Consider the following 144,179-nt stretch of genomic DNA (forward strand, 5'->3'; position numbering starts at 1 on the left):
AAGGCAGTATTTAGAACGAAAATAAAAAAATGTAAAACAATAAACACAAATAACAGAAAATGAATGAACAGGAAGATGTTAAAATGTCATCAAAATCATAAAATGTTGAAAGGAAAGTAAGAATTTATAGACTTTTTTTTTTCTAGAATGTGTCTGTCTATATGACTGTCTGTCTATATGACTATTAAGCTAAAGCAAGCAGGAAGGGATTAAAATACTGGAAAAACAGGGCAACCACAAATCAAAACTAAACATTACATTCATGAAAACTAAAAAGAAGAGGACATAAGCATAAAATAAAAGGAAAACATCCAAACAAAGAAGAAAGGAACAAAGGAAAAACACAGAATCAACTAGAAAACAACGTTTAAAATGGAAGAAATACATATTTATCAATAATCACCTTAAATGTCAATGGAGTGAATGCTCCAATCAAAAGACATAGAGTGGCAGACTAGGGAAAAAAAAACAAAAAACAAAAAACAAGAGGCTAAAATATGTTGCCTATAGGTGACTCACATTAGGACATAGGACACATATAAACTGATAGTGATTGGATGGGAAAAGATATTTCATGCAAATGGAGAAGACAGGAAAATAGGAGTTGCAATACTCATATCAGACAAAAGAGACTTTAAAACAAAGGCCATAAAGAAAGACAAAGAAGGACACTAATGATAAAATAATTGATTCAATAAGAGGATATTATAATCATCAATATATGTGACCTTTATATAGGAGAATCCAAAGACACACAAGAAAACAAACAGACATAAAAGGAAAAAATGATGGGAATACAATAATAGTAGGAGAGTTTACCACCCCACTCACATTAATGGACAGATCCTCTAGACAGAAAATCAATAAGGCAACAGAGATCTTAAATGACATAATAGAAAAGTTAGACTTAAATGACATTTTCAGGACATTACATTTAAAAAATTAGAATATACATTTTCCTCAAGTGCACATGGAACATTCTCAAGGTTTGATCACATACTGGGGCACAAAGCTAACCTCAACAAATTTAAGAGTATAGAAATTATTTCAGGTATCTTCTCTGACCACAATGGCATGAAACTAGAAATCAACAATAGGAAAAGAAATGAGAAAAAAACTGACTACTGGAGACAATACAACATGCTACTAAAAACTAATGGCTCTATGAGGAAATAAAAAAGGGAATTAAAAAATACCTCAAGACAAATGAAAATGAAAATACAACCATTCAAAGTCTATGGGATGCCACCAAAGCAGTGCTTAAAGGGAAATTCATAGTAATACAGGCCTTCCTAAAAAGAAGAAAAATCTCAAATCAACAACTTAACTCACTATCTTAAAAAATTTAGAAAAAGAAGAACAAACAATCCTAAAGTCTGAAAAAAAAATCAATAAAACCAAGAGCTGGCTCTTTGAAAGGATTAAAAAAAAAAAATGAGAAACCTCCGCAAACTCACCAAGAGGAGTGAAAGAACTCAAATAAACAAAATAAAAATGTAAAAGGAAAAATTTCAATGGGCACCGCAGAAATACAAAAAAAAAAAAAGTAAGAGAATTTTGAAAAATTATATGCCAACAAATTTGACAACCTGAAAAAATTCATAACTTTCTAGAGACATACAGCCCAACAAAACTGACTCAAAAAGAAATAGATCAATTGAACGGATTGATCACTAGAAATGAAATTGATGTCATTAAAAACACTCCCTAAAAAGGTCCAGGACCAGATGGCTTCCCAGGCAAATTCTACCAAACATATAAAGAAGAACTTATATCCATCCTTTTTAAACTTTTCCAAAAGGTTAAAGATGAATGAATAATTCCAAGACATTCTATGAAGCTATGATGACCCTAATACCAAAATCAGGCAAAGATATTACCAAAAAAGAAAATTATAGGCCAATATATTTGATGAATATAGATGCAAAAATTCTCAACAAAATTTAGCCAACAGAATCCAACAATGTATAAGAAAGATCATATACCACAACCAAGTGGGAGTCAGCCCAAGTTCACAAGGACGGTTCAATATATTCAAATCAATTGTCATATACCACATTTACAAAAGGAAAGTCAGAAACCACATGATCATCCCCATACATGCAGGAAAAGCATTTGGCAAAAAATCCAACATCCATTCATGATAAAAACTCTTACTAAAGTGGATGGAACACACCTTAGCATAATAAAAGCCATTTATGACAATCCCATAGCCAATATAATACTCAACAGAGAAAACCAGAAAGCCTTCCCACTAAAATCTGGAACAACATAAGGATGCCCATTCTGACCACTTTTATTCAACATTGTATTGGAAATCTCAGCCATAGCAGTCAGACGAACAAAAGAAATAAAGTGTGCCCAAAGTGGAACAGAAGAGGTAAAATTGTCACTCTATGCAGATGATATGATCCTATATATAGAAAACCCTAAGCATTCCACGCAAAAACTACTCAAACTAAGCAATAAATTCATCAAAATAGCAGGATACAAGTTAACATTCAAAAATTGTTTGCATTTCTGTATACTAACAATGAAATATCAGAAAAAGAATATAAAAATTCAATAACTGCAACTGCATTCTAAAAAATTAAATATGTAGGAATAAACTTGACTAAGGAGGTGAAAGACATATGCTGAGAACTATAGAACATTAATCAAGGAAGTTAAAGAGGATTCAAAGAATTGGAAAGATATTCCATGCTCCTGTATTGGAAGAATTAATATCATTAAAATGGCCATACTTCCCAAAGCAATCTACAGACTCAAATGTAATCCTTATCAAATAACCCATGACATTTTTCACAGAACAAACAAACCAACCCCCAAATTTATATGGAACCATATAGACCCAAAATTGCCAAATCAATCCTCAGGAACAAAAACCAAGCAGAAATCCTAAGTCTCCCAAACTTCAGGCAATGTTACAAAGCTACAAAAATCAAGAAGGTGTGGTACTGATTAAAAAAAAAAGAAAGACATACAAACAAATGGATAGGAGAGAAAACTCAGAAATAAACCCAGATACCCTCAGTTAATCTTTGGCAAAATGGGAAAAAGACAGACTTCAAAATTGGTGCTGGGAAAACAGGACATCTGCATGTAAATCACTAAAACTAGAACACACCCTCACACCATGCACAAAAATAAACTCAAAATGTATTAAAGATTTAAATGTAAGGGAACACAATCAAACTCCTAGAAGAGAAAATAAGCAAAACATTCTCTGATATCAACCATACACATGTTTTCTTATGTTTGTTTCTCAAAACAATAGAAATATAAACAAAAATAAATCAAATGGAACCTAATCAAACTAACAAGCTTTTGCACAGAAAAGGATATCTTAAAAAAAAAAAAAAAAGACAACATAGGGAATGGGAGAAAATGGTTTCAAACACTACAACCCACAAGGGCTTAATCTCCAAAATATTCAAACAACACATACAACTCAACACATACAGCAAAAAAAAGAAACAACCCAATTTAAACATGAGCAGAAGACCTAAATAGACATTTCTCCAAAGAAGACACACAGATGGCCAAGAGGTACCACTTCACACTGGTCAGAAAAGCCAATATTAAGTCTACACATAACAAATGCTGAAGAGTGAAAATGGAACCCTCCTACACTGTGGGAAGTAATGTAAACTGGTACAATTATTTGGAAAACGGTACAGAGGTACCTCAGAAAACTGTATATAGAACTACCATCCAGTAATACCACTCCTGGGCGTATATCCAGACAAAACTTTCATTGAAAAAATACATGTACCCCTATGTTCATTGTAGAAATATTCACAATAGCTAAAACATAGAAACAACCTAAATGTCCATCAGCAGATGAATGGATTAAGAAGATGTGGTACATATACACAATGGAATACTACTGAGCCATTAAAAAGGACAAAATAATGCAATTTGCAGCAATATACATGGAACTAGAGACCCTTATACTAAGTGAAGTCAGAAAGACAAATACCATATGATATCACTTATATCTGGAATCTAATATATGGCACAAATGAATCTATCCACAGAAAATAAACAAAGTCACGGACATGAAGAACAGACTTGTGGTTGCCAAAGGGGAGGGGAGGGAGTGGGATGGACTGGAAGTTTGGGGTTAGTAGATGCAAACTATAGCATTTGGAGTGGATAAGCAATGAGATCCTGTATAGCACAGGGAACTATATCTATTCACTTGTGAGGGAACATAATGAAGTATAATGTGAGGAAATTTGTGTATATATATATATATATATATATGTATGTATGTATAACTGGTTCACTTTACTGTACAGCAGAAATTGACAGAATATTGTAAATTTATTATAATAAAATAAACAAATTTATAATTAAAAATATATTCCATATTATTGTATATACTCCCCACACTTAAAAAAAGTGTGTAGTATTATGTTAGTAGAGATACCAATATCAGGAATGGAAGTGACTAATTAGTAAGGGGAAATTTTGAGACTGATTAAGAAGTCTCTACTGTTTTATTACACCTTTGCACTCTAATTTTTTATGAGAAAACAGAAAGCATGTGGACAAGTTAAATTTTTAACATATGAAAAGATGATTATGGATTCCCCACTGTGGTGCAATGGGATTGGCAGCATTTTGGAAGTTCTGAATCACAGGTTCAATCCTTTGCCCAGCACAATGTGTTAAGGATCCAGCATTACCACAGCTATGGCTTAGGTTGCAACTGAGGCTAGGATTTGACCCCTGGCTCTGGAACCGCATATGCAACAGGGCAGCAAAAGAAGAAAAAAAAAATATAGCAGATCTTTAGAACAAATCATTTATAGCTTACTTTAAAAATATTTTCAAGAGAGAAACCTGGTCTAGACTACGTGATCAAATGTCACAACTGTGCTAAGCTGGCAAATTGCTGGGATATAAGAGGAAATGTTATATAACACACAAATTAAAGTTAAAAGCATATTCATGGTTTAGCTGAATTCTCAAACTTCTTTATTGAAACTATCATAAAAGTTAAAAAAAATTGAAATAATGTTCTAAGAAAATATACATAATCAAATTTTGCAATAAGCATTCCCACTTATATAATAAGCATACACATATATGATATGTATGTGATGTAACATGACTGCTATTTGTCAATGCAGATATCAAACTTCCCTGAGTCCTGGTTCTTAGAACCTCTCCTAGTCAAGGCAGTATGCCCTGGGGTTGTCTCTTTCCCCTAGGGCAATGATCCATACTGGCTTGTTTTTGTAGTACATATTTAAGGGTGATGGGGGGATGTAGGATAAGTGTAAATACCTAGCAACAAAAAAATGGCCTCTTCATAATATTTTAACTAGTTAACTTGAATTTTTTTTCTTCCACATTATACTCCCAAACTTTCTAAGAATATGAAATAAAAACAGAAAAAAATTGAAAGATAGACACATTTTATGTTATATTGGACTATATAAACTATATTAAGTAAATTAAATACTGTAAAGCTATAAGCAGGAAGACTAAGTGACCTACAGTTTCACTGGAGATAAATGTGTCTGATGGAACAGATTTTCATTAACAAGAAATTAAGGATGTGTTACCTGGAGAGTGGAAAATGCTAACTATAGAAAATGGCAATATTAAGGGAAATAAATTTTAGAATACCCCTGTAAATAGACAGATAAATTTCCTAAAATGTGCCAGCAGAATATATAAACACGTGCAGAGAGACTGTGGGAGAATGAAAAATTAAAAAAAAAATTGTAACATTTAAGCAAGCAATGATAATATTTTCCTATTTTCTTCTTTTTTTTTTTTATAGAGTAGAAGGAAGATATTTTATTTTTTAATTTTTTTTATTTAAAAAAAATTTTTTTTGTCTTTTTGCCATTTCTTGGGCCGCTCCCGCGGCATATAGAGATTCCCAGGCTAGGGGTTGAATCGGAGCTGTAGCCGCCAGCCTACGCCAGAGCCACAGCAACGCGGGATCCGAGCAGTGTCTGCAACCTACACCACAGCTCACAGCAATGCCGGATCGTTAACCCACTGAGCAAGGGCAGGGACTGAACCCGCAACCTCATGGTTCCTAGTCAGATTCCTTAACCACTGCGCCACGACGGGAACTCCTGTTTTCTTCTTCTTAATGAGAATTGTACAGCCAGAGGCCCTGTTACCATGATCAATATAAGAATAAACTACCTATGTCATGGCAATGGTTCAAAAGAAATAGAAAGCTACTTTTCTTCCATGTAAATATTTTCTGGAAATTACCAATTCAAGATTGGCAAGAAAGTCACCACAATTCTCAAGTATTATAACTTGTTATATCTTCAACAACTGAATTTCACTTACTAATCCATGGTGTTTATAGTGCAGTAGTCCACAAATCTGAGGAAAGAGCATGGAAATAAGGGCCTACTCATTCATTAATGGATGCTTCCTGGATGTAACATTTCCACTTAAATCCTGTTGGAGTGAATTTAATCATTTGACAGGCTTAGCTGTCAGAGTGCCTGGGGAAAACTCTATTATTTAGGTGGCCATAAATGTACCTAGCTAAAACTCAGAGGCTCTATCAGTGAGTAAAGAGGAGATAACTGGTAATAGTGAAAATCTCAAAAGCATTCTTCCAAGTTGTTATTTCTATGATTCAAACATTAATCTCTTATCTGGAAACACACTCACAAAATGCACTCAGAAATAATGTTTATCTAAATATCTGGGTATTCCATGACACATGTTGACACATAAAATTTACCACCAGAGTAGTAGTCCTTTGAATGATATACCACAATTTATTTAGCCATTCACCCACTGAACAAGATTTGGGTGGTTTTAAGGTTTTGATAATTACAAATAGAGCTCCTATAAACATATAACTATAAAATTTTTTAAATTAGTGTTTTTATTTTTCTAGGGTGAAAACTTAGGAATTAGACATTTAATTTGTGTAGTAAAATATATTTAATTTATTTGATACTGTCAAATGTTTTCCAGAGTAATTGCAATGTTTTGCCTTCCCACAGGTAATATTTGAGAATAACAGATTCCTTGCACCTTTACTAACATCTGGTGTTATCAGCATTTTCATTTTAGCCAATTTACTTGTTATGGTTTTGGACAGTTTTTTCCCCTCAAAATGTATTATTGTAGCCCTAATTCCCAATATGATTGTTTTGGAGATGAGACCTTTAAGGCAGTAATTAAGGTTAAAAGAGGTCATAAATGTGGGGGCTTTATCCAGATAGAACTGGTGCCATTACAAGAAAAGGAAGAGATCCCAGAAATCTCTTTCTCTTTCTGTGAGCACCAGAGAAAAACTGATGTGAGAATGCAGTGAGATTATGGCCATCTGTAAGTCAAGAAGTGAGCTGGCCAACATCTTGCTCTGGTACTACCAGCCTCCAGAATTTTGAGAAAATAAATTTATGTTGTTTAAGATACCTAGTTTATGTTATTTTGTTACATCCATCCACCCAACTAATATAGCTCTATATAGTGATATCTCATCATAACTTTAATTTCTCTAATGGCTAATGATGTGAATATTTACTATTGTGCTTATGTGCCTTCCATACAATCTTTTTAATGAAATGACTCTTTGAATCATCCACAATGATGAGAGGCAGTGAATGATGTGTTATACTCCCTTTATCTGCTGTAAGAATACCTAAATTATTTTGCTGATATGGAACTGTAGCAAGATGGATGATTTTTGGTATGCTGAATCTCAATCATTCTGAAAAAATGAAAAATCAAAACATACTTTTCATTAGCATTAAATAAATTTTAGCTGGGTTTCATCACAGAGATAGTAACACCATTTTTTAAACAATAGCATATTTACACAATCCTGGCTGATATTCTATTATTTATTCTGTAAAAAATTCTAATAAATACTTTTTAACCTTATATTATATGGTTTCACATCTTTGTTCTCTTTGTGATAAAATATCTCCAAATATTTATCTGTAGTTGCTTAGTTTACTATCTTCTCATTTTTTTTTTTTTTTGGTGGAGGGGCAAGCAAGGCCCAATTCTGTGTTGTATATATGAAGACCATTTTAAATATAAAGAGTTAAATACAGTAAAAGGAAAGTGATGGAGAAAGGCATATTTTACTCATGCTAATCAAAATAGAAAGTAGCTATAATAATTTCAAACAGAATACTTCAGAATAGGAAAACAAGGATAGAAAGGAGACATTGTCTAATGACCAAAGGGTCAATTTTATAAGATATAACATTATTAAATATTAACTATGCATGAACTTATCATCAACGTTAAAATATTTGAGGCAAAACTAATAAGCAAGTAATAAAGAGACAAATCCACTATTATTGTAGGAGATTCATACTTTTCTCTAAGTAGTTGATGGATCAAGTAGGAATAAGATCAGTAAGAATATAGTTGACCTGAATAGAACTTTCAACCAACTAGAATTAATTGACACTTATGGAATACCCCAACCTACATTAGTAGAATGCATATGCTTTTCAAGCTGACTTGGGAATGGGATAGTCTCAAAAGAAATTTTAAAATATTTTTATATAAAATGGAAATGTGGCTGATCAAAATTTGTGTAATACAGCAAAAGTAGAGCTTAGATGGAAATTTAGAACACTAAATGTCCATACTAGAAAATAAGCGAGAAATCAAATAAAAAAAATGTAAGCTTACATCTTTACAAGCTAAAGAAAAAGGACTCTAAGGCAAGCAGGAGAAAAGTAATAATGAAAGAGCAGAAATCTAATAAATTAAAAATGAAAAACAATAAAAAATACTGAGTGAAATTATTGAATTAAAATTAGTAAGCCCTACCTACCAAGAAAAAAATTAACTAAATATTAATAGCAGAAGTAAAATATTTTATTATTATAGAGTCAATGCCCATCAAAAGAATAAGAGAAGAATACCTCAAATTAAATAACTTTGATGAAATGGACCAATTTTTTTTAAAGACATGAACTACAAAAACTCACACAGGGAAAAGTGATTCACTGAATAAGTCCGTATCTATACTTAACATTGAATTAAGAATTAAGACTCTTTTAACAAAGAAAGCACAAGGCCCAGACATTTTCACTGGTGAATTCAACCAAATTTACATTCACACAAAAACCTGCACAAGAGTGTTTACATTTTTATTTATAATTGCCTAAAACTGGAAGCAACAAAATTTCTTAAAATAGGTAAATGGATGAACAAACCATAGTACATCCATACAGTGGAATATTATTTGGTAATTAAAAAAAATTAGCCATCAAGCCATAGAAAGACATAGAAGAAACTTAAATGCACACTGCTAATGTAAAGGGCTAGCCTGAAAGTCCACATACTACGTAATTTCAATCATACGATGTCCGGAAATGGCAAAATTATAGAAGTGGGAAAAAGATCAGCAATTGCTCTGCTCAGCGTTCAGAGGAGAGGCAGCAGGAAAAATAGGTGAAACACAAGACATTTTTAAGTTGGTGAAATTATTTCCTGTGTTATTAATATGGTAGATACATGGAATTATGCATTTGTCCAAACCTAAAGGACCTTATGCTACAGCGTGAACCTTAACATATGCAAATTAACAGAAAATTTTAGGTGATTACAGGATCCCAGGATAGAATGCAGGAAGTGAAAAAATAATCCAGTTGTTTTACAAATCAATACAACAGGATAATTTATGGAGTGGGAGAAAAGAGTAGAAATTATTTGAGTCTGATGGACTAAAATCATAAAAACAAACAAAAACAAACAACCAAAAAACTGCATGTAAAAACAAGAACCAATCACAGCTAAATAGAGACTACAGAAGCATGACAAACGAATGTAACATTATAGCTTGAATAAGATCCTGGCACAGAAATAGGACATTAGGTATATTGGGACAGAGTGCTGAAATTGATGGACATACTTTATATGGGTGCAGGAATTAGCAATAAAACTGTGACTGCTATACCTGAACTAGAACCATTAGAACCTGGCCAGTCCTTTTCATGTATAGGAATAGAAGTGGTTCTCCTTTACAAGAATAAAAGAGGGCATCTAATCCATATGTCAAATATTTAAAATGGACTGTCTACCCTCTACATAGTTATCCATATAGTTATCCACATAGTTATCACACATTTAGGAACCTTCAAATTAATGAATCCCAGTTTTTAATTATTGGAGAGAAGAAATATGTTAAATTACCACAGTTTTCATACTATCCCTAAAGATGGCTCAGTGGCAAGCACACACATGCTTCTGAGTACACAGGCTATGATATTAAATGTTTTTCATTTATCTTTACTATTAATTCTATTCAATTACATTGGCAAGTAAAATGGCCACAGCATCAGATAGAATATTTTTTCATTTTATATTTTGTTATAAAGGAATAATCATTTATGTTATCAATGAGTCTGCTGGTGTCATCCACATTTATTTCTCCTTTAGAACTAGTGTATTTACTGTGTTGTGTCAATTTTTGCTGTATAGCATAGTGACCCTGTCTTACACAAACACACATGCACATTTATATACATACATTCTTTCTCTCATACTATCTTCCATCATGTTTCACCCCAAGAGACTGAATATAATTCAGAGCTTTTAGATTCATTGACTATTTTAATTTTATTACTTATTTCTTTCTAAGTAAAATTTAGACAACTAATTCAACAATATATGTTAATTTGCACTTACTACTTCCATATCTCAATTGAAAATCTCAACTGCACTAGTATGAAAGCACCCATTTTAAAAATATTAATTTGCCAACAAGTTTATATATGCCATCATTTCCTTAATCCTAGCCAATTTATTAATTTTATGTAATGAATTTCAGTTACTTTTAGAGCAGCATGCTTTATTTTTTTCATCAAAAATTTAAAGCCCAAGGAAATAGGCATTTGAAAACATGGTGGCTAATTTTAAAGTCCCAAGAGGATTCAGAAATAATTGAAGGGGAGCTTGGCATATTAATTTTGTAAGCAATTTTAAGTACTACATGATGCAAAAGCGCAAAAATAATTTCATTCTGAGGATGATGCAGGATATGTGGAATTCTAATGTGTTTCATTTTTGGAAGATGTATTAATAAATCTGTCTTCCTTGGAAAGTGTTTCATTTTATTGGTAAGATTAAAGTGAATTCACTTAACATAAAATATTTAGCACACATTTTGTACATAAACTGAAATTTCAAAAAACTTTTAAGTATTTTTCATGCTGTAGGTTTTCAGGTATAAAACTTACGCATGAACTTATTAACTATTTTAGCATTATGTTTTTTCACTGAGGATTCTATTTTATATTTAAATAGATGAAATTCATGAATTATCACTATAGTGTACATAAAAATAAAAAAAATCAGACTACAACAATGATTTCACAGTTGGTACCATATTTTTCCAAGCAGTTATCTTGGGAGGATAAAAACTTATTTCAGCAACTGCAGCATTGTAATTAAAAGCAAAATAGCTTTTCAAATTTACCTTTTGAGCTGCAAGCTAGACTACACATTTAGAACCAATAGCTGGTAGTTTTAAAAACAAGCAGTAATTAGATGCTTTTGAAAATCAAAATATTTCTAAAAGATAATGCTTTTAACATAGAGATATTTAAAATCTCTTTAAAACTGATTTCAAAATAATTACTAAAACTTTTGGACAAATTTTAGAGGCATCCTTTAATGAGCTGCTACTCTCTTAAAGTAAGTAATTAGCACAAGTTTGACTTAAATGTCTAGTCACTCTCATTTTTATTCATGCTTTGAACTTTCCTTATTGTTCTGACAATGAATTTTATTTCTTTCCAAAATAAATAATCAATGGTAATAGCAGACTGTCAATAAAAGGAGTGGAACATGAAAGCTTTTTGCTGTAACCTATTAAACAAAAATGCCATTTTTACAAGAACTGACAATAGATACTCTGCTGAATGTCATCGTATATAGGAAAACTGCTCAAAAGATTCAATCCTTACTCTGGGCAGTAGAAGCAATGATTTCTTGGTTATGAAATAATAGCCAGCAGAAATATGTTTGATACTAATAAAATTTTCCTCACATCTCCTTGAGATGTGCAAGTGAAAATGATTTAATATTCAGCATATTTCAGTAAGTTAAGAAAGACATTTTTCTTATCAGCAAGTTATTTATCTTTCCTGAGAGCAGGTATTAAAACTCAATATATCAATGTAGGTGCCCCTTCTTGAGGCATTGTTAAATTACTAGGTGACCCAAATCTTGTAACCTATTGTTTAAGAATATTGAGCCAGCACAAAAAGTTATTGAACATCACTAGGTGAAGTGAAATCTTCAAGTTACACATCATCAATGAGACACATGGTGTATTTATGTCAAATAAAAATATTTGTACAAATAACAATGCCTACCCTTGGTAGTACTTTCCCAAAAGGTCTGATATAACATTTATTACATTTATTGTTCCCACAATCTTATTAGCTATGTACATCATTGTCTTTAAACATAATTTAAATTGTGCCTAATGTGTAACGAAGACAAAGTTAAAACTTTGTGTCATTAGCACAATACTTGGCATATTGTAGCCTCTCAATGAGTGTTGCTGTGGTTTTTTTCAGGACCTGGGGGTGAGCAGGAGTTGTTGTGTGTTATAATATACTCCTTTTTCAATTGAAATAGTGCACCAATAGGGAGATATGCAGAGGGACAGAAACTTAAAAAGGACTGAAACAAGGGCACAAATTGAAAGTACAACTTTTTTGTTAACCATTGATTACACATTTTAAAATTTCATGAATTGTGGCAAATATATTAAAATCAGCATTATTGAAACAGAAGATAGGTGAGTCCCAGGCTGAGCAATTGAGATCTGTTCCCTGTGCACGGGTAAGTTCAAAATAAAAGCTGCATCCTGCTTGGATAAAAGACAGAGACCATCTGTTTCTCTTTCTTGAGGTCAATAAGACCTCCAGAACTGCACACTCTCATAAAGGTTCCTCAGGGATCAGAGAAAGAGGGGCACCAGACCATAATACATTCTGTCAGTTTCCCAGAGATCCTTGTGCTAGAATCCATCCTGGCTGAAGAATGTGATCACACATGGGGGCTGGGGCGATTGAGTCTGGCCAAAGCCAGATGAAGTAAAATTATTGGCCAGAGGAAGCTGGGAAGGATTGTGCCCATACAAATGATTTAAAGGACCTAGACTTTTAAAGCATTGTTGTTCTCTTCCTCTCCTGCTTTTTCTGCTTGTTTTTTTTTCTCTCTCTCTCCACACTAACCCCCACAAGACTGCCGGTGCCTGTGCTTTCTCCACACCTAGCTTCTCTCTTTTCTCTCTTAATAAACACTTATTTGCCTTGCTACACACAATCTCATTGCCAAATTCTTTCACCAAAGGGACTAAATTCTAGAGACCTACACCAAGTGGTTAGGGTTCATCATTCTCACTAACAGCTACTGGAGAATATTTTCACTATTAAAACTGAGGCAGATTACTAACCCAGATAGTCAGTGTAGGAGCATGGGCTTTGATGCATCTTTTGATATGGCTATTGATTACCATTTGTTGTTTAAGGGCTCCAGAGAGTAATTCCCCACTGGCCTTATTTTATTATAGGAAGTGTGTCTTCCCCACAGGCCTTGTTTACTATAGGAAAGGTGCCTTCCCCCACATGGACCTGAATCTCTAACCCACTCCTCAACTGATAGAAAAGAAATGAGAGGAATGTTGACTTAGTCTAAGGGAAGAGGACAAAGAAATCATAAATCTTAATGGGACATTTCCACCCCTAAATCCATATTAGACAAGCACTGATATAGGTAACTGGGCAAAGCCAATGAGGGGAAAAAAATAAAACACATCTTTCACCTCATTGGTCAGGTTTGTTTTTAGGTATTTAAATTTGGGGGGTAAGATTTTAAAAGTTACTGTTTTTTTTTAATATTCCTTTTCCAATATTTCATTGTTTGTACATGGAAATAATCTTACATCCTGCTACTTTGCTGAATTTGTTGATCAGTTCGAGTAGCTTTTGTGTGAAGTCATTAGGGTTTACTATATATAGTCTCATATTATCTGCATACAGTGACAATTTTACCTTTTCTCTTCCAACTTGGATCCCTCTATTTCTTTTGTCTGATTGCTGTATCTAGAACTTCCAATACTATGTTGAATAAAAGTTGTGAGAGTAAGCATCCTTGTCTTGTTTAAGATTTTAGTGGGAAGGCATTCGGATTTTCTCTGTTGAGTATTGGTTGTGGATTTGTCATAAATGGCTTCGATTGTGTTAAAATATGCTCCCCCTCTTTACCCACTTTGGTAAGATTTTTTTAAGCATGAATGTATGCTAGAATTGTCAAATGCCTTTTCTTCATCTATTGAGATATTCATATGGTTTTTGATTTTTCTTTTGTGAATGTGCTATATGGCATTGATTGATTCATGTATGTTAAACAATACTTGGGAGGAATCCCACTTGGTATGAGGTATATTGTTTATGTGTTGTTGGATTTGGTTGGCTAAAATTTTGTTGAGAATTTTTGTGTCTATATTCATCAAAGATATTGGCCTATAATTTTCTTTTTCGGTAGTATCTTTGTCTGATTTTGGTATTAGGATGATGGTGGCTTCAGAGAATGTCTTTGGTAGTGTTCCTTCTTTAACCTTTTGGAAAAGTTTAAGAGGATGGGTATAAGCTCTTCTCTGTATGTTTAGTAGAATTTGCCTGGGAAGCCATCTGGCACTCTGTTCCCCAAGCTGTGGACATTGCTCTGGAGCCTGTTTGTGTATTATTTTCTCGAATGTAATCTAAATAATAAGAGTAACTATATGTCATCTACTTAAAGATGATTAATGGGGATTCAATGAAAAAATTATAACAAAGCACATAGTAAATTTCCTGTTATATAGAAAATACTCAATAATCATTTATTAGGAGTATTATTTTAACCAATAATATTTACAATTATTCACACAAAATATGGATGTTACATAGAATTTATATATGATGAGTTATGAGGTTAATATATTGATATAGAATTTTGAAAATGTGGATTCACATTTTGAAAATGTGGATTTATAGCTGTACAAATTTCAGCTATTTGACATTTATTGGACATCATCAATCTAAAGCTTCTTTTCCTAATCAAAACAGTGACAGAGTTAGACTCTTTTCTTACCCCAGACTGTCATCTGGGGTAAGAAAACTGTTACCTATGGCCAAATATGGTTTGCCATCTGTTTTTTATAAGTAATTTTTATTGGAACACAGTCACACCCATCTGTTTACACATTGTGTTTTCTTTTGCATTACAATAGAAGGTTAAGTAGCTGTCCTTAAGCTGAAAAATTTTGCTGTCATTCCTTTTTATAAATTCTTCACTCAGGTATTTTAAAAACATTTCCTTTCAGATATTCTATGGTCTATTTATAATAATTATTTCTACATGAGCCAAACTGTTTGGAAAGAATAGTAGAAATATAGTAAAATTAGTTTTCATGTTTTATATCCATGGAACCAAATTTCACAGACTCTTATTGAGAAATCATGATCCCCAGATTTCTATGTTTAATTATAATCAGTTACCTACAATGGTTGGTAATGAGCGGTAGATGATGAATTTTTCTGATTCTCCTCCACCCTGTGCCTGCAGCAGTACTTGGATCAGGCTTACCAATAATGCCACTGCATCCCTTCTCACTTCTACCTTTTACTTGACCTGCATTGATGATAGATAGTCAACCACATAAAAAAACTTTTTTTTTCAAATCTGTGGTCTGCCGCATTGTGCACCTAGGTACATTGTCAGGGCCACAGTGGCAACTATCCAATTTCGGGGTAGGATTATATCATACCTTAGGTTTATAGCTATACAAATTTCATTAGAAATCACTTTTTTCCTAAGACAAAATTCCATTGACAGAAATTGAAGGCATCCTACATATCAAATGGGTAAAAAGAATCTTAAAGGAAAACTACAGAGAGAGGCAAAACAATATTTTACACAAAATTTTTCAAGCAGGGCCTTTTCTGCTCCAGGACACAAAGACTTGGTATGTGGAGTGACTGGCCAATGGTGATCTTCTATAGAGCACAGGGAACTCTACCCAATGTTCTGTGATAATCTATATGGGAAAAGCATCTGGAAAAGAATGGATGTGTGTATTTGTATAATTGAATCACTTTGTTTTACAGCAGAAATTATTACAACAATGTAAATCAATTATACTTCAATAAAACTTTAATTAAAAAAAATGAAAAAGTATTGAGGCAGGAACTCTTAGTTAAAAAACAAAAAAAAAAAAAAAGGAGGAATCAGTGGAGCTTTGGCCATCTCATGAGTTTGCAGAGACAAAAATTAGAAACTTGCCAGTTTCCTATGAAAAGGATGGGGAGAGAATAAAACCTGAAACTGTGATACTTGTTCCTCTAGGGCCATCTTCCAAATGCTGAAACTCTATACTGCAGTAAAGCAATGAGCGAAGCAGAAAGCCTTTGAAAGCAGACTGCAATTTTTGGCAGTTTCACAGATCTGGGGAGAAAAGAATTGATTTAGGATCTGCCCAGGAAGGAGCCCAGGAGTACATTTTCCCTCTACCTGTTCACTTCGGATTAAGATGATCAGGCCAAGCATAGAAAATGGAAATAGTGAACTCTTAGAAGAAAATAACATTATCCAGAGCCTATGCATTTTTTTCAGTAAAAATGTAGAGCATTTAATAATAAGTAATCAAGCATGTAAACTGGCAGAGCTATCATAAGTAAACAACAATGATCAATAAACATTTATATACACAGGATACAAACACACATTAGAAACAGACCTATGGATAATCCATATGTAGAAACTAAAAATGTTTTTAATGGAAATATGATTAATGTTTTCAATAAAATAAAATAAGAATATGAAGACATAGACTCCTTTCACAAAATGCGACTCTAAATTAGAACAGATTTTGATTCCTCCATCCTCTGAACCCCTATAGAATAGCAGTCTAAATAAATTAACATTGACTAATTTGTCCTTGTATTATATTGATAATACATATATGTCTGTCTTCCTAATTCAAACAATTGATAGTAGAGAACTAATATTATTTATCTTTATCATATTCTCAATGTTCACATTCACTCGCACCTAGAGTGGATACTATTCATTGCAATAATTTTATTTGAGATATTAAAAGAGAACTGCTTGAAGCCAAATAGCATTTCAGATAAATGACCTTATAGGACATTGAAAAAAGCCCAAAAGCTACTATAGGTTACATTTTGAAATTTTTAAAATAATGGAACCAAAATTGGTGCCTGTGTTTGCACTTCTCTTTAAAAAAAATACAACCTAAAAGGATTTATGTTAGAGTTTTGTGAGCATGTACATTGATTGTGGATGTGTTTATACCTGAGCCAATGAAAATTAAATATTTCAATGCATAATTTTATCAATTAACAATAAATTTCCCGGGAGTTCCCGTCGTGGCGCAGTGGTTAACAAATCCGACTAGGAACCATGAGGTTGCCGGTTCGATCCCTGCCCTTGCTCAGTGGGTTAACGATCCGGCGTTGCCGTGAGCTGTGGTGTAGGTTGCAGACGCGGCTCGGATCCCGTGTTGCTGTGGCTCTGGCGTAGGCCGGGGCTGCAGCTCCGATGAGACCCCTAGCCTGGGAACCTCCATATGCCACTGGAGCGGCCCAAGAAATAGCAAAAAAAAAGACAAAAAAAAAAAAAAAAAAAAAAAAAAAAAAAGCAATAAATTTCCTAAATTGGCTTGGGAATGGTTACTTTTCAAATGCATTTTATTAGGCTGCAAAGGCTGCCATAACAAAGTATTCAAAGATTGGATAGATTAAACCACAGATTCCCCACCCCCACCCCAGTCATGAAGGTTAGAAGTCCTGGATCACTAGGGTTGCTTTCTTCTTAGGCCACTCTCCTTCACTGCAGATGTCTATCTTATTCTAAGGTCTTCTTCTTGGGTGCTCATATGATCCTTCCCTCTGAGTATTTGTGTCTTCATATAAGGATACCAGTCATATTGGATACCACCCTAAAGAACTCATATTAATTTCCCCTTTTTAAGACTCTATAAATACAGTCACATTCTGAGTTACTACAGGTTTAGGACATCAAAATAGAAATCTGGGAGGGGAACACAACTTAATCCCTAACATACATTGTTAAATTTGTCATCTCAATCATGGACATGTATAATAGATTGTGATTTTGTAGCCAGAAAACAATAGCAAAGTGAGAAATAATTTCTAGAGTTTTGAAAAAAATTCTTAATAGTCATCTATGTATTTTGATATTTCCCCTTCTATTAGGGTGTTAAAGTATAGTTGGATGGCTGACTGAATGATTTGTGGTCTCAAAGTAATAACTAAAGGTTAAAAATTTGACTAGACTTAAATGTCTGCACATTTAATTCAATCAAGCCCTGGCAGTATGTACTTAGATTTGCTTGTTTTCTGTCCATCTGATGAGGGTTATCAGAGGTTTAAAGCAATATGGGCCTCTTCAATTCCTTAATACAGACAAAATAACAAATTCTAAAGACAGTCACAAAATTGTTTACATAAAAATGTGTAATGTAATTTAATTATGCTATCATAGTGCCTTTTATGAACTTCTGGTTTTCCCTATAACAATTTCAGGAAGTCATCACATTAAAATATTTTTCATAATAATAATAATGAATTTTGCTGAGCTGAAATTTGCACCAATGTTGCTAAAGCAATTTTGGATTAAAATTATGGCACTTTGACATTAATTAAAGAAGTAGAACTAAAGTATACTAGTATTCATTATATTTTTACCATCTTGAAATTAAGACATTCAGCTTTCACTAATGCCCTTGATGAAGCAGTACAAATTGTTGATTTGATTAAATTTTGACCCCAGAGTACAGGTTTTTCAATATTATGTGTGAGGAAATGGGAAATTATTCATAAAGCATTTCTGCTAGTTGAGTGTGATGGTGTTTGTTTGCAAAAGCATCTATGTGAAGGGGGCAAGTGGTTACATTTCAGTTGCAAGCTAAATTAGTTTTTTCCCCAACAGGTTTAATAGGTTAAATAAGTTTACCTCTTCAGTTCCTATTTGCAGCACCCTATAATCCTTTGAAATAGCAGATGGATCCAGCAGTGGCCAACAATAAAACTCCAGAGTTTAAAAGTTCAGGTTCTCAGCATTCTGTGTTGCAGTGGCACTTGTCCAAAATTGGTGTCTCTTTATAGTTGGGGAACTTTAAATGTACCAGTGAGAGAGAGCCTTTTCCCCTTCAAAGAGAAGAAAGAGAATGACTCCTCAAAAGCCAGCAAACCTGGCTGTGAGATCTTTCCTCTTGTCCCATTTCTTCAGGCTTGTTTTTTGTAGTAGAGTAAGAAAGAACAAAATCTAACATGAGTTACGAGAAACAAGGTGGACATGGCTATAAAGAGGATGGCCAGGAGCAACTTTTACCTTCAACACCCATAATGCATCACAGAAAAACAACAAAAATAACAGGTCCCAGAGTTCCCGTCATGGTGCAGTGAAAATGAATATGACTAGGAACTATGGGGTTGTGGGTTCAATCTCTGGCCTTGCTTGGTGGGTTGGGGATCCGGCTTTGCTGTGGGCTGTGGTGTTGGTCATAGGTGTGGCTCAGATCCTATGTTGCCGTGGCTCTGACATAGGCTGGCAGCTGTGGCTCTGATTTGCCCCCTGGCCTGGGAACTTCCATGTGCTGCAGGTGCGGCCCTAAAAAGCAAAAAAAAAAAAAAAAAAAAAAAAAAAAGGAAAAAACAAACAAAAAAAAAAAAAGGTCCACAAAATACAATAGCTAGAATTTTTTAAAAAATGCATTCATCCAGAGGGGTGGAAGGCATGAAGGGGAAGTGAGAGGGTAAATAGGACAGGAAGAAAAAATATTAAAATCAGTCCAGGCATAGAGGGTAACAAATGCTAGAAAAGAGTTACGGAAAAACCTGTGATCCTTTCAGATTTACCAGAGTTAAAAATCCACAAACTAGTGTCAGGAAGATTCTGCCTTATGTGCCCCAGAGACAAAAATCTCAATTCCTCAGAAAAGAAGGGGAATACAGAGGATCCTTGGTGTGGTGGGTCCTCTCTCCCAGGGTGGGTGAGTTGAACAAGGTAAATAGCTGCCACAGCACCCTTCCAATGCCATCCTATCCCCTCTGGATGGCAAGAAACACAATGACCTGCAACAGCCTTCAATTTGGCAGGAGACTGATTTGATGAGGTGAACTTCTCTCCAGAGGTTGAGCTACTCGGGGCAGGTTGCAGGTACAACATTTTGTGGAAGATTCTGTTGCTTAATAAAACCAGCAAGGAGAAGTGCAGATGGAAAAAGTAGGCTTTGCTAGGGCTCTTTGCTTCATTAGTGCTAATAATAAACAAAGGAAGCAGGACAGAGAAAAGGCAGCACTGATAACATAGGAGGACTGCATTGCTGTAAGGAAAGCCAAGGGCAAATCAAATGCAAATTAGTAAGGGCAATTCCTTTGTTTGATAACCAATGACGTAGTTCAAATTTTATTGAACTGAAATATTTGAAGCAGTACAGTGAGTAGAGAAGAGACAAATACAGGAGACTAACCAGTTGACCAACAAGATGGATGAGAAAGAGACTCACAAAAATCCCTTGGATAAAAAGACCCTACAGCAAAAGGTTGAAGAGCATGTTAGCAAGTATTCTGACATGAGTGAAGCTTCCTTCCTGATACCTCAAATGCCAGATCATCTATATCCTTAACCAAACTGCATTCCCAACTTTGCTAAGCACAAACAAAGGGGGGATGTCTTCACTGAAAACTGACATGAAGAAGAATTCCAGCCAGGACCAAACATCTCCATGTAGAGATGGACCACCACTGATTTGGGCCATTACTGAAAGCACAGGAAAGAAAAACTTCATAAAGCAGGAGGAGACTTAACCAGAATACTCTGCCATTCCATGCGCAGTACTAGAAAATGCACTCACAATAGGTGACTCAAATTTGCTTCCTCTCCCCTGAGCCATCTTACTCCTGGCCCTCTTAGACACTGTTCCTCTCTCCTTTGATGAATTCAAGCACCTAGTTTTGAGATAATACTACTTCTACAGATGGAATCTTTGATTCTTCTGGCAAGATCTTGCAGAAAGGTTTTGACACTGTCAGCCATCTCTTCACCACTCAAATTACAAACAGCACAGAGACGAAAGACCCATCCTCAAATGTTTCCTCATGAAGGACCAGCTGCTGTGGTTCTGGCTGCTGCCTGGTCTTTTGCTCTACACCAGAGTCTAGGCCCCTTGGCGCTAGACTGTGGTGAAGCAAACAGGCATTCCCACTCTGCCCACACTAGGTGGGCCCAGCACTGGGTGGGCCCTGACCACAAGGGGTTGGGGGTGGGACATCCACTGGGAGGTCCAGTTTGTTTTTAATGGAAATTATTTTCACCAGAAAGAATATCTAGAAAATAAACTATGCTTATTCAGACTTGCATATTTTACTGACATAATCTTAAAAACTAAAGAAATTTTTTTCTTCCAGGAAAACAAATGATACTAATTATTGTAAATGAAAACACCTGAGCTTTCCACCAAATATTAGAATTTAGAAAACGTGGATTTCCTGATGAGGTTCAGCAGTAACAAATTTGACTAGTATCCACGAGGAAGCAGGTTCCATCCCTGACCTCGCTCAGTGGGTTAAGGATCTGGCATTGCCATGAGCTGTGGTGTAGATCGCAGATGGGGCTTGGATCTGGCCTTGCTCTGGGTGCAGAGTGGGCTGCAGCTATAGCTCTGATTAGATCCCTAGCCTGGGAACTTCCATATGCTCATATGCTGTGGGTGTGCCCCCACCCCAAAAAAATTAATTTAGAAAACTTAATCTACCACTAGAATCTTTACATCTTGCCAGTAAAGTTTCTGTTGGTAAACCTGGTGGTAATATTAGCACAAGTGTTGTTTGATATTTAAATAAAGTGGATATGTCAGTATTTGGTATAGCTGCATAACTCAGTGAACCAATATTTACTTATTGACTGCAATATAACATGTAACATCACAAATGTATCCTGATTCAGTCAAAGGGCAAGATAGAGCAATGAATTGTAATATACACAAGTACAAAAAGTTAATTGATATAGTTTCAGATTCCATATGAAACTAATAAAACAAAAAATACTGTTACCTACCCTTTCATGTCCCAGCCACAACAAGGGTCCTCTTGACTAGCAATAGGAAATCCAGCTTGGTTCAGAAGTACAAAAAGGCTTCCTTCTTTGATCCAAGAAACGCAAGCTCTTATTTTAGATACACATGCTCCTGGGAGGCTTTGGGCAGTGCTGCTTTATAGAGTTTTCCGGGGTGGGGTGGGGAGGGATGGGGGCGGGGTTATACAGGTTGTTCCAAGCTCTCAGATTGCCGCGCTGGGTGGAGCATACGAGGTCACTGCCGCCATCTTCAGTTGCCGTCTTTCTACAGGCTTGTGTGAGCTGAGGCTTCTGGAGCAGACTTTTCTCAGAAATTCTGGTCTGAAGTGCTGAGGCAAGACTTCTGTTGGTGACATCTTTTGAGCAAGTGAGACTAGGCTAAGCACAAAGGAGAAGAAAAAAGAAAAGGTTAGACTTTATTTTATTACCTAAATTCTATTTTAATTCCCTGAGGATTCCGTGTGACAAAACTACCGCCTTAAAATTAGGTGCAGCGTCAAACATTATATCTGCATATTTCTGTGTGAGGCTGGATTTTCTCCATGTTCTTCTACCAAAACAACATGCCACAACTGACTGAACATCGTAAAAAAAAAATGAGAATCAGTTATCTTGTAGTGGGCTAGTGTATAAGACATTTGCAAAATGTAAAACAATATATCTCTTCTCTAATTATTTTGGTTTTAGAGTATTTAATGTTCATTTAAACATGTTTTTGTGACATGTTTATTTTTATTTTAATATGAAGTACTTAATATTATTTAATCCCCCATTTTAATTTCTAACTGGGCAAATATAAGTAGAGATAACACGTAAAAAAAGATAAATCTGGGGTCATAAATATTTTTAAGGCTACTATGAAAAAGGCTCTGAGAACTGAAAATTTGAGAACTTTGTACATCAAAATGTCAGTTTCCTCTGCCCTGTGCTGTTTCCCTCTGTCCTTGCCTACATCCAAAGATTTGGAGGTTCAGGCCAAGAAGTGCCTATGTGGTGCTGTGATTGAGCCAGTGGGCTTCATTGCACAAGGGTGGAGGCACGTGGTCTGGTGAGGTTCTTCTAGCTGAAAGGTGCAGCAGCAGCACTGGGATAGACCCAGTGGTCTTGCTGAGCAGGGATGGAGGCAGGCGGTCTCTCCTGGCAGGAGCAATCAGCTCAGGATGGGAGTGGCTCTGGATGGAAGGGAATTTCCCCTTGAACCAACACCACAGTAAAACATCTCTGAACTGGGCGTTTTTAATGAGACTTTGTCGTCTGTCAGATGCTCCTACCAGTTGCATCTGGGGTCGTAATTAAGAGTCAGGTAACTGTACAGCAAGTTTTATTTGTGCCCTCAGAGAGAGTGGGCCTCCCTGGGTAGGGACTGGCCCCAGCTGCAACTGGGTCTTTCCTTAAATTCCTTTATTGTGGATCTGTTTGGCACTCCTGTTCTTTTGCCCCAGGCCCACTAATTTCCTGTCCCAACCCCCCTGCACCTGTGTAAGGACTGAGTGTTGTTTTGATCTCTGTATGGGGGTGTATTTGAATCCTCTAATTGGTTTCACATGAGGGTGCCTTATTTGCATGGGAAAAAGATTATAGGGAGATGCTCAGAAGAGCATTCCTCTTGTATCTGCTTGTGTCTTTATTGTTTGATCGCAGGCCTTCTGCTTTTGATAGGTAATTAATAAATGACCTGTTTTGAATCACCTGGATCCAAGTCCTTATCCTATCCTATCCTACCTAACAAAAAGATTATAGGGTATACAATGATATTATTTTTTACTGTATTTAATATGCTGCAAGTTGTAGAGTTCATTCATAGGACAACATTTTAATAGAGTAGAATTATGATCTTTTAGTCCCATCTCTGAGTATAACATGAATTAAGAATAAAAATAAGAATCTTAGCTGGAAATAAAAACACTTGTTATCAGGAATGTAATTATTGGTGTTTCACATTCTGGAGATTTCTATCTCCTGCATCCAGTGAACTTTAACCACCACCTACATTTCTGAAACTTAAGTGTCACCATCCACTAAAGACACCATGGTCTCATCCTGGACTTATACCAATAGCTTCCTGATTATCAATCTGCTTTCACTTTTGCTTCCCCTACTCCCCAGGAGGAATAGTGAACTTTTTGTAAGACAGTTTTTTGTCTTACCACTTTCCTAATTAAATCTCTCTCAAACAACAAAAGTTTTCTTTTTGTTTATGTTTTATTTTTTTGTTTCAATGGAAGTGTTGCCAGAATCTGGCCCCTGTGTGCCAGGGCTGAATTGAAATGCAGAGACAGAGTATTGGGTAAAGGAGAAAAAAATAGCTTTATTGATGTGGCAGGCAAGGAGGGTCACAGCAGGCTAATGACTTAAAGATTGTGCCCCCCATTAGAAAGAATTGCAAGGAGTTTTATAGTAAAAAGGAGAAAAATAGGTTTTTTAGATAGGAATCAGGACTGGGACAAACATGAATTCTTCTATCTTTTGGGGGAATCTTAGTCATCATGTTACGGCAGCTGCCCAGCAGCCCTGTGCCGCAGCCTATCAGCTCTAGTGACAGCCCTGTGGCTGTAGTGTACCAGCTCCAGCAGCTCTGTGGCTGCAGGGTATCAGCTCTTTTACCTAGCAAGAAACCAAGCAAGCACTTGGAGAGTTGAACTCAGGTTTATTACACCAGCAGGCTCAGAGCAGATCTCTCTCCAGAGTCTGAGCCCTGAAGAAGGGTTTCACAAGGCTTTTATGGGCTACCTCTTCCTGGTCCGTGTTTGGCGGACCAGCATGATATCATGCAAGGTAGTAGATGCAGAAGCAAGCTTACAGGAGCAGATGCATGGGGGAGAGGTGGTTAGGGGCAATTGGCTGGGCTTTTCTTAGTCATCAGGACTAGGGTTTCTCCTTTCTACCTTTTTATAGGGACATTTTCTCCTACAATAAAAGCTGGAGTAAGGAGATCTCAACATGATCATGGTGGTGGGGTCTTCTGGGTTATTGCCTAGAATAATAGTATTTGTGAAAAGGGCATATTGATCTGAGATTAGAACAAACTAGGAAGGTTCCTGAAAAACATCATGTGCTAATAATCTTTAACCTACAGGGAATTGTGCTCAGGGTGCCTAATCTTTAGTTCATATTTACATATATATGTGTGTGTGTGTATATATATATATATATAAAATTTATGTATGGGTGATTGTGTTTAGTGTGCAGTTAAGCCTGGGAGAAAGACAGGGAAGGACTTTAAGTGGTTCAGTTTTAAAGTATTCATTTTTAAAAGAAGCATAAGGAATATAACTTTTCTTTTAGGTGTATAAGTACCTATGTTATTATGTGTATTCCTTGAGAGGGAACCAGGATCCTGCCCCAAGGCTGTACTATTGTTTCTTGACTGTTCTTCCCTTCCCTGATTAGCAACTGTCTGAACTTGTTCCTAGGAACTCAGGGAAGGTCATGGTGGCTGAAAGAGGCCCATTTCCTAAGAACAAGAAACGGGGGACACAGAAAGGCTCTTGCACCAAGGAGCCCCACAGGGCCATGTCTGTTTTCAGAAACAAACTCATCTCCCTTGCAACATGGTACACTTAGTTCTACATCATCCAGCCTTTCCCAGCTACTCTACACTGTTCCCTATCCCCATCCTTAATCATTCTGTTCCAGCCACTTTGACTTCTTTTTTATTTTTCTTGTAAATGGCAAGATAACTTCTCACTCATATGCACTCCCCAAACTAGTCTAGCAGATATTTATAGGAATAAATTATTATCTTATTATATATGTGGACCAGTATAATTGTGCTCAGTATTACAGTACCTGTCACCATATGTATGTTGTATGTTTATATGTATGTGTGCATGTATACATATGCACATACATAAACACACACATGCATGCACACACACACATATATACATATACATCAGGGCTCTTTCTCCTTAAGCTCTCCCATCTTGGGACCTATTGCTTTTGCCCATATGGAAGGAGTGGTGGGAGAAGCAGCATCCCTTTTATTAAGATTCCACTGGTATCAGGCATATAGCCTGATATTTTGTTTGCATTAATGATTAATTACAATGTAAATTATCTGAAACATCATTGTATTCCAAATGCAAATATAAACTACTGCATTATAACATCATTAACTGCAAATCCTTTATTTGTAGTTAAACAGAAACTTAATTTAATATTCCAAGTCATAAAACTAATTTCACTAACTCCCTATTTCAATGACTCTAGGAATAATAGAATTTTAAATAAAAAATATGTATCATTTGCCCTAAATTGCCATTTCTCTATCATTCAATCTACTATTTTTACCTAATGTATCGAAAGTAAAAATGAAACTAAAAAAAAAATTGGTTTTAAAATGAAAATGGTAATAAGAATAAATTTAGTGGTGATTAGTTTTCTGAAATAAAGTATTTGAAACTTCATCACATCGGTTGCTAAAAGAGAAATGAGGCATGATTGCAGTCACATATTTGGTTTGAAAGAGAATGAAAAAATCATTAAAAACAATATGAAACTGCTCTAATCTTCAAGAAATTCTGTTGAGGAATCAAAAAGTTTAACAAAAGAATCTTAAATTTCTTAACTCTATTCTGTAGTTCAAAGAATACCCCATAACCTAAGCAAATGCTTGTTTTATTAATCATAGTCCAGCAGTCTTTCCCTCTGTTATATAAAGTTCCTTAAGCATCTATTGGTCTTAGTCACTCGTCAATATTTAGAAATATAATTTGCAATTTATAATGAAAATAATAAAAAATGCTATAATTATAAACACAAAATTATTCTCTTAGAGGTTGCTTTGATTCAATTACAATTTTTATCGATCTGTTTACTTATTAAAAAATTTCAAGAGAGTAATATCTGTACTTTTCTGTTTATGAAGAACTTCTAAAATTGCAATAACAATGGTTTTATTAAAAAAGCCAGCTGTCTCCTCCTTAAAAATGCAATGCTATGCTTTACTGATTACTGAAGACATTATGATAACATTTTATATTTAGTTTGATAACCTAGGTTACATAAGACAAAAAGTGTTTTAGTGTCAAATGAAAATGAAATGTTTGCTGTAGTAAATATAACATTGAACTAACAATGAGATCCAGTTTTATTTTTAGAAAACAAAATGACTACCATTTTAATTAAAAGATGAACTGGTTATTATTACTACCTAGGAAGTCTACAAATATGCTTGAGGTTATCACTGTAATAACCTTAATTATCATCTTTGGAGTCTGAACAAATTATCTGTGCTTTATCTCAGCTGATGATCAAATGGAAATATTTTCATAGTGCTAAGCTACAAATTCAGTCCCCCCAAAAGCTGCAAATAAGACATTTTGTAGTAATTTTATATACTTCCCAAATATTTTGAGATTGCTGATCATCACTCGTGTCATCTTTCTACTTCTGTAGTTTGAAAGTTTTATTACAGATCTATAGGATGGGTAGATACAAAATTTCTGGGCCACAGCAGCCAACAACTGCTATTGATCCTCTGTGCGACTTTGTGAGGAGGAAAGAGGAGTATGTAAGTATGGTGCTCTGTGGGGAAAATTTTCAGCATTGGAGAACCAGATCTAAGCTGGGGTTACATGTAGTTTTTATTGATTTAAAGTAAATGAAAATCATTTTGAAAAGGTGCGAAACAGAGTTTTAATTGAGTTTTCTGTGTAGTGAGAAATCTTAAATGTCGAATTTTCAGCTTGTCTCTTTTACTAAGCCCTCTATTGTTTTATTTTTTAAATCTGTGTGGACTCTCTAGGATTTGTCAAGATTCTTTCCATGTTTATTTCTAAAGTGCACACACAAAATTTAGAAACACATTTTCTTAAAGATTTTATCGTTAATGTTTTAAACTATCTTTTGTTTTTACTGAAATGCATGAAAGAAAATAACAATTAACCCCAAAATATAATAGCAATATACTTTTCAAATTAATCTAAGCTGGTGATAAATGTCCTTCTAAAATGTCTTTTATATTTTATACAACTTGAAGTGTTACAAGTCATAGATTTAAATAGTATGTAGGAAGAATTATAATAATAAATACCATAATGGTGGTAATTTTATTGCTAGGAAGGTTTTGTCCTTTGTTGAGAAAATGGAATTTCCAGACCATTTCTAGTATTCCCTTTTATATTGGATCTTAATTCAGAGGATGTTTCAGACAAAAGGATGAGGTGGGCTATAAGTGTACTGAATGACATTCCTCAATCCTATCATTTCTAATTTTTAATAATTAATACAGTTCTGTAAATTGTTTTCTTCCAAATTGGCACTAAAATATTGCCCAGTTGTTTCAGTAATATAGGCATATTCTTTGTGAGAATTTAATGTTCTGCATTTCAAGCAGTTTGTCCTTGAATAAATTACATTCATTTAAATAAACCATTTTTGGGGGTTGGTGGATATGGGAGGATAGAGATATAGAAGTGAATAAACTCACACAGAGAAACTAATGACTGCACCTAAGCGGGGCATGAGTAATAAAAGAGGCAAAAATCGCATAACTTACCTTAAGAAATACAGATACCATTTTGATAAAGAAATGAGGAAAGTTTTCACGGTATATTGAAACCAAGCAGGACCATGTGGTGGCTCCGCAGGGACAACCTCCCCCAACACACACACACCCCACCCCCTGGTGCCTCTTTTTTGTTTAAAAGCTTCCTAGATCTTCCCTGATTTCCCAAGAACACACTCAATCAGAAAATGGGAAAAATGCATAAACAAAGGGAAAGAGTCAAGCAAGACACAATAAATAATTAGTTTAGCCATAAAACACAGTCAAGGAATTTTAGTTCCTTTTCCAGGACTAGAGACATTGTCTTGAGCCATATCCTCAAGTTGTTTTGCAGATACCAAAACCCTCATCAGGTGGAATAAGTTAATTGCATGCTTACCACCAGCCATAGATCCCAGACCAGTTGGAACCAAAAGGTTAATGATTTGAGATTCCCAAAACAACACCCTGTAACCTCACCAAAACCCAATTAGAGGATTGGACACAGGCTGATTACACATAATGCAACCCCTTTTCTCACACTGACTTTAATAATCCTTCCCTGAAAGCTGTCAGGGAGTTCAGCTTTTGAACATGAGCTTGGCCTTGCTTGGCCATGTTACTAAACACTGTACTTTCCTTTACCACAACCCAATGTCAGCAGATCACTTTTGCTGTGCATCTGGCAAAGAGACTCAAGCTTGGTTCAGTAACAATATAAATGTAATCATAAGTAGTAGTGATGTAATACTTAGGATTGTAGGGTCTCTTCTCCTGAAGATCTGAAAGGATACATATTTTTTTATTAGAAAAATTAGAATACTGTGGATCAAGTTTTAGAATTATAAAATTATAGAATACAGTGCTGAAGGAAATGTCAGAAGGGATGGTCTGAAAGAAAGCATAGTAATAGGAAAGCATTCCTGGAGAAGGTATTTTCAGATATGGAATGATTTTTGTATATCAGGAAGTTCATTGAGAACTATTGCATTATAATCTACTTAGGATAATAGCTGTAACTTTTGTGTTTTTTTTATTTTACGCTTAAATCAATTTAATATTTTTGCTTTTAATTTTTTATGGTTTATTTTTATAGAGAGGTAAGATAGCAAAATAGGACCACATTTAATGAAGCCAGGTTTTCTGAGTGTTTAATTTCACTTCTAGATGTGGTTTATGTGTAATAAAATAGTGAAAAATAAAAATGGTCCACTTTATAGCATCATTTGAGGGATTCAATAGATTGATACGTGAAAAGTTCTTAGAACAGAACTCTTCACATTATAAGTATCACATAAATGTTTAAGTATCATCAGTATTCAGTAGTCATTGTGCAATGTGAGCTAATACATAAATAATCAGTGCTAAATTAACAAATTCTCAAATGGAAGAAGTTGAAGATCTGCAGATAAATGAATTAAAAATTATCCTTACAACTGCTTAAGGAAGAATACCTCCAAATACAAACATGCTACATATTACCTGTAAAAACTTACTCTGCAAGTGTTTTATGGTTTATACTCTCTGATATTTTATGAAACATTACAATTTTTAAATATCCAAAACATCACTTTATAATATTTAATAGCTTTTTTTAGGGCTGCACAAGCAGCATATGGAAGTCTTCAGGCTAGGGTTCGAATTGGAGCTGTGAGCCTAAGCCACAGTCACAACAAACTGTTACCACAGCTCATGGCATTGCTGGACATTTAACCCACTGAGCAAAGACAGGGATCAAACCTGCATCCTCATGGATACTAGTTGGATTTGTTAATGCTGAGTCACAGTGGGAACTGTCTTTATTAGCATTTTTGAATCATATTTGGTATAAAATTTAAAAAGAAAACAAAATAAAATAATAAAACAAAAGTACATTGTTTATGAAACAAAGAGATTTCATTGAATTTCAGCTCCTGTCCTTGAATTTGACTACACCATCTTTTAAAAATACACTAGTTCATTCCTACAAATAATTACTTTAAAATAGATATTATTTAGTAATTTGATACATAATAGTTCTTAATTTTTCTAAGCAGGAAAATAATGCAATTTATTTGAAAAATTTCAGTTTTAAAACTTCTAGAAATATAGATACTATTTTAAATGATTGGAAAAAAGTATAAGGTGTGCAATCTTTGGAAGTGTAATGATTATAGCATTTGAAAATCAGAGAACAGATCAAGTAATCAAAACTACAGATATCATTCTCTCTTAGCCTTGATGTTAATAACTTTATATCATTGTCTATTGTTATTTTTTTAAAAAAATTATTTATTTTTTCTCTGAATCAATTCTTAAGACATTGCAGATTATTAGGTTCTCCCTGATCTATATATTTACATCAAAAAAAGAGAAAAATCATTATGAAAAATAACTTTAAGCAAGAAATTATCCACTTATTTATTTTCAGTGAACACATGAAGCCTTTGTTTTTTTCCAGGAAAGGGCTCAGTGAAATTGACCTACCTTTAGTGAGTACAACAGTAATAATATGTTGATTGCATCTTTTTTTTTATGAGAAAGAAAATAATTGTATGTCCATTATAGAGGATTGAAAACATTTGGTAATTTTTTTTCTAAGCTCCTCCCTACAACTAATAAATCAGTCTAGCTAAAGTTTAAAGGAAATGCTGAAGGCCCTTTTCTTAAAAGATACCAAGGAGGAGCTGCTACTCCAGGAAAGGAAAAGGCAGGATATGAGAGAGCTGTAAATAGATAAGTAAAAATATGTATATCAATTCCCTCAGATTTTTGATTGACCTCAGAACTGCAGACAAGATTCCAAAGAACAGAGGGAGAAAACCACAGCTGAAAAGCTTAAAGATCGGAGCAGAGATTTCAGCTGCTTTCCAGTGCAGTTTGGCATTGTCTTGACAACATAGAGAAATGTGTCAAATACCTTGAACTTTTCATTAATATCCCAGGTGAAATGCATGTTGTGCCTAAGGTATTATACTTAGAACTAAGCACAAAATTTATTTAGACTCACAATTATAAAATGAGCTTAAGATTCTATAAGAAAGGAGGAAATAATGGATGAAGAAAAGAATTTCATGTAAAATTAGAAGAGTTTAAAAGGAAATCAGATGGAAATCTTAGAACTGCAAAATAAAATACCTGAAATTAAAAAAATTCACTATATAAGATTATAAGCACATTGGACATCCCACAAGAAAAGATTAGTAAATATGAAGTCAAGTGAATTGAAATCATCTAAGCTAGAGCATAGAGAGGGGAAAAAAAGTTGAAGGATTGTACTGGGCAGTGGCACAGTCCAACACACATATAATTTCTTTCTCAAGAAAGAAAAAAAAAATGAGATGAAAGAAATATATTTTAAGAAATGTTGCCTGAATTTTTTCAAAATTTAATAAAAAAGAACATCCTACAGAAATAATAATACGAAGATATAATAATGAGGTTGTTGGGTGTTCTGCAATCCTGTGTGTATTATGAACAGAGGTGCTAACTGACTTTATTCTAGACTATTTTTTCAAGATATTTGTATAGTGAATAGTTTTAGAAAACAAGCAGATGTGTGTTTCTCCAGAACAAAGAATAGGTTTTGTTTGGTTTTGTTTTTGCCTACTCTAATAAAAATAATGTCCCCTTGGAATGCAAAGGAATGGCAGGTATATTTTCTACTATAGAAAATTCAGATTCCCTCACCTCAGGGTTTATCCTCTGTTCTGGAATCCATTCTGTGCAAGCCTCTCCTCATCCTGTGCAACATATTGTGGGAATTGGGACTCTGGAAACTAGTACACATGATAATACATGGGCTACTGTGTTTTCTGAGTCATAATTTCTTTTGTTCCTGATTGTGGTAGTCTAACAAGTTAGCTGTAAGTAGGATAAAATCTTATACCCTTTATAGTTCTTTACTGTATTCAGAATTTCAGAACCTGCAGTTAGAGAGTGGGGGTAAGAGGGGAAGTCAGGTAAGAGAGAAAGGAAAAGAAGGGAGGGAGGAAAGAAAAGAAAGAGAGGATGAAAAATCACAACAGCTTTCATTAATGTTGAAAGTGAGAAAGACTGAGCATCATTTTTTCAAGAAGCACTAGCTAGATCTCAAGTACCTCGACTCAGATTAAGACTAGTGTTTATTAATTGTAAGTCAGAATTGTATTCAGTTTTAGGTGTTTTGATTTGGGGAAGATACCAAAAAATGGTGGCACCTAAATGATAATGATTTTTTTTATGAAAAGCAGTTGAAGGCTGGCGTGTGTGTATTGGGAGAGGAGATGAATGAGAAGAGACTTAAGAAAGGTCTCTGTATGTTTGAAGGGTTTTCGTGAAAATGTGGTAATAGAAAATGTCCTGTTCCTCCTGGATGAGACTAGGACAAATAGGTTGAAACTAAAGACATACTTGAGTTCACTATAGATCTTTTTGATGAATAGGGCTGCTCAATGGTGGAATAGCTGTCCTGGAATGTAACAAGTCCTCTTATCTAGAAGAATGGCCATTTATCAGCCTGAATTCCAGTTTAAACTGTAATACTCTGTTCATGCATGAATGGTTAAATATAATACCACCACTGCTACATCTGTAAAACAAATAGTTTTATGAAAGTGATCAGATTTGAAAGTCACTTGCATCTCTAACCATTCTATGAATTTTCAGAGACACAGAGAACAAAAGTTAATAATCAGGGATGGACTTGAGATGTTAATTTGCTATGTCATTACAATTAGAGTTTAGATACCAGGCTTGTATATCAAAAATAGGAATGGTGTCAGAAAGATGATATGTTTTTTTCCTCTATTTTCAATGTTTGTTAAAACTATCTCAGTGTTTTAAAATACATAAATTAATTATTAATCCCAACAGTTATTATGTATTATATTTTGAATGAGTTTCATGATAAAGGAATTATTTGAATTAAACTATTTGTTGGACACTAGAAGGCAAGATGGAGTTAGGACATAGCTATAAAGGAAGTGGGATGAGAACCATAAAATTAGAAGACTAAATTTGCTTTCTGCTGAGAGAATGATGGCGTCTGCTTATCAACTGTGGCATGTGGTATTCCAGGGAATGGGTTTCTGAGTGAAAAGTTGGAAAGAAAATTTAAAGCTCATATTTTATTTCTCTAATTTCATGAAAGAAAAACAGAATTGACATGAAACTGATTTGTTGGCTTGATTTTTGTCATAGCTCTGCTAATGCAATATTCTACCAGAAAAATTCTTCCACTGCAGCCAAGAAAGTGTCTATGTATTATTAGCCAGAGGAGTAAAACATAATTATACTAACTCTCCTTTGTATAATAATCTTAAAATATGAACAGCTAAAATAAAATTGTTTGTATTGCAAGAGACTCGACCACTGAAAAATGCTAATTCAGACAGCATTGGAGAGTTTTCTGATTACTTGGTTTTACAACTTCTGTTTTATTACTTTTATTTTAAATCTAACTTGTGTTAATTATGTTCAGAGGAAGGCATTTGAATATTCTCAGCATGAGCTTATATTTATATTACCAAAAATAAAAATCACTTTAAATTACAACAGTGTTTGACAGTCCATATCCATCAACAAGAACAAAAAAAGTCTCTTAAAGTCTTGATTTTGCTACAAAGTTAAATTTACCCTGAATTTATTTTAATAGATTTAGAGAAAGAAAATTAGATTTTTTAAGCCAATAACAATGTGATCTCTCTAATAGATAATTTGAGCTATATTTTTTTCCTATAAACAGTTTCCTATGGAAAGAACTGCTAGATTTCTCATGCCATCTCAAACATTGAGACATGGCCATCTGTGGCATCAGGTAAACACATACATTCACACATTAATGTAAACAATATTTCTTCATTAGATAAAGATATTTCTAAAATCAAAATATAAGGTTGATAATTTTTAAATATAAGAATAAAAGCAAATATAGAGGAAGCCAACAGTGGGCAAAAATTTAAGTGAAAATTTAATGAAATTGAGAAATGCAAATAGACATTGTCAAAGCTGCTTGCTCCAAATAGAGCAGGAGAGTGTTCTATGAAATAGCAGTGTGACAGTATTCATGTAGAATATCAGAGCAGGCAGCATGAAATCCTAATGAATGGATTATTTCAACTATGCAAGAATCAGAAAATAGATGTCTATCTGACATATAGTCTTTCAACAAATAAAAAATAGTTATTAAATGCCTATCATATGCCAAAAACTATTCTCAATGTTGGGGATAAAACAAGGAACCAACAGACTCACTCTGATTTTATGGATCCAACATTCTAGTGGCTAGTTCAAAAGCAAAAAGAAAAATAAATCAGTGAAAAGCATAGTAATATAACAAAATTCCATGTAGATAGATGCTATAAAGACACTTCATTAGCATAAGAAGATAGCGCATGATATGGGAATCAAGGAAGGCCTCTCCAAGGAAGTGACTTCTGGAGTTCCCATCATGGTACAGCGGAAACGAATCCAACTAGGAACCATGAGGTTGTGGGTTCAATCCCTGTCCTTGCTCAGTTGATCCGGCATTGCTATGAGCAGTGGTGTAGGTTGCAGATATGGCTTGGATCTGATGTTGCTGTGGTGTAGGCTGGCAGCTGTAGCGCTGATTGGACCCCTAGCCTGGGAACCTCCATATGCCATGAGTGAGGCCCTAAAAAAAAAAAGCAAAAAAAAAAAAACTAATAATAAAATAAAAAATAAATAAATTTAGAAAGTGACTTCTGAGTAGAGATGTAAAGAAAATGAATGATTTGTTATGTAGATACATATGTTAGGAGTGTTCTAGGAGGTGATGGGATGAACATTTTATTTTTTTAATTTAAAAATTTTTTTTTTGCCTTTTTGCCATTTCTTGGGCCGCTCCTGCGGCATATGGGAGGTTCCCAGGCTAGGGGTCTAATTGGAGCTGTTGCCACCAGCCTATGCCAGAGCCACAGCAACGCAGGATCCGAGCCACGTCTGCAACCTACACCACAGCTCATGACAATGCCGGATCCCTAACCCACTGAGCAAGGCCAGGGATCGAACCTGTAACCTCATGGTTCCTAGTCGGATTCGTTAACCACTGCGCCATGACAGGTACTCCCAGGATGAACATTTTAGAAAGATTATGGAATGGCAGAGGGCAGAGCACCTTAGAGTTCCATGATCATAACCACTGTGTTAGGAGATGAAATCCAAGAGAAAGCTATATGTGGTGGATAATATAGGATCTTCTATGGAAATATTATCCTAAATAATTGAGAAACCATTATAGGCTTAAGTGTCTGAGTTTGAGGGGGAGAGCATGAGTGAATTTACATTCATGATGATCACTAGATATAACCTTAGAATCAACAAGGAAATATGAATTAAGAAGCTATGACATTAGTTCAAATGAAATATGATGGTGAATTTTTCTAAGGTGAAGGTATTAAAAAGTAGTCTAATCCTGGAATTAATTTGGAAATAGTTATGACAGGGTTTGATGGCACATTGTATATGAAGTGTGTGAGAAAGTCCATGATGGCTCCAAGTTTCATTTTTTTGTTTTTGTTTTGTTTTTGCTTTTTTTTAGGGCTGCACCCATGACATACGGAGGTTCACAGGTTAGGGGTCTAATCAGAGCCATAGCTGCAGGCCTACACCATAGCCACAGCAATGGCAGATCTGAGCTGCATCTGTGACCACAGCTCACTGCAATGCTGGATCCTTAACCTACTGAGCTAGGCCAGGGATTGAACCTCATGGTTCCTAGTCAGATTTGTTTCCTCTGCACCATGATGGGAACTCTTTTTTTTTTTTTTTTTTTTTTTAGTTCCAATTTTTTTGATCTAAGAAAATTTGTCATGATAATCACTAATTTAATAAACATTGGAAGAAAGCAAGTTTGAAAGAGGAGACCATCAGTCTGATTTTGGACAATATTAGCTGTGAGATGCCTATGAGACTTTCAAGAGGAAAAAAAGATGTGTGACTTTCAAATGTGAGTCACGATATAAGGGAATTGTCATGGCTGAGGGTATATATATGAGAGTCTTTAGAATAGGTAATGCATTTAAGGTCATGAAGCTGGATGAAATTACCTGCAGAGTGAGTTAAAATTAGGAATTGGAGAGGTCAGAGAGTATTGAGCCCTGGCACATCCAATGTTTGGGTGGTCAGGAAAATAAAAGCATTCTAGCAAAGATGACTCCGAAGAAGTAGGCAGTGAAATAGGAGAAAAACCAGAAGAAGCACAAGGGCATTCATCTCAGATATTTACTAGGAGCACCTAGTTGAGCTCCTGGATGTAAAACTCAGGAAAATGATCATTTGATCTGCTATGTGGAAAACTGATTTAATGGATCCAGTGAAAACAGTTAAATGAGACGGGAGACCATTTCATTTGATCAGATGGTATATCTTAGCAAGGTAACCTGAAACAATAATCAGGGTAAAGAAAATAATATAACTACAATCATGGTTAATAAAGTATTTCAAAAACATTAAAAAAAAATAAGCATGAGCTCGTTGTGCTTTTGCCAAAAGCAAAAGTTGGAAAAATCCTAACAAAATGAAAGAATGTTTGATTGTGCCAAGTTATTCTAAGATCAAGAAAGTGAGGAAAAGCATTTAATTTGACAAGAAAGAAAGAAATCTGTAATATTCATGTGCATTGGTTTAGGAAAAATATAGCTAGAGAAGCCTGAATGGAGATGAAAAGGGATGAAAAAGGGCCTACACTTTCCCTCAGAGGGTCCATCCTCATGTCAACTCAAAAGAGCCCTTGAGTCATCAAAGTATCCTGCTTCTAGTATAATAGTCACTCTTTCTAAGTTCTATCCTGAGCTTAATATTCTGATATGCTTTTTCACAGGCTTATTCAGGATATTCAGACTCAAAAGTTATATCAAGTGCTAAAGGGTTTTCCAGATGCTTCCTAAGGCCATTAGAGAAAACAATGGCTGGATAGAAGTAGAATCACATGAAAAGCTTTAAAATTGCATTGCAGATTCCTAGACTCTAAATGAGAGAGATTTTCAACTGGCCTGCACATAGGGACAGATATTGATAATTTTTAAAAATCTCTGGAGAAGTCATTTAGAGAGTCTATATTCTGAATCAAGAGTAAGAACCAAAAAAAGAGGGGTGGGTTGAGAATGACATTTATTAAATGCTGTGTATCATTGTGCTATGTGTTTTATATGCTTATACTCAACTTTCCATCTGATAAAACAAATATTTGAGAGCTTAAACAACACTTCTCAAAATCTGAGGGCATTTGAAGCCCATAAAACTTTAAAGTAACTGGTGCTATAATTTCTTTTTTTAACTCATCAGAATTTATTACATTCATAGTTGTACAATGATCATCATAACCCAGTTTTACAGCATTTCCATCCCAAACTCCCAGCCCATCCCCCCGATGCTATAATCGCTATCTTGCATTTTAACCTTGGTTCACATCTAACTTTCATTATTTCTGTTTGTACTAAACTAAACTTCACAGCAGTCTACTTTGTCTTTTTCTTTTGGCCTGAAGCAGAAATAAATCCTCTAGTCCATATGCTACATACACATGTGGTGAAGGCTTTATGAGGAATATTATACTAAATTAAAATAAACAAACAAAAAATACGACATGGTATTTGTACCAAGCTGCTCTTGCTCTGCTACTGGCAGGTTTTTTAAAATGCCCAAGTTGCAACATAAAAACAGCCATTTGAAGTCAACTATTAAACTCTTCTTCTTGAGAAAATTCAGCATTCATTGTCTTTTAAAACTTAAATGATTATGAACAGAAGATTGTTAAAATTAGACTAAAACTTGCATTTCTCTTTTCACTGATTTTCAAACCTTCAGCTATAAGACTGTTCATATAATACCTCACTGAATTCACAGTACAATGTTTTAAGACTATTTTTAGAAAAATGTATTTTACAATGAATATTTTTAAGCAAAGTCAAGAAAAAGAGGAAGCAAGGTGAAACAAGGAGGGAGATTGGAACATTAAATATATGCTATTAATTCCAATACACTTGCTAGAACAGTATAACAAATTTAGCACTGAGCTTTTTAGCAGCCAATGCAAACAGGAGAACATTATCACTGTTTATTTATAGTGTACTTAAGATAAAAGTAAACCAGATGTTCCATAGAAGAATAATATGCCTAGTCCTAAAACAGGAGAGAAATTTCTCCTGAGAACTCTTGTAATGAACACTGTGTAATATAGTAAACAATTTGAACTGAATTTTTACAGTAAGTTCAACAATGCATTTCATAGGTTTCTTTCTGGTAAAGTAGACTAATGGCATCTAGCCAAAGAAATTCAGCAAAAGTTATTCTTAGGGAGACTAACCCAATACAGAAAATAGCCGTCTATATTTTTTTTTTCTTAATTGAGTTCTAAATTTACTCCTCAGATTACAGCAGAGCTGAATGTCAGAATAACTATGATTAAATGCCATCTGCACCTCAGGTAAAACATGAAATTACAGAGGCCAGGCTTATAAATATGCACTCTACTAATCTATGAGGTGAATTTTAGGAGAATTAAGCATTAGTAGTTGTACTTGGTTTTCAGAATCATTTTATTATTCCAATTGGCACAAGAGAAATTTTCTTATCCCTTAAATGTTTTTAGTAGTTCTTGGTTGGGGTCTGCACTAAAGTACAGATTAACAAGATTAAAAAGCATACAAATTTATTTCGTATTAAGTTTTATGTGACTCAGGAGCCTTCAGGAGGAAATGAAGACTTGAAGAAGCAGGTGAACCAGAAAGTTTTTATGCTAGATTTAACAAATAATGGAAGGTCATGGACAATTTTTATAGAGCTAAAATAATATGAACTAAGCATAGCAATCTGGGGGAACGATATGACCTTCTGGTTCAGATTCCTCTCTATCTTTGGAGGAAAGGCTCTTCCTTTCTTCCAGGAATAGGAAGGACCTCTCTCACCTAAGGTATTATAGCCTGCCTCATCTATTTCACCAATTCTTTCAGCCTTAAATATTCAGTATGCCACATTTTTAGGTAGTTTGTCCTAAACACCACCACATACATTGAATATTTCTGCCCACTTTACTAAGATTTCTTCTATATATGTAATATATTATTATTTCCTATTTTTGGCATTATTGCAACTTTCAAGTTTTTTGGTTTTTAGGTTTTTGTTGGCAGGGAAGCACTGGAGTATTATCTAAAAATTAAATATTTAAATGTTTTCAAAGGAATTAAGGTTTCACAAACACCTAAATATTATACATATATATAATTTTTATTTCTTTACATAATGCTTCTTATTGTGCCCTAGAGTATAAAATTAATATACATTAGAAAAATTAAGTATATAAATAATGATATTAAAAATATAAATATAGTTAAGAATTTTAGAATTTCATAAATAATTGAAATTTCTACAGCTTCATATATGTGTTATTTGATATTTTCTTTTTGTTACTTTTATGGACACCATGATACAATTTTGAGTTTTGATATGAGATATTCACAAGTTGAAATAAAATACCATATTTTATTATGTACTCAATGTTAATTGGCTGTAAAATATAAATTGTAAGAATGAGGTGATTGCAATTCATTTTAGTACTAGATTTCCAACCTGAAAATAAATGTTATGAAATTTTCACCATGCACAATTATAGAGTTGTTTATATTATTCTTTTTTAATAACTTTGAGTGTGACAAAATACCAATTCAAGTGTCCAATTATAAAATGTAGTTACTTTAGAAGAGGAGAAAAACAAAATGGTTGATTTGCTAATATCATTCTGTCTTATTTTCCTAATTTTTTTAAATATGTAATTGTTGTAGGTTGAATATATCAGCAATACATTTAAGCTGTTTACCACTTTTATTTTTCCTGAGATAACTATTTAAATTAGGAATTTTTCCAAGAACCAAATTGTGATTAATATAAGCAGCTTCAAACAATATACATTTAAATAGATCGACTCTTTAGATATGCAGTGATATTTAAATTCAGATTTTCTTCATATACAGTTTTAAAACAAGTAATGATAACTGACAATAAAATTACCAATTTCCTATTTACTTGTCTAAGTATGTACTCAAAATTAAACATTTACTTAAAAAAATACATGTTCATAGATAAACAAGAATGTGTCTATTGTTCCATAATATTGCATGTCCAATTATTTCTGTCCTCCTATGCCATCAATTAAAACCAGAATTCTATGAGACTTCATATGTGTTAATCAGAGTAACTTGTAAAACTCAAATTTGGGCCTGAATCAGGCAACAAATTAAATTGCTATTTTTTTTTTTTTCAAATACTGGCCTTCCAACAGTAAAAATAAATGAGGTAAAAACAGATTAACTCTAATAAAGGACATACTCATACTCATGAAAAGGACAAGAAAAAGACCTAATTGCTCTTCTTGTATAAAATAAAAAGTGTAAGGATAAAGGAGGCACACAGTCATCAGACAACTAGAGCATAGACTTAAAAATTATTTAGAAAATAGTGAATCGTTAGGACAATATTAAATTTACTTATCATATGAATTACCTAATGTATTTATTAAAGATAAAAACAATTCAAGTAATGAGTAGTATAGAAAATCAATTTTAAAAGTGATTATTTTATGCCTTGAGATAAAGATTTCGAACACTGAAATATTTACAGATCAAACTAGTTAAAATATATATTTATTTTCCTTTTTTATCCAATGCAAAATTGGAAAAAAAAAATCCAAGTTTTCTAAAAATGTAGAATTTTTACCTCCCTGTTCTGGGTTTGTTGTAGTAGCTAGACATTAAGTGGTGTGACACAGAGACTAACAGGAAGAAAATAGAAAATTATAGACCTTATCTGCTGAAGGTGGAGAAAATTAATGAGACAATGCCAACCAAAGAAGCTGAAACAAAGAACAAAGTAAAACGTGAGAGAGGAGCAGTTTTTCTCTAGCTGTTTCTCTATTACAGCAATTTTAAAAAACTAATTATAAGCAAGGGACAATGTTTATGAGCATTATAACCCCAAAGACCATCAATGACTATGAGAGAAATTAAAAGAACGTGTGGCAGACCTCAAGCAGTTTTTATCACTAGTTTTTAATCCAAGAAGTTCAGTTGAATACTAGATTTGAATCGGGCAGGAAGAAATAAACCTAATTGGCAACCTCTGAGAAGCTAAGCCCATCTCTCTGTGCTTTGGGAGAACAAATATTATAGTTTGAGTCATGCCAGGAAGATTATACCAGGTTCTCAGGTGAAAACCCTTAAGAGAGGACCAGTATATTGATTCTTGCAAGGAGGCTACTCCACCCTTATTCATATAGGATAGAAATTATCTTTCACCATCTTCTTATAGAGGAAAGGATGAAATATTTTTGAAGTAACACCTCTACAGCTTTTTACATTATCAAAACTAACAAACAGTAAATTGTGCTTTTGGAAATGTTAACAAAATTAATCATCCTTTAGTTAGGGTGATTAAGAAAAATGAGAAAATTATTGACACTGGAAAGAAAAGAAACTTCCTTATTACAAATCCCACAGAATTAAAAATGATGAATATGGAATGTTATGAGTAACTTATTTCAGAAATTCAATGATAATTTAGATTGAAATTACAAATTCTTTTAAAAGTAAAATTGACCAGAACTGAGAAAAGAATAAAAAGAATATCTTAATAGTCCTATCAAGGAAATGGAATTCATGGCAAAGAAAATTCATATAAAGAAAATTCCAGGCCCAGATAGTTTTACCGGTAAATTTTACTAGACTTTCAAGAAAGAAAAATTAACAATTTTGCATACAACTTTTCAAAAAATAGAGAAAAGAATAAAGCACAACCCAGTTATGGAGCTAGCTAAATTTTTACTTAAATCTTACATTTACATCAGAAAAAATACAGAAAAGTATCCCTCTTGAACATAAATAAAATCTTGAATAAGATATATGTAGACTGAATACAACTATATATGTGAAAAAGAAAAGAAAAGCATCATGAAGAAGTAGGCTTCACCTCAGGAATGTGAGGTTGGTATATCATTTATAAATTTAATCAGTGGGATTTATTTTAAAAAAATAAAGGGAAAAATATCATGTCCACTTGAAGAAAAAAATCCTATAAAAGAAACAAACCTCCATTCACAATAAAAATTCACAATAAAAATTCTTATAAAGAACTAGTAGGAAACTTCAGTCTGTTAACAGCATTCTACCAAAAATAATAATAGAAGTATTAATAATACTATCATATGTATTGTTATGATTTGAATGTTTATGTCCCTCCAAATTCATATGTAGAAATCTTAATGCACAATGTGATATATTAGAATGTGGGGGAGTTGGTAGGTAATTAGATTATGAGAGTGACGCTCTCCTGAATTTGATTATTGCTTTTGTAAAAGAGGCCCCAAAAAGCTCTCTAGATTTTAGCCCCTTCTTTCTGCCTTGACAAGTAAGACTCAAATCTATGAATCAGAAAACCAGTTTTAACCAGACACAAATCTGCTGGTGCCTTGATCTTGGATTTTCCAACCTACAGAAATGTGAGAAATACATTTCTACTATTTATAAGCCATTCAGTCTTGGTATTTTGTTATAACAGCCAGAATGAACTAAGACATCTTAAATGTGAAAGACTGCTTTGTCTTCCAAATCTGGAATGTATCAAGGAAGCTTGCTTTCATCATTTTAATTCAACAGTGTCCTGAAAGCCCTAACTGTTTCAATAAGGACAAAAAAAGATGAAAATGTGTAAAGAAAGGAAAGCACAAAATACTGTTCTTATTTGCAGATTATATGATTATTCACAAAGAAATTCTCCCCAATAATTACAAGCTACTAAAAACTACCAAAACTAATACTATAATAAACTCAGAGTTTATTTCAAAAAGACTTCAATAAAAAAGTTCAGAACAACTTTATTTATATTAGCTTAAAGTTGGAACTAACCAAATTCCCATCACAAATGCATGGATAAATAAAATATGGTTATAGTTCATTCTGGCTGTTACAACCCAGTGCCAGAGACTAGATGGCTTATAAATAATCGGCATGCATTTCTCACATAATTATTCATTTTATTAAATTTATAGCCCAATATGTATTTATTTTTCATATGCATATTATACTGATTTTTTATCTTTTTTTTTTTAGGGCTGTATCTGCTGCATATGAAGGTAACCAGGCTAGGGGTCTAATCAGAGCTGTTGCTGCTGGCCCATGCCAGAGCCACAGCAATGCCAGATCTGAGCTTCATCTGCAACCTACACCACAGCTCACTGCAATGCCAGATCCTTAACTCACTTAGTGAGGCCAGGGATCAAACCCACAACATCATGGTTCCTAGTCGGATTTGTTTCCACTGTGCCAAGATGGGAACTCCTCCTGATTTTTTATCTTTTCAATTTTAATCTTCAAGTGAACACAGGCTCTTTGTGTCTTAGTCTTTACCTATAGGACAGTCACAAATCACTGTTAGAGGAAAACAAAGAAAAAAATGGTGTAATTTTTCTGTTTCACTGTATTAAGAGCATTCATAATATGTTTATGGAGCTTTCTGATTACAACATATTAAAGGAAATATCTTTAGAGTATTCTAGATATGTTTAAAGTGTATGCTTTAAGATATACAAAAAGCAAGAAATAGATTTTTGTTTAGGACATTTTGTTATAACAGTTAGGAGGCAAGGATCTTGGACCAGATCGTTTGGTTTTAAAAGGCAAATTTTCCATGTGCAGACTATGTGATCTTGGGCAAATTATGGCTAGTCTCTGTGACTCAAATTTCCTATCTGTAAAATGGCTTTTGTAGCTTATACTCGTTGAGAGGTTGTAAATATTGAGGATTAATAAAATGTGTGTGTATGTCAATGTATACATATCATGTGTACATAAATATGCTTGCATTATACATGTATATGTAGTATATATAACATTTTGAAAATCGCCTCATACATAGAGGTCTTCCATTTACTCTTTTGTTATTATTAATACTATTTTTCAAAACTATAAGTTTTGTATAATCTTTATTAGAGAGGAAATAAGAGAGAAATTATAGATTCTCAAAGGTTGTTTTAGTTGTAGTAACAATACAAGACATAAGGATTTAGTTTTAAATATGTTGAATTGCACAGTTATATTTAATTCCTCTTCTGCCTGAAATTCTGTTAAAAAGTATATATATTTGCAAATATATACATAACAAAATTAAATACATGTTCTACTCATGAATTTGTGTCATAAGTAGATTGGAAATTTAAAGGAGATCCTCTAGTATTATGTGAATGAACAGAAATATTACCATGTATTACTGGTACTGTCAGTATGAATGAATTATTTCAAAAACTAATACTAAAAGTTAAAACAATGCATTGAAAAATGGAGAGAATAAAAATTTTCTGATTACTATGACAGAAAATTGAAAGTATAACAAAAATCAAACATGTTATAAAAAGTAACAAGTTGAGCATAAAAGAACACTTATTGAAAATAAAAATAATCATTGAAATAATTTATAAAAATTAAAAATATCATTTCATAAGTGAACAGGATTCCAAAAAATAAAATACTATTAAAAACAGAATTAGTGCCTCAAAATAAATGTATTATTAAACTTCTCCTATACAATAATTTATTGATACGCTAGCCAGTATTATAAAATTTTAAATTAGTGACTAAATGAATGAATGAATGAATGCATGTGTATGTGTATATGTGCATAGATTTTTTTTTTTCAGATACATGTTAGAGTGTTATTTTGGAAATACATGTTAGAGTGTTATTTTGGAAATAAGTACCTCTTGCTGGAAAAAATTTATCTGAAAATCAAATCTGAATTTCTTCAGGATCACTTAAATTTATTCAGTTTATTTGACTCCATGTAAATACAAATGCAAAGAAAATGAAGTATTTTTATCAAAGAGTAAATTATATTTTGGATCTATTATTAACAATAATTTTATGAAACAGGATTTATCATCTCATAATAGTATGATCAAGTTTGAGACACCATGGTTTGTAAAAAAATACTATTTGTATAAATGACCAGGAATACAAGATAATATATCTACTCTGAGGTAAATGGAAATTAAGTAAATGTTTCTGCTTATGTTTCCCCCATGTTTTATTATCATCAGTTTGATTTGCTTTTGTAAAAAAAATAAATTGCTGGTATTGGTGAAAATCAGAATATCAACATTTGCTTGAACATTAATTGATGTTGTTTCTTTTTTATTAGAGTATAGTGTATTTACAGTGTTGTGTTAATTTCTGCTATACAGCATAGTGACCTACATATGTATACACACACATACACACATTATTTTTCTTCTTCTATCTTACATCATATTCTACCTCAAGCAATTGGATATAGTTCCCTATTCTGTAGAGTAGGACCTCATAGCTTATACATTCTAAATGTAATGGTTTTCATCTACTAGCCCCAAACTCCCTTTCCATCCCACTTACTCCCCTCTCCCCCTTGGCAAAAACAAGTCAGTTCTCCATGTCCATGAGTCTGTTTCTCTTTTGTAGATAGGCTCATCTGTGCTATATTTTAGATTTCACATATAAGTGGTATGATATGGTATGATGTGGTATGTCTTTCTCTTTATGACTTCACGTAGTATGATAATCTCTAGATCCATCCATGTTGCTGCAAATGACATTATTTGTTTTGTGGCTAAATAGTATTCCATTGTATATATGTTCCACATCCTCTTAATCCATTCATCTGTCAATGGACATTTAGATTGTTTTCATGTCTCAACTATTGTGAATAGTGTTGCAATAAACATAGGGGTGCATGTATCTTTTTGAATGAAAGTTTTGTCCAGATATATGCTCAGAAGTGAGATTGCTGGATCATATGGTAGTTCTACATTTAGTTTTCTGAGGAACCTCCATACTGTTTTCCATAGTGGTTGTACCAATTTACATTCCCTTCAACAGTGTTGGAGGGTTCCCTTTTTTCTACACCGTCTCTAGCATTTGTTATTTTTTGACTTATTAATAATGACCATTCTGATGGGTGTGAGGTAGGTACCTCATTGTAGTTTTAACTTCCATTTCTCTAATAATAGTGATGTTGAGCTTTTTTTCACATGCCTACTGGTCATCTGTATATCTTAGGAGAATTGTCTTTTTAGGTCTTCTGTCCATTTTTCCTTCTACTTGGAAATTAGGGAATGCACATCAGAGATCTGAAATATACATGTAACATTTTGGCACAATTCATGTTTTTAAAATATCTCTCTCAATAATTGCACAGATATGGTTATCACAAGAAAAAGGAAGGAAGCCATGATAACATCAAAATGTATTTAAGATACATTTTTTTTTGTCTTTTTTGTCTTTTCTAGGGCTGCAGCCACGGCATATGGAGGTTCCCAGGCTAGGGGTCCAATTGGAATTGTAGCCGCCGGCATACACTACAGCCACAGCAATGCCAGATCCGAGCCACGTCTGTGACTTACACCACGGCTCACAGCAGCGACGGGTCCTTAACCCATTTAGCGAGGCCAGGGATCAAACCCACAACCTCATGGTTTCTAGTCAGATTCATTAACCACTGAGCCACGACGGGAACTCCAAGATACGTTTAAATTATGCTATACCAAAGTATCAATTTCTAACATGGTCACCAAGAGTGATATACTCCACTCTAAAATATTGATATTATTTTCTCTTACCAGGTGATAAGCAGTATTAGACAGAAGTTTACATTTTACTCCTGCAATTTTTTTTTTTTTTTTTGGCCATGCCTGTGGCATATATAAGTTTCTGGGCCAGGGACAGAACCCATTCCACAGTAGCAACTCAAGCCATGCTACAGTGACAATGCTGGATCCTTAATGTGCTGCACCACAAGAGAACTCCTACATTTCAGAAATATTTGAGTTCTTAGTAATAATATAAATTTTATACACTCTTTTTAAAGAACAGTTTCAGGTCCAGAGCAATATTAAACAGAAGGTACAGAGATTTTCCATAACCCCCCTTTCTCCATCATGCATAGCCTCCCCCATTATCAACATCCACTACCAGAGTGGTACATTTATTAAAACTGATGAACTTAGATTGACATCATTTTAAGCCAAAAGTCCACAGTTTACATTAAGGCTTATCTTGATATTGTACATTCTAAAGGTTTGGAGAAATGTATAATGACATGATACCATCATTATGATATCATGTAGTTCACTGCCTAAAACTCCTCTGTGCTCCACTTACTCATCTCTCTTCATCATTCTAAATCCTAAAAATCATGGATCTATTTATAGTCACCATAGAATTTCCAGAATGTCATATTGTTAAAATCATACAATATGTAGCCTTTTCTGATTGGCTTCTTTCATTTATTAAAATGCATTTAAGCTTTCTCTATATCTCTCAATACTTTTATAGTTCATTTCATTTTAGCATTGAATAATATTCCACTGTCTGGGTGCACCACAGTCTATTTATCCATTCACCTATAGAAGGGGATCATGAAGGCTTTCAAGTTTTTGCAAATCTGAATAAAGATGCTATAAACATCCAAGTGTAGGTTTTCAGTGGATATAACTTTTCAGCTCCTCTGCGTAGGTACCAGGGAACACAGTAGTTTGGTTATCTCCAATGGCAGAGTCCCCAAAGGTCTTAGTTTCTCCGTGTTCAAAACACAGTAACTGAGAAATTACCTCGTTAATTATCTGGCAAGCTGTGGATCACTCTATACCAGCCCCTACCTTGTAGTAGAAATAACTTCACCTCCATTCTCAGAAAAACTGTCACTGAGATTAAATAAACTTCTCCATAGCATGGAAGTCATCTATTGGCAGAAAATCTCCCTTGATTTCCTACTTTCATTTTCCTCAATAATAATTGTCAATTAAGTAGTCATTTGGGCTGAATATAGTTTGTAGTCTAAACTAACCCAAATCTAGTATTTGTGTGTGTGTGTGTGTGTGCGTGCGCGCATGTGCGCGCACACTTTTTAGGGCCACACCTGTCACATATGAAGGTGCCCAGGCTAGGGGTCGAATCAGAGCTGCAGCTGACAGCCTGTGCCACAGCCACAGTAATGTGGGATCCTTAACCCACTGAGTGAGGCCAGGGATCCAGCCTCATCCTCATGGATACTAGTCAGATTCATTATTGCTGAGCCACAACGGTAACTCCCTATGTGTAATATTAAAGACCCTTCACATCAGCTGCTTCTCTAAAAAGAAATGTTAATTATTTTTTTCATATTTAACATAATTATGTACACTGTCCAATGGTATAAAATGTTATAACTCATAAAGTAGCAGAAAATAGAATATTATAACTATAGATTTCTTTTACCATATCTTTGATGGTTTATTTAACTAAAAAAATTATTGCTGTGATATGCATATCCTGAAAATTTATGTCTTGGACAAAATCTTTCTGCTAAGAAAATGTCAACCCAAAGATTTCACATTTGGGAGTTGTATTTAATAAGGGATTATCCCTGAGAGATCAAATTAAGGGTTTCATAATTTTATTAAAATGAACAAAATCCCTCTTTTAAATGGCAAGAAGTGATAGATATCAAGGTGAGCAAAAGTGGAGTTTAAAATGTTCTTTATTAATTCTTATCTTTGAACTAAGTTATTTATATAATAGTATCAGAAAGATATTTAAATAAAAATATACATCAGAATTGTAAATTAATTATATTGTGGTAGTTCACAATGAGGAAACTATAATATGCTTTACAATATATTTATGTTCAAAGATCTTTGGATGTTGACTAAAATCTGTCCTTGCTCTTTGCCTAGCCCTATGGAGTTTTGCAATATGGATGCAGAACTTAATATTTTGCCACAAATTCAAGGTGACCCCTATGTTCTTCCCTCTATCATTTCTAGAGCTCTTAATTTCTAGAGCTTCCTCCTTTTAGGTACTCTTATTGACAAATTCTAGTACCTTGCTTAACTCTGACCTTTGTCCTTATAGTATGCTGGTTCATTACTGAAAAGGTATACACACAGGCGCAAAAATTGGGAATATAATAGACCTCACTCTCTTTCCTTTCTGTAAAGTATTAAAAAGCACAATAGACATATATAATTTCATACATACTGCCTGGAAGAGAAAATCCCAAACATTGCACATTTTACACATTTTTATTTCCAAAGGCCACATACATAAATCATATTTCTACAGGGGCCAACGTGACTAATTTTATAGGATAACAGAAAAATTATATATATATATATATATATGTATATATATGTATATATCTGGGTCACTTGCTGTACAGCAGAAATTGACAAAACATTGCAAATCAACTATAATAAAAAATAAAAATCTTAAAGTATACAAGTGCACTTATTTATCTTTATAGAGGGATATAAATGGTGCCAAGACATAAATTTTTTGATGTTTTCTTTTATATCCAATATAGTCCATTAAATGCTTAAACATTTAAAATCTTCTTCCTGGAGTACACTTCAAAAAAATATAAAGAAAGCCATATTGAACAGTCATTGACTATTACAAAATAAACAATACCTTGTAATAAAAGTGAAGGAGATATTAAGTTTGATTTTTTGAGTGAACATTTACATGAGATACAAATGTACCTCCTTAACAACTAATTTTCTAATCATCTTCCTTCCAAGACTTACCATCCAATAAAATCCTATCCACTACCAATAAAACAATGTGAATCTGTCCCTTTGTTGTCTCTCAAACTGGAAAAATTAATGATCAGGTAAACTATTTAAGGTTCTTCCTACTGGGAGAATTTACTTTTACCGCAGTCCTTTGTAATGCTGCAATGAGAAGAGCTGTAGTAGAATTAAATGTGAGCAAGACCCAAAGAACTTTCTTTCTCAATTAACTGGTCATAGGAAAATCCACATGAAGCCATAAATCAGGTCTGAGAGAAAAGAGACAATCTAGCATCAGTGAGGGTCATTGCATTGGGAACAATTTGCTTTTGCAACTTACTGGTGTGCTCAGATACTGCTTGAGGCCAGTTTTGTGTATATCACTTCCATTTGATGACAGATTAATAATATGCACACAATCTTTATTACCAGGGCAGTACCTAGTAAGTTTTCAGTAGTTCTGGTCACAAAATAGCTTGCCAGTCCATGATCAAGAATTCGTTCTTTACTAGGGCTCAGTGGCAAGCCAGAATCTGTTTCACTAAAAGAGAATATTTTTCTACAAAGAAATCCATGCCTAGAATTCTAAAAGGAATGAATTATGATTTACCTATAGGGACTCACAGAAAAAAGTTTAATGTGATGTGATTTAGTTATCTGGTACATGATTATAATATTAAATTATGCACAGTGCAGTTAATGTCCTATTGTGCAAGCTATAGAATAATTATAAAGCAAAGAAATAGAAAAAAAATCAGTGCTTTTTTTTCATTTCACTAAGAGGTCAAGAGAGTTGTGCTGTTAACAGCAACTTGAGTATATCTCAACATAATCAAGTTATAAAAGTGGATGTATTTGTAAAAGTCAGAAGCTCCTTTGGTAGAAATGAAAATGTTGATGTTGTTTGAACAGTCTTTGTGATGCTTTCTTTTGTAATGTTAGGTTATGCTAATCTCAGTGGTAGTCCATCCTGCAAATTATCTCTAAAGTAGAAAACAGTGTTTTCAGGTTAAATAGGAGATAATACATCTTCAATATATAAATTTAATTTTAGTACATTAGGTAAGGACAAAGTTGCTTAAAGGGTCTGTTATTCTCAAGTGTTAATATATATTTCTACTTCCCATAATGTTGATTATATGACAAAATAACCTTTATATTTCTATAATAACAGACTATTTTTGACTTGATGTTATATTCTGATTCCCTGAAAACATTGTTGCAGCTGTTGAAATCTTACAAAATAAATATAGTATTTATATGATAGTAAAAATAAATGCATAAATGTAAACAGTTCTGAACTTGAGCATATCTAATTCCACAATCTCAAGATACAATAAGAAAACATACATGTTATTATTATTGTGAGATTTCAAAATAGTTGTCTGAAATTACTACATAAAGAAGACAAAACAGTTATACAAATACAAATGATGTGAACAATGTGTATGAGATGCTTGAGCTAAGAGATTTAAAGAAATATAAACCCTTAGAGAAGGCCATGTTGTTATGGCATAGGTTGAACATTTAAAAAATGACCTCATATTATGTTTTAAGGCAGGTAATAAAAATATCAACAAATTAATATCATCTACACCAAATACTCTTATCAGATCATAATATAGAAATAAATGGTAAACTCTTAAATACAGTATATTTTGGAATTAACACACATGAACACACATTTTCTAAACATGTAATCTTTGAGGAAAATAAAAATAATAGACATGACAAAATATTGCAACTAAAAATAAAACTATAAAGGAAAACCTACAAAGTGCTATTTAATAAATATAGATAAAAAAATCTATATTTTTTATCTATCCGGATATATTATACGGAAAATATATCCGTAAAATTCCCAAAATGCCGATGAACAAATCAAGACCAAAAGTGTGCATGAACACAAACATACATGTACCCTCCCTACACACAGTCACACACACATGAATATTAATAATGAAAAGTGGTATAAAGATACAGGTAATGGTGTGCATTAAAAGTATGTTCCAAAATATTTGAAAATATGCATGAAATGGTAAAATTTTTGAAAAATAAAAAGAACCATAATCAGTTGGAAGCACAAAATCTAAAAAGATAGGTAACATCAATGATATTGAATTATTTGACCAGAATAATCTCATGTGAACTTTTTTTCCAGTTCAAAAAAAGACATGGATAACAAAATATATAAACTATTAACTTTAAAAAAGAAAAAGCTATTTCCCCAATTTTAACAAAATAAGCAATACTTTTATGTAAAAATTACAAAGCATTATCAATCAAAATCCATCAATATATAAAGATTATTACCCATTAGAACTTACCTAAGAGATGGAATAATTCTAACAATTTACAATATTTTAAATATTATTTAAATTAGAAAACTCACAACTTGTATGTGAGAAAACTCACAACTTTTATCTCAATACAGGTAAAAATTTCACTGAAATTTAACAATCGTTTACACAGTTTCTCATAGAGGATTAGCGGTAGGGAGACATGTTAACTTGACAGAGGACACAAAACCTAAAGCAACTAGCATTCTTAATGGTGATGACAAACATATTTCTATCAATATTGCTCCTTCTATAAGATTGTAAAAGAAGGGCAATTAGGAGGTACCAGCCTTCTGTTACAGAAATAATGAGTCAACGGGATAAAATGTACAATGTGAAGAATTTTTTTAATTGTAAAAAAATGAATACTTTTTGTAGCTTACGTATTTTTTTGCATATGATAACCAAGAGAAATTGCAGACAAATTTAGAACTAATGAGAGTTTAATAAGCTTGCTTGAATCAAATCAGCATAAGTCAGAGTTTTCTGGAGGTATGTAATAGCAGCAATTATACAGAAACAAGGGTTATTATGAAAAAGATTATCCTTTTCAGAATGGCAGTGAAATTCATTAAGTTCCTAAGAATAAATCCAACAAAGTTCAGCAAAACCTTTTCGGGAAAAAGAAAAAAAAAAAACAAAAAAACCTACTGAAAGATATAAAATGACCAAGCAAATATAATAAAATATACAAAGTTTATAAAAATATGTACATTCCTCTAATTAAATTCTAAACACCGTGCCATTCTATTTATAATTTCAATATAGTTTTTGTGGTGGTAGTTCAAAGTGTCCCTAATATTTATTTGAAACAGCAAGGGGTCCCAAATAATTAAGGTAATTCTGAAGAATAGGAAGAGGAAAATTTCATCTACCAAGCTTATTATAAAGTAATAATTAAATACTCTAATATTGGTGTTACTGTGGGAGAATAGATGACTGGACAGTAACATGGAGCTCAGTAGATCAGATTTTTGAACATATGGAAAATTCATAGCTGACATAAAGCATTAAAATGAAGTAATGTTTGAAATTTGTTGAGGCTTACTTTTAAAGTGCTGAAAATAGGTTCACTGTCTCTAAATATTCAGTAAGTACATCAGAAGACCATTAAACCAGTTGATAAATGAAGAATATATGCCAAATAGATCAATCTTATAAACTGTGTGCCAATTAATAGTTGGGTAAATATGTTGAAACATCCACTATGTTGGTGGAGTTGTCAGTTTTTCCCAGTAGTTAAATTTTTCTGTACTCCATTTAAGGCTTTTTTTGTTAAATTTATAGTAGAATGTCTTGAGGAATTAACCTTTGATCTTTGCATAGTGTCTTTTTCCTCATAGGTGTTTTCTTAAAGTACATTATTTGATGAATACAGGTAAATATAGACTGTGGTTAGTGTTTGTATGATATAACTTTTAATATTTCTTTACTTTTAACATCCGTTGATGCTGTTATGCTCTATGTTCTTTTCCTATAAACTGTATGTAGTTTAAAAATATGAATATATAAATAGGAATATAGGTAATGATACAATTTGAAAATATGTCACTCTTAAAAAGTGACTTCTTTATATTTATTGTGATTACTGATCTATATGCAATGTAGAAGTAATTTATACACCTTCTGAATTTTTTATCATTCTTATTTCTGTTTCTTATGACTGAAGATGAATGTGATTTTGTTGCTGTTGTTCATTTATTCTCTCCTTTCTGTAGAGTAGTTTTCTAGAGCCTCCGTGTTGATGGTAATCTACTTCAGCTTTGACTTTAAATGTTTATTTTTCCTTGCATTTTAGGATAATGGTTTTGTATTATTCATACCTTTTATTAATTTGGAAAATGCTCAGTCAATACTTCTACCCATTTCCATTTCACTAGTGTTCTTATGAAATGGAAATTTATGTATTTTGTAATTTTTGCCAGAGATCGTTATTTTCATCCTCTGGTATTTTTCTTCTTCTTTCCCTCTCTTTGGGTTCTCTAAACCTGTGCTCTGCTTTAAACAGTGTGTTTTGCTGTTACACTTATCAACTGCCAGTTTAACTTCAGGTATGCTTTTTTTCCCTGTTTTAAAATATTTGCTTGATTTTTTTTGTGTGTACATTCAGGTTTTTCTGTCTTTTGTCCATATTCCTCTACTTTGACAAAATATCAATAATATTTATTTTACAGTCATGAGTGAAAAATTCCAATATCAAAATCTCCTGTGGATCCATTTATATTTCTTAGTTTAACTTTTGGTTTTGGTCATTGTATCCCATTTCTTCTTATGCCACTTGATTTTTCTTCTGGATACTATAGATTATGGATAAAAAACTGTAGGAAATATAGATAAGCTCTATTCCTCTAACAAAGCTAATATTTCTTCTGGCAGACAAGTAGAGTACCAGTGATTGACTGATAAGTTTTGAGGCTTGATTGTGGTCTTTTGGGAATAGGGTAAATCAAATTTGCTTTTATTCCTAGAATGTAGCACTTTCTTATAGAGCATGGCCTATGTCCTATGCCCTAAACATGATGCTTAAGAATTCTTCTCTCTTTAAAATCATAAAGATATTATCCTATGGTTTCTTCCAAAAGAACTTAATACTTACTTTTTATACCTAGGTCTGCAATCTACCTGTAATTTATTTTTGTTTATAGTATGAAGAAAGGGTTAAAATGTTTTTTTCCTATATGGGTTATTAGATTTACCCTGCATATTTTTCTTTGAATGTTATTATCTACTGCACTGTAGTGTTCCCTTTGATGGAAATCACATTACCACATAGATGTGAGGTTTTTCAGTGAATGAAAGTAAAAGTATGACTCTTCCCATTGGGTCTTTATCTCTTATTTTTCACAGAGCACTTTTTATTAAGGAAATGAAAACCTTCACAGTTATCGCCCTAAGAGTCATATGACTGAGTCTCATTTTTTTTGAGATTGGATAGAAAATTTAATTATTGGTAGGGAGGTTGAGCACAACATGATTCAAATGATCATTCTGGAAGTTAACATGCTCCTGAACACATAGGAACAGAGAGTGAGTGCTTGAATTAGATTTGCCAAAAAAAGAGATAGTGTGAGTGAAAGCTGCTACACTGTCATTCTAAAAAGAGTACCCGTAAACTTACATACCACTTGCAAGGCAAGGGCTTTGGTACCATTTATCCCAATATAAGAGTTGAGAAAACTAAGGTGCAGAGAGATTAACTTGCTCAAAGATACATGATTTATAAATTGGCGAAGGATAAATTTTACCCAGGGGTCTCAGCCTAGAGAGATATGATTTTCATTCAGTTATCTCTCCTAAAGATGAACTTAGGTTTTTTTTCTTCCCCCCCCCAATAAATTAAAGTTTCAGTTCTTCTGCTTTTTTTACATGCAATCTTAGCTAAGTTATTTAATATCTGGGAATATCACTCTATACTCTTTAAATAGGAAGAAAAAATCTATCTTGATTCCTTCAGAAAATTAACTGGGCCTTAAAGTGACATTAATTTTTAAATGCCTTTTAAACATTTCATGCATGGCAAACATTATCATGGACATTAACGTTTTGTACCCATTCGTTCTGAAAATAAGGACTTAACTGAATAATCCTAAGGTGGTTGACTCAAGGCTTACTTAAAGAAGTTATTATATTGTTATCTCAGAGTGCCAACATTGTTGACATGTCCTAAACTTTCAGTGCCTTTGACAAGCTCACATTTCATTGTTGGCTTAATCAACCTGCAGCCAAAAAAAATCTCTAAATGATTGCATATATTATTAATGAAATGTTCTATCTTTACCTCAATTGTGTTTTATTTAGTCCTTTTAGTTCTTTGGATCTTATATATTGAGATATTACAAAATGTTAACTTTACCTTCCAACCACTGCTCTCATTTAATTAAATGATAATAAATATGATTGTTGTACTTTTATATTTTATTCAAATATTGAATACAGTGAGACAAAAGCATAGAGTTTTGTGTTACATATCAATAATTTGAAAATTAGATTAATGTACCTTATGTGTCTGGGTTTATTTCTGTGTTCTCTGTTCTGTTCCATCAGTCTGTATGTCTGTTTTTGTACTAGTACCACAGTGCTTGATGACTGTGGCTTTGTAATATTGCCTGAGGTCTGGGAGAGTTATACCTCCTGCTTGGTTTTTGTCCCTCAAGATTGCTTTGGCAATTTTGTGTCTTTTATGGTTCCATATAAAGTTTGGGGTTGTTTGTTCTAGTTCCATGAAAAACGTCATCAGTACTTTGATAGGGATCACATTAAATCTATAGATTACTTTTGGTAGTATGGCCATTCTAACGATATTAATTCTTCCCATTCAGGAGCGTAGGATATCAGTTAATAAAATACATCTTATGACCATTAGAAATATTCTTTATTAGAATATATTTTATTGAATAAAATAGAAAAGCCATATAAGATGAAATACTTGCATCCTCAAAAGCTTAAATTTATATGGTCACTAAGTGCTAAACATGATAAATAAAAAAACACTAATACTCCATGTTAAAATTTATACTACAAAATAAAGATAAAATCCTAATATGTATAGAAATAGAAATGTTAGCTGTAAAAAATCTATGTCACACTGATTGACATTACAAAGATATCAGCACCCATGGATTCTGAAATATAGTAGAGCAATACTTTCAGAATTCTGAAGTAAAATTATTTTAACTTGAGATTCCTATAACAAGATAAAATATCAATTTGACTTGAGAATTAAGATATTTGCCAAATTCCAAAATTTTATTAGACTGTTTTTGATATATGGCTCTACACAAAGAGCTATTCCCAAACTTACGGTTGTTCAAGTAAATGTTTGTCTCCTAAGACCTCAGTTAAGCTGGGTGGACTTTGATCCAGATGAGCCAACTGTGAATTGCTTGGGCTAGATTGACTTCACATGTCTTATTCAGAGCTCATGTTGGAGATTCAATATATGCTCTGGGTGTTCTTCTCATGCTGAATATTGGGAGCTCCAAGGATCTAGTGGAGATATATAATGACTCTTATGGTCCATACTCAGAAACCATACTTTCATTTCCATTCACATTTCTATGGCTAACACAAGTCACATGGACAGACACAACATTAATAGGATAAGAAAATAGAATCTTCCTATCAGATTAGTGAAAAATAAAAAACAGTATAAAAAACATAAATATATTTCCTTCAGTTAACTCTTTCTTCTTGACAAGTTAGTAGAGCAGAACATTACCATAAACCAAAATGATTGCATACACACTAGGTCCCAAAAAGACCTCCTGCAATAAACTTGCAGTTATATGATAGTAATAAAATATTGTAATTATGAGGTGCAAGGTATAGGAAAATTGAGAAAAATCACAGTGGAGAAAACTGTTGGGAGGAATGTCAGTTCTCTGATACAAGCCTGTGAATAGGTTTTTCTACTGGATTGTTCTCTTCTTTCTTATAAAATTCCAAGAGCTTTCCCTCTTCAGAAAAAAAAGAAAAATATTTGGGTTAAAGTTGTAAATTTACCAAGTATTTCATTTTCTCTGCATCTTAGTATGTTTTATATATATATATTTTATATATATATATATATATAATATATATATATTTTTATTTTAACCTGTCAAACTTACTAATCCTTTCTTGTTTCTTTTGAAAGATTTCCACTGAGTTTTTCCTTCACTTGGTCAACTTTCTTCCCCAAGTGTTGTTTACAGGTGTTTTGATATTTTATTAAATAAATAGAAGAAGTTATATTGAACTATCATTTTATAAAGCTTAATCTTTAAATATATGACCTTGATATTCATGATAGTAGAAAAAAAATTTCATTTTTAAGTCTCTTGAATCTGTAGTAAATCTTCTTTCATATAGGTTTTACATATCACCTAATAAAGCTGTTTATAGAAATTTGTGAATATAGATTTTTAAATACATTTCCATCAGAATTGTATAGGATTATTTGTAGGAGTCAGAGACTAGAAGTCAGGAAACTAGGTGCTTACTAAAATAGTCTAGGAGAGAAGAGAAGAGCTAGAGAATGAATAAAAGGGGCTATACAAGGGAAATAATTGTAAGATATGTTACAGTTGCCATTAGACCAAATTGTTGGCAAATAATTTAGTGTCCTGCCAGCTGTGACAAGTTCTCAAGGATGATGCAAAAATTATTCTGTTGCATAGCTGTGGATGATTAGTCTTGAAGCTAATTCTTCAGCACTACCCCTGATTCCATTAACCTTTGCAAAATAATTGCATTTACTGATTATAATAATGAATCATCTTCTATTACTTAAAACTAGGAACTCTGACAAATGTCCACAAAATAAAGTACAAACAGGGTTGGGATGGGATTCAAGACTGACTAAAAATACAAAATTCTGAATGAAATCATCTCACGCATCCTTGACTTTTGAAAATATCTGATTTGACCTTCATATAAGTCAAGTTTAAGAAATACAAATACAACTCAAAACCTTCTCTCTCAAAATGGCCCTCATCAATATTTTCACTCTATATCCTTATAGAACTGCCTAGTTAAATTCTTACACTCTCTCACTAAGGCTTTTAAAATAACATTCTATGTTACCTTTCTACCTCAAGATTTTATATCTCAAATCTATCCCCTACACCTACAGGCTAAATCACTTAAAGAGGCTAATTTGATAATGTCTTCTCTCTTCTGAAATCACTTCAGCAGCTTTCTGTCTTCTCTGAAGGATGATGATCAATCCCTTTAGCAGATGATAAAAGGCATACCCTGTCTCAGTATTATTTCCGGTGACCCAATGCTCTGTCCTTTAGTTTTTAGGTCCCTGGTCTGGTTGTGATTTGCTGTACACATTTCACCATGTTATACAAATGACTTTTTATTCATGCTATCTTTTTTTTTTTTTCCCAGAGTAATCTTCTTTGACTGTTCATTTGTCTAGCATTAATAGGTGACATAGAGACATTTCTTTCAGGTAGATGAAATGTGGGAATAAGTTCCTTTTACAACTTTCTGTTCCACATTTTATATGTATTTTTCTGTGTGTAAAATATTTGGAGGCAAGAACTGAATCTTTTTCATGTTTAGTCACTAGTGTACATTAACATTACATGGTGTAATAACACTTAAGAAATCATGATTTTGTAACTGTAGGAGACTGATTAGAATATGAAGATGAAATTAGATAATGCATTTGAAAGCACATTACAAACTCAAAAGTATCATCTACATCTTAGTTCTTATTGTGGCCATCCTTGGAGTACTCTTGACTGAGGAGAGATAACATTAAGACATAAATGTTTGCAAGGATTAATTGTGTATATTCCACAATATGGAAATAAATTTAGTGATTTGTACTTATAAAAAAATGTGTAGAACATTTTGATGAAATTTTGGCAACTTAATGTAGTTATTCAATATAATGTTGAATTTCAAATATGATTTTTTTCTTTTTTTAAAATGTCACCCCAGTGGCGTATGGAAGTTCCCAAGCTAGGTGTCAGACCAGAGCTACAGTTGCTGGCCTACACCATAGCCACAGCAATGCCAGCTGGAGCTGCATCTGCAGACTAGACCATAGCTCATGGCAATGCCAGATCCTAAACCCAGTGAGTGAGCCCAGGGATCGAACCCATGTCCTCATGGATATTAGTTGGGTTTGTTTCTGTTGTGCCACAATGGGAACTCCCTAAAATATGATTTTTTTATCTTGAATTTTATGTTTAATTCAGAAAGAAATATCAGTGAATGATGAATTATTACTGGCTTTTGTTAGTGCCCTGTGACGTTTCCATTCATATATAATACTGGAGAGTTTTATTGGAATTTCACCTGAAATAAACATGCTCCCTAAAATATTGAATTTATCAGAATTACAATAGATTTTGGAAATGAATAATTTGCTGTGTGAGTGTATGGCACCAAAATATAACCATATCTCTAGGTTCATATTATATTGCCTCTGTTTCAGGTGTTGTAAAAATCACCTTTTGACCCATTTTATTAACTGAGGGAAATTAGTAATAATGTTGTTTGTGGTATTTTGATACTTAGTTGTAAGTTCATATAAGTCTCTCAGACGCAAACACTGATAATTGTTTTTCAATATAGGAAGTTAAATTGCTTCTCAGATAATTTTAAGAACACTGTGCAAATTAGGCCTACCTCCTCTCTTGAATCACTTGTGCTCTGATTTTCTCTGACCTTGAATAGACAACTCTTCCTATTGCTTTACTTAGTTTCCATCACTCTTTCTTCTTTCAATTTTCTTTGAGGCTAAAGTCAGACCTGCTATATCAGCTCCCTACAGAGTAAGAAATGGCTTATGAGAAAGTACAGAAGCTATTTGGGGTTAGAGATAAAACTTAAAGGGAAACATCTAAAGACAAAAAAGTTAGAAAGGTCCAAAGGTTTCATGTACAACATTTAAAGGAAAAGAAAATAAAGAAAGGTCAGACAGATACTAAAACTATATATGAGTTGAGTTCAACTTTAAAAGAAAATTCTTTCAGAACCTGAGTCAAAGAATTATAAGTAACTGCAAATTTAAAAGTGTTTTGTTTATTGTTTATTTATTTTACAATGTGTATCATTTTCAGTATAATATTCCTCATTGTTTTGTTCAAGTGTGCAAAATCTGTTTCAGGAGTTCTTATAGAGTCAATGACAGCAGTTCAATTTATAAATTTTTGTGGGCATATGTGAATGAATAGGAAATGAGAAGTAAATCATAGTGCTCTTTGGCTCCTGATGCCTAAGTCTAAAATAAAATGTGTTAGAAATACACACACAGAGGCACAAACACACACATTTGTATAACAGAGTTTTATACTTGCATAATTTGCAAGTGTGAAATTATTGACATTATACAAGTAAGAATTAAACATGGATGTCACATGCTATAGGAAAAATGTATAACTCAATATATTGGTTTCTTAGGGTTCCTCTAACAAAGTATCACAAAATGCATGACTTAGAACAATGAAAATATATTCTCTCACAATGCTGGAGGGCATAAGTTTAAAAATCATGGGTATACTCTCTATGCAGGCTCTAGGAAAGAAATCTCCTTTGCCTTTTTTCAAGCTTCTGGTCTTGCTGACAATTCTTGGCATTCTTTGGTTAGTTGCCCTGTCACTCTAGTTCCTCCTCCTGTTCTTATGTGTTTGTCATCCTTCTCTTGATGTATCTGTGTACACATTTCTCTCATTTTATAAAGACAAAGTCATAGGATTTAGGCTCCTGATACTCCTGTATAATTCATTTCAACCTGAATGCACTTGCAAAGACACTATTTCTAGATAAGGTCACATTTACAAATACTAAGGATTAGAACTAGACCATATCTTTTAGAAAGACACAATTCAACCTAATACAGTACATGTTATAAAGAGATCATTGAAATTTTGTTTTAGCATATTTGACAAATGTCACACCTGTCTCCAAATTTGGTGATTTCTGAGTCAAAGCAATGTCAGGAATTTAATGTACTTCTAAAGTCTTATATTAAGATTTCCATATGAAATTATGTTGATAGAGCAAATTTATTGCCTTTAAGAAGTGGGCACACAAAAATAATACATTTCTATAAAATACCTTACTCATTATATTGGATTATTTTTGAGTGAATTACATTTTGTCCAAGGTCACAGAAATGCAACTTTTTTTTTTTTTGGAATTTTCTAGGGCTAAACCTCTGGCATATGGAGGTTCCCAGGCTAAGGGTCTAATTGGAGCTATAGCCACTGGCCTTTGCCAGAGCCACAGCAACGCCAGATCCAAGCCATGTCTGCGACCTACACCACAGCTCACAGCAACGCCGGATCCTTAACCCACTGGGCGAGGCCAGGGATGGAACCCGCAACCTCATGGTTCCTAGTCTGATTCGTTAACCACTGAGCCACGACGGGATCTCCAGAAATGCTATTTTTATATGATTTTTCATCCTACCTACCATCTTTCATTCCCTTCCTTTTCTCTGCAAACATGTTTCTATTATTATACAGTCTAACAAGTATATGAATGTGATAATAAAATAAAATCATGCTTTTGTCCTCAAAGAAAGTGCAGACTAATGGAAAAAGGGGGACAGGGATTGCAATAAAATGTAAAAATGCCATGGAAGATTTTTAAGAAAAAATATAATGCCATGAGAATACAGAGGAAGTGCTTCTTAGATGGTGAGATGGAGGTTTTTCTGAGAGGTGATAACTGAGCTGATTTTTAAAAAGGAAGAGGAAAGTTAACATCTGGAAAGACATAAACTTGTGAAACTAAATTGAGAAGAGAAAAATATTATGCTGGTGTTTAGGAAATAAGTTCATATAATGAGAGGAAAATTGGGCAGGTCCCTGATTCAGAAGCGTTTATACTGTGAATATGTATTTTTCTGTTACTTTCATTAATTCAGTGTACTTACTACTACTAAACTAACAACAAAAATAAAAAGAAAGCAAAATGAATTGTGTAAAAGTTTTTGTTAATAAAAATTAAGTATACCTTTACAAGTGCCAATTTATAACCCAGCTATCATAGTACTGTCTATAAAAGCAGTTGGTCTAACCTCATCAACTCCTTTTTCTTGTTTTTATCCTTATCTGACATTTCTTTCTCCTTTATTTTTGACTATCAAATTCTGTTTCAAAATCCCTAACTCATTGCTACTTTGTATTTTATGTTTTAAATTTATAGAAAAAACGAAAAGATAGGCAGATAATTCCCATATACCCACTGCCAGTTTCCCTATTGTGAATATCTTACATTACTATGATATATTTGTTATAATTAATGAGCCAATAATACATAATTATTAAGTAAACTCCACACAGTGCATGTTGTTTTATTCTTTCCTAATGCCTTTTTCTATCCAAGTATCCTATTTAGGATACCACTTTTTACTTTTAAGGGCTGCACCTCCCACATACGGAGGTTACCAGTATAGGGCTTGAATTGGAACTGCCGGTCTTGGCCACAGCCACAGCAATGCAGGATCTGAGCCACGTCTGCGACCTTCACCACAGCTCACGGTAAAGCTGATCCTTAACCCACTGAGCGAGGCCAGGGTTCAAACCCACAACCTCATGGTTACCGGTAGATTTGCGTCCACTGCATCACAATGGGAACTCCCCGTGGCTACTACAGTTCTTTTACTAGTCATGTGTCCTTAAGCTCCTCCTGGTTGTGACAGTTTCTCAGATTTTCCTTGTTTTTGATGACTTGACTAGAGTACTAGTCAAGTATTTTGTGGAAAATCCCTTAACTGGAATTTGTCTGAATTTTAAAATCATGCTTCTCAGGTTGAGAGTAGAGTTATGTGTTTTGGGGAGGTAGTGTACAGAAGTAAAATGACCTTTTAATTATATCACAGCCATGGTACTGGCTGTCAACATGCTGTTAATCACTGTTGAAGTTAATCATGATCACCTGGCTGAGATAGTGGTTGTCAAATATAACCACTGTAAAAATTCTATTTTTTATTCATTTACATACTGTATTCATTGAAAAAAAGTCATTATAGGTATCAACCCATAAGGAGTGGGGCATTATACTCTGCCTCCTTGAGAGCAAAGTATCTATGAAAATCATGTGGAACTCTTCAAGGGAGATTTGTCTCTTCTTTCCTATCTGCTTACTTATTCAATCAATTTATTGGTTATAATACGGACTCTGGTATTTATTTCATACCTTGGTTTATAATCCTCTACTACCCTATTTTGTTACATAAATCGTTCTATCTTTTTAGCCATTGAGAGTTTCAGTTGGCTTCAGTGTCCCTTTAATATACCCTTATCAACATTTTAGATTGTTTTTGTTTTGCTCCATGTGAAATAGAGTTTTAACTAAAGAACACCCCCCCCCCCTTGGCTAAGAAGGCAGATGCTAGCCTTTCCAGCTATGCTGGTCACTATACCACCCTTCTTGTAATAATGTAACAACTGTGTGCCCTCTGTCCAAGCCAGCAGCCCTGCTAATCAGGTACCCAACATTGCTTATCAGTTCTGCTTCTGTAACCTTGCTTGCTCAGTTTCTTAGGGAGAAACACAGTCTGCTTGGGGATTGGGGGAGGTCCGGGATGCTTACATGGGAAAATCAAGACCTTGTAGTGTATAAAAGTTACTGAGAACAAAGACGTGGTACTCAGACTCTAGAGGTGACTCCTCTGAGCCCGCACTGGTGCTGAATAAACCTTGCTTTTCCATATCTCCTAGTGCTGTTTGTCTCCTTCCACTGCCACGGTTTTTGTGGTTTCCGTAACACATGTACTTTTATGATTTTATCTTAAGAAATCATCACACACAATGTCATGAAGATTTTCCCCTATTTTTGTTTTTAAGAGTTAAGTGGTTTTATCTCTGATGTTTAGGTCTTTCATTGATTTTGAATTTTTGTATATGGTGTAAAATAAGGATTTGGCTTTATTCTTCTGCATGTGGATATCCATTTTCCCTAGCACTATTTGTTGAACAAACTGTCCTTTATTCATTGAACCCCAAAATGGTCTTTGTACCCTTCTCTAAAGTCATTTGACTATATATGTGAGGGTTTATTTCTTGGCTTTGTATTCTATACCATTTGTCTCTATGTCTCCCTCTCTTTCAGTACACAGTATTTTGATTATTAAAGTTATGTGGTAAACTTTGCAATCAAGAATATGAGTTTTTTTTCAAGATTATTTTGGTTATTTGGGATTTCATATGAATTTTAGCCTTTTTTTTCCTATTCCTGAATTTTTTTTTTTTTTTTTTTTTTTTTTTTTTTTTTTTTTTTGTCTTTTTAGGGCTGCAACTGTGGCGTACAGAAGTTCCCAGGCTAGGGGTTGAATTGGAGCTATAGCTGCTGGCCTGCACCGTAGCCACAGCAACATCAGATCTGAGCCACATCTGCCACCTACACCACAGCTCATGGCAATGCCAGATCCTTAACCCACTGAGCCAGGCCAGAGATCAAACCTGCATCCTCATGGATGCTAGTCGGGTTTGTTACCACTGAGCTATGACAGGAACTTGTCTGCAAAAAATTCTGTAAGGATTAAATTGAATTTGTACATCACTCTGAGAAGTATGGGCATTTTAACCATTTTAAATCTTTGAGTACCTGAATACAGGATGTTTTTACATTTACTTATATCTTTAATTTCTTTTAGAAAAGTTTTGTAGTTTCCAAGTCTTTTGCCTTGGTTAAGTTTATCCCTAAATATTTCATTCTTTTTGATGCTCTTGTAAATGTGATTGTATACTTAATTTCCTTTTCAGATTTTCCATTGCTATTGTATAGAAATGCAACTTTCTTTTATGTGTTGATTTCTTATCCTGTAACTTTGTTGAATTTGTTTATCCATTCTGATAGCTTGTGTGTGTGTGTCTGGAGTTTTCAAAATTTTCTACATAATCTGTTAACAGAGGTAATTTTATTTCTTCCTTTCCAATTTGAATAACTTTTATTCTTTTTTTCCCCTTAGCTGCTGTGGCTAGGACTTTAGGTACTACACGGAATAGAAATGGTGACGGTGGGCATCCTTGCCGTGTTCTAGATCTTAGAGGAAACATTTTTAGTTTTCACAATTAAGTATCATGTTGGCTTTTCAAAACAGCTTTCATTAATTGAAGTAATTTATTTTCTTGTCTATTGAGTGGTTTTTCTTTTTTTAAGAAGGAATTTGGAATTTTGTCTTGTCAAATGCTTTTATTGCACCATTTGAGATGATCAGGTAGTTTTGGTTCCTCATTCTTTTAATGTGGTATATTGCATTGATTTCCATATGCAGAAACATCCTTGCACTCCAGAAATAAATCCCACTTGGTCGTGGTGTATAATCCATTTAATTAACTATTGAATTAGTTATCTGGTATTTTGTTGAGGACTTTTGTATGAATATCCATCACAGATACTGGTCTATAATTTCCTTTTGTTATAGTATTTTTGAGCAGCTTTGGTGTTAAGGTAAGTGTTGGCTTCATAAAATGAGTTTGAAACCACTTCCTCCTATTGAAGTTTTTTGGGCAAGTTTGAGAATAATTGGCGTTAAATTTTCTTTGAATATTTAGTATAATACTCTGGCGAAGTTATGTGGTTCTGGGTATTTGCCTTGTTGGAAGATTTGATTACTAAATAAATCTTTTTACCCATATATATCTGTTATTTTTATATATCTTAATGATGCAGGCTTGGTAATTTGTATGTTTCTTGAATTTATCCATTTCTTCTAAGTTATAATTTGTTGGTATGTAATTGTTCACAGTGGCGTCTTCTAATTCTTTTTATTTCTGTAGCATAATTTGTAATGCCTCTTCTTTCACTTTGGGCTTTTGTTATATGTCTACTCTCTTTCTGTCTTAGTATAGTTAACCATTTTTTCAATTTTGTTTATCCTTTTAAAAAAACAACTTTTTAGTTGATTTTCTTATATTCTTGATTTCATTTATTTTAACTCTAATCATCATTTTCTTCCTTCTGCAAATTTTGGGCATAGTTTTTTCCTTCATTATTTTGTTTCTTTGGGGTTAGACTTAGGTTGCTGTTTTGGGATTGTTTTTAGTGCAGTCATTTGCTTCTATGTAATTCTCTCTCAGCACAATTTTCTGTTGCATCCTAAGTTTTGGTATGTAGTATCTTTTTTTCACTATCTCAAGATATTTTCTGATTTCCCTTGCAATTTCCACTTTGATGTGCTAATTATTCGATAGTGTATTGTTTAATTTTGACATGCATGTCAAATTTACAATTTTTCTGTTGCCATTGGTTCTTATTTTCATTGAGCTTAAGATGGGTCTTATCAATTCTGTCAGTTAATTTGTACACCTCAATTTCTTTAGGGACACTTTCTGGAATTTTTTTCTTTTATTTCTTTGTTTCTTCTCATACCTTATTTTTTGCTGGGATTTAGACATTTGAAGAGGAAAAAAAAAATCTCTTCGGTCTATACAGACTAGCTTCATACAGGAAAAGATCTTTACCAATAAGTCTGTGTAGAGATGCTGAGGGACTCTCAAAACATTTCTGCTTTGGGATGGGTTTTTTCTAGGTCTGTGTTTTTATAGTTTCCCAGTCTGAGAAATCTAACTTTTTTTTTTTTTTTTCCAGGAGCTCCTATTTTCTCCCTGCTCTTGATGTCTGTCTGTGGTACTGCAGTATCTGGGGCTTCAACAAGCTGCTGAGCTCTCACTGGCTGCCATCAGCCAAAGCACGATTTTATCCAACTTATCAGCAGTCTAAGTCAGGCAATCTACTTCCAGAAAATCTGGAACATTGGACATATATTCTCTTCTTCTCATTGTCTCCTGGGAGGGAAGCTACAAGTGGCACATTTTCTCAACTTGACCAAAGTTACGCCAACTTCAGGTAAGGGCTCTTCTGGATAAAATGGAAGAGCTTTTCTTTTTACCCTTTTCAATAGTGTAATAGTTTCGTGGTGGTTCTTGGCTTTGTGTTCGTCTTGGCGGTGTGTTTGCTGAGGTACTGAGATTTGTTTCTAGAGTACTCATAAAGACTTTTTAAAATTGTTGTCAAGTCAGTCAGTTTTTCTGTGGAGGAACGAGGTCTGGAGCTTCCTATTCCATGCATTGCTTACTTCACTTGGGTTTTGTTTCTCCCAAAGCCTTTCTCCTCGGCTTGCAGATTCTTGCATTGTTGCTTTATGGAGGTATGGTCCTTCGTAGTTCTGTGTTGTCTGTGTCCTATTCTCTTCTTATAAGGATATTGGTCATATCTGACTGGGGCAAACCATATGATTTCATTCTAGTTTAATAACTTATTTATAAAAGCTTTAGCTTCAAATACAATCACATTGTGAGATACTGGCCTTAGGACTATAGTATATGAACACTGAAAATGCAATTCAAGCCATAAGAAAGTGAATAAAATTTGGAGCAGTATGTATTTGGTGAATAGAAGAACTGGAACCAATCACTTTAAATTTAGACAATACTAAGAATGCTGTGACAAATAAAAATGAAAGTATTTAGTGTTAAATGTGTACTTAGAGCAATTTTAAGGCATGATGTATTTCTGAGCTGTATAATTGCCTGCATACTGAAAAATAACAACAAAACAAGTGAACTGATGATGGAAATGAAAACTCAAGACCTGAAATTTTTTTTTTTGACATTTGATTTCAGAGCATGTATTTGTTTTTAATGGCTATTTTAAATCTATAATCAAACAAATAATGTAATATAAGCCCTTATAATTATTACTTTATAAGAGAAGCTCTTCTTAAATAATATAGTTTATTGAATAGTAGAAGTAAGACTGAAATAGAGAATGTAAACATTTTATGCAACTAATTTTTTGATTTTTTTATATGCTCCGGTTTTATTCTGGAAAAAAAATCTTCCATAAACTTTCCAATAGATGATACAAGAAAATTTCAGGGTTAAATATAAGCCAAAATGAAAAGAGTTGACAATTTTTGAGAAAATGAATGTGATATGGATGGTCTCAAATAGTAATGTTACTGTGTTACTGGACTTTTGGTAAAATTTGAGTAATACACAAGTTGTGTTCCTGATTGTTGTGGATAGAAAAATTTCCCAATGACCTAAAAGCATAAACCTCAGTGTGTATAGCCTCTAGCATATTGTGATTCATCCTCTCATTTTGTGAAAGACTTGATTGTGATTGCTATATCTCATTGCTCTGTTGAATGTTAATCAATCAGTATTATTCCCATCTTATGGGAAGAGTGCAAGACTGAATGATTTCGGAGTAAGATTGGAACTCATGTCTTTCCTCTTTTGGTCCAATTTTAGGTAACATTAAATTCAGGGCTCAAATAGTTCATTAATGAAGAGAAAAGTAATTTGAGTTTTAATTCAAAAGACTCATTGAGTTTAATTTGAAAGACTGTTGCATATGGAAAATAGTTACTCATTTTTAAATTGCAGCTACTTATACCTGTAGAAGAATTTTGAAAATTCTATTTAGGAACCAATTTGACTTCACATAACTTATGTAAGTTGTTTACCTCATCCTTTATTGCAGAAAGTGGTGGCATAATAAAAGGAATCATTATTTTCCAGAAATCAACTATAATCTCTGTTTTGCCACCTGAAATGGTAATTTTCTATCTGTGGCATAAAGCCTGGTAGCTTTGGAAAGACTGGAACTTGTAAAAATACTTTCATTTTTACACAAATAATGCATACTATCTCAGAGCTACTTATATGCTCTTTTTTATATTTAGTAATCCTATGACACTGTTGTAAGATTTCTTAATAATATTTATTTGAGGCAATTTTATATCATTTTTTAATTCTCAGTATTCAGTTGTGATTGTTTACACCCATTCTAAATAATGTTCCTAACATATTGTTTTATTGTTTTTGATTATATTAAAATTTGCCATATATATAATTTTTTTTTTATCTTCTCAGAAAAATTACAAAATAGATGTTATTTTCATTACTGATGAGGAGATTGAGGCATTGACATCCAAGCCTTGACCTTCTGATAATAAAGTTCAAAATCTGCTAGCCATTGCCTCTTTAGACATTACAGTTAGAAAAATTAAATAAATGAAATAGAGAGATGAGTAATGACAAATGCCATAAAAAATCTAGTCACTTTTTTTAAAACATTGAAGTAAGATACTGTTTTATGCTTACTATTATATCCCCCAAATCAAGCACTCTTTAACTAAAATATATATATATATGTTCTATTTTTTAGAAGGCTTAGAGAATATACTTATTTAAACCAAATAAAAGAGTGAAATTTTTATTAATAATAAAAATAAAATTATCCTATAAATAATTTTATTCCATTCTATTCTATTGAATAAGATAATACTAGGAAGTATTAGCTAAACCAAAAATTATGCTATAAATTGTACAAAAATCAGAGCACATGAATCCCCAAAAGTAATTAAATCTAACCCAACATATTGCCTCTGACTTTTTTTGTACAACTTACTAGGTAACTTCCAAAAATCTATAATTGTGAAATCTTAACAATCCTTTAAAGTACCTATTGGGGATATCCTTAAAAAGCACAAAATGGATATGTTATTTTCATTTCTGAAATTTGAAAACAGTAGGGTTGTAATCAAGGCCTCAACTGCACAGTACAGCCTGGGTGGTCTGAGCATGAGGAACCAGACACAACAGAGAAGCTTCTAAGTGTCTGCACTTAAATGGCCATGTGGTCTTAGAAGTCCCTCTGAGATACTGACTGAACAGGGGCTCATCTATAGTTCTTCAAATGATGTCTTTATCTGGGTGCAGTTTCATTGTTGAATTAACTTTGTGAAATTTTTTTTTATGTATTGTATGTGGCAATGTGCTATATGTACATTGAGAATTTGTGAGCATAAATATGTTGCACATCAATATAAGATGTATATAAATGTTGGGTAGAATTTAAAATACTTTCATAGCATTTCCATATGTACCCATTTGTAAAAGCTTGAAGTGAATGAATACCTGAAAAGAACTAGTATGTTTATCAAGTCTTGCCCTTAAATATATGCAGGATGATATATCTATGGCTTTTTTGTTTTTACCATTTATTTTTTTCACTCAATCTCCTCTAGGGTAATTAATAGTAATATAAAACTAAATGAAAACCACATTTATTTGTAAAATGAGTCATTTAAAACATTAGTTCCTAATTTTTAATTAAAAGCAGATTCATTAATATTTACTTTTTTAAAAATTGATTTTCCTTTTATAGTCTTTCTCTAAACTGTGAAAAATAGCATATAAAGGAAAACAGGTATAAAGAGAAAAACAGAATTAATCTTTCCTTTCATTGTCTTATGGTATGACATGTAAAGCAGGAATGAGGTTGAAGCTTAAACTTGAACATTTTATCGTTTCTTGTAAAATGTATTATTTTTATCAGTCTTTTTTATTATTGTCACTTTCAAGGCCTAGTCTGTTTGGTTACATGAGCACATTGAAGTTGATGTACATTATTTAAAAACATCAGAAATATTTGTGAATTGAATTTTAACACATTGTTTTCACTTTTCATTATTTTTTCAAAATCTGAATTAGTTGTCCAACTTTAAAATTCAAGGGATTTCACATAAAAATTTCAGTTTGTTTGTTCTTTTTCTAAAATATCTGAGCCTACATTGACACAATTTCAGAATTTGCCTAACATGAATTGTTATTTGAGAAAATTGTGTTTTCCCTAAGCTAACTGCATTTTTTTTCTCTAGTCCATTGAAGCCCTCATTCCATGCATTCTATTTTGATTAGTTGATCTGGTTTCTGAGATAATTATATTATTACTTGTGAAATCTGTGGACTTTTTAGAAATTGTAGAATACATGTACTATTTTAAACATACTAATGTAACTAATGTAACTTTGACTTCAATTTGGGTACTTAAAATAGGTCTAAATTTCATTATTTTGTTGTTTTAGTTATGCTTAAATTTACTCCTACTTTTCAGTGTCTCCTCTTTTGTTTGAAGAAGCATTTACTAGCCTGGTGCAATTTATAATTTGTGTAATGATTATGTTGTTTACCTCTTCTTCTTGGAACACTTCTAGTTTACATTTCATTTGTTCTGCTTTTGCCAAGGCTGTTGTTACATGATCTGTTGTAACTCTGCTTTGTATTCCTGTCTCATAGTAGTGACTATATGCATGTGTGCATCTGAAGGGCAAGATGTGTAGGTATGTTTATCTTTACATTTATGGAGGGTTATTTGGCTGTGATATTCTCAGGCTCCATGAAATATCACTGGTGATTTTCTTTGCTCTCAAATGTTTATATACAATTTTGCTTTTTTATTATTATTTATTTATCAGTTTTTTGCTACTTTTTTTTTCCAGGAGAAGTATTTATAGAATGTTATTGTTAGGTGCCTATGTTAGGTTGTGAGCTGTACAAGATACTCAGAGTCATGTAGGACATTTTCTAAGGATGAAGAGGTTTGAATTGTGAGTCTAATTTTACTTTAAAATTCCTTAATCAAGCATTCAGTGTCAAGCATTAGACATTCAATGAAAAGTACCTCTTATCCCCTCAACTAAAAGAGGTAGATTCCTTTCTGAAAATATGGCTTAATCAATATATTCTTTACAGGGAGTTCCCATCGTGGCTCAGTGGTAAGCGAATCCGACTAGGAAACATGAGGTTGCGGGTTCGATCCCTGGCCTCACCCAGTGGGTTAAGGATCTGGCGTTGCCGTGAGCTGTGGTGTAGGTTACAGACGCAGCTCAGATCCCACGTTGCTGTGGCTCTGGCGTAGGCCTGTAGCTACAGCTCCGATTAGACCCCTAGCCTGGGAACCTCCATATGCCGTGGGAGTGGCCCTATCAAAGGCAAAAAGACAAATATATATATATATATTCTTTACTAAGCCCTGAATTCTGTAGTTTTTAGAACTAAAATATTTATTTTCCTCATATGCTAAAAAGGATTTTGCTTTATATTTTACTATCTGTAGCAATGAGTCCTTCTTACTCTTCTTCCTCAATTTATTTCTGTTTTTATTGCTTTTGGAATTTTTCTATCTGTCTTACAGTTTGGGGTTTTATCTGTCAGTTTCTCTATTTTCACCCTTTGATTGCCAAACATGAAATATCTTTGCTTGTTTCTTGTGGCTTTTTACTTTTGGGTAATACTTTTTAGAAGAAAAGGTCAGTGTGGAATGTAGCATCTGATTTCATTTGATTTTTTTCCATGTTTCTTCTTATTTTTTTTTAAACTATACTTTTTCCATTTATCTTCAGGTGACAATTTTGTTCACTAGCTGTTTGTTTTGGAGAGGTTCGTTAATATTCTTTAAATGTTGTCATATAGAAATATATTTATCTGTTGCTTTATATATGAATAAAAGGTTGACAGGATTTTGGAATCCAGAACACTGACTTTCTTGTCCTGAAGACAGGGTCAACCTTCCTCCAATATCTCTTTATTAATGCAAGTCACTGTAAAGATATTTCTCTAGGTTCTTGTTGTGCCCTATTCAAGACCATAACTTTTAATAGATTACTTGTCCCATTTTAACCATGATACACTTGATAAAACAGAAAAATTTACATGCTCAGTCATATATGAGATAAGTATAGAAAGCAGAGCTGTAGGAATCTATTTTTGATAATAACAAAATTCCAAAAATTAACTCTAAAAGTTATCATACTTTATACTACATTATTAACACTAATGGTGTTATATGTATGTTTTTCAGGAACTTTGCCAGCCTATTATACAGAAAAACATTATTAAAATTAAACTCAAAAACCTTAAAATTAAATGTTATATTAGTGAATAAGTACTCAAATCTCATCACAACTGAGTAATTAACCACTTTTACTATTATCTCTGTTGTGAATGGTGTGTCTATTGTCTTCGTTTTGGAAATATTATAACTGCTATGTATCCCTTCCTCACTGTGCATTCAGTGATATATTGATTGCTTTGTTAGTCACAGTGGCAGTATTTGCACCATGAAAATTGGCAAAAACTACAAAACAAGGCTTGATTTATTTTGTTGTTTTTGTGTAGACATAGGTAAGTGATGGGGAGTATGTTATACTGTGCAAGCTAGAAGTATGTTGTTATCTATAGCCTACATTGTGGAAAGCACAACAATGAGGTAATAACCTTCCGCTATACAAAATGGACTAGCTAGTTCAGGAAAGAAGTAAGTAAGCTCATTACTGACAAATGGGTGAAGTTTCTGCATACTTAGGGGTGAAGCTGAAAGAGGTTTGAGTTTATTGAATATAATTTGTGCAATGGTGATAAATTTAAAGTAGTCCAGATACCAGTTTTAATGGCATTAACTTCATTATGAAAGGAATTTGTGGATTGAATAGCAATCCCATTTGCCATGGAAAACTGTAATTATGGGTTGGCTAAGAATATAAGAGCTCAGGAAAAATCTAAGGAGCTTCTTGTGAGAATAAATTAGCTATTGAAATTTACAATAAATAATATGACATTTATCATTTCAAATAATGCTTTTAATAGTATGTTACAGTATATTTATCTATGTGCATACATACACAACAATTTTTTTCCAGACAGCTGGTTACAAAACAGTATCCAGCACATTACTCTCTATATCATAATAAGATCCCCAGGCAATTCACAACTATATTAGACTTTTCAAAATTCTGTGGCAATTACCATTACATAGAATTATATGCTGTAAGTCCTCCAAAATCCTTAAATTTATTTCTCATTTGCCACATTGAAGCTAGTAGGTCATTCACATAAGAATATGAATATGAGAGTGCTATTCTCTGAACATTGAACAATATAAGAATATTCCAAAATAAAATATTATTTTCTTTACTGCTGCAATATATCACACTAATAAGCTGAGTGGTAATTGTTTTCTCCATTCACTAATCTACCATTCAAATCCGGCTTCTTAAGTTCTTTCAGAAATTAGAGATGTTCCACATTTTATTTAATGGTTGCTTCCATTGTTAAAAAAGAGGAATATTCATAAGGACTCAATGAATGTATTATCAAGAAGACCATGCACCTTACTCAGGTTTTTTTTTTCTTTTTAGGTAGGTTTTTTAAATATAAATTTTATTGGAATATAGCTTACTTACAAAGTTGTGTTAATTTCAGATGTACATCAAAGTAAATCAGTTACATGTATCCATTCCTTTTCAGATTCTTTTCCCTTTTAAGCTATTACACAGTATTGAGCAGATTACCTAGGGGGTCTTATTTTCTCAGTTTAGATCAGGAGAGGAAGCAGGGTCCTGTATTTTATTACCAAATAATTTCAAGGATCTGAATGTGATAAACCTGTTAGCTTTTAGGACCAAAAATTAACAAAGTTGTGAAAAATAATTTCTTGAATTGTGTGATGCTTAAAACATTTCATTTATTCCAGGAATAACAAATTGATGAAATAAAAAAGATAGGTAAAATGTCTCAGTGACATTTCTGTTAGCTAAAAATATCTAACATAGAGTCTACCTAGTCAAATATTAATTGAACAACAAGTACAGATAAAATTTTGTCTTTTTAAATTATTCAATGAATTTTATTACATTTATAGTTGTACAATGATCAACACAACCCAATTTTATAGCATTTTCAACCCAAACCCCCAGCCCACCCCCCACACCACAACCCATTGCATTTGGAAACCGTAAGGTTATCAAAGTCTGTGAGTAAGTATTCTGTAAAGAAGTTCATTGTGTACATCTTTTAGATTCCACATGTAAGTGATAGCATTTGATGTTGGTGTCTCACCGTCCTACTTCACTTAGCATGATAATTTCTAGGTCCACCCATGTTGCTGCAAATGCCGTTATTTCTTTCCTTTTAATGGCTGAGAAATATTCCATTGTGTATATGTACCATATCTTCTTTATCCACTCCTCTGTCAATGGACATGTAGGTGGTTTCCATGTCTTGGCAATTGAAAATAGTGCTTCAGTGAACATTAGAGGACATGTATCTTTTTTAGCCATGGTTTTCTCTGGATAGATGCCCAGAAGTGGGTTTGCTGGATCAAATGATAAATCTATTTTTAGTTTTCTGAGGGATCCCCATACTGTTTTTCACAGTGGTTGCACCAATTTATATTCCCACCAAGAGTTCAGTAGGGTTCCCTTTTCTCCACAACCTCTCCAGCATTTATTGTTTGTAGACTTTTTTTAATTTTTTTTTATTTTTTATTTTCCCACTGTACAGCAAGGGGATCAAGTTATCCTTACATGTATACATTACAATTACATTTTTTTCCCCACCCTTTGTTAGGTTGCAACATGAGTATCTACACAAAGTTCTCCATGCTACTCAGCAGGATCTCCTTGTAAATCTATTCTAAGTTGTGTCTGACAAGCCCAAGCTCCCGATCTCTCCCACTCCCTACCCCTCCCATCAGGCAGCCACAAGTCTTTTCTGCAAGTCCATGATTTTCTTTTCTGAGGAAATATTAATTTGTGCTGGATATTAGATTCCAGTTATAAGTGATATCATATGGTATTTGTCTTTGTCTTTCTGGCTCATTTCACTCAGTATGAGATTCTCTAGTTCCATCCATGTTGCTGTAAATGGCATTATGTCCTTTTTTATGGCTGAGTAGTATTCCATTGTGTATATATACCACCTCTTCCAAATCCAATCATCTGTCGATGGACATTTGGGTTGTTTCCATGTCCTGACTATTGTGAATAGTGCTGCAATGAACATGCGGGTGCATGTGTCTCTTTTTTGTCTGGATATACGCCCAGGAATGGGATTGCAGGATCATATGGAAGTTCTATGTATAGATTTCTAAGGTACCTCCAAACTGTTCTCCATAGTGGCTGTATCAGTTGACATTCCCACCAACAGTGCAGGAGGGTTCCCTTTTCTGCACAGCCCCTCCAGCACTTGTTATTTGTGGACTTCTTAATGATGGCCATTCTGACTGGTGTGAGGTGGTATCTCATGGTAGTTTTGATTTGCATTTCTCTTATAATCAGCGATGTTGAGCATTTTTTCATGTGTTTGCTGGCCATCTGTATATCTTCTTTGGAGAAATGTCTATTCAGGTCTTTTGCCCATTTTTCCATTGATTGATTGGCTTTTTTGCTGTTGGGTTGTATAAGTTGTTTATATAGTCTAGAGATTAAGCCCTTGTCGGTTGCATCATTTGAAACTATTTTCTCCCATTCTGAAAGTTGTCTTTTTGTTTTCTTTTTGGTTTCCTTTGCTGTGCAAAACCTTTTCAGTTTGATGAGGTCCCATGGGTTTATTTTTGCTCTCATTTCTATTGCTTTGGGAGACTGACCTGAGAAAATATTCATGAGGTTGATGTCAGAGAGTGTTTTGCCTATGTTTTCTTCTAGGAGTTTGATGGTGTCCTGTTGTATATTTAAGTCTTTCAGCCATTTGGAGTTTATTTTTGTGCATGGTGTGAGGGTGTGTTCTAGTTTCATTGCTTTGCATGCAGCTGTCCAGGTTTCCCAGCAATGCTTGCTGAATAGACTTTCTTTTTCCCATTTTATGTTCTTGTCTCCCTTGTCAAAGATTAGTTGACCATAGGTGTCAGGGTTTATTTCCGGGTTCTCTATTCTGTTCCATTGGTCTGTCTGTCTGTTTTGATACCAGTACCACACAGTTTTGATGACTGTGGCTTTGTAGTATTTCTTGAAGTCTGGGAGAGTTATGCCTAATGCTTGGTTTTTGTTTCTCAGGATTGCTTTGGCGATTCTGGATCTTTTGTGGTTCCATATAAATGTTTGGATTGTTTGTTCTAGTTCTGTGAAAAATGTCATGGGTAATTTGATAGGGATTGCATTGAATCTGTAGATTGCTTTGGGAGGTATGGCCATTTTTATAATACTGATTTTTCCAATCCGTGGACATGGAATATCTTTCCATTTCTTTACATCTTCTTTGATTTCTTTGATTAAGGTTTTATAGTTCTCAGCACATAGGTCCTTTACCTCTTTGGTCAGATGTATTCCCAGGTATTTGATTTTGTGAGGTGCAATTTTAAAAGGTATCGTATTTTTGTATTCCTTTTCTAATATTTCATTGCTGGTATATAGAAATGCAACTGACTTCTGAATGTTAATCTTATATCCTGCTGCTTTGCTGAATTTATTAATCAGTTCGAGTAGTTTTTGGGTTGAGTTCTTAGGGTTTTCTATGTATAGAATCATGTCGTGTGCATACAGTGAGAATTTTATCTCTTCTCTTCCTATATGGCTGCCTTTTATTTCTTTTGTTTGTCTGATTGCTGTGGCTAGGACTTCCAAACCTATGTTGAAGAGCAGTGGTGAGAGTGGGCATCCCTGTCTTGTTCCAGATTTGAGTGAGAAGGCTTTCAGTTCTTCCCCATTGAGTATTATATTTGCTGTGGGTTTATCATAAATGGCTTTGATTATATTCAGGAAGGTTCCCTCTATACCCACTTTGGTGAGAGTCGATCATGAATGGATGGTGGACTTTGTCAAATGCTTTTTCTGCGTCTATTGAGATGATCATATGTTTTTTGACTTTTTTTTGGTTAATGTGGTGTATGATGCTGATTGATTTGCGTATGTTGAACCATCCTTTTGAACCTGGGATGAACCCTACCTGGTCATGGTGTATAGTTTTTTTGATATGTTGTTGGAATTGGTTGGCTAAGATTTTGTTGAGAATTTTTGCATCTATATTCATCAATGATATTGGGCGATAGTTTTCTTTTTTGGTGGTATCTCTGTCTGGTTTTGGAATGAGGGTGATGGTGGCATCATAGAATGTCTTTGGGAGTATTCCTTCTTCTTCAACCTTTTGAAAGAGTTTGCGAAGGATGGACACCAATTCCTCTTTATATGTTTGATAGAATTCACCTGTGAAGCCTTCTGGTCCTCGAGTTTTATTTGTAGGGAGTGTTTTTTTGACCTCTTCAATTTCATTTCTAGTGATTGGTCTGTTCAATTGGTCTGTTTCTTCTTGATTCAGTTTTGGCAGGCTGTAAGATTCTAGAAAATTGTCCATTTCTTCCAGATTGTCAAAATTGTTGCCGTATAGTTGTTCATAGTATTCTCTTACGGTTTTTTGTATTTCTGCACTGTCCATTGTGATTTCTCCTTTTTCCTTTATAATTTTGTTTATTTGGGTTCTTTCTCTCCTCTTTTTAGTGAGTCTGGCCAGGGGTTTGTCAATTTTGTTTACCTTTTCAAAGAACCAGCTCTTGGTTTTATTAATTTTCTCTATTGTTTTTTGAGTCTCTATTTTATTGATTTCTTCTTTGGTCTTTATAATTTCCTTCCTTCTGCTGACTTTAGGACTTTTTTGTTCTTCTTTTTCTAATTCATTTAGGTGGAGGGTTAAGTTGTCAGTTTGGTATCTTTCTTCTTTTTTGAGAAAGGCCTGTATCACAATGAATTTCCCTCAGCACTGCTTTTGCAGCATCCCATAGATTTTGAGAGGTTGTGTCTTCATTATCATTTGTCTCCAGGTAGTTTTTAATTTCCTTCTTGATTTCCTCATTGACCCATTGGTTTTTTAGTAGCATGTTGTTTAGTGTCCATGTAGTAGGTTTTTTCTCTTTGCTTTTCCCATGGTTGATTCCTAATTTCATGGCATTGTGGTCAGAGAAGATACTTGAGATAATTTCTATGCTCCTAAATTTATTGAGGTTAGCTTTGTGTTCCAAAATGTGGTCGATTCTTGAGAATGTTCCATGAGCATTTGTGAAGAATGAAGACTTTTTGATGATGTTCATTCTGGCCAGTGGTAAGGTGGTACCTCATTGTTTTTTTGATTTGCATTTCTCTAATAAAGAGCAATGTTGAACACTTTTCATGTGTATTTTAGCCGTCTGTGGAGAATTGTCTGTTTAGGTCTTCTGCTCATTTTTTGATGGGATTTACTTTTTTTTGGCATTGAGCTGCAGAACGTGATTATAAATTTTGGAGTTTGATCTCTTGTCAGTCACTTCATTTGCAAATATTTTCTCCCATTCAGTAAGTTGTCTTTTCATTTTTTTTAGTGTTGTCTTTGCTGTGCAGAAACTTTTGACTTTAATTAAGTCCCTTTTTTGTTTGCTTGTTTTTATTGTCATTACTCTAAGCGGTGGATCTGAGAAGATGTTGTTGTGATTTATGTTGGAGAATGTTTGGCCTATGTTTTCTTCTAAGAGTTTTATAGTATCTGGTCTTATATTTAGGTCTTTAATCCATTTTGAGTTTATTTTTGTGTATGGTGTTATGAAGTGTTCTAATATCATACTTTTACGTGTGGTTGTCCAGATTTACCAGTACCATTTATTGAAGGGGCTGTCTTTGCTCCACTGTATATTCTTGCCTCCTTTGTCATAGATTAGTTGACTATAGATGTATCGGTTTAATTCTGGACTTTCTATCCTGTTCCACTGATCTATATGTTTATCTTTGTGTCAGTACCATGGTGTTTTGATGACTGTTGCTTTGTAGCATAGTCTGAGGTCAGGGAGCCTGATTCCTCCAACTCCCTTTTGCTTTCTCAGGATGTCTTTGTCTATTCTGGGTCTTTTGTGCTTCCAAATAAAGTTTAAAATATTTTGTTCTAGTTTCATGAAAAAGGTCCTTGGTAATTTGATAGGGATTGCATTGAATCTATAGATTGTCTTGGGTAGTATAGGCATTTTGATGATAGCGATTCCTTCAACCCAAGAGCATCTGTTTGTGTCATCTTTGATTTATTCATCAGTATCTTATAGTTTTCAGAGTAAGGTCTTTTGTCTCTTTGTAGGTTTATTCTGAAGTATTTTCTTCTTTTCGATGTGATGGTAAATGGGATTGCTTCCCTAATTTCTCTTTCTGATCTTTCATTGTTAGTATGTAGAAATGCAGTCGATTTATGTGTGTTAATTTTATATCCTGCAACTTAGCCAAATTCATGGATGAGCTCTAACAGTTTTCTGGTAGAGTCTTTAGAATTCTCTAAGTATATTATCAGGAAAAGAAGGGAGGAAAAAAAGAGTAACAGTTAATAAAAAGTCAATAAGAACATACATATCAATAATTACCTTAAATGTAAATGGACTAAATGTCCCAACCAAAAGACATAGACTGACTGAATGGATACAAAAGCAAGAGCCATATATATGCTATCTTCAAGAGACCAACTTCACATCTAGGGACACATACAAATTGAATGTGAGAGGATGGAAGAAAATATTCCATGCAAATGGGAATCAAAATAAAGCTGGTTCAGCAATACTCATATCAAACAAAATAGATCTTAAAATGAAGAATATTTTACGAGACAAGAAAGGGCATTACATAATGGTCAAAATATAAATCCAAGAAGAATATATAACAGTTTTAAAAATATATATGCACCCAACATAGAATCACCACAATATATAAGGCAACTGCTAACAACCTTAAAAGGACAAATTGACAATAACACAATCATAGTGGAGGACTTTAACACCCCACTTACAGCAATGGACAGATCATCCAGACAGAAAATCAATAAGGAAACACAGGCCCTGAATGAAGCATTAAACCAGATGGACTTAATACATATTTATTGGATATTCCATCCAAAAGTAGCAGAATAAACATTTTACTCAAGTGCACATGGAATGTTCTCTAAGATTGATCACATCCTGGGCTACAAATCAAACCTTGGTAACTTTAAGGAAATTGAAATCATATTAAGCATATTTTCTGACCACAATGTTAGATGACCGGAAATCAATAACAAGAAAAAAACTGCAAAAAACAAACACGTGGAGACTAAACAACATGCTACTAAACAACCAATGGATCACTGAAGAAATCAAAGAGGAAATTAAAAAACACATAGAAGCAAATGACAACAAAGATACAACACTCCAAGACCTATGGGATGCAGCAAAAGCAGTTCCAAGAGGAAAGCTTATATCAATACAAGCCTAGCTAAGGAAATAAGAAAAAGCTCTTATAAACCACCTAAAGCAGCTAGAGAGAGAACAGACAAGACCTAAAGTTAGCAGAAGGAAAGAAATCATAAATGTTAGAGCAGAAATAAATGAAATAGAAACATATAAAATCATAGAAAAGATCAATGAAACTAAAATCTTGTTCTTTGAAAAGATCAAAAAATTTGATTTATCAAGAACAAAGAGGACTCAAATCAATAAAATTAGAAATGAAAAAAGAGAAATTACAATGGATATTACAGAAATACAAAGAATCATAAGAGACTATTACCTGCAACTATATGCCAATAAAATGGAAAACCTAGAAGAAATGGACAAATTCTTAGAAAAGTACAGTCTTCCCAGATTAAACCAAGACGAAATAGAAAAAATGAACAGGCCAGTCACAAGTACTGAAATTGAAACCTTGATTAAAAAACTTCCAACAAACAAAAGTCCAGGACCAGAGGGCTTCACAGGCAAATTCTATCAAACAATTAGAGAAGAGCTAACACCTCTCCTTCTGAAACTATTTCAAAAAATTGCAGAGGAAGGGATACTCCCAAATTCATTTTATGAGTCCGCCATCGCTCTGATACCAAAACCAGATAAAGATACCACAAAAAAAAAAAAAAAAAAGGAAATTACAGGCCAATTCACTGATGAACATCAATACAAAAATCCTCAACAAAATACTAGCCAACTGAATCCAACAATACAATGAAAGGATTGTACATCATGATCAAGTGGGATATTTCCCAGGGATGAAGGGATTCTTCAATATCCACAAATCAATCAGTGTGATACACCACATTAACAAACTGAAGAATAAAAATCATATGATCCTCTCAATAGTTGCAGAAAAAGCATTGACAAAATCCAACACCCATTCCTGATAAAAACCCTTCAGAAAGTGGGCATAGATGGAACCTACCTCAACATAACAAAGACCATATGTGAGGAACCCAGAGCTAATATCATTTTCAATGGTGAAAAGCTGAAAGAACTCCTACTGAGATCAGGAACAAGACAAGGATGTCTGCTCTTGCCACTACTCTTCAACATAGTTTTGGAAGTCCTAACCAGGGCAATCAGAGAAGTAAAAGGAATAAAAGGAATCCAAATTGGAAAGGAAGAAGTAAAACTATCACTATTTGCAGAAGATATGATACTAAGAAAAATTTGACTGTTTTGGAGGGTAACAATTCAAACAGATTATTTTACTCTTTACACAACCCCCCCGAAAACAAACTCAGAAAAGTCAATCTGCATAGATGCAGTTGAAATCACACTGACTCTAAAACTGTGGAAATCATCCAGGGAATAAACATGGACTTAAATGCTAACAGATAAATTAGCACCTTCCCTTTTTTATTTGTTGTTTAGTGCTCACTATATTATACTAGATGGGAGTTTACATGTATTTTGCCCTTTAATTTTTACATTGAGTAAGAATTTGACTACATTTTATATTGGTTTTAAGTCATTTTTTTTTTTACAGTATTAATTTTTTTATGATTTTTTTTTTTATTTTCCCACTGTACAGCAAGGGGGTCAGGTTATCCTTACATGTATACATTATAATTACAGTTTTTAAATGTTTATTTTATAATAATATAGTCTTGTCTTGAATATAAAATATATAGAAGTGGGTATATAGATTATGAACAATGCATATTAGTATTGATAATAAGGGAACTTTTTTTTTCTTTTACTTATAAAACAGCCTTATAATTTTGATATGGAATACATTTGCTCAAAATTGTGCATACTTCTAAATGGTGACAGTGTTCTACTTAGTCACTGCTGCTCTTCAGTTTACCATATTATAAGGAAAATTGTGACTTTATGCAAACATATAGATTTAGCCCTTATTCTATGATAATGCTAAAATCAGTTTTAATGATACTGAATAAAATTTTAATGGGTGGAAAAATTGCTGATAAGGCACATAGTGTATGATGAGAGGAGTTAAATACTTCCTCCTTATGGTCCTTGCGAGGAAAAATTAATATCATTTCACAATGTCTTTAAAACGTACTTTCACAGATTGTGAAGATCAAATAAAAATCATTAAGTATAATCTGACTAAATATCTTCAACATCTGTTTTAACATTATATTCCTCCATAATTGATTGATTAATAAATTCTTAGTAAAGACAAGCATTTTCCACAGAGTTCTGAAATTTATGAGTTTTCCAACCTCCTTCCCAGCTGTAGCCCATCCCCTTTATCACCATGTAGATACCTGGTATTTAACTAAGGTAAAATCAAAAGCAAGCATGTTATGTTATGGCAAATAATATAGTTTTTAATTCAGTGGGCATAAAATATTTAAACAGGATATATCTTAATCTTAAGATCCAAACTCTGATATCATGTAGCTAGAAAGAATAATTAATAGGATATTAACAAATATGGACAGCTTATATCTATCAATTATTCAATACATTTTTTGCTAAGACCTCAGTTTACCTTTTTACCAGAGGATATGAAATGTAGTGAAACAATATAGAACAAAATCACTTTAAATCTACTTTAGAACATCACAGTAGTATAGGTATCAAATATTTATTCTGCATGTATTTAAAGAGCAAACTGTAATTCAAGAGCATACACATTTAAGTCAAGTATAGACAGTAATCATTTTGTTTAAAAGCTGAAATATAAGCAATCACATAAATCCATAGAAATATTTCTCTCTAATTTTCATAACACAAGAATTTGATATTGTGGGAGGCATAAGCATAGGTTTAAAAACATCACTGAATATAGGGTTGAAAATCATTGTAACTTGGCCAATAGGAGAAGAGAATTTCCAACCTAAATAAAACCAAAGATTATTGTGATTTAGTTTTTCATCATTTCTTTAGTAAGAAGAAATATGGCTATGCATATATGCATAAAATGAAATTTATTTGTAATCTTGCAGTCTGTTTTAATCAGATTTACCACATTATTTTCATTCAATGATATTAGTTTAATTTTACTTAAAGAATGTCTTAATCTTTCATTAAAAAAATTCCTTAATTTGTTCTTAAAGCATATATTGTTTAAATTGGTGATTATGGTTTCAAGAATGTAAAAACAACTAGACAAAGAAAGAATTTCATGGAATGTTTCTTTTATAAGACCTATTTTGGAGGGGAGATATATATATATATATACATATACACAATTTTGATGAATCAATGTTTTTCATCTTTTATATATAGATGCCTAAAAGGGACATAGTTTACAGATTGATTTTAAAGTAATGGAAAAATGTAAAATCATGCAGATAATGTGAACTCTTAAAAATATAAACTGTCAAACATAAATATACACACAGAATATATGGCAAAATCTTTGCATTACTAATGGTGATTTTTCTTTTTTTGGCTTTTTAGGGCTTCACCATGGCATATGGTGTTTCCCAGGCTAGGGGTCAAATCAGAGCTACAGCTGCTGGACTATGCCACAGCCACAGCAGTCCGAGCTGCATATGTGACCTATGTCACAGCTCATGGCAATTCTGGATGCTTACCCCACTGAGCAAGGCCAGGGATCGAACCTGTGTCCTCATAGATGCTAGTCAGATTTGTTTCTGCTGAGCCACTACAGGAACTCCATTTGAAACATCAAATAAATCCATTTTATCATATAGTTGAAAAATACATATTCAAATATTTTTCCCAAATAGATTTTTTAAAAACTTGATTCATAGACTACCATGTACTTACATTTAAAAGATTACATTTGCTATTCTGGTACTGCTGAATATGGAATTAAAGGAGAAGACAAAACTCCACCAGCTGAGGTTTTGAAAATATGGAACTTTTTTTATTGAGAATGAGAGGAAATTAATATTTCTATATTCTCTATTTCATTTTTTATATCTTTAGGAAGTTATATTGATCACATTTTCCAGTTTTCTAAAGGCTTACTTCATAGTGAAGAAAGATAATGGTTGGAAAAGTCAAGATGACATATTCTAAGTCAGGACTTTTCAGAGGCACATATTTGGAATTCACTGATATATTAGCACACTCAAAATTTATTTATTGTGTGACCATGTGTGTTCACTTTTTTTTTTTTTTTTTTTTTTTTGTCTTTTTGCCATTTCTTGGGCCGCTCTCACGGCATATGGAGGTTCCCAGGCTAGGGGTCGAATCAGAGCTGTAGCCGCCGGCCTCGCCAGAACCACAGCAACGCGGGATCCGAGCCGTGTCTGCAGCCTACACCACAGCTCACGGCAATGCTGGATTGTTAACCCACTGAGCAAGGGCAGGGATGGAACCCGCAACCTCATGGTTCCTAGTCGGATTCGTTAACCACTGTGCCACAACGGGAACTCCAACTTTTAACCAAGATTTCAAAGTTGAAGGATAAAAAAAAATGCAGTTTAGGATTTTATTATGAAAAACACTGCTATGTAGTAAAAAATATCCATGTTAACACAATTAGTGCATTTCTGCCTCTGGGAAGAGTTATGTAGAGTGTCAGAACATAATATAGAGGTTTCTCCATTAAGGAATCTGAATAAAAATCTATATTATCTGATAAATAAATTATTGATCTCTTGTAAAACATAGCACCTGTAGTTACCAGTATGTTGTTGCATAATTAAAATTTAAGAGAGTGTATCTCATGTTGTTTTCTTGCGTCACACACACACATGCACACAGAACACAAGCAAACAATAGGAGGTACTGGATTTGTCTATTACACTGCTTATGGTGATGGTATCATAGTGCCCATGGATAGATGAATGGATCAATTATATATAATCACAAACGTGCACAGATACACACATACACACACACAGTAGTATAATTCTTAGCTGTAAAAAAATGAAGTCTTGCCACTTAGGACAACATGGCTGCACCTAGAGGATATTATGGTATGTGAAATAAGTCAGACAGAAAAATGCCAATACTATGTGATTACACCTACATGTTCAATCTAAAAAACAAAACAAACACAACAATTTGGAAACATAGTCATAGATACACAGAACAAACCAATGGTTTGTCAGAGGGGAGGGGATAGAGGAATTAGTAAAAATGTGAGGAAAATTAAGAGCACAGAATTCCAGTTACAAAAGTAAATTACCCATGTAGATAAAAGGTACAGCATGGGGAGTATTGTTGATAATAATGTAATATCTTCGTATGATGACAGGTGGTAACTAGAATTATGGTGGTGACCATATTATCATGCATGGGAATATTGAATCACTGTGTTGTGCACCAGTATCTGACATAGTATTGTTGGCCAATTATACATCAGAAAACAAAGAACCCAAAATTCTCATAGAAAAAGAAATCAGATTTGTGATTACCAGAGGTGGGGAGTCGGGTAAGGGAGAATTGAATGAAGATAGTCGAAAGTTACCAACATCCATTTATAAGAAACTTAAATACCACAGATATAATGTACAACATGATTAATATAATTAACAGCACTATATGTTATACATGAAATTTGAGAGTAAGTTTTTTAAAAATTGTTTAATTACCGTTGATTTACAATGTTTCATCAAGTTTTCTTGTACAACAAAGTGACCCAATCACACACATTTCCCTGTGCTCTATAGTAGGATCCCATTGCCCACCCATTTTACTCCCTCCCCTTGGAAACCCCAACTCTGTTCTTCTTGGCAATGATCTGTTTCTGGCTTTTGTTTGCTGTTTGTTTGTTTGTTATTTTTAGTTGGGATCATCTGTTCCATATTTTAGATTCCACAAGTAAGTGACATTATGCGGTTTTTGTCTTTTTCTTTCAGTCTTACTTCACTTAGTATGAGAGTCTCTCGATCCATCCAGGTCACTGCAAATGGCATTAGTTTATCTTTTTATGGCTGAGTAATATTCTATTGCATATATGTACCACAACGTCTTAATCCATTCATTTGTTGATGGACATTTAGGTTGTTTCCAGGCCTTGGCTATTGTGAGTAGTGCTGCTATGAACATAGGGGTGCATGTATCTTTTTCAATGAAAGTTTTTTCCAGATATATGCCCAGGTGTGGAATTGCTGGATCATATGGTAGCTCTATATTTAGTTTCCTGAGGTAACTCCATACTGTTTTCCATAGTGATTGCATCAATTTACATTCCCATCAACAGTAGAGGAGGGTACATTTTTCTCCACACCTCTCTAGCATTTATTATTTTTTGTTTGTTGTTATTGGTGGCCATTCTGACCAGTGTAAGATGGTACTTCAGTGTAGTTTTGATTTGCATTTCTCTAATATGTAGTGATATTGGAGCATTTTTTCATATGCCTGTTGGCATGCTTATGTCTTCTTTGGAAAAATGTCTATTTACATCTTCTGCCCATTTTTCAATTGAGTTGTTTGTTTTGTTGTTGTTGTTGAAGAGGGTAAATTTTGAGTCCTTATCACATGGAATTTTATTTTTCTTTTGCATTGTATCTATATGAGAGATTTTGCATCTATGTGGATATTTATTAAACTTACTGTGATAATCATTTCATAATATATGTCAGGAAAATCATTATTCCATACACCTTAAACTTATACAGTAGTGTATGTAAATTATATCCCAATAAAACTGGAAGAGAGATAGATAAATAAATAGATAACTTTTAAAAAGATGTTTTATCCAGTTGTGGAAACAATTTTCTAGATTTCTGATAAATCAAGTTTGTTAAATAGTCTCTTCCAATGTTAATGGTGCTTGTTTTTTTGCTCACTGCTTGATCTATCATTTACCAAAAGGTGTATATTAACATTTCCAACAAGGATTATGAAATTTTCTATTTCACTTTGTAGTTCTTTCGATTTTCGTGGTAAATATTTTTAATCTCTCTTAAACTGGAAGTAGTTTATCAGCTGTAACTTATCTGCTCAATTTTATTGTTTAGAACTAAAATTGCTTAGAATATGGGTTTGTGTGTATGTTCTTGTCAAATTAAATATTTTGAGTTACTTGGTAACTCCACTTATCTCTACTAAATGTTTAGGAATATTTCATCTGATATCATTAAAATTCTAATGACATTATGCTGCTTACTATTTACAAATCTATCTTTAACAAATGCCTGATTTCCGGTCTTTCTGTGTCCTTGTATTTCAGGAATGTCTTTCATAAGCAAAATATAGCTGGAGTTTTGTAATCCATATTAATAAACTGTCCTGGAACCACAAATTTTATTCCTTTACATTTATTGGTATTACCAAATAGTAGGACTTATTTCTATCATCTCATTAAGTAGTTGCATCTTTCATTTGGTATGAATGAAAATTTCTTCACAGAGAGATATTTTTACGCATGATGCACCACTTTTAATTATTAAAAGACTATGAACTAATCTACTTTTGCTTGAGCCTGTTCTGGCAATGTGTATTATTTTAATAGGAATGAGAAATTCTCCATAACCTTGTTATATTTATTTTCTTGGTTTTATTTTAATGCCCTCTTATTTTTCATTGTCCATAATAGCTTTGTTTTTCTTTCTAATTCTGATATTTGTTATTTGGTTTTCTCACTCTCTATTGTGACGAATTTTTTATTTATTTTTGCTTTAAGAAATCTGATTGTACTTTTCTTAATCTTTTACAATGTGTGTATATTCATTTACAATTGTTTTAGTTTTTTAATTTTTAAATTTTATTTGTATTGGCTGATGGTTTCCTACCTTCTTAAGATAATGAATTACTACATTATTTTTGTAGTTACTTGAACTGCATTCAACGCATTTATGTTTAATATATACCATATATTTAACATAACATGCTATTTTTAGTTAAGATATCCCATTTCTGTTACTATTTATTGATCCACATGTTACTAAATCATTTCTTACTTTCAAAAATTTTGAGGTATTTCTAATTATTATTTTGTTATTATTTATCTTATTTACATTTGTATTAGAGTAATTCTTTATGTATAGCTCTTTAAAAAGTTTAGAAAATTAAGTTAAATATTCTTAATGTAAATGTTGTGTTGTTTGCATATAAAGAATCTTTAGGAGTTCCCATCGTGGCTCAGTGGTTAACGAATCTGACTAGGAACCATGAGGTTGCGGGTTTGATCCCTGGCCTCGCTCAGTGGGTTAAGGATCCAGCATTTCTGTGAGCTGTGGTGTAGGTGGCAGACACAGCTCTGATCCTACATTGGTGTGGCTCTGGTGTAGGCAGGCGGCTGCAGCTCAGATTAGACCCCTAGCCTGGGAACCTCTATATGCCACAGGTGAGGCCCTAGAAAAGACAAAAAAAAAAAAAAAGAATCTATATTCTCCCAGTGAGATTAGTATTATGTACATAGCCCTTAAGCCAGTTTTTTCATTATATTCTTATAATATTTTCTGTCCTTACAGATCTTAAATAACTTTCTCTCTCTATTCATGATGAAGCAAAATTTCTAGTAATCTATTTTATTTGATTTTAACATAGCTTTCTTAACTTTTTTCATTTTTGTTTTAAATTGAAAGATATGCCTTTTAATTTCATCTATCCTTATAATGTTTGTATAACACATCTTTTATAATGGATGATAACTGCATTCTTCCCCAACTCAATTTGACATTTGTAGTCTATCATTTAATGTAATGGTATATATCTTAGGGATTCAATTTATCATTCAGTTTTTTGTCTTTTATTTTTTATGCCTCTTCTATATATGTTTTTCTTTGTTATATTGCTGTATGTTGCAATTATTTTCTCATTTCAGCTTTGTTTTCCTATTACAATTTCAGAAATTAAATCTACTTTCAATTATTTTATCAATGAAATTACATTATTAATTATATTCTCCAAATCTAATGTTAAGAAAACATTATAAGCATCTCAGTGCAATTTAGTTTACCTTCCTAAGGAATGAACATTTGTTTTTAATAAATGACTGTTAATTTATCATTACTGTGTTTTCTACTTTTTTAAAAGGACTTTGTTTCTGAGACCATACATTTCAGAAAATTTTAATTTTGCTTAAAATACTTTAAATAATTTAAAAAGTGTGTATTCATGATCAACTCTCAATTTGGTTTCTTTTTCTCTTTTTCCTTTTCTCTCTGCTCTCTTCCTCCTCCTCCTTCTTTCTTATCCTCATTTCCTTCTTATTCCTCTTCAATTTGGATGACAATTCATCTTTATTTTTAAAAATATTTGTGTTTGTAGTCATTTTTTCTTTTTAAACAAATGTCTTTCTAAATACTTATGCCATCATTACTGTTATTAACTTTGCTGTACATGGTCTTTTTAAGGTAATCTGTCTGTTCTTCTACATCTGAGTACTTAAAATTTCCTCCTATTTATTTTTCTGCACTTTCACTACAATGTTTTAAAGTTACCTTGTTTTTATGTTAATTCGAATCTCTTTCAGCATATTAAAAAATCCAATATATCTACAATTATTGCTAATCACTCATTGCTATCTTCTTTTTCATCTTGTGATTTTAATTAGTCTTTTAATAAATTACATATTTATTTTTTATATTTTTGCCCTCTCGTCCTATATTCCAGATAATATTTAATCTTCTGTTTCACTAGTAATTTCTTTGTCTGTATCCTGTTTTTAAACATGTAAACTATGTTTATATTTATTATTTGTGTTTTATTTTTAGAGATATTCCAAATATTTGTGTCATTATTGATAGTTTCTATTCCTTCAAATACACATTTTGAACTTATACTTTATTTTTTAAGCATGGTAAACCTAAATGTTTTACAGTTTATGTTGAATGGTATCAGAAATGTTACAGATGTGCTATGTTTGTTTTTGTGATGGTTCATTTTAGCTTACATCCTTCTATGTAAGCTTACTTTTGACAATATGTTAGTTATTACAAAAAATATTTTAGAAATAATATGAGAACTAGCATGTACATACTCTTACTCAGAAGATATTTGCTTCTTCTCTTAGACAACTAAGATCACTTGAATCTAAGTTCAAATTTTAAGGTTAACATGAGCCATCCTGCTGATGGTAATATGTGGGGAAAATTCCTCAGAACAGCTGTTTTGCATCTGTTCTAGCTATTGCTCAGTTTGTAGAACTTTCCCATTTCAGTTTTGAAGGAGAATGCATTATTATATTTCTGTACCTTCGAATGTTCTATAATTAGTTTTCTAAAATCCATTGCACTGATGAGTCTATCAAAATGAACTTGAAGTTTTCAGTAGTACCAAATGCATTGAAAGCAAATTAGTAAATACTTTTTTCAACTCTGTGTTTGTTTTCCTTTCACTATTGGCTAAATATTCCCTTAATATTGTTTTACCTTCTTAATGTGTTCAAAACATTTATAATAATTTTTAAGTATTTTTAGTTTTCATTAGAGAGGTTTTAATTATTTATTTTAAAATTTTTACATTTTCTGAATAACCCAACTCATGACTACTGGAAATCAAAAGTATCATACTTTCTTTATTCTGAACTTTTCTTCCATTTTCTCATACTTAGTGCTTTCTCAAATCTTATTAAGAATAAATAATTCATTTTAAATATTTTCATATTGGGGAAATTAGCTTATATGTGCATACAAAAGAATTTGTTTGACTTCTCAGATTAAATATCCTCTAAAATACACACACACACACACACACACACACATATGGATTAGATTTAGTTTCTTAGTTCTGAAAAATCCCAAACTTCAGTGTCAAAAACTAAGTAAGGATTTATTTTATCTTAGGTAATAAAAGATCTGGATATTGATAGTACAGAGATGTGATGATGCCTAGGATATTAAGACATGAACTTTATTTGATGCTTTAAATAATACTATATAACATTTATTCATTTCAGGATATAAAGGTTCTAGATTTCTGCCAACATGAGGGCTTATTAAAATAAAACAAAGCATAACACGTGAATAGAAAAATGGCAACATTAGTCTCTCCACTTGAATCCTTCATGAAATTTCATTCCATAAACACTGGCTTGAATATCTAGTCACATGGCATGTGATAACTCAGTGATATTACAAAACATAGTCAGGTTCAGTGTAACCATCGATAATACAAGGCTTCAGTTAGAAAAGAGGAAAGGAAAACTGCAGTTTGAATAGCTGTATGGTCATCTCTGCTACCAAAGTGTAAAGAAATTCCCTAAGTTGATCTCAGGTATAGTGAAAAGACTTCACTACTTTGAAATTTTTTACTTATTAATACTTTTATACAAAATATTTAGAACTATTATTTTAGGATCTTCATGAATACGTAGAGATACCTATTAATCAGAGAAGTTGTGCATAAATTATTAAAAATTTCTGTACTAAACATATTCATACACTAACATTTGTTACAGGTTAAAGAACTTCAATAATGTTTTGGACTATAATATTATAATCATTCAAGTTTTTCCCCAAATGTTCCAATTTGAAATGACTTGCCTTGACAGATGATGAGTAAAATTTCATTAGAAACAAATCAAATGCTTCACCTCTGCATTATTCTGATCTGAATCCTCTTTTTTCCATTAATGATAACATTTACAAAATGCATCATGGAGCCTTGACAATTTAAAAGGCATTATGTGAGAAAACATCATTCTGCAGCTGAAAAAGGATAATTGTTGTCCTGAGTGTGGTGACATTCTCATCAGTGAGGTAATGGTCTGAGTCACGAAAGAAGTTCTTCCTGTTTGCATCATTTATACTCACTTAAAAAAAAAAAATCAATGAGACTCAGAAACATCCTAAAAGTAATATCTGTCTCTTCAGCTAGCTCCTCTGTATTTGTCTTTGATCTACTAATGCATCTTAATTGAGCATTAAGTGAGGTATAAAAAAAATAAATCCACTTAGTAATTGGAACGCAGAGAAAATAATACAACATTCTGGCAAAACTTATCTAACATTTTGATGAAGTCATTTAAAAAAAAGCTTTTCTTTTTTCTTTCAGTTTTATTGAGATGTAATTGACATATAGTATTTTTATAAGTTTAACGTATACAACAAAATGATTTGATATATGTATTTATTGCAAAATCATTACTATAATTTGTTTATTTAAAATAACCACCTCACATATTTAAAATTTTTCAAATTTGAGGCCAGGACTATAGGAGGTAGTATTGCTACTTTGGGGAAGACTAAAATCGGAACCATAGGTGTGTATTCAAAGCCACAAGGGATGAGAAAGCAATGAGATAGCTCTAAAGCAGTTTGAATGCTATATTAACTTTTACCTGACAATCTGAGAAGGTGTACCTTGCTTTGGATTTGTGATCTTCAAGGAAATAGTGGAAGATGGCATATGTTTGATTCAAAGCATCTGGCTAGCTCAGATTATTTTTTCAAAAAATGTCTTGGTGTTCCTGTCATGGCTCATTGGGTTAAGAACCTGAGGTGTTACACGTCAAGATTCTGGTTCAATCCCTGGCCTTGCTCAGTAGGTTAAGGATCTGGCTGAGCTGTGGTGTAGGTCACAAATGCGGCTTGGATCACACTCTGCTGGGGCTGTGGCTGTGGCTGGCAGCTGCAGCTCCGACTCCACCCCCAGCCTGAGAATTTCCATATACCGCAGGGGCAACCCTAAAAAACAAACAAAAAAGTCTTATTTCTTTGCATTTAACAGGCTCACAATGAGGACTAGTTATTCTGATAACTGCTATATCTTATCTCTGGTTTGATTTGCTTTATCAAATAGATTCTTTCAAAAAAGGAAAACTAAGGAAAACCACATACAGCTTTAGCCTTTCTCATGAGTGAAGGTTTGATTTCCAGCGCTAATTCCTGTGTAACTCTGAATCCTATCCAGAAAGCACATGGTCTCTGTATCTGACTTTATTGGAGGTAAATAATTCTAATACTGTGTAAGAGGACCAGGCATTATGAATTCTGTTTATATTTAGTCCTCACAGTATCCTTGTCTACTGAATGAGCAAAGTGAACATCAAAAATATTAAGTAAATTGATCATAGTTACATGGCTGGTAATTGTTAGAATCTGGACTTGAACATAGCCTGAATGGCACTAGAGTTCATACTGCTATACATGATTAAAAAGATAAAGAGACATTTAGTACCTAAATATCATTTGCTTTAATAGCCATTATCAAAATTATTTTCTAAACCTGTTTATGTATTAAAGCACATGGCAAGGGAGGAAAAGAATGGAATAAATTATAGTTTATTATAGTTAAATATGATTTTATTATTCGACTAGTCCTCAGCACTAAAATTGATGAATTACTTACCTTATATAAAAGACTTGGCACCAAATGGTGGCTTCAAAGTATAACATTTCAGAGGATAGAAAAATGTTTAACAGGTGGGAAATTCACCTGTAGGAATATACAATAATCTCAAAAAAGTCTCAGAACTCTTGAAATAATGGTTTTTTGGTGCTTTAAACTGTGCCACATCTCACAACACATTACTAAAAGATTAAATACTTTTAAGTCCTTTTTTGGAAACATTTTAATTATCATTTATTTTCTGTAATTTTAAAACTTAGATCTACTCTTTAATGGAAAATGTGTATAGTATTTACAGTTTATTATATATGTACACAATTTATATATGGATATATTTCTCACTTTCTTCATTTTTAAAATGGGTCTCATAATAGTACTTAACACAAAGCTTATTATGATGAAAAAATGAGTAAATATATGTGAAAAAACACAAAACAGCATAGCACATGAGTCTATTTATATAGGGATAATATTATAAAGGTGATGGCATCATCAGGTGTGTATTGACAACAATCTGGTGACAATGTGAAGAATAGCTGGAAATGGATAAATTTGGAATTAGGGAGAAAACTGAGAAAGTATTGCAGTAATCCAAATAATATATGTTATCCAAATAAAATTAGGGACTTCTAGAAAGAAATGTTGCCAGAGTTAATATCTAGATAGACCATAGAGGCAGAATGTGGTAGACAGGACACAGAGTGTTATCTGAGGGATATTTAGGCTAGAGGATTATTTATGAATGAACCAGGAAAGATAATTTTTTCTCCTATCTGATGTGATTCATAGCCTGTTTGTAGTTTTAGAGAGGTCTGGAGAAGAAACTACTAATTCTAACCAAGTAGATGGGCTGCATATGGTAGGGTTTGGTAAAAAGGCTGTACTTAATTTGATCAGTTGGGTATCTATGGCACTATTTAATGCCTTATCATGAGAAATAAGATCTGGAGGCACCCTATGTTGGTGAGGAGAAAAGTCTAGTATCTTTTTAGTCTATTGCCTTTTTTTTTTTCTTTTGGAAATACTGAATTTTATATTTATAATTCCAAAGGGTATCAGTCTTGATGCAAAAACAAAATGAAATTTCAGTCACAACATTAAATTCCTCATAATCTTTAAGTGGCTCAATTTTTGCTTTCCAAACTAATTTTTTTATCAACTTGCAATTCATAGGTCTAATTTATAGCACACTACTCTCTCCTTGCACATTTAAATTTACACATTGTTTTCAAATATATTTGACTGCCTCTGCTCATTTCTGCTTGCTTCTCTCAATAATTATAATACACAACTTTGTCCTACATGTTATGTGGTTTTATTTACATTCTTCTTTCTCTTTGAAATTATGTTATTTTTAAAAACTCAAAGAGTAAAGCAACTTTTTAAATATAAACCAACTGTTTAAATATAGGGCAAAAACATTTATTAATATTTAATCTCCATTTTCTTACCTTAAAGCATATTGAATATAATCTGACTAAAGTTTTATTCATACATTTGTCCATGCAATATCCAGCATAGAAATTTATCCACATATGATATATTTTTGAACTAAATGTAAGAATACCCAGACAAAAAGGAAATGTTTGTAGTTATTATAATATCCTCACCTTCTACAATTCGTAGAGATATTTTTCTTTGTTTTAGTTTTTTAAAATATTTTTATTAAAATATAGTTGATTGACAATGGTGTGTCTTTGTTTTAGTATTAAATAAGACTTTATAATGCCCACGTCAATATTAACAATAATGAGTTAGCTTAAGGCTATGGAGAATAATCCTATTAAATATCATTCATTCCAAACATAGTCCCAAACTATTCTTGTACCATATTTCTTTAGAAATACTATATCTCATATTATCAGCCTTGTTTTATTTCTTTAAAAATAAATATAAAATAATACATTTTCATAGATTGAAATATATCTAATATTTCTGCAAGTTAATAATAACAAAAATAACAATGATAAAAGTTGACTACTCATATTTTCATTCAGTTTTAAAACTTAATAGTTTACTTAGAAATATGAACATTTAATTCCTTTTTATTCTTTTAAGATCATTGTTTATTCTGTACTGGCAAATCTGAATGATCACTTTTAGGGAGCTTTGATAATTAGTCCCAGTTTTGGAGTTCCCTATTGTTTCAGCAGGTTGAGGAGCTGGCATTGTCACTACTGTGATATGGGTTAGATCTCTGGCCTGGGAACGTCTGCATGCTGTGTGGCCAAGAAAAATATAGCCCTGATTTCGTCCTTAGGGAAATAGATACCTTCAAGCATTTAGAACTGTATTTGTCATTGTAAAAGGATTGATTTTGTTTTTAAGAACTTCAGTGATAGGACTGACAGAAATTCCATGTGTATAACATTTTTTTGTATCAATAATTTAAGTTTATAAATATAGGAATTGATTTTCCAATCCTGTATATTAGCTTAGTAGAGTGCTAATTTAAATGTGCTTGTGCTATTTTAAAATAGAATTTTAAATTGAATTGCCAGACTTAATAGACCATAATTGCTGAATCTTTTACAAATATATATTCAGATTGGTAATATTTCTTCACAAAGGTATTAACACTATGTGTTTTGATTCTCTTAAACATTTCCCTTTGGTGATATGAAAATTCAGGTTCCATCTCTGGACTTTGCTGGTAGCTTGCTATAGAAAGCGAAGCCCTAAGAGTTCCTGCTGTGGCTCATTGGAAAAGAATATGACTAGTACCATGAGGATGTGGGTTTGATCACTAGCCTCACTCAGTGGGTTAAGAACCCAGTGTTGCCCTGAGCTGTGGTTTAGGTCACAGATGTGGCTCAGATTCTGCATGGCTGTGGCTGTAGCTGTAGCTGTAGTGTAGGCTGGCAGCTGCAGCTCCGATTTGACCCCTAGTCTGGGAACTTCCATGTGCTGCAGGTGAGGCCCTAAAAAGCAAAAAAAAAAAAAAAAAAAAAAAAAAAAACCCCAAAAAACAAACAAACAAAAAAAAACCAAAAAAAGTTAAGCCCTGATACCCACCAGGTCCTAGTAGGGAGCTAGGGGTCAGCCATACCCAAGTGCTACTGACAATAGATGGGGAAACCCACTGGTTCCCTCTGGCATCAGCACAGATGGCAAAGGAAGCTAATTGATAGCTATCTCACACAGCATCCCTTAATGCTCCTTACTTACTTGGGTGGGATGGAGACTCAGCTCTTTACTGAGCATCCCAGCACCAAAAGCAGAGAGAGGTCAAGTACAAGTTAGTCTTATCTTCACCTCAGTTGCTCAATCTTGTTTATTCTTAATGAGGAGGGAGGCTCAATGCTCCTGCTGACACTGTATAGGGAGAAGGGAAGGCTAGAGCCAAGCACTCTGCCTCTCACTGTCTGGTTCAATCTTTTTCCTGCCAAGTGGGTGTAAAGGTCGAGCTCCCCACTCTGTTGCTACAAGAGGTAGAGAGACAGTGAAGTTCTAACTAACTCCACTTGGCATCACCTTGTTAAATCTTGTTGCTGACACTACCCAGGCTGACTTATCAGAGCACTGCCTGGTTCAATCTCTAATAAAAATAAAATTTAAAAAAATAAATAAATTTTTGGGAGTTCCTGTTATGGTGCAGTAGAAATGAATCTGATGATGTTGCGGGTTCGATCCCTGACCTCACTCAGTGGGTTAAGGATCCAGTGTTGCCAAGAGCTATAGCATAGTTTGTAGACGCGGCTCAGACCCCACATTGCTATGGCTGTGGTGTAGGCCATCAGCTACAGCTCCGATTCGACCCCTAGCCTGGGAACCTCCATATGCCATGGGTGTGGCCCTAAAAAAGCAAAAAATAAAATTAAAAAAATAATTATAAATAATTGATAAATGTTTTAAAAAGGCGGATGGAAGATCAGCTTCCCCTGGGTCTGGCCAACACTGCCTAGCAGAGAATCACGATTCACCAACTGAGATTGTGGGACAGGGGCTGGGAGTGAGGTAGAAATGAGCAAATTATATGAACCACCACGCAAAGTCATAGGGGGAGGGATATGTCTCCACTAATGTTAAGCTGAGGTAGGATAAAGTATTGCCATAAAGATTTTGTTTTGTTAGGCCACTCACTTTTCTCAGATTTTTATATTTTCACACTTTTCTTCAGTAAATATTAATTTGTCTCTCTAAATTGTCAGTAGAAATATACATTTAATAATTTTATTTTTATTGTTTGTAGCTTAGAATTTGTACTGTTTACTTGTAATGTTAATAACTTTTACAATTTAAATACTTTTTATCAAATCTTCATAATCTTTTCTTTTTGATCTTTGTTATGGTTTATAATATTTGATATTCTTTAACACCTTAATCATACCTATTATATAGTTTTCAGGAAACTATTCCATCAAATTATTAACAAGAGGCAGTTTTAGAAATTTTGTTGCCTACATGTCTTGGCTTATAAATTCTTAGTATGGTTTGGGACTTCAGTTTAAAGTCTAATTTTGAAGGAGAGGCTTTATCCCCCATCCCTGCTCCCTTTTTCTCTGTCCTTTCTATGATGACAATTAGGAAGTTGTTGCTTTGTGCCCACATGGCGAAGTGTGAGATGTTGCAGATCTACTCAGAGAAACAGTCAACTGCTGGACTCAGTTTCTGATTATAAAACTTTGAGCTGATCCCTACACCTCTGTATAGGAACAGAAAAATCTTTTATTTTCCATAGACTGTGGATATTTCATAATTTTCCAGGAGTTTTTCAGAACTTAGTTTTTCTCCAAGAGACAAAGGTGGCAGGGAAAAGTAAAAAGGGTTGTCCTAGCCATGCATAGGTCATTGACTTAAGGCCATTCCCTGGAATGAAACCTCAGTTGATCCTATGGAGAACTCCACAGAGAAACCATCCCTGCTGCAAGTTCCACTTGTGGAGAATGGCGGGTACCTGTCTTCAGCCTGGCTCAATTTCTGGTAAAAGCAGAAAAAAGGTAAATAAATAAATAACAAACTTTTATTTGACACAATTAAATACATTCATGTGCTTTCTTTACAGATTTTATACCTTACATGTGTTAAAAAAGCATCATTTATCAAAGCAAAAACCCACTGAACCATATTAATCAGGAAATATATTTATTTTTTAATAAGAAACCACGATATGTACAAAGTTATAAATTTTAAGATCTTTTAAAATTTTATTATTATCATATTTTATGTATTCTTAGATACATGTTATTTTATGGAGCAAGGAATTCATTATTTATTGCCCTTACTTTGGTTGTATAAGAAGTAATTATGTAAATGGTTCACATATCTGATAATAATTACTGTCCACAAATATTTGAAAAATGTCATTTTAACACTACATCAAGTTATGTGCTAAGTCAAAGGATTACAAAATATTGCTATAAAAAGAATATATTTTGGCAATGCTGTGTATAATCTAAAGTTGATAGAGTCTAGCTATAGAATTTTATTCAGTTAAAAAATATCCAGTGGTATATGGATTATGAAATTAATTTGGAGTATGAAATTAATTTCTTCATAAGATTTTTTTAAATTGACACATGGTTCTTTTTACATTAGGGATTCTCTCAGCTATTAATTTCAGGGAAACAAATCAATATTGGTTTAAATGAGTTTATGATTCTTAAGAAGGTCAGATTTGTAGAGCCCCAGAACTAAATGAAATAATAGAATTTAGCTAAAAGATGGTAATGATGATTACCTTTGTTCTACTTACCTTAGCATGTTATTTTTCATTTTCCTGTTTTTACCCACATGTACACAAGGTGACTGTTCCATTTTCTAATGTCAAAGTCAAGGTCATGGGTTGTAGAAATGGGGGGATATTGCTCTGTAGTTTTTTATTATCTTGTTTGTTCCATTTATTATGGCGCCAAATTTTAATTTTAAAGTCCCCTGATTCTTATTCACCAGAATTCAATCAAATGTCTATACTTGGCTACAAGGGAGGCTGAGGTGACAAATAGCTGACATTTTATCTTCTATTGTAGGAAGCTGGTAGAAGAAAAGTAGATTGGGATTGTTTTCTCTCTGGCAAACCAAAAATTTATGCTTTATGTCCAACCTCTGGTTATATGAGCACACCATTGTGGTAAATATGAAGTGATTATAGACATCTTCAAGAAGAAGCTATAACTTTATACTTCCCTCTGCTGTATATTATCTTGTATTATGCAGTATTTTTATCAAAGACATATAATGGGACTCAAATAGTCTAGAACTGTTACCTTTCAATCCTTTCATCAGTTTCCCAATTCAATATCTCATAACTACTATAAACTCAAGAGTTCTCAAAAACTGGGAATCAGTCTGGTCACTTATTATGGATCTTGATAAGGTGAGAAAAAAGAATGTATACATGTATGTGTAACTGGGTACCACGCTGTACAGTAGAAAATTGACAGAACAATGTAAACCAGCTATAATGGAAAAAAATAAAAATCATAAAAAACCCAAAACAGAATCAGAATAATTTGGGCTTTCCTCTCATTTCCCTTTTTCTCCATGTACACATCTCTTATTGTATATAGGTAACTCCCTCAGTAAATGACATCACAATCTATCCTGTGTTTTATACCAGAAATGTGGGCACCATTTATAAAATCTTCCTTTTCCTTGTGTTGCCTGCATTCAATCAAATATCAAGTTTTATGGATTTATCTTTAAAAAGAATCCTATAAATGAGAAACTCTTAAGTCTAATCTCGGTACTCAGTGGTATGTGGAGGCCCCAGGACTAAAACCATGGAGCAAGAGCTACAGCGAAGGATAAACTTGGTGTCACTAAAAGTGATCCAGAGCATCATTTTCAAAAATTACTTACATGTCACATGAAAAGGTAAATCACTTCTCTATAACTTCTGTAATAGTAGAGGTTATTTACCTCCAAAAAGGAACTGTAAATATTATCAAGAAGAACTTTGTTGCACTAAGGTGATGCACATAAGTCATGATGAAGGTAGACAGGAATAAGGCATCTTTAGGAGTCTATTGTCAGTGCTGTTCAATAATATCTTTGGAAACTAACATCTTCTTGTCTAGGCACTGAATTAGGCTTTGGAGAACTAAACAACTCTGATAAATATTTCTTCCACTAAGATAAAGATATTTGAAATTAGTTTTGACAAGAAAAAAGTGTACTTTTTAAAGGTCAATATTTATGGAAGAAATAGGCTTCAGAAATTGTATAATGTCAGGAGAAACTCAAGATATTTTAGATGGTTGGATTTTACTCAGTTGTTTACTGGGCATGGCACTATGACAACTTATATAAAATTGCATTTTTTAGAAAACTTTGGTGTATATTTGTTTCTCTATAACACAGGTAAGAGGATCTTAGAGCTATCAGTGATACTGGTCATGAAGGTATTGTGAAATCTTTAGACATATCTGAATCTGCTAATTCATATAAACATTGCCTGACTTTCAAGTTTCATATTTGGAAACACTGGACAGACCATTGACTGAACTGTTAGATAACAGATCAATAAATTCCACATGAATATGATCCTGGAAAAAGTTGCACAGTGTGCCCAAAGGATGATGTGAATTCCTTTTAACCTGACTTCCATAGCTAAGAAATACAAACTTATTGAGAGAATCAAATTTTTGTCTGATATAATGGTTCTTCCAACTTATTATTCTCACAATTTTGTGGATAATTTTACAGGCTGATATCTTTTCTACTGAGGAATTATACACACTTCTTTTCAACTTTTAACTATTGGTTTGTGATTTTTAATGTTTTTTGAGGATTGAAAATAATACAAAGTTTTGAAAGAGAACTTATTGAGAAGATATTCAAAGGAATAAAAAATCTTTAAAAAAGACTTTCAAACAGATGGGCAGTGACCATTTTATTATACCTGAAAAATTATATTCCATCAATAATGTAATTTCTAAAACACATTGATAAGAGTTTATCTGTGCTTTACTCAGATCACTAAAATTTAATAAGCCAAATAAAATATAAAACTATTCCTCTGTATATATGTTATTATTATATTTATAATAGGAAATTTAAAAAACTAGAAATATTGACATATGGATATAATGCAGTATAAAGTATTGAAGATTCATAGATACTTTTAACTGATTATGAAATAAATCATTTGGTATAGGATTTAATATACTAATAATATTTAAATTTTGTAATAGAATTTTTATTTTACCACACAAGTATTATTTAGATGAAGCATTGAATATATAAATCAAATGGAGAGTTATAAAATTGATAAAAAGACAATATTTTATGAAAACATACCCACTGGGGTGCTGGTAATTATTTAAAAACAAGCACTCAGAAAAATAAAACATTTTTGAAAGTACTTTAGACTAACTCCATTAATTCACTATGTATAATTTATTTGTAGATTAGACATACCTAAAATGATAAATAAAACACGTTGTTTATCAAAGTTCAGTAAGGAAAACACAAATAACTCTAGGTATTTCAGGGAGAAATAGTGGAAATAAGTGCTTACAAAATTGTTGCAAGTGCTAGAGAAACAAAAGTCAAGAAAGGATATTAACCTCAAATCAGAAACTTCAGGAGACTACTGATGAACCCTTAGAAATTTATACATCAGAAGCCAGAGAATGGGAATGGAACAAGAAGAATCTGAGGAAGATGTGTTATCCAGGATAATTCTATAACCATTGTCTTCTAAATCTCACTAAATACCTATTAATAGTGGAATCTAAAGCAGAGCTCTACTGAGAATGGATTTCATTCTCACCTGAATGCGGTTGAGAAGAGTGGTAGGGTTGAGGATATATTCTACATGGCAGTGGGCCCTAACAGGTACAAAGTCACATCATTTTTAATTTCACTAAGATACTGCATAGCTTAAAAATATGCTACAGTATATTATATTTTGCTGAGCTAATTATTTCTTCAATTCTGAATTGCCATATAATAAAACTTTTTATGTTTAGAGTTACGATGTAGACTAACAACTCAAGTGAGTTAAAATAGCATGGAAAAAGTGTATGTTTTCTTAAAGTGTATAGCTTCTTAATACTGTAATTATAAATTCATAATACCATGAACCAGGGGCTTGAATTAGGATCCATGTGTAAGAAAATATAATACATTAAGTTGCGATCTAGAAGCAAAATTGCATCCTTCCGTTTTCAGCTTTACTGGGGTATAATTGACAAATCAAGTTACAGTATATTTAAAGTGTACAACCTGATGATTTGAGATACTACACATTGTGAAATAATTCTCATCATTGAGTCAACTAACATACCTAGCTCCTCAATTTTTACCTTTTTGTGTTTGAGTATAATTAAGTTCTACTCTCTTTGCAAATTTCAGGTATATAATACATTGCTGTCAATGATACTCACTCTGTTACAATCAGACACACAGACCGTATTCATTTTATAACTGAAAGTCTGTACCTTTTAACTAACCTCTCCCTTTTTCCCCAGACCCTAGTTCCTGGCAGCCACCATTCTACTTTCTGCTTCTATGAGTGTGTCTTTTTTTTTTTTTTTGAAAGATTCCGGATACATGAGATACCACACATTTTTTTTCCTTCTCTGTCTGGCTTATATCATTTAGCCTAATACCCTCCAGGTTTGCCCATGTCATAGATGGCAGGATTTTCTTATTTTTAAGGCTAATATTCTGTGTATATATGTACCACATTTTATTAACCCATTCATCTGTTGATGAATACTTCATTTGTTTCCTTGAGTATTGGAGAAATGCTCCAGTGAACATGGGAATACAGCTATGCCTTTGAATATTTAGGATATTTGTTTCTTTTGGATGAATACACAGAATTGGAGTTTCTGCACAATATTCTGAACAATAGAATGTATGGAAGTTCTACTTTAAATTTATTGATGAATCTCTATAATTTTTCTATGGTAACTGCTAATTTATAGTCCAATCAACAGTGTGCAAGGGGTTCATTTTCTCTACATCTTCCCCAACAAATTACTTTTTCACATTTTGGTAGTAGATATCTTAACAGGTATGAGGTGATATTGCATTGTGGTTTTGATTTGCATTTCCCTGATCATTAACAATGTTGAGCAACTTTTAATATTACCCATTGGCCATTTGTACGTCTTTGAAAAAAAATATTTAGGCTCTTTGCCAATTTTTAAATTAGATTATTTGTGTTTTTCTATTCAGCATATGAGTTCCTTTTATTTTTTGGGTATTAACCTCTTATGAGATGTGCTTTGCAAATACTTTCTCCCATTCCATAAATTTCTTTTTAGTTTTGTTGATGGTTTTCTTAGCTATACAGAAGCTTTTTAGATTGTTGTTCTCCCACTCATTCATTTTTACTTTTGTGGCCTTTGCTTTTGGTGTCAAATCAAAAAATCATTGCCAAGATCAAAGTCAAGGAGTTTACTTCCTGTATATTCTTCTAGTATATTTTTATGGTTTACAAGACTTATTTTGAGTTGATATTTTTGTATAGTGTAAGTTAGGAGTCCAATTTCATTATTTTACATGTGGATATATAGTTTTTGCAACACCATTTATTGAAAAGAAACAGATCATTGAAGTTAGCTATCTGCAGTCAATTTAAATATGTATTTCTGGCCATCTATCACTTCAAACATAGTAGGCACTAAAATGGACTACTAAATTTTCTGCTCACTAGGATTCTCTTTCACTACTGTCCTTCTTGGTCACCCTAAGAGAGTACGTTGTGCTGCATCTAACCTTTTTCAGATAGCACTGGCGTCTTATGTATACTCATCTGTAAACCACCCTCAAGATTTTCCATACTCGGTCAAAAGAGTACCCCCATAGTACCTGAGTATGAAATGAGAAGAAAGGGTTAAGATTGAAGGAGTCTAGTGACAAGCTCATGCAACTTACTCTTATCTTCCAGAGCAATACATGCTCAATCTCTTATACATAAAATTCCCATTGATATAGGTGATTGATTCAACATCAGATTCATCATGGGCCCCTCAGGCTATGTAGTCACCTTATGTATGCCCTGACTCCTCAGCAGGATGTTCAAAGGAAGAATATTGTTGGTATTGTTGGATTTTATGGGGGTTTATTAATCTAAAGTACTGGCCATGTTTTATCAAAGTGATGGAAATGGTGAATTTTTGTTGATAGTTTATAATATATTATAGACATACAATGACTTTTGAATAAATTTTTTATTGCATGATTCTAGCATATAAGCATTACTTTTATTCATTTTGAAAAGATAAAAATATTATAATATACTTTTGAGAAACCCATTTATGAGAGCTTAAATTTTAAATAAAAATTACACCCCCTTCAATGTTAGATAACCATAGAATAAGTATTATGCAACATACTCTACTTTTATTAAGTCAGTCTGGAGACCCTCAACTTTCTAAAGTTGCCAATAATTTTAAAACAAATTCAACAGTAAAATTAATGAATGTATAAATATATTTTGTTTTCATTTAATGAACTTGTTATTAACATACTGATTTTTCCATAGAATAAAACTACTCTAGTCTGCAATAATCAGCAATTATTTATACTCTAAATAGCTTTAAAACATGCATATCATGGTCTTTTTTAGTTATCCATTGTGATACAATGAAGAATAATATTACCTAAATAGTTTCACTTGTATCATTACATAGATTGAAATTTTAAATATTTGAAAGAATATATATTCAACTTAACCATGAACTTTTTCACAGATTTTATTTATTTCAAGTAGAAAAAAAATTTAAAGAACAGCCTGATACAAATAGTAAGATTGGAGCCTTTAGCATAATAAATAAATTGGGCATAAAAAGATCACTTAATGAAAATGCAAATATTTAAAAAGTAATGTGATTAACAGGGAGCATTCGGTGCCTCAATACAAAATGACTATGCCTTAAATTCCAAAGTCTTATGGAGTTTACCCCACAGTGGACTACTAGGGCCAGCTTAAGTGTCTAATTTTACTTTACTGGGGGAAGTAGATGCATTATCACTCTAGACTTGATCCCTCAGTTTTGATTCAAGGCTCTATTTTCTATTGAAAGTATAGTTTGTCAACTTCAAGAAGAAGCATTTATGTTGACTCTCTTTTCTTTGTCAGAAATATTTGAATAACATTTTATACCTAGCAGGGGAAATTTTGCTAGGTGTACTATGTGTTGAACTGAACATTGCTTTTAGAAGTGAAAAGGACAGTTGTGCCAACAATTAGGCTATGTGGGCCAAATATTACCAGTAAAGATCAACAACCCAACTTCAGGATCTCAAGATGCGTGAATGAGTAACCAGTACAAGTGGGAAGTATGAATGTATATGCTAAAAGGAATATTTATTTCCCTATTGCTGTAGATTTTGTGTTATAAACATTGTAGACAGTCTAATTTATATCCAGCTCTCACAAATGTTATAATCCTCTAGTCTATATCAGAACTAGTATAGCTCAGAAATATACCTCCTAGCCCCATCCTAATTTCTTAGGTATTTATGATATCATGTTATTTTCTGGAATGAGACCACATAGACTTGTATCTGTAATTGTATGATTGCTACTAGTATAAAGAAGGCTTATAGATAAGTTGCTTCCCAAAAACCCCGAAGAAATAAAATATTTTGAAAATCGTCATGTGTCCTGTACTTTCCAGAGACTAATGTGCACTCTTCCTACTGAGTATTAGCGAAAGAAAGCCTCATCTGTGATACCTGCCACTCTCACTGCAAATGCAAGCAGTTAGATTGCTGTCTTACTAGAACCTGTAATCAGGAAAGCACACAATTATAACTTATTTGAAGCTTCAATGCATTACAGTTGGATGGCTAGGAAATCTACGTTCTTCAAAAATTTAAATTTTATTTTTTAAAGCTCACCTGAGAACAGATCTGCTTCTAATTCTCCAAGATTTTAAAAATATATGATACAGATGTAAATCCTATAAAATTGGATTGTGACGATCATTGTACAACTATTAAATGTAATAAATTCATTGAGTTATAAAAAAGAAAATATATATATGAGATACATATTAGAGTCTACACTCTGGTTTTATAAGCATCATAATTATATTTTTATTCTTAGACCCAGAATCCCTACTCTGAAAAATAACTGAAGGAAATAAATCAGTATAAACATAAAGAACACAAGATATTGAAATAGGGTAGTTCTATAATAACAGAAAACTACACAAAATCTAAATATGTGACACAGGTAAATGCATCTATTATTATGGTATGTTATCTCAGTGATAAAGGCTCAGCAATAAATTATTATGGTGAGAAGTTCCTACTGCCTTCTGAAAATGTTAAAAATGGTTTTTGCAGTTCTAAATGGGCAGTATCAGACTCATCTTTTTCTCCAGATGTATTATCTTACAAAGGTATACAGACAAATTTTTTTGTATTATACAGCTGTGCACATGAGTGTACTAGTTTTGAAGGATTCTGTGTAAGTTTTGTCATATCTTTTTTCATAATGGAATATATTATTATTAGTATAAAATATATTTTCACAGTGTTTATTAAAGAAACCAGGTAGACACATTGGTATTATAATTTACCAACTAATTATGATCAAGTTACAGTTGATGGTAAATTACTTAGGTTTCAAGTACTCAGGTTGACTAAAAAGCAGCATGTGTAATATCTCCTTCATAATAAAAAGGCCAGCATTGACCAGGAAACTAAAATTAGTTCTGTGGACTTCAGGCATATTCCTTCTCTCTCCTGCCCCTCAAATTTCTCAAAGGTAAAATAAGTTCCCACTGCCTTCTAGTATTATATAATACGTATATTCGAACATATGTGGTTATATGTGTATGTATGAGTATTTAGGATTTTGATATTTAATCCTTGTTTCACAGACACTTTGCTAGGTATATAAATATATTTATATATTAAACTTCTAAAGAATATTATAAAGTTGCATTTAAAGCATTTCTAGGTTAAGTTTCTTTTGATGTGCTGCAGGTAGTTTCAGAAAGCAAATGTTTCTGTAATGTGGAAGAAGCAGTTTATTCACTAAAATCCAGTTGTCCACCAGCTTCGTACCAGTCACTTTGCTAATCAGGGGACACAAAGATTAGTAAGATAGGATCTCTGTCCTTGAGAAGTTTACTTTGTGGTGAAGGAAGACAAATAAAAAAAGAAGTCCCTTGTCTGTGAAGTGCAGATCCATGAAAGAGGCATAAACAGGGTACTGTGGAAGAGTTTAGGACATGAACTGGGCCTTAAGGGAAATGTAATTTCAAATTAGAACATGGAAAATAAAACACTCGGGAATTAAAAATCACTCAAAATAATTTGTTTTACCCTTCATGATTTTTGGCAAAATATGCACTCCTTTAATCAATGAAAATTTGTGCCACATGAAAACTTTAACATTGTCGAAAGACAATATCAAAGCTTGCTTCGAAGAATATATTTAGCAAGAAAATTAAATGGGAAGTCATTACAACTGAGGAGGCAAGAAAAGAAAGCTACATTGAGCCCTGAATTTTAAAAACATTTTCAAAATAAGATAAAGAGGACTACTGAGAGTTTCTTATTTAATTTCAATGAAACAATGAGCTTTGGGGAGTACAAGGTCGTTAACTGTTATTTCACCTCTCCCTAGTTCAGACGATGCACATATAGACATACATAGATGTATACTTAAAAATCATTAAATAAGCTTCAAGAAATACACCAGACAGTTGTCTGCTGTTATGGAGAGAGTGACTGATTCCTAAGTCCAGATAATGGGGTTCTGAGAAGTAAACTCGGGCAGGTTCTGTTTCTATGTTCAAATACCTTCATGTCACAAGGAAGAAATTGACTTGGTGATCTCCAAGGTCCACTTTAATTAAATCCTTTGAGTAGCCCAATTCAATACTTAATGTTTTTAAAATATAGAGAAGAAAAAAGATGGCAGGCAATCATTGCTATTTCAGTTGTCAAATTTTCAAAAAAAAACAGATTAGTATAAATGGAATCAGAAATATTATTATTATTGTCTATTTAAGGCTGAACCCAAGTCATATGGAATTTCCCAGACTAGGGATCCAATCAGAGCTATAGCTGCCAGTGTGTACCACCACATAGCAAAGATAGATCAAAGCCACATCTCTGACCTATACGACAATTAATGGCAATACTGGATCCTCAACCCACTGAGCGAGGCCAGGGATTGAGCCTGCGTCCTCATGGATACTAGTTGGTTTTGTTATCACTGAGCTATGATAGGAACTCCCAAGGAAACGTTATCTTGAGGATGAGAATTGAGATATTTTTATGTAAAGAAGCTTGAAAAACATGCATGCATTATAAAATATCCACATAGTGTTTGGTGTATAATCCATTCATTTGTAATTCTGTTAGGGCCCAGTCATCAGCACTCTTCTTTTAATCTCTTCTAGGTTTATATTTAATCTTTGCTAGAGAGTTTATATTCTTGTAATAGGTTACTCCATACTAATTTAATTATTGGCAAGGTTTAACTTTGTGTTTTCCTAGTTCAAACTTCTAAAAAAGGAATCCTTTTTCTTTGTTGCTAATCAGCAAAATGTTTTAAAAATAAACTTATTTCTGAAGAATGGTTCAACTTTTGTTGCTCTGACTTTTGCTCAGCTTTATGTACTTAGTTTTTATGGTGTGGATGGTTTGGTTGACTCCTAGATTTTTGCAAGGAAGAGTAACCTCAAGACTGATTCTGAGCACAAAAAACATTTTTTATTTTACAGAATTTATAAAAGTGATTCTAATTCTTGCTTACACTTCTAAATAGCTTTCTGATTGCAGCCTCCCAGCATTTCACAATTTAACAAGTATATTGTCTAATTCCGGAGGAGCAGTGGACCACACAAGGGCACATTGTCAATATATACCTCATATATACCTCCAAGCTATTCCTAGGAACCAGAAGGAATGTGTTTGCTATCTTTATTTATTCCAGTCCACTTTCATCAGTCCCTTTAAAAATTAATTTTTCTATAAGCTAGTCAAATTAAAAGTACCTATGTCCTTTGAGAGTGTAGTACAATCCTTTAAAATTCCAAGACTTTGTATGTTTTGGATAACAGTCTTTTATCAAATATGTATTTTATAATTATTTTCTCCCCTTTTGTGGCTTATCTATTCATTCTCTTGACATTGTCTTTTGCAGAGCAATTTTTTTATTTTAATGAAATCCTGCTTATCAATAATTATTCTCATGGGTCATGCCTTTATTATTGTGTCTAAAAAGGCATCACCATACCAAAGGTCACTTAGATTTTCTCTCAGGTTATCTTCTAGGAGTTTTATAGTTTACATTTTACATTTAGGCCTGTGATCCATTTTGAGTTGATATTTAGTGTACGTTCTGTGTTGAGATTTTTTTTTATTTTTTTGAATATGGATGTCCAGCTCCAGCACCATTTGTTGAAAGACTATCTTTGTTCTATTGCATTTTCTTGTTGCTGTGTCAAATATCAATTAGCTATTTATGAGGGTCTGTTTCTGGGCTCTCTAGTCTGTTCCACTGATCTATTTTACTATTATTTTGCTGACATAACAGTGTCTTGATTACTGTAACTTTATAGTTAGTCTACAAGGTGGGTAGCAATTGTCCTCCAACTTTGTTCTTCAACATATTGGCTCTTCTGGGTTATTTGTATATAAACTTCAGAATCAGTGAAGATATCCATAAAATAACTTGCTGGGATTTTGACTGGAATTGGATTTGAAGGGATGAAGGGAATTGTCTTGGACAGAGGAGCCCTTTCTTTTTAGATGGATTCATCATCTATGAGACATTCACTGATGAATAGGCTATCACCTAAAGCCTTCATCTGGATGCTTAATGAAATGTAGTCAGTTTGTAGAAATTCATCAAGCTGGATATTTAGAATTTTCACATGCTTTATCAATGCATGTTTCAATAAGATTTTGCTTATCCCATTCTTACACTATTGAGTTTAGCTGATTGATTAAACCAAAGTTAATTTTTCCCTCAACAATTTTCAGATTGTTGAGGGTTTGTAAGGAATAATATATCAGATAGAAAAATTTAAAAAGTTAACTTTTACTTTACTTACCATGTGTAGTGAAATGTTTAGATTTATAGTCATATTTTGACATATTCATATGTAATGAGGTATAAATAAAGAACTTTATATTAAGTTCGAATTTATTCGAATCCAGCTTTGTCAGTCAAAATCAAGTGACTTGAGGTAAACTGTCAGAATTATATATTGTCATCATTAAAAAAAAGTAATCTGTACCCTCTGTAGATATATTTGAGATATTATTGAAACAATATAACTAAAAGACTGTATACATGATAGTTACTCAATAAATACCTTTGCTAATTTTTACAATTTTGACTGATTTACTTACAAAAACAATTTTTTAGAGCAGTTTTAGCTTTAGCAAATTGAGGGGAAGATAGAGTTTTTTTGTTGTTTAAAGGATTTAAAGTTGCTAATATTTCTATTAAAATTCTGTTCTTAAATTTTTGTCTCTATGATTTGGATGGAAACATTATCAAATTTGTTAAACCATTAAAATCACCCATTGCATAGTGTAAAAAAGGAAAGTTTTCTTTAATTGTGTAGGCTACTAAGGCACTGTTAATCAGCAGGTTTGCCTAGATATCTCTGCCAGAAGTAGCAGTTGTGGTATAACAACTGTGTCACTTTCTTAACGGCTTTCTTATACAGTAATTCCTGTATTTTCTTGTTGACAGGTTTAGAGCACTTTGTGAAAGCAATAATTGTACTGGGACTACAGCTGGCAGACTTCCATGGTAGAAAAGTAGAATGAGGTTGCTACAATACTTTTCAATGTTCAAAGGCAAATGAAGCAGCCTATGTAGTTTCATTAAGAAATTACACTGTCTCTAACACTGGAACTAATTAGAATTGGTTTGAATAGTGATTGTTGTTCAGTAACTTTCCTAATTTAAGTTGGAGAGACATCACGGAAATATTTTTTTGTTTTTTTTTTCGGATTGCCAGTACCAGAGGGAGGGATGCTGTGAACACACCAAATAAAGGAGACATGTAATGAATCATGAGTGTGCATTTAATTCATTGATATTTTTTAATAAAACAAGGCAAATACTTCTAATCCCTTTAGAAAGACCTAAAGGAAAGGTAGACTTGATTTGCATTCTGTTTCTCTATTTCTTACATCTTTCATATTTGTCTTTATTGTTAAATATATATCATGTGCACAGAGGTGCAATAACTTTCTCCACAAATTTGGCTGACCATGTTTTATGATGGAATAACTCCTTATTCTTTAAAAAATTGTTTTCTCACCTTTTCAGCAATGACTCATCATTTTCTCATTTGGGGAAATATGATACTTTGTAATTCATTATTTCACTGAAACACCTACTCTCTTAAGACAGGAAAGCTTTGGTTAGATGTACTCAAGTATAAAATGTTTGAAATTATTTTATTTTCTAAGAGTATCAATATAGAGAAAGTTTCTGTACCCTTTTGAATTCGGGTGAAAGTGCAGAAATGATAAATTCGGCACAGCAAAATTGCCTATTTTCATAGGCCAGCTAGAAAATATTATCAATTTCTAAAAAAAATGACATGTCACAAAATATTCAGTTTTAAACTGCAATAGATATCATTTAATAAGACTATACTATAAATGTGTTGACATGTTAGTTACAATTTAATTTAATTTTTTTTCATTCAATGCACATTTATTAGAGCTTTCTCCAAGCCAGTTCCCCAGGTACTGAAGTGAGTAAGATATTCCTCATCTTTGAAGAAAGAGGGAATTCTCCAGCTGATGGGCCAACAGTCTTAACCTCCATCACTCTAACTAGGAAAAACAATGAGATTACTTAGATTTCGCTGACTGTGTAGATGCTAGGCAAGCTGGCACTATTTACTGGGAGTTGGTGCAGCGGAGGCCTTTGTGGCCTTGACTAGAGGCCACCCTTCACCCCACTCCTATGTTTGTGGAGCTCATGCTTGAGGGACCTGTTTGCATAAGGACACCTGGATCTTATGGGAAGAGATAGAAGAGCCAACACCTGACCTCCAGGAATCAGAACTAGTGCTGCATGAGGTATGAGGTAGGTGAGTCCATATGGGCAGAGGCTGAGAGTTTGGAGTGGAAGTTTTTTTTTTTCTTTTTTAGGAATCAACATGTATGAAAAGAAATGAGAGGAGGCAGACTGAGCAGCAGGTCTGGTAAGCCTTGGGCAATCTTGTGAGCAAGTCAGGAGAAAGAATTGCCCTTCAAACTATACCAGAAGAGGCCTAGGTTTCTGGACCTTTACCCCTATTCTGCTCATTCACCAGATCCAAACTACCCCAGGAAGGCATGACCTCCCTTGGAGCAGCCCATCCTGATGGGGCTAACACTGAGAATTTAGGGTCATTATTGTAAAATGATAAGGCATTGAGGTATATGAAAATCTTTCAAAGGATTACAATGAAAACTTGGTATTTATATAATTTATTATAAATAATGTACATTAAAATAAGATAAAAATTGAACAATAAGTTTATTATTTATTGAATATTAAAGATTGTACAATATTGAGGCTTTCAAAGAATATAATTCGTGTATGTGGAATGTATCTTTTATATTGTTGCATTTTTATTTTGTCAGTATCATTTCAATTTTAAGATTGTTTGTAACCACCAATGGCATTAGATATTTCTCCAATGTTAAGTTATGAAATATTATTTATACTATTAATATAATGCTTCGACACTTTTAAAACTCCTTCCTATATGTCTCAGTAATCTAGTAACATTAATGTAATTTTCAATCAGAGTTTTTCCAGTTACACATTTGTAGCATAAGAACATAATATAAAAAGGAGTTTCCAATAAACTTAGCTTACTACAGAGAGACTGTATCACTTCTAGGTGATTATGGAAGAACATGAGTTTTTAAATATACTTTGTTTTAAAGATTTATTTATTTATATATTTATTGTCTTTTTTGCTATTTCTTGGGCCGCTCCTGCGGCATATGGAGGTTCCCAGGCTAGGGGTCTAATCAGAGCTGTAGCCGCCAGCCTACGCCAGAGCCACAGCAACGCGGGATCCAAGCCGCGTGTACAACCTACACCACAGCTCATGGCAATGCCGGATCGTTAACCCGCTGAGCAAGGGCAGCACCGAACCCGCAACTTCATGGTTCCTAGTCAGATTCGTTAACCACTGCGCCATGACAGGAACTCCAAGACTTAATGTTTTAAAGACTACTTGGACATCTAGCTTAGATAAAGAATATTAGGCAATTTCAAAAGTATGTTCTTTTTTTCTTACATTAATCTATATACCTCTGAAATAGCTGTATTTTTTATTTTGTATAAAAATATCCAGCTTTCTTGAATACTATTACAGAAATATTCCTAGAAATATATGATGAAATTGAAGAATAAGAAGAGAAAGTTTCTCCAGGATCTCCATCATCACTGACATCTAAGTCATTCAAGGAAGATAGAAAGTATAGATTCTAGGGAAAAATTAGTTTCTGGAAATTAGAAAATACTGTAAATGACTGCATTAGTATAGTCATTAATATTAGTTTGTGTGTCATATTTATAGCTGATACACAAAATTACACACTTAGTCATAGCTCTAGGGCTTATTGTTTACTGCAATAATGACAAAAAGTTATCCCTAATGTACTATTGATTATGATTCATGAGAAGGAATATATATATAGAAATTAATCTATAATATTAATATGAGTTGACATTATCTTAATATTGATTTTACCAACTTGGAATTTATCATAATTTACATAAAAAATTTAGTTGTATTTTTGGTTTGCTAAAAAAATGAACAGTGAGGGAATTTCCATTTCTACTCAAAATGAAGTAGCAGGATCAGTGTTTCCCACTTGTCTAAAACAGAGAAGAAAACAGACAAAATACAGTCATGTCTTTGTATCTTCAGTGTATACATCAGCAGATCCAACCAACTGTGGATCAAAAATATTCCAAAAAAATTTCCAGAAAGCTCCAAAAATTCAGTCAAAACTTGAATTTGCAACATACCAGCAACTATTTACATAACATTTATATTGTATGTATGACTATATACATAACATTTACATTGTAGTAGGAATCGTAGATAATATAAAGATGATTTATATGGGAGTGTATGCATAGGTTATATACAAGTAGTGAACCATTTTATCTAAGAAACTTGGATATCTGAAGATTTTGGTGTTTGTGGAAATTCTGGAACCAATCCCTCACAGACACTGAGGGACAACTGTCTATAAAACAATACTATTTAAGTCTCTGGAACCAGAAAATGAAGGACATTGATTTATGAGAGAATAAACAAATAAACAAGATGATCTTTACAATTAACCCAGCTTAGTGCTTTAAGAGAATGCAAAACTTCCAGATTATAGTGTGGGAAAATAGTATTTGTGGCTTTGGTTTAACAAGATATCATAGATATAACATGAACAGAATGGTCAATGAAAGAAAAAAAAATAGTAAATTGCACATCATCAAAATTAAAAACTTCATGTCTTCAAAAGATTAAGAGAATCAAAAGAAAAATCAAAAACTGAAAAATTATAATCATATACTTGATATAAGGTTGTGTTTACTATATGAAGAATTATTTCACTAAAATGGGGAAGGATAGAAAGAAAGCATATGAAAGTAGGCAAAATATATTAATGAGAACCTTTTTTTTTTCTTTTTAGGGCAGCACCTGGGGCACATGGAGGCTCCTAAGCTAGGGGTGCCATGCACCACAGTGCATGGCAATGCCATATTCTTAACCCACTGAGTGAGGACAGGGATCGAACACACATTTTCATGGATACTAGTTGGTTTCATTAACCACTGAGCCACTATAGGAACTCCTAATGAGAACTTTACCATAGAAAATATATGGATGGCAAATAAGCTGATGAGAAGATACTCAATATCACTAAACAAAAGAAACATAAAATCTAAAATTACAAATTTTATATATATATATATATATATATATATATAAATGACTACTATTAAAATGCTAGACCAACAGTTCCCATTGTGGCTCGGTAGATTAAGGATATGACATCATCTTTGTGAGGATGCAGATTCAACCCCTGGCCTTGCCCAGAGGGTTAAGGATCCAGTGTTGTTGCAGGCTGCAGCTTGGGTCACAGATGAGGCTTGGATCTGGTATTACTATGTCTGGTGTAAGCTGGCAGCTGCAGCTCCAATTCAACTCCTAGCCTGGGAACTTCCATATGCCACAGATGCAACTGTAAAATGAAAAAAAAAAACAAAAACAAAAAAACAGAAAACAATTGTCAATTTTCTAAAAGGGTGAATATATCAATGATATGATCTTGCCATTCCAGTCATAGGTGTTTTTCTAAGAGAAAAGGAAGTTTACATCTTTACAAATATTTGTGTATGAATGTTCACACAAAGAAATACTACTCAGAAATCAAAAGAAATTAACTATTGATACACAAATCAGAATGGTCAAATATCAAAAAATATTAAGCTAAGTGAAAGAAATTAAACAAGCATACACATTACATTCTTGTTCATAAAAAACTCTAGAAAGTGCAAACTGTAGTGACAAAGAGCAAAGCTGTTGCTTGAGGGAAGTAACTGAGGAGAGACAGGAGGGAATATCACAAAAAGGCATGAGGAAACTTTTGGGGGAGGTAAAAGATTTTCTCAGTATTCTAAATTTGGTGATAAATTTACTGATATATGCATTTGTCAAAACTTATCAAATCATACACTTGAAAAATATGTTTACTGTGTATTAATTATTCTTCAGTAAAGCTGTTAAATGATTAATAAGTCAAGGAGGAGAAGGAGGGGGGACACTTACCTCTACAAGAGGACTAACTACTGATTTCAGTTACTTTTTTTTTAATTTTTTTAAATTGTTATTTCCCAAATACATTTTTTTTCCTAATGTACAGCATGGTGACCCAATTACACATACATGTACACATTCTATTTTCTCACATTATCATGCTCCATCATAAGTGACTAGACATGGTTCCCATAGATCCTACACAGCAGGATCTCATTGCTAATCCATTCCAAAGGTAATAGTTTGCATCTATTAACCCCAAGCTCCCAATCCACCCCACTCCTTCAGTTACTTTAGAAGCACTTACTTATTCTTAGGGTCTTGACAATGTTAAGAAACATCAACCTATCCTTTGATTGCTAGGTAGTTGCTTCTGGTAACTTCATGAAAAGATAAGTGTTTCATCAGGTGATATTTTGTTAATTTACTTATGTCCCCAGGTGTGGGAACATTTCCTCCAGCTCCCTCCACTGGGTGCAGGCCCCTACCCACTCTTCTCTTTTCTTTTTTTGTTCTTTTTTTCCTTTTTCCTACACAATTATATAGAGATAACCTCTTGACCTTTCAGGTTTTTGAGTTTTTCTGGCAGTGTCCAATAGGTGTCCTGTAAGGATTGTTCCATTTGGCGATTTATTCCTGATGTACCTGTGGGCAGAGGTGAACTCCACATTTTCCTGCTCTGCCATTTGTTCACTTACTCCCATATCGGAGTTTTTTAAAATGCTATATTAATTTACATTTTATTCTTAGAATTACATGTGTTTAAAAATGAATATACTATAGAAAAGAGAGATTCTCATTTATGGTGTCTTATCTTAAGTGTAAATCTTTAAGCCATTTTGAGTTTACTGTTGTGCATGGTGTGAGGATGTGTTCTAGTTTCATTGATTTGCATGCAGCTGTCCAGCACCACTTGCTGAAGAAACTATTTCCCATTTTATATTCTTTCCTCATTTGTTGAAGATTAATTGACCACAGGTAATTGGGTTTATTTCTGGGCCCTCTATTCTGTTCCATTGGTCTCTATTGTTTTTGTACCAGTACCACACTATCTTGATTAGCTTTGTAATAATGTCTGATATCTGGGAGAGTCATGCCTCCTGCTTGGTTTTATTTTCTTCAGAATTGTTTTGATAATTCTGGGTCTTTTGTGGCACCATGTAAATTTTTGGATTGTTTATTCTAGTTCTGTGAAAAATGTCATGAGTAATTTGATAGATTGCATTAAACCTGTAGATTTCTTTGGATAGTATGGCAATTATTGCCGGGGTCCAGCCCCAGCAGCCAGGAGACGACTAACAGGAGGAGGGGCTACAAACAGGTGCGGAAAGAATTGGAGCCAACTCCCTCAGCAAGTGCTGCAGATGACCCGTTTATTGAAAGGAGAGCATCAGCTTTTATACATTTTACTCTTGTGCATGATTATACAAAACAACAATATATGCTAATTTATGATTCCAACCTATTCTTTTAGTTTTAAATTTTAATAAAGATTAGATAGAAAATACGTACAAACTGTACTTTATTCTTAGAAAATAAGTAAATAGCAAGCAGAATAATAGGTATCTAATTTTTGCTTTAACAATGATTTGGCATAAGGTGATAGATATTCTTGCCTCAAGCTACCTATTGTGCTCCTCTAGCAGGCATGAACAGCCATTAATGGGGAGTGGGGTATTCACACGTGGCTTGCTTTTGAGGTCAGGCTGACCTCAGACCATTAGCAGGTTGTGGGTACATAAGCTGTCTTAAATAAACCTTATCTATTATAGAAATCTTTATTAATTATAAAATCTATATATCAAAAGAATCTTGCCAATTATAATAATAATTTCCACCTGCTGGGTCCCAACAGGTAGCGTTTATTGTAGAAAAAAATATCTTGCCTTATGGTATCCACAATTGTTGGCCATGGGCAACACACAAACCACCTCCTAATCTGTCTCCATGGGGACGGACCAAAGTCCAACAAAATCCCCAGGCTTACGTGGCAGTTCTGCACAATATTTACTATTACTCCTCCGAAAGGAAACTTCCCATTCTTAGGAAAGTTCTTTATGCATAGTTCAATTGTTTTCAACCTATTTGACAAGGGCTCAGGTTTATAAGTAGGTAATGGCCCATGCTTGGGTGAAGCTCAGGAATTTGAGAAGGTTCCCATATTATTAGCCAAGAATGACTCACAACACACACAAACATCAGACAGGAAAGAAGCGCAAGAATAGAAGAGGAAATCATATTTCAGGAATTTTTACGAAACGATCAGCTGGGGGATTCTTAGAAACTGCTTTGCAGCTTCAGTTTCTTCAGCCTCTGCTGTAGCTTTGCTTACAGTTAGGCCTCATGCAGGATTATTCCTCTTAGCACTTTGTGGCTCCCAGCAAATTATAATGATATTAATTGTACCAATCCAGGAGCATGGAATATCTTTCAATTTCTTTGAAACTTCTTCAATTTCCTAGATTAATGTTTTACAGTTCTCAGAATATGAGTATTTCACCTCCGTGGTCAGGTTTGTTCCTACATATTAAATTTTGGTGCAATTTTAAAAGGTATTGCTTTTTAATATTTTTTTGTAATATTTCATTTTTAGTATAAAGAAATGCAACCAGTTTCTGAATAATAATCTTGTACCCTGCTATTTTGCTGAATTCATTGATCAGTTTAAATAAGTTTTGTGTGGAATCTTTAGGTTTTGCTATATAGAGTATCATGTCCTCTGCACATAGTGACAATTTTACCTTTTCTCTTCCAATTTTGGATCCCTTTTATTTCTTTTGTTTGTCTGATTGCTATGGCTAGGGCCTCCAATACTATGTTGAATAAAAGTGGTGAGAGTGGACACCATTGTCTTGTTCCAGATTTTAGTGGAAAGGCTTTCAGCTTTTCTCCATTGAGCATTGTATTGGCAGTGGGTTTGTCATATTATTATCTTAAGATATGCTCCCTCCATACTGACTTTAGTAAGAGTTTTTATCGTGAATGGGTATTGGACTTTGTCAGATGCTTTTTCTGAATCTGTTAATATGTTCATGTTGTTTTTTTACTTTTCTTTTGTGAATGTGTTATTGATTGATTTGCATATGTTGACCCATCCTGTGAACTTCAGATGGATCCTGCTTGGTCTAGGTGTATAATCTTTTTATATGTGTTTTTTTTGGGGGGATGGGATTTTGTTAGGTAAATAGTAGTTGAGGATTTTTGTGTCTATACTCATCAAAGATGTTAACCTATTATTTTTTTTGGTAGTATCTTTGTCTGGTTTTAATATTAGGGAGATCGTGATTTCATATAATGTCTTTGGGAGTGTTCCTTCTTCAATCTTCTAGAAAATTTTTGGAAGGATGGGTATAAGTTCTTCTTTGTATGTTTGTTAGAGTTTGTCTGGGAAGCTATCTGGTCCTGAACTTTTGTTCGTATGGAGTGTTTGTATTACATATCTGCTTGTTTTAACCTGCTAGTCATAAAGGCTCAAACACATTTAAAAAAAAAAAATAAGAGTCTAGAATTTCTTTCTTTACCAAATTTTATGATTTTTGATATCTCTTTTTACATCTTAACAGTGTCCTTTTATTTTTTTTTAATCTTCAGGTTTATCCTTTTGTTGTTCCTTGTGTTTATTGTCACTTTTACAATATATATATTTCTTTAGATCTGTGTACTGACTTATTTAAGTGATTGCTTTCCAATTTTGATTTCCTCCATCCTATTTCTTCTTACTTCTTTACTATTTACAGGAGACCTTTCAGTATTTCTTTTAGAATGGCTTTTGTATTGCTATCTTCTTTTAGTTTTTGTTTGTTGGAGAACATCTTTATTTCTCCTATTTTAAGTGATAATCTTGCTGGTTAAAGTATTCTAGGCTGCAGAATTTTCCCTTTTAAAATTTTGAATATATCTTGCCACTCTATTTTGGCCTGTAGTGTTTCCATAGAGAAATCAGCTGATAGCCTTATGGGGGTTCCATTATAATTCATTGTGTTTCTCTTGCTTCCTTAGAATCCTCTCCTTATCTTTAGCTTTTGCCATTTTTATTATAATATGTCTTGGTGTGGGCCTGTTTGGGTTTAACTTGTTTGAGGCCTTCTGTTCTTCATATCTCAATATCTGTTTCATTTAGATTTGGCAAGTTTTCAGCCATAATTTTTTCAAATATATTTTTTTTCTTTTTTCTTTTTTTTTGTCTTTTTGCCATTTCTAGGGCTGCTCCCGTGGCATATGGAGGTTCCCAGGCTCGGGGTCTAATCAGAGCTGTAGCTGCTGGCCTACACCAGGGCCACAGCAACACAGGATCCGAGCCACGTCTGCAACCTACACCACAACTCACGGCAATGCCAGATCCTTAACCCACTGAGCAAGGCCTAGGATCAAACCTGCAACCTCATGGTTCTTAGTCGGATTCATTAACTGCTGAGCCATGACGGGAACTCCTCAAATATATTTTCAATCTCCTTTACTTTTTCTTCTTCTTCTGGAATCCTTATTATACATAGATTGGTCTGCTTAATATTATCCCATAGATCTGTTATATTGCTTGAATGTTTTTTCATTTCATTTTCTCTCTGCTGTCCTAATTGGGTGATTTCCATTATTCTTTCTTCAAAGTCACTTATTTGTTCCTCTGCATTACTCATGCTGATCTTCAAGGCCTTTAACTTCACTTCCATCTCTGCAATTGAGTTTTCTAATTTTTCTTGGCTCCTTCTTGTATTATTGTACATAATTATCAAGTGAGATTTATCCCAGGGATGCATGGATTCTTCAACATCCACAAATCAATCAGTGTGATACACCACATTAACAAACTGAAGAATAAAAACCATATGATCCTCTCAGTGGATGCAGAAAAAGCCTGTGACAAAATCCAACACCCATTTCTGATAAAAACCCTTCAGAAAATGGGCATAGATGGAACCTACCTCAACATAATAAAGGCCATATTTGGCAAACCCAGAGCTAACATCATTGTCAATGGTGAAAAGCTGAACGAATTCCTGCTGAGATCAGGAACAAGACAAGGATGTCCATTCTTGCCACCACTATTGAACATAGATTTGGAAGTCCTAGCCACAGCAATCAGAGAAGTAAAAGATATAAAGAGAATCCAAATTGGAAAGGAAGAAATGAAACTATCACTATTTGCAGATGACATGATACTATATCTTGAAAGTCCTAAATATGCTAATAGAAAACCGTTAGAGCTCATCAATGAATTTGGCAAAGTTTCAATATACAAAATTAATACAGAGAAATCAACTGCATCTCTATATACTGATAACATCAGAAAGAGAAATTAGGGAAGCAATCCCATTTACCATCACATCACAAAGAATAAAATACCTAGGAATACACCTACCTAAAGAGACAAAAGACCTTACTCTGAAAACTGTAAGTCCTTGATGAAAGAAATCAAAGATGACACAAATAGATAGAAAGATATACCATGCTCTTGGACTGAAAGAATCACTGTCATCAAAATGACTATACTACCCAAGCCAATCTACAGATTCAGTGCATTCCCTATCAAATTACCAAGGACATTTTTCATGGAACTAGAACAAAATAATTTAAGCTTTGTTTGGAAGCACAAAAGACCCAGAATAGACAAAGCCAACCCAAGAAAGAAAAATGGAGCTGGAGGGATCAGGCTTCCTGGATTAAGACTATACTATAAAGCAATAGTCATCAAAACAGTATGGTACTGGTACAAAGATAACCATATACATCAGTGGAACAGGATAGAAAGCCCAGAATTAAACCCATACATCTATAGTCAACTAATCTATGACAAAGGAGACAAGAATATACAATGGAGCAAAGACAGTCCCTTCAATAAATGGTGCTGGGGAAACTGGACAACCACATGTAAAAGAATGAAATTAGAACACTTCATAACACCATACACAAAAATAAACTCAAAATGGATTAAGGACCTAAATACAAGACCAGATTCTATAAAACTCTTAGAGGAAAACATAAGCCAAACACTCTCCAACATAAACCTCAGCAATATCTTTTCTCAGCTCTACCTCCTAAAGTAATGACAATAAAAACAAAAATAAACAAATGAAACAATTAAATTTAAAGTTCCTTTCTAATGTAATCTGCATTACTGTTGATATCCCCTCTCAATTCCTTCAGTGTTTTTACTACCTCCTTTTGGATTATGGTGTCAGTTACCCTGCAGACTCTTTCATTCTTTGCACCTTCAGGGCAATATTCCTGTTCTTTTAACTGGGAATAGTTCCTTGGGCTTCTTCATTTTGCTTATGTTTGTATTTTTCTGTGAGTTTGGAGAAAATAATCATCTAATAAAGTCTTGGAGAGGTATTTCTATACAGAAGTACTCCAGACTAAGTAAGTAAGCAGTTTGTGAGGGCTTACTAATTTTTTGTTCATTCATTTGTTTTTGGTGTAAAGACAGATTTTGGTTTGGATGCTTGCTGTCTCTTTCCTCACTGCATACTCACTGTGAGCAGGCTATTATCCCCTTGATAGGGAGTGTGCAAGTGTATGGCCTATGTGTGCTTCCAGATAAATAGAGGCAAGGGGCAGGACCTGTAGCCAGTGCCTGTTTGCCAGGCCCTTGTCTATGTCAAGAACCTGTGGGGAGATTGGGGCACAGGCTGCTCCTTGTCGCAGAGTCCTACTAAGTGGCAGTGACCCTCAGGGAAGTGAAGGCAGTTCCCAGAGCCTTTGGCAGAGACACTAGCAGGATGTGTTCATTGCCAGGGGAGTGAGGGCAATGGATGGAGCTTAGTTGCATTGCCCTACCTGGTGATGATCCCTCAGGTGCACGTGATGTCTGTTAGATTCCTAGTGTTGGGGACATGCTCACCTCTGGGGTTAGATATAGGTGTGGTGCTTTATACCTGCTGACTATAGCCCATGCAAGAGGCCCCCTGCTATCAATGAGCCCATGTGTACATAAAGATATTCCCATGGCAGTGCCGTCTCTCCTCCTCTTGCCCTCCCCAACAATGGCACCTCACATCTCCTGTGGGCCCAGGCCTCCTCCTGCACACTCTAGGCTGTCGTACACCACTCCCACCCCCTCAGGCTGTCTCCATACTTCCATCCCTAGTCCTCTCCCTGAAACTGACCTTCGAAGCTTGAGTCTCAGCACCCAGCCCCCACCTGAGTCTCTCAGTCTGTGGTGTCCTAGACAGTGACACTAGTGGTCTGTGTGGCTCTCTCTCTGCTTTACGCTCCTCTTTTGGGCTTCTGTGCTTTCCTTGAGGCTTTGAGGTCTCCCCTCCATTCCAGCTGATCTCCCTGTCAGGTGGCCTCCCAGGGTGTGAATTCCTTTTCTCTTTCACACCTCCTTCTCACTAGTGCTTGTCTAGTCCTAATTATTTTTTTCTCTGCTCTCTCTCTCTCTTTTTCCTTTTGTTCTACCCAGTTATGTGGAGGGTTTCTTGCCCTCTTTGGAGGTCTAAGATCTTCTGCTAGTGATCATTTAATGTTCTGTGCAAATTTTTCTACATATAGATTTTTTTGATATGTTTGTTGGAGAAGATGAACACCATATCTTACTCCTCCACCATCTTGATCCCATCTTCAATAGCAATCTATATGTCCTTTATTAGATAATTTATTAAATAACAGTCACAAAGTGGATGCTATCCAGTTTCTAAGTATAACGGGTACATTTATGTGTTTGTCTAGCTCTCTACCTCCCTCACTTTGTACCTATATATTTTGTTATGGAATTAACAACTTCATGGGTAATAATAGGGAAACAAAGCTGTACAACTGTGTGAAACTATGCTACTGTCTGAAGCATTTTTTTTCTGATCAAAATCACATCTATTGAACTATTTAATAACATTCTCCAAAAAAAAAATCCCTTTGTCTAAAACCTAAAAGAAAGCCTACATTTTCCATGGAAACAGTCAAAGAACAACAGCGACTGTGAACATCATTACATTAGTGAATATGAACAAAACACAGGAAAGAAATTCCACTGGAACCATAAGCCTATCTGGGAATAAAAATCAATTTTTTATGAAAAATTAAAAAGTACATACACACATGATATAGAAATATGCAAAATGAGATAGTGTTTTCTTGTGAAGAAAGAAACTATAACATTGGGGTAATTGCAGGTGAGGGACTTATTTTTACATCCATATCCTTTTTTACTCATTGAAATTTTTTTGCCGTATATATGTATTTCCTAATAAGTATCCTATGTCTTACAAGTCATTTGAGGGACATAAAGAAACTGATGAAAAGAAGCTAGTGAAACTCAAAGGCCGATAAATAAAAAATGCTACAAAGAATTGCTACTCTAAAAATATTTCTCCTTAGCAGTTTGGTCAGCAAGTTCACTCATCATCAAGGATAAATCAATTTTCAGAAGCTGTAGACAACTCTTTAAGTCAAAAGTCTGAATCACTCCAGTGGGAAATATAGTAAAAGATAACATTCTGGTGTCATTTTGGGATTTATGTCTGTCTAAGTGAAGGAAACATGTACAGCCCTGCATTTCAGATCTCAGAAGCCAGAATAACCTCTCCGTGCTTGGACTTAAATGCTCTTAAATAAGCAATTCAAAATTGATAGTTCATTCCTTTGAAAGCACTGAATTAATCCAAAGTTACACTGCATTTTTTTTTTTAACTAGCAAGAGAAACTTCTTAACTGAATATTGTATTGTATTCTTTAACTTCACATATTTTTAAACAGTTTGATAATACATCCAAAATAATATGACAAAGTAATACTGATTAGGGTATTTTCATAATTTATATCTCAGTCACTAAGTCCTGGCATTGGACACATTATTTATCCTCTTTATGTCTACAGGTGTTTATCTTCCATGGTTCGTCATTATTTGTCCATAGCCAATAATTGCACCTGTTTTCCCCATAAGCCCCCAAAATTTATGGTAGCCTGAAAAATAAGGCATTAGTAAAGATCAGCTTATCTATAGCTTATGTATACCTGGATAGCTTGTTCCACTCCATGAAAACTGCCACCATCTTCTCAACTAACGACATATGATGTACAAATTGGTTCTTGGAAAAAGAAAGTATTGATTTAAGTAATAGCTAACTTTTCATCCTTAGCCAGTCAGTTTACCTTTTGTAATCAGTTTTTGCTATATCTAGTAAAAATTAAGTATTCCTTTCTTTAGGAAGGCCATACTTGGAATATTTTCTGATTATAGTGAGCCAAAATCCACCTACAAGGTTTTTTTCTTCGTTTTTGTCCCCATTCAACAAAATACACAGATACTATCCACACTGTTCCACTTTCTTCCTGATGGTGAAATGTTCAATAATCTAAATATCCCAGGGCATCATTGCTAATTCAGCTCATATGGTTAAGTGAGTATTAATGAAAGGAATTGTCCACTCTCTGCCAATTAGAACTAATCTTGAATCTAAGGAAAAAAGTTATTTTATCACTTTTATTTTAGTCTTTGTCACAGAAATTTTTGGTTAATTGAAATATCAACTCATAATTTTCTTATTTCTTTTGAAACAATGAGATTTCTATTATTATTGTATAACATTTTAAAATGTATATTTATATACAATATTTAACAATATATAATATATAACAATATTATTTTTATATAAAAATGAATGTTCCTAATTTATAAACATTGAAGAATTGCAATTATAAAATTTATAGATTTTTCATGTTTATTTTCTTTTGGCTGATATACTGGGGATAGGCACATACATAATTTTATCTATTTTCTTTAAAACAGAAAGTAATAATCACAGTATTTTATTCTATTTTATATCAGGATAAAGTAATTTGGATCTGGGTTGGGCCCCAGGTTTTAAGACTCCTTATTTCATTTATAAAACACAGTAATTCCATTAGATGAGTTAGTATATATTAACTCATAAGACTTGGTTATATAATTATTTGAGATAATGCCCATTGACAATGTCTGTAACAAATGGTAATTATGCCACAAATGGAAGGGCTGAGAAAATGGAATGATTATTTGCTCTAGTAACTATGATCCCTAGCTTTAAGTGGCACGCCAGTCTCTAAAAATGTATTATACCTATGAGTATACGTCTCAATAATACAGGAGTGATATAAATAGTTATTACTTACTACTAGCATATTTGGATTTGGGGTTGTGTACATTAAAAAAGTATAGGCTTATTGCAAAACTATAACAGCAATTTTTAAGAATCACAATGAACAATCACATGCCTCAATTGATCATTACACATGCACTTTTTATAAAGAAAGCAGTGATTTCTAGAGGTATGTGTTGGATGGGAAAAATAAATTACATAGTGCAATAATCACCAACAGACCCTTCAAGTCTAGACAATTCTTAGCAAGGATATAAAAACTCTAATTTATTATTGATGGGAATGCAAAACTGCCACAACCACTTTAGAAGACAGTTTAATTATTCCTTATAGAATTAACTGTAGACTTTCTGTACAACATAGTAATTATGTGCTTCTTTATCCAACTGATTTGAAAATTTATGTCCACATAGAAATTTTCATTTTAATGTTTTTAGTAGCTTTGTTCATAATCACCAAAAAATTGAAGGTGTCCATCAAAATTACCAAATAAACAATTTTTGGTATACCCATCCAATGGAATACTGTTCAGCAAAAAAAAAAAAAAAAAAAAAAAAAATAGAATAAGCTGTAACAGTTGCAAAGACATGATTGAATCTTGAGTGAATATCGGTGAATGAAAGAAGCCAGTCTGAAAAGTCTACACATAATATGATTTTATATAACACTGTGAAAAATGAGGTTCTATAAGATGCTAAATGGATCTGTGATTGCTATGGATTCAGGGTAGGCAGAATTGAGGGTTTAATATGTGAAACACAGGGAAAAATTTTAAGCCAGTTGAAGTATTCTCTATCTTACTATAATAATCTATACATTTCACTCTATATTTGTTAAAATCCATAGAACTCTACTGCATAAAAACTTAACCTTAATTTATGAAACATTTTAAAAGTTATTTAGAAGGTTAGGAAATCTTAGGATGAAATGTAAAGTGTGACAAAGAAATTTAACTGCATTACAGTGATGGAGGCACATACACTCATGGGGTAGAAGGGAAGGATGCTGACCTAAGTAACTGGAGTTGAGCGGAGTCTGTAAGTCTAAAGCAAAAGAAATTGAATATAAGCATTCTAGTCATGTTGATAAATTGTTTTTCATGGGATTGTAAGTTAACAATTCTGAAACTATTCTATATGTATACTGGAATTGGGCAATTCAGTAAATATATGGCAGACGTTGGGAGCCATGTTTCTCACTGCTCAAGTGAGAGGTTACAGATTAGCAACAACAACAACAAAAAAAGTTTAAAATGATTAATATTCTAATGGATTAAAGTTGGAGACATCATTATAAACTTGCATTTAGCTTAATATATATGATTACATATAGAAATATATATGTGCATACATTGTTTAGTATATATGCATCTATGTCCCTTCCTGTCAGCAGAGAAAACTCAGATATTATGACAATAAGTATAGCAATGTGTACCTAGTTTCAAGATCTTGGCTTCTTTTACCATTTGCCAATAAAAGCAACCAGAGCTACTTGTAGAAAAGGCTGATTCTTGGAAAGACCAGGGAATATACATGATAAATCTGAGTATTTTGTAGTTCATGAAAGTAAAGGTGTTTTCAAAAAGTTAAAAAAAAAAGAGGAAGAAAAAATAAAAGAGAAAATAAGGAAAATAAATTATTTTTATGGGTATATATTAATGGCACATAGGAGCAAATGAAAGGATCTTTCAATTGCCAAAGCTGAAACAATTTGAGCAAATAAAATGATGCTAGATTATAACTTATATAAAATACTCATGCTTTACAAATAAATCATTACATAAATAAATGGGAGAGGAGACAAATATCTTATGAAGAAGAATTCCAATGAATGTATGTAGTTCCTTTTCCTCAAATAGGTGGAGCACAATCTCTGACTACTTGAGTGTGAACTATACATAATGACTTCCTTAAAGAAACTATTAAGTGGTATGTGGGTGAGAAGGTGAGATGAAAGAGAATAATGACTTACATTGGATAAACTTGACAAATACTACCTCTGTCAGGTGATCAAGGGCAATTATCAACAGTTAGGATTCATGCTGATAGTAAATACCCTTGATAGGACATAATGAGAATGGAATCTTTACGTCAGTTCTGTCTTTAGTGCAATTTCAGCTTGCTTTCTCTTCCCTTTCCCTTTGTTTTTTCTCTTTCTAGATCATTTTAAATCTGTACTGTGTTCTTTGTACTCTTTTGCCACAGAGATAACTGTTGTAATCTATTTCAATGAATTATTTTTTAGCATGCCTGCAAAATATACATTTTGTATTTTGTATACACATAATTTAAAATTGCATATTATTGTCTTATATATCTTATGTTTTCTATTTATCCATTAAGTATGATTTTATAATAGACTCATGTTTCTATGGTTTCTATAATCCATTGTATAAAACTCCAGAGAGTGCATCCCTATGCATTTCCTGTTCATTCTTACATTGATGTATGTTAAGATACCTTCTAAAACACAGCAAATAATGCTGTGATGAACATCCTATACATGGATTCTTGTTGAAATGCATTTGTTGAATTTGGGGAGTGTCTAGTAGGAATAGAATTCTTTAGTTATAGATAGATTGGTCATATGCTTTACTTCTTAAAATAGGACATATCGGTTAGTGAAAGTAAACTGTGGTTTCACTGTCTCCCTGGTGATATGACATACAGGGCTGATTTCATGGTAAAACCAGTGCAGTCCCACAAGTCTCTACTTGGAATTTAAATGCTCTGTGGTTGACATTGTGAAATTCTTAATACTTTTATCTTTGAATTTATGATTTGTAAATTAAGTTTGTTGGACTAAATTTTCAGGGGTTTGGGGGAAGGGAGCAAGGAGTGGCTTGAAGCCTTGATTCATTTGCCATCCTGGAATGTGTTCTTGGTTTCCTGCTCCCCAATCCCTCTTCCTGATGCCCTCATTCACTCACATTCCTTAGTTTCAACCTGACCTCACACTAAAGGCCTTACCCCAAGATGCCTGCTGGCCTCTTTCAGTGGCAGGAAATGAACTTTACTATTAAGGGGAGGCATGGATTCTGCAGTCACCAGATATTCCCAGCTGGGGCCTGGATTCTGGCACAGAGTAGGATGGTAGTCTCAGAGTTGGTAGTCTTTGCTGCCCTAGGCTGCTAGTGTCAGTTTTGGTGGCTGACTTTTCAAGGGGAAGCTTCTCACTCATTCCTGATGAGTCTAAGTAAGGAGAATATCCTAGTGTGGAGATAGTCTTTTCATGAGTCAAGTGTGGTGGGCCCACAGAAAGAGGAGGTGGATTTTTCTGCCATAAGCTACAGTTATGATGTTTCATTCTGGCTGCTGGCAGCAGGGGATCCTTGAGTTCTCCCTGTAAATACCCTTTGTCCCTTCTTTGGCTTACTATTGTACCTTATTTCTTTATTTGCATGTTTGAGGTATTTATGTGTTTTTTCTTATTGAATTTATTAATGTGGGAAGTACATCAATATATGTTTTCTAATATCAAACAGTTCTTAAGTGCCTTGGATAAAACTCAATTTATCAACAATATTTTAAGAACACTAGGTTTATAAATAGCATTCAGCATAAAGCCTAAATAAAATATAACTCAGCAAAAAAAAGTGATAAATAGAGCACTTTGGGTTATGAAAATGTAGCTAAACACCATAATAAAATTCAGCAAAAAAAAGTCACTTTAAAATGTAAAATAGAAGAAATGCATTTCAAAACAGAATTGTTCAGTGTTATAAATTGACTACCAAATATATTACATTAATAAGGCAATAGAAAAAGGTAAAATGTTATATAATTACATATAAATAAAGTTAGTAGGTAATAAAAATCAATTTAATTATAGTTAATTCAAAATCCTGAAACTATTATTAAAATAGATAATTCTTTAATATGTCCTAGTATAGTAGTATTTGACAGACACTCTCAAATTTGTTAATCATTAAAGTCATTGTGACTAAAATTCAGAGGAAGATAATGTACAGGGACATTTTACTGTGTTCAAAATATTGTGACAAAAACAAATATAGAACTATAACAGTTACTCAAAAAATGATAATATGTTAATAATGTATAGGTTTTTAAATTTTATTCAATAAAAATCTAGGCGAATCAACTAGAAAAAATAATATATATATTCTTTTCTTTTTAAGGCTGCACCTGAGGCTTATGGATATTCCCAGGCTAGTGGTCTAATCAGAGCTACATGTGCTGGCCTACACCACAGCCACAGCAATGTGGGATCTGAGCCAAGTCTGGTACCTACACCTCAGCTCACAGCAATGGTGGATCCTTAACCCACTGAGCAAGGCCAGGGATTGAACCTGCATCCTCAGGGATACTAGTTGGGTTAGTTTCTGCTGAGCCACAGTGGAACTCCTATTAATTATTAATTTTATTTGGAAAACAAAATATAAGAATTTATTCTGAACAAGTGTGAGACAAGACATAAAAAGTGACTAGATGGAAAAATATCCCTAGTTTCAGACTAGATGAAACCATATTTTAGTAATTTAAACTAATAATATGACTACTTTGCTGCAAGGTCAATGAGGGCAGTGTATCAAAATAATAAACAGGATTGAAAGAATAAATGGAAGAATGTTATTTTTTTATAGAAAAATATTTGTAGCCACATCTGTGGCATATGGAAGTTCCCAAGCCAGTGTTTGAATCTGAAGGATACTTAAACCATTATGCTGGGCAGGGGATTGAACTCATGCCTCCACAGTGACCCAGGCCACTGTAGTCAGGTTCTTAACCCACTGCACCACAGTGGGAACTCCTTGTAGCTAATCTTTTGACCAATTTCATGTGGGTGTAGATAGATCAATCTGTAGAATTAATTATTTAGGGAATTTCCATCATGGCTTAGCAGTAACAAACCTGACTAGTATCTGTGAGGATGCGGGTTTGATCTCTGGCCCTGCTCAGTGGGTTAAGGATCCAGCATTGTTGTGGCTGTGATGTAGGCCAGCAGCTACAGCTCTGAATTGACCCCTAGTCTGGGAACTTCCATATGCTGTAGGGGTGGCCCTAAAAAGATAGAAAAAAAAAAACCAAGAAGAAGAATATACCTATTTAGTCATTTTGTTGCCTATTTTATTACTTTATGTAATGGTGGTATGTCATCTCTACAGAAAATGTAGATATGTCTATTGATGACATAGAATTTGCTAACTTTTGTAAGCAAAAATAGACCTTCTTTCTCATACATTATATCAAAATTAGTTCTAAAGTACAAAATTTCCTATATAGACATATAGAATAAAGGCTGTTATTAATGTAGTTGTCTTACCATCTTTCTTTTGTTAATGATACCAATATTAGAAGTCAGACATGCTAGAAATACCATATTTGATTGCATTAAAATGTCCTTCAAATCTTTGTTCCCAGAGGCATATAAATTTTATATCAAAATAACAAGATTAATCACATTTTAATATAAATATATACTCTCTGCAATACGTAATGAGATATACTAAGAAAATCAAAAAAAGAGGTATACACCAAATTAGAAATGGAGAGCTTCAACCGAAAAGATATAAATGAATTAATATAAAACACTATACAAAGTCCAACTTCATAAGGAATTATAAATATCTAATCAAATCATTAATGGTGATTATATTATACATTTATAGTAACCTAAACAATGAGTAGTTATACTAAAATACATTATGCAGTGGTTCTTTTATGCACCAATTTTCTGAGTGTAAACATGCACACAATTTCTGATTCCCCATGTATTAATGCAGTGACCAAAAAACAAATCAATGAAGAATTCTAAGTAAACATTAAAATATTTGTATCTGTTGATCCAGAAATGCTCCTGAAATTTTATTATAGGTAAACTCTTAAGGATATTAGTCAATATTAAGCTACTGGAATTTTATTACAGTGTTTTTTATTAGCAGAAAATTGATGTCACACAATAACAATAGGATCATAAACTATGGCATATCATTTTGATGAAAATATATAGATTCATGAAAGCGAAATTGGAGTGAATGTGGATGTTGTTGAATTAAAACAAAAGATCTTGGAAAATATTTTTGCAGTATAATGCAATAAGTTTAACAAAGAATTTAAAAATATGAAGAACAAAAGAGAGATAACACAATAGCTGAAATAAAAAATACACTAGAAGGAATCAAAGTAGATTAGAAGATACTGAGGGTGGATCAGCAGTCTAGAAGACAAAGTGTGGAAATCACCCAAGATGAACAGAAAGAACACAATTTGTTAAGAAAATGATATTTTCAGAGTTGTTTGGACAACATCAAGCTACTAACCTTTGCATTACAGGGGTCCCAGAAGGAGAAAGAGGGAAGAGGCAGAGAACTTACTTGAAATAATATCTGAAAAATGTTCTAACTTAGAAAAGGAATCAGACATCCAGTTCCAGGAAGAACAAAAGATCCCAAAAAAGATGAACCGAAGAAGTCCACATTAAAATGGCTAACATTAAAGAGAGTGTCTTAAAGACAGCAAGAGGAAGGCAAATTTTTATGTACAAGGGCACTCCCATAAGAATATCAGGTGACTTTTCAGGAGAAGTATTGCAGGCCATCAGGGTTTGGCATATTACAGTCAAAATTATGAAAATACCTACAACAATGAATACTCTACCTGGCAGGTTATCATGCAGATTTGTAGGAGAGATAAAAAGCTTTACAGATAAAAGCTACAAGAGTACATCACAACCAAACATGTTTTGCAAGAAGTGCTAAAGAAAATCCTTTAAGTAGGAAAGTAAAAGTCACATTAGAAATATAAAATTTATGAAAAAAAATCTCACTGATAAAGGAAAACATACAGTAAAGTTGTGGATCAATCACTTTTAAAACTAGTATAAAGATTAAAAGACAAAAGCAGTAAAATCATCTATATCCAAAATACATAGTTAAAGAATACACAAAACACATGGGGCCAAAAACATTAAATGTAGTGAGGGGTTTAAAAATGTTGGATGGTTAGAATGTGTCTAAACTTAAAAGATCGTCAGCTTAAAATAAATCATGAGAACATTATAGTAATCACAAACCAAAACCTATGGTAGATACACAGACACAAGAGAAAGGAATCTAAACATAATAGTATATGTAGCCATTAACTCAGAAGAGAACAAAATAAAAAGAACAAGAAAAAATAATAAAACAAGTAGAAAACAACAAACACAATGACGATAAGAAATACCTATCATTAGTTACTTTATGTAAATGGACTAAATGTTCCAATCACAAGACATAGAATGGAAAGATATGTAAAAAACCAACACCCACATAAGTGATACCTACAAGAAAATCACAGATATAAAGACATACAATAGAAATGATGAAAATGATGGTGTAGAAAAATATTTTCCATGCAAATGGAAACAGAAAAATGTTAGAGTAACAATATCTATATCAGACAAAATATATTTGAAGACAAAGATTATAACAAAAGACCAAGAAGGACATTATATGATGATACAAAATCAACCCATCAAGAAAATAAAACAATTATAATTATATTTGCTTCCAACAAGGGGGCACCTAATACCTAAAACAAATATCATCAAACACAAAGGTAGAAATTGATAGTAGCTCAATAATAGTAGAGGGCTTTAAAACCATACTTGCAATTGTTGAATCATCCAGACAGAAAATCAAGAAGGAAACACTGGATTTAAATGGCACATTAGAGAAGATGTAGCTAACAGATAGAACATTTCATCCCAAACCAACAGAATACCCTCATTTAAAATGCACGTGGAACAGTCTGAGGTTAGATCACACGCTATGCCAAAAAAGTCTCAATAGGTTTAGCAACATTGAAATCATATGAAGAATATTTTCCAAGGACAAAGATTTGAAACTAAAAAAAAAACTGTAATTAAAAAAAAAAACTTCCAAAAACAGAAACACATAAAGTCCAAACAACATTGTACTAAAAAACTAATGATTCAATGAAGAATGTAATAAGAAACTGAAAAATACTTGGAGACAAATGAAATGAAAACAAAGTGATACAAAATTTATGGAATGGAATGCAGCAAAAGCACTGTTAAGAAGGAAATTTGTAGCAATAAAAACCTATCTCAGCACCAATAAAAGTCTCAATAACCTAACCTTATATCTAAAGGAACCATAAAAAGAAAAAGAAGAAAATCTCAGAGCTAGAAGGAAAAAAATAAAGATTAGAGTGGAAGTAAATAAAATAGAGACTAAAGTGATAATAGACAAGATCAATAAACCTGAGAGCTAGTTATTTGAAAAGATAAACAGAAGTGATAAACCTTTAGCCAGACTCATCAAGAACAAAAGAGAAAGGCTCCAAATAAATAAAATCAAATTGAAAAAGGAAAACTTACAAGTGACACGAATGATCATAAGAATTTACTGCAGTTATATGCCAACAAATTGGATAAACAGAAAGAATCAATAAATTTTCCTAGAAATATTCAGTCTTCCAATATTCAGTCTTTCTTTCTAAATCACCAATTAAGAAAATATGAACAAACTGATCACTAGTAATAAAATTGAATCAGTAATCCAAAAAGTGAATTTTACCAAACATGTAAAGAAGAGTTAATACCTATTACACCAAAACTATAGCATATTATTAAAAAGTAAGGAACACTTAAACTCACTCTTTCCAGTCCAGAATTGCCCTAATACCAACAGCCTAATACCAGATAAAGACAATACGAAAAATTATAGAACATTATCCCTGATGGCTATAGATGACAAAATCTTCAACAAAACACTAACAAACTGAATTCAACAACACATCAAAAGGATCATTCATCATTAACAGGTGAGATTTTTTTCCAGGATGCAAAGATTGTTCAATATCTGAAAATCAGTCAATGTGATAAACTATACTATGAAAATGAAGGATCATCATAATCAACTCAGAACATGCAGAAAAAGCATTTGTCAAAATTTAACCTTCATCTATGATAAAATCTCAATGAATTGGGTATGGCAAAAACATTCTCAACTAAATAAAGGCCATATATGACAAACCCAGTCAACATCATACTCAGTGGTGAAAACCTGAAATCATTTTCTCTAATAGAAAACAAAACAATCATCTATCAGTGGACATTTGGGTTGATTCCATGTCTTGGCTATTGTGAATAGTGCTACAATGAACATGCGGGTGCATATGTATTTTTTAAGGAAAGTTTTGTGTGTATATATGCCCAAGAGTGGGGTTGCTGGGTCATATGATAGTTCTATGTATAGTTTTCTGAGATACCTCCCTACTTTTCTCCATAGTGGTTGTACCAGCTTCCATTCCCACCAACAGTGCAGTAGGGTTCCCTTTTCGCCACACCCATTCCAGCATTTGTCAATTGTGGACTTGTTAAGGATGGCCATTCTGACTGGTGTGGGGTGATATCTCATGGTAGTTTTGATTTGCATTTCTCAAATAATCAGGGATGTTGAGCATTTTTTTCATGTGTTTGTTGGCCATTTGTACATCTTCCTTGGAAAATGTCTTTTCAAGTCTTTTTAGCCATTTTGTTGGCTTTTTTTCTTTTGATCTTTATAAGTTGCTGGTATATTCTAGAGATTAAGCCCTTGTCAGTTGCATCATTTGAAACTATTTTCCCCCATTCTGTAAGTTGTCATTTTGTGGTTTTTTTTTTTTTTTTTGGTTTCCTTTTCTGTATAAAATCATGTCTGTTTGATTAAGTCCCATTGGTTTATTTTTGCTTTTATTTCTGTTGCTTTGGGAGACTGACCTGAGAAAATATTCATGAGGTTGATGTCAGAGAATGTTTTCCCTATGTTGTCTTCCAGGAGTTTGATGGTGTCTTGTCTTATAATTAGGTCTTGCAGCCATTTTGAGTTTATTTTTGTGCATGGTGTGAGGGTGTTTTCTAGTTTCATTGATTTGGAATCAACCCAAATGTCCACTGATTGAATTAGGAAGATGTGGTATATATACCCAATGGAATACTACTCAGCCATAAAAAATGAAATAATGCCATTTGCAGCAACATGAATGAAACTAGAGACAGAACACTGTAAACCAGCTATAATGGAAAAAATAAAAACCAGTACAAAAAATTACATAGGAAGAAATAAAATTTTCATGTTTGCAGATGACACTATACTCTATATGGAAAACCCTAAAGATACCCTCCAAAATTATTAGGACTATGAACAAATGAATTTAGTAAAGTTGCATGATACACAATTAATATACAAAAATCTGTTTATTTGCTATATACTAATGACAAACTATGAGAACGAGAAATGAAAACAAATTCTTTTACAATTGCATCAAAAAGAATAAAATACTATGAATAAATCTAACCAAAGATATAAAAAAACTTATATTCTAAAAACCATAAGACATTGATGAAAGAAATTGAAGAGAATATAAACAAATGGAAAAATATACCATGCTCATGGATTGGAAAAATCAATATTTTTAAAATGATCATAGTACCAAAATCAACTACACATTGAATGCAATCCCTGTCAGAATGCCAAAAGCATTTTTCACAAAACTAAAACAAATTATCCTAATTTTTTTTTTTTGGAAGCACCAAGACCTTGAGTAGGCAAAACAGTTTTGAGAAAGAACATAACTAGAGATATCAGACTCTCTGGTTTCAAACTATACTTCAAAGCTCTATTACTCAAAACAGTATGATACTGGTGCAAAACCAGTCATTAGATCATTGGAACAGAAAAGACCCCAGACAAACCCTCGCTTCTCTGGACAATTAACCTAGACAAAGGAGACAAGAATATACAATATAGAAAAAACTTATCTTCAATAAATGATTTTTGAAATCTTGACTGCTACATGCAAAATGATCAAACTGGACTACTTTCTATACCATATATAGAAACAAATTTAAATGGATTAAAGACTTAAGTGTATTACCTAAAACCATAAAACTGTTAGAAGAAAACATTATCAGTATGATCTTTGACATCAGTCTTAGCAATATTGTTTGGATATGTCTCCTCAGGCAATGGAAATAAAAGCAAAAAATAAACGGGATTGTATCAAGTTAAAAATTCTGCACAGCAAAGGAAACTATCAAGAAAGGCAAAAGATGCTTATTGAATGAGATAATATGTATGCAAACAATGTACCTAATAAGGGGTTAATATTCAACATATGCAAAAAACTTATACAACTTAACACTGAACAAACAATCAGATAAAAAAATGGGCAGAGGACCTAAATAGACATTTTACTAAAGAAGACATACAGACACATGAAAGTATGCTCAACATCACTAATCATCAGGATAATACAAACCAAAGCTACAATGAGATACCACTTCACATCTATTAGAATGTCTATCATCAAAAAGACCACAAATAACAGGTGTTGCTGAGGATGTGGAGATAAAAAATCCTAGCACGCTGTTGGTAGAAATAAAAATTTTTGTAGCCACTATGAAAGACACCATGCATTTTCCCAAAGAATTAAAAGTAGAATTGACATATGATCCAGCAATTTCACTTTTTTGTATCTACTTGAAGAAAACAAAACCCTAATTCAAAAGCTATAGACACACCAGTGTTCATTGCAGCATTCTTGGCAATAGCCAAGATGTGGAAGTGACCTAAGTCTGTCTTTTTATAGATGAATGGATAAAGAAGTTGTGTCTATGTATGTGTATATATGTATATGTACATATGTATATGAGATATTGGTCATTAAAAACAAAATATTGCTGTTTGAAACGGCATAGATGGATCTAGAAAGTATTGTGCTAAATGAAATAAGTCAGGCAGAGAAAGACAAATATTGTATGATCTCATTTATGGAATAATGAAAGCAGACTCACAGTAACGGAGAAGAAGTGAGTAGTTGACAGAGGGGAGGGTGTTGAGGGTGCAAAATAGGTGAAGGTGTTGTAAGGCACAAACTTCCAGTTATAAAATATTTAAGGCATGGGGATGTCATATACAGCATAAAGAATATAATCAATAATTGACTGTATTCTTGGGACATTGTTATTAGGCTTATCATGGTGATCATTGTAATGGGACAGATGGCTATTAGACTTATCATGGTGATCATTCCATAATGTAGGCCTACATGAAGCGAACATGTTAATATAGCTCAACTGTATTTTAATTTAAATAAATGTAATTAATAAATGATTTAATATACACTATTCATGATAACAGTAAGAAAAAATGAAGTTCACAGAAAAAGAGATCACTCTTGTGGTTCCCAAAGGTGGGGAGTAGGGAAAGGGGAATTGGTAGAAGGTGGTCAGAGGTAAGAACTTCCAATTATAAGAATCAAAAATTGCTGAGACTATGGCTAATGCTGCTGTATGATATGTAGGAGAACTGCTAAGAGAGTAAATCCTAATTGTTCTTACTATAAGGAGAAAAATTTTTTCTCTACCCTTTCTTTTATTTTATTGTATCTTTTTGAGAGGATGGATGATAGTTTAACCTATTGTGATAATCATTTCATAATATATGTTAATTTTAACCACCAAGTTTATACCTTAAACTTGTACAGTAATACATGCCAATTCTTTTTCAATGAAACAGGAAAAAATATTAAAAATAATGTCAAAGGAAACTAACTTTCCTTTAAGTCAAATTATAAATTTAGCAATTCCTGTGGAGCAAAGGTAGCCATTATATTAAGAAAAAATAGAACTGAAAAAACAATCCCATTTTGAAAAGTTTACAGAATAACATTCAACTAAAACAAAACAAAACAAAAATCTCCAGAGTGTATAAACTAGAAATTTCACTGAGTCTCTAGATATAAATTTTTACCATTATCATTTGTCAAGTATTACACTCTATCTCTTCTATATATTCTTATAAGTAGTCATTCTCATAATTCCTTAGTATCAGTTGGTGTTGAGCTTGGAATTTCTACCCTCAGTTCTTCAATTTGTTCTCCCTAAGTTATCAAATAATTTTATTTCTCCAAAATATGTTGCATTTATTAACGCATCCAGAAATCCTAATTTTTTATTCAGTGACTTAGTCTCCATTCAATAAGTTGTCATTTTATTAAATATTTTTTGTGAAAATATAATTTTTACAATTCATTTGATTATCAGGTAAGGTGAACAGAGTGGTTAATAATGTTTGTAGAAAACTAATCAGAATTGGTATATAGAAACATTTGCACATGCAAAATCAGCATGAATAACAATGATAACAATGATATATCTTACTTATAACTTAAACATATATATCAAGTGCAAAACAGAAAATAATTAAATTTTTAAAGCAATGGCAACATTTTAGAGATATTATGATAATACTCTAGCTAATCAATATGTATTTATTTAGCTCTTAATTATCAAGAACCAGATACCATAGAAAATGTAGGAAATTCACTTACCATATATTTTCAATACTTTGGTGGAGTAATAATTTCTATATAAATTATGGTAATAGAGTCACTATCTCAACTTTCTAAACTGCATGAACTATCCAAAATCTTTATATTATCAGTTACCTATGTTAATGGCTGAATTTCAGACCCTAGAATACCGTGGGAACTCAGTAAATTTTATTTTCTATCTAGTTTACTCACATAGCAGATAGTCTCCTTACAAATAGCTAATCCCAGTAGAAGCTAAATATAGGCCAACTCTGCTCCTTTCTATTTCTCATACCTCAATTCCAAATATTCTAGCATTCTTCTTTCCATCTCCTTTTCCTACATTTTTGTTTTCACTATGGATAACCACTCATCACTCTGTATGTATAAAATGGGCCTTCCATCATATGTAGTCTGTCCCACTGTTTACCTGCTAAATAGTGGGACAGACTGTTTACCTTGTCTAGTACAGTATACAATTATGGTTATCACATGGTTGCCTGCACTTCACTGCACTTCAACGAGTGTCTTTGGGGTCTTTCAATAGACTCTGCCATATCCCATCCATATCCTATCCTATGTAAGTGAGCAGGCATACCTTGTCCATGGGACATAACTGTGAAAGCCTAAAATGCCCCTGCATACCTTGTCCATGGGACATCACTATGCAAGCCTAAAATGCCCCTACTGATTATGGACACAATAACAAGTTCCTAAAAGTTTGCCTGATATTGTCTTTGGTCAGAAAAAGCAGAAACAAAATAAATTTCATAAATGCCCTAAGAAACTAAGAAATATATTGCTGAGACCAGCTCAGCAGGATGGAGCTGAAGAATGGATGCTGTGGAACTTAAGGAAAAAAGTTAACATAAAACAAGACACAGAGACATTTATCTTAAGTAAAGGTGGGAACCTGGGGACTCAAGGTCTCAGGGACCAAGAGCCCTGCCTCAAGATACCACACCGCTTTTATTGTGCTGTTTAGGATGACATCAAGTGAAGAGGGGCTATGGGTGGAGGATATAGGATTTGTTATTATTATATAAGTTCTTTTACTATTTTAAAAGCCACTTAGTTGGCAAAAGGCTAAGCTCTTACTCTGACCTCTAGGCATATAACAGTTCTTAAGCTAAAGTCATTTACCACCACTGTGACTGTTTTTCAAGCAGGAAGATGGGATAAAGTAAGGCAAGACGATGGGATAAAGTAAAGAAAAATAAGATGGAGTTTTCAAAGAAACATGTCTCATGACAATGTATAAATAAAATAAACATGCATAAATAAAACATATGGGTATATTCATTTAATCTCCAAATGAACAAGAGCAATTATGAGTCTATAAAATGGCAATTAAAAATCAATCTCAAAATTTAATTCCAGTTCATAAAATGCCACATAAAGCATCTAGAATAATTTAGCCTATCTTAAGTTTATTCCTTTCCTCTTCTATGGAAAAAATAGCTAGAGTTTTCATTAGAACAACTTTAGAAATATACACAAAAAATACTGCCAGTAAGAATGCCATCTTGAAGGCAAAGAGAAATACTGTATCTTAACATTATTGTGCAACATCATACATTTTTCTTACCAGTTCTTACCAACTTGCAGTGACTGTCACTTTGTCCTACAGAATTAGCAGGCCTGAGCTATGGAGTTCTTTTTGCGATAAACTTATATTTTAATGAGAAGCATAAATCTTTTGGTGTAGTTTCTTCTCTTTAGAAAAGTTATGTTTTGTTGTGAATACAAATATTGAAGAAGAATATTGAAGAAGCCACAGACTATTAAGATCTTCAATTTAATGTGTTAGAGAAGTGTTCAGCCATCAAAATATCTGTATTCAATAAATATTTAATAGAGATGTACTAAGCAAGTAATTCCATGCCTTGTATAAGACAAGACTTGATTGCAAAGTGGGTTGGTTCAGAAAAGCACACCTTTTATGTCTGCATTTTATTGAGGTTTTAATTCAGCTAAACTCTGTCAATTACTTAAGGCATTTAGCAATTTAGAATCAGAACACTCTCTTAGAAAACTTTCAAAATATACTATTCAGCAGTGGCTAACTGAAACCAAATACCATTCAATATATATTTTTTTATATCCTAAATCAGTCTGATTTCTTCTTGAAAGACCCTATTCCTATATTCCCTGATAAATTGAGCAATTAAAAAAATGTTACCATCAGGGACATGAAAGCTTGCCTGGAAAACATTCATCTCTTTTTGTCAGAATGAATAAAAGGGATGTATGTTTTGACCTTAAAATATATTTAAGAGAGAAAAAAACTTTTTCTAGAGGTACTAAGATGTAGTAATAAATTGTAAAAAGTAAGATTATAAGATTTTTCTGAAGTCTTGAAGGTCCATTCTACTTTAACAAGGAGAAATAGAAAGATGGTGAGATGATTCAATGTAAATGAACACCATAGATAACATTAATTATCTCCTCCCTCTGCAGATATGTATATTAGAAACACCAGACCAGATGGGTTTCACTAAAGCAAGACAAACCCCTGACTCATATAGCCATGAAGGGCAAGCTATATCATGGAACCAGTTAAAGCTGACTTTATCACTGAGATAAACATACTACCAAATTAAAATGTAAATCATGCCATCAGTGCAGCATTTCTGGAGAACACTATTCAGAGGAGAGATGATCTTTGTACTAAGTGGCAAATCTCGAGGCCATAGAATGTTCCATGCATTTTGGAAACACATGTAGAGAATAACATTGTTAATGATGGGCCACATGCTGCTTTATTCACTTCAGGATCCTGTATCTAACAGTTTTCAAGAATGCCTTTTAACATTCTTCCTAACTTATTTACTGTCCACATTGACTATTTTTGTTTTTAAATTCAGTGGTAAAATGAAGAGTTAATACCACACTGTTTCGATTTAGAGAGATGAATCAAGTTTGGTTAGTAATATATTTGTCAGTATCATAATTAAAAAGAAGTGTATATGTTCCCTCATGCAAATACATAAACATAAAAAAGAGTATAAAAATATGATAACAGAGCTCCTGTTGTGGCTCAGTGGAAACGAATCCAACTAGTATCCATGAGGATGTGGATTCGATACCTGGCCCTGCTCACTGGGTT

General features: G+C 33.2%; 1 long non-coding RNA gene and 1 pseudogene across 1 annotated transcript; one reads left to right on the plus strand and one right to left on the minus strand.

Annotated features, from left to right (window-relative positions):
- On the minus strand, positions 20,265-21,114 carry LOC102165566 (annotated as a pseudogene).
- On the plus strand, positions 22,140-113,241 carry LOC110256329. The gene is made up of 3 exons (XR_002337744.1): positions 22,140-22,560; positions 67,571-67,828; positions 112,578-113,241. It is a non-coding gene; the product is annotated as an uncharacterized LOC110256329 (long non-coding RNA).

Source organism: Sus scrofa, chromosome 13 (genome assembly GCF_000003025.6).
Source record: "Sus scrofa isolate TJ Tabasco breed Duroc chromosome 13, Sscrofa11.1, whole genome shotgun sequence".
Taxonomy (NCBI): domain Eukaryota; kingdom Metazoa; phylum Chordata; class Mammalia; order Artiodactyla; family Suidae; genus Sus; species Sus scrofa.